The following is a 144,179-nucleotide window of genomic DNA, read 5'->3' as shown; positions in this document are numbered from 1 at the left end:
CTTCAAAATTCTCCATCACATTCATTATTCTATTCATTTCTTCTTGAGTTTGCTCTTTCTTTACTTTCTTCTATTTTTTCTTAGAACCTTGTACTTCATCATTAGTATTTCTTGGCAAATTTTCATCTTCTTCTAAACTAATTGGAGTTTCACTGGGCATAGATGTAGAATGTGTTGATGATTCCTCAACCCTAAAAGCTATCACTCCTCTAGAGCTTTAATTGTTAGACCTAGTAGCTAACACTCCTCTAAACAATACTTGCAATTCTTCCACATTTTCTAATGGTTTAAAACAAAATTATTTAGCTTCTGGATATTTCTATTTTACAAGATAAATAAAAAATTAGTCATACATACATATATAAGACAATTATTTTAAAAATTCACTCAAATCCATAAGAAAACTACCTACAACTATTCTTCCCATTTTTCAGCTAGCCAATCAAAATTTTTGGTTACAAAGTTGTAACCATGTCTTATCATAGTCATCATTTTACTCCAAATGAGATATTGTCTTTTCATATAATCCCACCCATTCTTAAGTTGTTTTGAAGTATAGTGTTTTCCAAGTAACTTCTCCAACTTTTCAACAATTCAAGGCCAAACACTAGACTTTAAACCGCCACTTGATCTAAAGCCTTTGTTTGCTTCTTGAAGACAAAGATCAATAAAGTGCTTTCTTTGGGTGGGGTTAGTCTAATTTGCCCTACTAGTTTCAAAATTTTGACTCATTATTATACAAAAAACCAACCAACATTAATGATTAATTTCCATTTAAAAAAAAAAATTGTTTAGTGGGGTTTTGCATGTATATCAAGTGTGTGGATTTGAAAATTAAATTCAAATAGCCATATTAAATTAGAGATCATAAATATATAGTTTGGATGATGGAAGGATAGATTAACTAGAGGTGCAATTATTTTCTAGCTAGAAACTATAGACAATAAGCGTATGAATATCAATCCATTCACATGTAACCATTCTATGTAGAATATGAATTCATCTAGCACAATAAGCATTAAAGACAATTTATAAAAACTATCCAAAGTCCCTTAAGATGATTTTTTCTAAAGCACCCAAATATGGACATACATAGAGAGAAAGATAGGAAAGGTGGGAAGCATAAAGAAATAAAGAATTAGACATAAAAATTATTACATATATACATATATATATATATATATTAAATTTGTAACCAAAAAAAGAGATTAAATAAATAAAGAAAAAAAAACTAAGCATCAAAATAGATTCTTGGTCACAAAAACATCATGTTGATATTAGTAACCTGTAATTGGTGTATCCACTGATTACTACCCAAAAAGTGCTATTTTGCGCCTTTAATTCATTATGTTTTAAGCACTTTTGTGTAGTAGTTCTCCATCTTTATTCCAATTGGCATGTTAAGGACCTAGCAATGACTTCTAATTATATTTGTGGCTAGTTTTAGTGTTTTGACAGCTTTTTGAATCATTAAGACAAGCCAAGTAAAGGAGAGAAGCAAAGAGGAAAAACAAACAGAATGAAGAAAACAGAGGACAGCAGCTACAGTCTTCCTTCGCACTTTTGGAGAATTTCCCGAAGTCCATTTTCTACATGCTATATACCATTTCAAAGCTCAGGAAGTCAAGAATCCAACGCTTTAAACTATGTACAATTTGGAGCTGAAATGAGGAATATATGGCCTTCGGAAGACAACTGCTCCAAGCTTGTGCGAAATTCGCACAACACCTTCAGCTTGTGCGAAATTCGCACAACACCTTCAGCTTGTGCGAAATTCGCACAACACCTTCAGCTTGTGCGAAATTCGCACAACACCTCCTCCTTGTGCGAAATTCGCACCAGCCCATGCGTGGTGCGAAATCTCCTCTGTTCTGCCAACTCCACTTTAGATCTTTTCTTTTGTATTTTTTGATGTAAATTCCTTTCTTATCCCTGTAATTAGCCAATCATAGGCTTTGCTTTTGTAAAGACTATATAAGGGGTGGAAATCATCTCTCGGAACGACGAACATATTGTATAGTTTTACACTTAGTAAAATACAGGGCTCTTTTTACTTTCCTTTTCTCTCTTCTATTTTCTTTTTCTTGGAAGCCAAACAACCTCTGAGGATGTTTTCCTAGAGGATGAGAGGCTAAACCTTTAGTTTCTTGGAGTGAAGGAAGCTAGGTGAAAAGTCCAGATACAAAAGTGGAAAACTCTCGTGCATTAAATACAAGTAGTTGGAGCTCATAAATGGCTTTTAAATCTAAAGTTTTGCTTTAAATCCCTTAGAATCACTTTGAATGGCCAATACATGGTAAGCTTCAGGTCTCTATGGATACTTATTGCTAGATCCATATCAGTCCATTAGTTATCATGTATGAGCCATTGGAAAGTGGCTCAAGGTGAAGACCCATAGTGTCTAAAGCCATTAATGGAACTTGACTACCATTTCTATTGACTTTTTATGGATTAAATCTTCATTGTCAAACCTATACCGGTTCGGGAAACAACCATCCTTTATGTTGTTGTCCCCAATGTGAGAAGAAAATTCCGGAATTTCCCACTTTGCATTTTGAACTTGATCCTAGCAACCTCTAGCTCCGGGAAACTTTCTTTCTTCCATTTTTACTTAGTTCTATATTAGTTTAGTTCCAAACACCAATTTCAAAACAAATTTTATTTTCTTTTAAACTCTAAGTTTTTGGCAAAGGAAATCATCAGATTCAATTTCTAATCTTGAGTATATCACTGGTAGAATGAAAACCCATCCCAGAGTTCGACCCTAGAGCTGCTATACTATAGTAGCTTTGCTACGCTAGTATGAGGTCATAGGTTTATAAATGTTTTTGATTAAAAGACCCGACTGGATCAAACGAATCAAAATGGCGCCGTTGCCGGGGATGGTGCCACTTTACAGTGATATGACCTTTTCAGAGTACTTGTGATTTCCATCACAAGTTTGGTGAATTCCTTTTTCACTAACTTCATTTCCTTTCTTTTAATTGTAGAATTCCTTTTGTTAAGTTTATTTTCATTTTCTTTCTAACCTTAACTTTCTTCTAGCTTTCTTTTGTTTTTGTTGTCTTTGTTTTGTTTCAGGTAAGTAGTAACTTGTGCATGCCTTATTGGATTCGGGACCAAGAGGGAAGACTAGTAAGGATAGAGAATCCTCAAGACACAGAGTTGGACATCTGTGTAAACATCATGGACCCTCCACAAGAGGATCAGAATTGTCAACATGGTCAAGGGGGTAATCCAAATGCATATCTATCCATGAGGGATAGAATGCACCCACCAAGGATGAGTGCACCCTCATGCATCGTACCTCCTCTTGAGCAGCTGATTATAAGGCCCCATATTGTTCCCCTCCTACCAAATTTCCATGGAATGGAGAGTGAGAATCCATATGCCCACATCAAGGAGTTTGAGGAGGTGTGCAATACCTTTAGAGAGGGAGGAGCTTCAATAGACTTGATGAGACTCAAGCTATTCCCTTTTACTTTGAAGGACAAGGCAAAAATATGGCTTAATTCTTTAAGACCAAGGAGCATAAGGAATTGGGTTGATCTTCAGGCTGAATTTTTGAAGAAATTTTTCCCCACCCATAGGACCAATGGGTTGAAGAGACAAATCTCAAACTTTTCTGCAAAAGAAAATGAGAAGTTCTATGAATGTTGGGAAAGGTATATGGAGGCCATCAATGCTTGTCCTCATCATGGCTTTGATACATGGCTCTTGGTGAGCTATTTTTATAATGGGATGTCTTACTCCATGAAGCAAATTCTTGAAACCATGTGTGGGGGAGATTTTATGAGTAAGAATCCTGAAGAAGCCATGGACTTTTTAAGTTATGTGTTTGAGGTATCAAGAGGATGGGATGAGCCTAACTCAAGAGAAATGGGAAGGATGAAAGCTCCTGTAAATCCAAAGAGTGGAATGTACATGTTAAGTGAGGACATGGACATGAAAGCTAAGGTGGCAACAATGGCAAGGAGGTTGGAAGAACTTGAGTTGAAAAAGATGCATGAAGTCCAAGCCATTTCCGAGACACAAGCCCATGTCATGCCATGCACCATTTTCCAATCATGTGATCATGTGGTGGATGAGTGCCCAACCATGCCAGCTGTGAGGGAGATGTTAGGTGATCAAGCCAATGTTGTGGGGCAATTTAGGCCCAACAACAATGCACCTTATGGAAACACCTATAATTCAAGTTGGAGAAACCATCCAAATTTTTCTTGGAAACCAAGACCACCTCCATACCAGCCACAAGCCCAAACCCAAGCACCTCAACAAACCTCTTCAATGGAGCAAGCCATTGTGAACCTAAGTAAAGTCATGGGTGACTTTGTGGGTGAACAAAAGGCAATCAACTCCCAATTGCACCAAAAGATTGAAAATGTTGAGAGTTCTCAAATTAAGAGAATGGATGGGATGCAAAATGATCTATCTTAGAAGATAGATAATATTCAATACTCCATCTCTTGGCTTACCAACCTCAACACAGTGAATGAGAAAGGAAAGCTTCCCTCTCAACCAAGTCAAAATCCCAAGGGTGTTCATGAAGTTGAAACCCAAGATGGGGAGTCTTCAAAGTTGAGGGAGGTCAAAGCTGTGATCACCTTGAGGAGTGGGAAGGAGGTTGATCAAACCTTGCCTAAGGTGAGGCAAGATGAAGAACTCATGTCAAAGAGAACCTTGGTTAAAGAGAGCAATAACCAAGAAGAGAAGAGTGGTAAGAAAAATGCATCCAAATCAAGCATTGAAGAAGAGCCAAGGATAGTGATTAAAGAGGATATGATGAAGAAACATATGCCTCCCCCTTTTCCTCAAGCTTTACATGGAAAGAAGGAAATCAAGAATTCATCAGAAATTCTTGAAGTTTTGAGACAAGTGAAGGTGAATATACCCTTACTTGATATGATCAAGCAAGTCCCCACATATGCAAAATTTTTAAAGGACTTGTGCACGGTCAAGAGAGGGTTACATGTGACCAAGAAGGCATTCCTCACTGAGCAAGTAAGTGCTATCATTCAGAGTAAGTCTCCAATTAAGTATAAAGATCCTGGATGTCCCACCATTTCAGTCAATATTGGAGGGACACATGTGGAGAAGTCTTTACTAAACTTGGGGGCAAGTGTGAATTTGCTCCCATACTCTGTGTATAAGCAACTGGGACTTGGAGGATTGAAGCCCACAACCATCACTCTCTCCTTAGCTGATAGGTCGGTAAAAATCCCAAGGGGGGTGATAGAGGATGTTCTAGTCCAAGTGGACAAATTCTACTATCCTGTGGATTTTGTGGTGCTTGATACTGATCCCACTGTTAAGGAAGCAAACTATGTGCCAATCATCCTTGGGAGACCTTTCCTAGCTACCTCCAATGCCATCATCAATTGTAGGAATGGGGTGATGCAGCTCACATTTGGAAACATGACCTTGGAACTAAACATATTCCACCTATGCAAGAGGCATCTTCACCCAGAAAAGGAGGAAGGATTGGAGGAGGTGTGCTTGATCAACACCTTGGTTGAAGAGCATTGTGACAAGAATTTAGAAGAGAGCTTGAATGAAAGCCTTGAAGTGCTTGAAGATGGGTTACTTGAACCCTCTGATGTGTTAGCCATCATGTCTCCTTGGAGGAGACGAGAAGAGATCTTACCACTATTTAATAAGGAGGACTCACAAGGAGCAGCTATGGAGGACCCTCCAAAGCTGGTTTTGAAGCCACTTCCTATTGATTTGAAGTATGCATATTTGGAGGAAGATGAGAAATGTCCAGTGGTGGTTTCTTCAACTCTCACTAGTGATCAAGAGGATAGTCTTTTGGGAGTCCTCAGAAAATGCAAGAAAGCCATTGGATGGCAAATTTTTGATCTGAAAGGGATTAACCCTTTGGTGTGCACCCACCATATCTACATGGAGGAGGATGCAAAACCAGTGAGGCAGCCCCAGAGGAGGTTGAATCCTCACATGCAAGAGGTGGTAAGGGGTGAAGTTCTGAAGCTACTTCAAGTAGGGATCATATATCCCATTTCAGATAGCTTGTGGGTGAGCCCCACTCAAGTAGTCCCAAAGAAATCTGGAATTACTATGATCTAAAATGAGAAAGGGGAGGAAGTCTCTACACATCCTACCTCAGGATGGAAGGTGTGTATAGACTATAAGAGGTTGAATTCAGTGACTAGAAAGGACCATTTCCCATTGCCTTTCATGGACCAAGTCCTTGAGAGAGTCTCAGGGCATATTTTCTACTGTTTTCTGGATGGTTACTCGGGGTACTTCCAAATAGAGATTGATTTGGAAGATCAAGAAAAGACAACCTTCACTTGCCCCTTTGGTACTTTTGCGTATAGGAGAATGCCCTTTGGTCTATGTAATGCTCCTGCAACTTTCTAAAGATGTATGCTAAGCATCTTCAGTGATATGGTGGAGCGCATCATGGAAGTCTTCATGGATGACATCACTATATATGGAGGTTCTTATGAGGAGTGTTTGTTGCATTTAGAAGTTGTTCTTCAAAGATGTATTGAGAAAGACCTAGTGCTAAATTGGGAGAAGTGCCATTTTATGGTACAACAAGGAATTGTCTTAGAACATATAATCTCCAAGAATGGCATTGAGGAAGATAAGGCAAAGGTGGAGCTAATTGTTAAGTTGCCACCTCCCACAAATGTTAAAGGAATTAGGCAATTCCTAGGACATGTCGGGTTCTATAGGAGGTTCATTAAGGATTTCTCAAAAATCTCAAAACCTCTCTATGAACTTTTGGTAAAGAATGCCAAGTTTGTGTGGGATGAGAAATGTCAGAAGAGTTTTGAGGAACTGAAGCAATTCCTCACAACTGCACCAATAGTGAGAGCCCCAAATTGGAAATTACTTTTTGAGGTAATGTGTGATGCAAGTGATCTTGCTATGGGGGCTGTTTTGGGGCAAAGAGAAGATGGAAAGCCCTATGTGATTTATTATGCAAGCAAAAATTTGAATGAGGCTCAAAGGAACTACACAACTACTGAGAAGGAGTTGTTGGCAGTAGTTTTTGCCTTGGATAAGTTTCGTGCCTATTTGGTAGGGTCCTCTATAGTGGTGTTCACTGACCATTCCACTTTGAAGTACTTGCTAACCAAGTAAGATGCCAAGGCAAGATTGATAAGATGGATCCTTTTGCTTCAAGAATTCAATCTCCAAATCCGGGATAAAAAGGGAGTAGAAAATGTGGTAGCTAACCACTTGTCAAGACTTGTGATAGCACATGACTCACATGGTCTACCTATCAATGATGAGTTCCTTGAGGAGTCTCTCATGTTAATAGAGGTAGCTCCATGGTATTCCCACATTGCAAATTATTTGGTTACTGGAAAAGTTCCAAGTGAATGGAGGAACCAAGACAAGAGACATTTCTTTGCTAAGATCCATGCCTATTATTGGGAGGAGCCTTTTCTCTTCAAATATTGTGCGGATGAAATCATAAGGGAATGTGTTCCTGAACAAGAGCAATCAGGAATTCTATCCCATTGTCATGATAATGCATGTGGAGGTCATTTTGCTTCCCAGAAAACAGCTATGAAAGTGATCCAATCAGGTTTTTGGTGGTCCTCTCTTTTCAAGGATGCCCACTCTATGTGCAAGGGATGTGATCAGTGTCAAAGGCTTGGGAAGCTAACACGCCGAAATATGATGCCCTTGAACCCCATCTTGATAGTGGATGTCTTTGATGTTTGGGGGATAGACTTCATGGGACCATTTCCAATGTCGTTTAAACACTCCTACATTTTAGTGGGAGTGGATTATGTTTCTAAGTGGGTAGAAGCAATCCCATGTAGGAGCAATAATCATAAGGTGGTTCTTAAATTCCTCAAGGAGAACATCTTTGCAAGATTTGGAGTGCCTAAAGTCATTATCAGTGATGGAGGAACCCACTTTTGCAATAAACCTTTTGAGACTCTTCTAGCCAAATATGGGGTCAAGCACAAGGTAGCTACACCTTATCACCCTCAAACAAGCGGCCAAGTTGAGTTAGCCAACTGGGAAATCAAGAATATATTGATGAAGGTGGTGAATGTGAATAGGAAGGATTGGTCAATTAAGCTCCTGGATTCATTATGGGCTTATAGGACCGCTTACAAGACCATTCTTGGAATGTCCCCTTATCACCTTGTTTATGGCAAAGCATGCCATCTTCCAGTAGAGGTTGAATATAAAGCATGGTGGGCAATCAAGAAGCTCAACATGGATTTGACAAGAGCTGGGTTGAAGAGATGTTTGGATTTGAATGAATTGGAGGAAATGAGGAATGATGCTTACCTCAATTCAAAAATTGCAAAGGAGAGGTTGAAGAAATGGCATGATCAATTGGTAAATCAGAAGAATTTTGCCAAGAGGCAAAGAGTCTTGCTTTATGACTCTAAGCTTCATCTTTTTCCGGGAAAATTGAAATCAAGGTGGACGGGTCCTTTCATAATTCATGATGTGCAATCAAATGGAGTAGTGGAACTACTCAACTTCAATAGCACTCGGACTTTCAAAGTGAATGGGCATCGTCTCAAGCCCTATATGGAATCATTTTCCCGAGACAAGGAGGAATTTAGCCTCCTTGATCCACCTCCAACATGAAAAACACTCAGTTCATGGTTGAACTTAGTATCTTCAAAGACTAAAAAGTTCATCCTCTTTTTGTTCTCTTTTAAGTTGATTTTAGTTTAATCTAGTGTTTTTCTTGTGTTTATGCATGTTTCGATTTTTTATTTTTGACTTTAATTTCATTCTAATGTGGTTTGAATTGGTTTTTGTGTTAACATGTAGGTAGGAAAGCTTGAAGAATGAAAACAAGGGAAAACAGGGGAGAAAAGTCAAGACACAGCAAAATTCGCACCACCCATTCCCCTTGTGCGAAATTTTCGCACAACACATCCCTTTATGCGAATTCTTTTTTGTGACAGATTTTCAAAACCATGCTCTCGGTCCCTACCCAAAATCTCAGTGCGAAAATCACAGGAATGCAAACCTTGTGCGAATTCGCTTTTGTGACCAATTTTCAAAACCATGCTCTCTGTCTTGGAGAACCACAGGAATGCGAAATTTTCTCACTACCCATCACCTTGTGCGAAATTCGCACTTTCTCTTTAAAAGTCGTTTTCTACTCTTCAATTCTAAGCTTGTTCTTCTTCAATTCTCTCAACACCTCTCTTTCGATCACCCCTTTTCATCCACAAGCTCCTCTCCTTCATCATCCCTCAGCATGAACCCCACCATGGCAGCCAATCTCCATAGCTTTACTCCATAGCCACGGCTAGCACTATTCACAACAGTCCACACCTTCCATCTTCAACTCATTCTCCTCCTTCCACCATAAAAAACCCTTCATTTCTTCACTCAACACTCCAAATTCATCCCTAAACCAAACCCAACCTTCATTTTTCAAAATCATAACCTCAAGCATAGCCATCAAAGCCACGGTTTCTTCATAAGAAACCCATTGCCGCCGGCTATGGGAGCTTCTAAATTCTCCATTCTCTTCTTGTAAAGCTCCCAATTCCAAGCTTAGCCGCCATGAAAAACTCCTTTCCTACCTCAGCCAGCATTTCCCACCCTCAAAAACCAAGAATTTTTCCCATTTGAAAGCACCACAATTTTGCATTTGGGTGGGTGAATATTGCCTTGTGTAAAATTCGCACAACACTCCCCTGTGCGAAATTTTCACACAACACCCTCCCTTGTGTGAATTTTTGAGCTTCTCCATCCCTACCCTCCCCAATCCCAAGCCTCTTAGCCTCATTTCGTCGCTTCCTCATGCCTAAGCCCGAGGAGGCTATGCCTCAGCTCCCCAGAGCAGTCAGAGAGCTGCTCCTATGTGGGTCCCACTAGATGCACCCCCACATTTACCTGATTCTGCCCCTCAATGCAGATACCATACGAGGAGAGCATTTGCCATGCCTGTGGCCCCTAGTCAGATTCCACCTAGGAGTCCTCCTATAAAGAAGGCCAAGACTTCAGAGCCAGGAGAGTCCTCTAGAGCACCTCGGGATTCACAGTCTCAGCCTCCTCCCACCAGGCGCCCTATAGCCAGCTCGCCCATTGAGGACAACTCTGATTGCCGATCGAGAACATTTCATGTCGAGGCATATTTTGATCACTCTATTTTGCGACAGCAGCCTGAGTTACGGGATTCATACCGCCTACTTGAGAGGTACCATCTTGTACCCTTTATGACTCCGCCCCAGTTCTTTTATCCTCGAGTAGCTTTAGACTTTTACCAATCTATGACTACTCGTGGCGTCCCGGTACCAGCCTCGATCCTTTTTACCATTGATGGACGCCAGGGTATTTTGGGGGCTAGACAGATTGCCAAGGCTTTCCATATCCCTTATGCACTAGCAGATCCCGCTGCATTTAGACGTTGGGCCCCTCTTTCTGAGTGGGACATGGTTTGCATCCTATCTAGAGGGACATCTTCCTAGAGGATCGTTATGAGGAAGGAGCTTCCCCTTGGGATGCTCCTAGTTGATGTGGTGCTTCGCGTCAATCTTTTTCCTCTTCAGCATAGAGTGTAGAGGCGAGGGGCCATTCTAGAGGCATTATTCCGTATCTTTGAGGGCTACTACTTTGGCCCCCATCATTTGATTATGGCCGCCCTCCTCCATTTTGAGGAGAAGGTGCATACGCGGCATCTTACGAGGGCAGACACCATTCTTTTACTTTTCCCTCGGCTGCTATGCCATGTTCTGGCGCATATGGGTTTTCCTGCGGACCCTCATTCTGAGCCCCGTCGCCATTGTCGAGAGAGCTTCTTTCTTGACCAATGGAATCAGATATGGCTCCCTCAGCATTCCCCAGAACTTCCCGAGCCAAGGGAAGTCCCTCCACCGCCTTTACCATCTATATTTGCTCCGTCCACTTCAGCTCTCTCGAAGCCTGTACCAGAGGCAGCATTGTCTGATGCTCCACCTGCTGTTCCTCCTACCTCAGAGTCGCCCATTACTATCCCTAGTGCAGAGTATTATGCCTTGCTCATTTCTTTCCAGACTCTGACCACTACTCAGACGACCATTATGGTGCGGATGGACCACTTCCAACTTCGGCAGGACCAGCAGACTCTCATTCTCCGTGAGATTCAGCAGCACCTCGGTCTTTTGCCACCAGCTCCACCTGTAGTGGTACCTTCCACAGTTGCAGCTGAGGACCCCTTCTATCCACCAGAGGAGCCTACTACTTGATCATACAATCACTCCTCTCCCCTTTTTATTTGTATCTATATTCTATGTTTTTGGATGTGATATATATTTTGGACTACTTTTATACTGGGATTGGATGTATTCCATGTTTATCTTGTATATTGTACTCTCTCAGTTTATATAGACATCTTCCTTTTTGTTTATTTTAGCTATTCCTTTTTATTTCCTCTAATCATCACTCTTATGATTTTTCTTTTCTTATGCAACATGTGGTTTCTCCTGTTCATTCAAAGTCCCTTACTATCAGGAGGTATCACTTCCTCCCTTTTATTATCACTTGCTTTTGAAACAATGGGGACAATGTTCATCCTAGTTGGGGGGAGAGTTGAGGAAGTAATTTGTTGAATTTTTTGGTTAGGTTATTTTGCTAACAAATTTTTTGAAAACTCTCTTTGTTTCTCAAAGATAATTCTCAAAAGTAAATGAGAGAAATTAAATTCTTATCTTATTGCCATAGTCTCAGAGTTTGTATTATGCTTATTAAAGTTGATAAATTGTTGAAGCTCCTTTTGATTTCAATCTTAAGTCTTCTACTCTAATCTTTTCACACACTGAACACATTAGATTCCAGTTATAAGATGGAAAACTTTCTCACCCCCTAAACTTAGGAAATTTTCGACTTGGTGCCATTGACCTCATTCTATTAGTGTTAGGACACCTTATAAAAGGCCAATGTGTGTTATGAAAAAAAAAAATTTGCTTCACTCGCTTTGAAACCCAAGCAAGGTCCAAGGGGTATATGGTGAAAATCTTTAAAGCCTGGTGCCCTAAGCCTTTACTGGTTGGGAGTCACCGACCTCACTGCTCGTTACATGGGTGGATGGGTGGAGTATTTTCAAAAAAAAAAAAAAAAAGAAGAAGAAAAAGAGGTGCGTTCTTAGCCTTTTATATATGAGTTAGTGTTGCTAAAGTTAGAGAAAAACCTTAGTTGGGGGGAGAATATAGTTTGACATATTATAACTGGAAACTAAGCACCTTAACGCTTAGATTTTTGTGGAAGATTAAGAGTTGGTCCTTTGGAAGTGGAAATTATTTTGATACTCAAATTTGCATAATGCCCACTCTTTGTATGTTGTGATAGGTAAGTTATTTGATGACTCTTGTTGATGATTGAGTTTTATATCCTTGACTTGCCATGTGAGAGTTTGATCCAATCATGCCACTTGATTATTTTTTGGAGTGATCAGCATGATTTTGTAAATTATTATATTATCTATTTTTCTTTCTTTCTTTTTCTCTCCTTCATTGCTCAGGGACTAGCAATGTGTCAGTTGGGGGGAGTGATTACTACCCAAAAAGTGCTATTTTGCGCCTTTAATTCATTATGTTTTAAGCACTTTTGTGTAGTAGTTCTCCATTTTTATTCCAATTGGCATGTTAAGGACCTAGCAATGACTTCTAATCATATTTGTGGATAGTTTTAGTGTTTTGACCGCTTTTTGGATCATTAAGACAAGCCAAGTAAAGGAGAGAAGCAAAGAGGACAAACAAACAGAATGAAGAAAACAGAGGACAATAACTGCAGTCTTCCTTCGCACTTTTGGAGTACTTACCGAAGTCCATTTTCTACATTCTATATACCATTTCAAAGCTCAGGAAGTCAAAAATCCAACGCTTCAAACTGTGTACAATTTGGAGCTGAAATGAGGAAGATATGGCCTTCGGAAGACAATTGCTCCAAGCTTGTGCGAAATTCGCACAACACCTTTAGCTTGTGCGAAATTAGCACAACACCTCCTCCTTGTGCGAAATTCGCACCAGCCCATGCGTGGTGCGAAATCTCCTCTATTCTGCCAACTCCACTTTACATCTTTTCTTTTGTATTTTTTGATGTAAATTCCTTTCTTATCTCTGTTATTAGCCAATCACAGGCTTTGCTTTTGTAAAGACTATATAAGGGGTGGAAATCATCTCTCGGAACGACGAACATATTGTATAGTTTTACACTTAGTAAAATACAGGGCTCTTTTTGCTTTCCTTTTCTCTCTTCTATTTTCTTTTTCTTGGAAGCCAAACAACCTCTGAGGATGTTTTCCTAGAGGATGAGAGGCTAAACCTTTAGTTTCTTGGAGTGAAGGAAGCTAGGTGAAAAGTCCAGATGCAAAAGTGGAAAGCTCTTGTGCATTAAATACAAGTAGTTGGAGCTCATAAATGGCTTTTAAATCTAAAGTTTTTCTTTAAATCCCTTAGAATCACTTTGAATGGCCAATACATGGTAAGCTTCAGGTCTCTATGGATACTTATTGCTAGATCCATATCAGTCCATTAGTTATCATGTACAAGCCATTGGAAAGTGGCTCAAGGTGAAGACCCATAGTGTCTAAAGCCATTAATGGAATTTGACTACCATTTCTATTGACTTTTTATGGATTAAATCTTCATTGGCAAACCTATACCTGTTTGGGAAACAACCATCCTTTATGTTGTTGTCCCCAATGCGAGAAGAAAATTCCGGAATTTCCCACTTTGCATTTTGAACTTGATCCTAGCAACCTCTAGCTCCGGGAAACTTTCTTTCTTCCATTTTTTACTTAGTTCTATATTAGTTTAGTTCCAAACACCAATTTCAAAACAAATTTTATTTTCTTTTAAACTTTAAGTTTTTGGCAAAGGAAATCATCAGATTCAATTTCTAATCTTGAGTATATCACTGGTAGAATGAAAACCCATCCCAGAGTTCGACCCTAGAGCTGCTATACTATAGTAGCTTTGCAACGCTAGTATGAGGTCATAGGTTTATAAATGTTTTTGATTAAAAGACCCGACTGGATCAAACGAATCATCCACCAAAAAAGTAATAGCAAGTTTTAGATTTAATGAACATTCATAGCCACTGGAAATCTAAGAGTTACTTAACTCGACTTAAGAAAATGATGGTTATTGGAAAAATGATCTCTGGGATAAAACAGAAACACAGGAGACTGTTAATTTGAAGGTTTTTTTTTTCTTTAATAAGTGATGGGCAGGTTGAAATGAAAACAAGGGACTTTTTAGAGAATTAAAAACCTTGATCCTATTATATGCTTTTCCCAAATAAAGAAGAGAAAATGACGGAGACTTTATTACATGATTATGTTTACTAGTCTTTGGTCTATGAACCTTTTAATAACTTCATCCCAAAAGAGGATGAAAGATAGAAACCAAGGTAGAGAAACAGAGCAAATTTGTGGAGCCAATAATATGTGTTGTATGTATTTGTATATGAAGCATTCTATTGTTTCAGATCACCTTTATTTTGTCATGTTGCAAGGATGACTTTTAGAAAAGTGAATGTGTTCATGAATCCACAAATGAAATTGTTACTACTTTCTGAATAAGACAATTTGTCCATGAGTTTCAAAACTGTCTTACATCATGTTTTCATCCCTTTTTCTTTTACTTAGAGATAATTGTCAGTATGTCAATATTTGACAACTTGTTGAGTATTTTTTTAGTTTTTATTCTATTGCAGCCACATGCCAAAAACAAATATTGAATGCATTAAAAAAAATGTCTAAATTGAATTTGAAATTCATTTGAGAAGATAGAAAAATCAAAACAAAAGACAAATAAAGAATTAGACATAAAAATTATTTTTAAAATATATTTAAAAACATTAAAAATAGGTTAAAAACATTTCAGGTTATTCATATTTACCCATGATATAATTAAACCTAAATAGATAGAGAGTATTGATCATTTTTAAAATAAAAATTTAAATTTTCCCTTAGTCATAAATCAAAGTGTGATACCTAGGAATTAATATAAATATTCAATTATATATGAGGCAATCAATGAATATAGAAAGCCACCCAAAGAGTCTACCAAAAAACTTTTGAAATGTAAAAACCAAAGTCCTAACCAAAATATAACACAGATCCACAAATTTTGAAAGAACCACCTATAAGAGTCTACCAAAACCCTTTTTAAGTTAATGGGTTGATGTAAAACCAAAGTACCCTTACCAAAGATAAAGCCAAAATTAATAATAGCTTTGTCAAGGGGATTAATTGGGCAGTGCCAAAAAATAGCTTCAATAGAAAATTGTGAACCAAAACAACAACCGTCAAATTTAGGGCTGAAATATATGAAAAGGACCCTAATGATTCCACCTTCAAGTACCATATGAAAATGACTCAAATTTTGAACTAACTACCAAAAAAGATCCCCAAGAAAATCTAACTCAAAGGTAAGAAATATCATAAGATAGTTAAATCCAAATAATCTTGAGATTTCCATGATACCAAAAATGATGTTTTTTTGTATCATTTATTTTTGCCTTAAATTTTTCAGGTTACCAAGTAAAGCTAAACCTACATTAAGGGCTAAAAGATACTATTATTTAATTTAATTTTTGTAAATGTCCTTGAGTAGCTTCCAAAGAAGATATCTTGACTTTGATCATTTTCATATATAAGCCATGCTATCAATTAACCTTTGTCTCATGGGTTAAGGAATCATGCCACAAGCCTACTCACAATTCACTAGAAATTCTATACATGCACATCTTACTATAGTAGATCCTTTCTTATATAAGTCCATGCTGATAGAATATCCTCCAATATACTATCCTATATTTCTTATTGTTCCCTAATCAAACATAGTTTCAAATGACCATGTACATTTTCAAACTAACCTTCCCACCATCACTCCCCCACAAGGCAAACTACTTATAAAATGTGAATGAGGCTTCATAAACATAATTCAATAATAATCAAGGTAAAAGCCAACCCACAAAATATCTAACAGTCTTGCTATGCTACATGCTCTTAATTCAATTCAAAAGCAAACCATAAGAGAACATAGAGATGCAATAAGTGTATAAAAGGGTCCTAAAAGGTTAAACTCATCAAAACCCAATTCCTCATAATCAAAATTCAATCATAACAACACATGGGGATGCAAGATAGAGTGTATATTAGAGTAATGGGAACTATAAAGGAGTAAAATTTCTAAACATCAATGGTTCCTCAAAGCCAGAATCGAATCACACAAGTCCATCCAAACATATAATTGAACATCTCTACAAAATTATAGAGTAATGGAAATCGTAGAGGAGAAAAATTTCTAAACATCAATAATTCCTCAAAGCCATAATTGAATCGCACAAATGCATCCAAACATACAATTGATCATCTCTACAAAATTCCTTGAACCTCTAAACCTACCAAACCCACTCCCACAAAATCAAAATTCCCCACAGAACCCTAAAACAAAAAATTCACATGATAATCATAAAGAATCATACTAGAGAAGATAACTATTTAATTAATAAACCATTTCCAAATAGAGAACAACTGTTCTACCTATGGTTTAACCCCATTCCTAAGAAAGAGCAAGAACAAAATCTAAAACCTAAATAGAGAGAGAAAATGAGGAAGAAAATACCTTGAGAAAGCTTGGTAATGGTTGTGGAACCAGTGAGCTACATAGGGATGAGGTGAGGTTTGGGGATTGCGGTTGCATTTGAGACCAAAAAGCTACATGGGATGGGTTAGGGTTACGGATCGGGGTTGGAGTTGTGATTTGAGAAGGTTTAAAAAGCTTGCTTTTTCTATTTAGCAAAAAAATTTAAAAATTCAGTAATAAGTCATCAAAAACTAGAAAAACAAACAACCTAAATTTTGAAAGTAAATTGCTTTTAGAAAAAAACTAAAAAGACAAACACCCTCTAACTTATTAAAAAAACGATTTTCTAAAGAACATTTATTAAAACACAATTTTTAGTTAACAAACTTATTAAAAAGAACAACTTTCTAAGGAATATTTATTAAAACAAAAATTTCATAATTTTAAAACTTATTAAGAAACGACTTTCTAAAGAAAATTTATTAAAACACAAATTTCAAAATTTTCAAACTTATTAAAAAAATGACTTTCTAAGGAATATTTATTAAAACACAATTTTCAAACTTATTAAAAAAACGAATTTCTAAGGAATATTTATTAAAACACAATTTTTAGAATTTTCAAATTTATGAAAAAATGATTTTCTAAAGAAAATTTCTTAAAGCACAATTTTCAAAACTTTCAAATTGATTAACAAATGACTTTCTAAGGAACATTTATTGAAACACAGTTGTTAGAATTTTCAAATTTATTAAAAAAAAATGATTTTCTAAAGAACATTTATTAAAACACAATTTTCAAAACTTTCATTAAACAAACTTTTAGGACTTTACAAACTTTGACGATTTTTATTAAAAAACAAATTTCTAGATTTGTTAAAAATGAATTTTTTGATTATTAAATTAAAAACAATTTTCTAAATATATTAAACAAATGAAATTCTTTAATTATTTCATTTTAAAAATTTTAAGAATTTATTAAAAAAAATGCTTCTTTGAATTATTTTATATTAAACCAAAATCCTAAATTTAGTAAAAACAATTCTTCCGTTATTCTATTAAAACAATTTTTCTACATTTTATGGGAAGCCAAATTCTAGATTCTTAATTAAAGAAATTTGTTTTGGTATTTTTTAAAAACTATTTTTTCTGAAAATTTATTAAAACTAATTTCTGAAAAATTTATTGAAAAAAATAAAGAAAAGACTTAAGTAATAAAAATAAATCAAAAATCAAATATGACATGAAATAAAATATGAGACAAAAATACGAACATAAACAAAATTACAAAAAAAAATTGAGATATAATGAAATATGTAGCAATAAGACTAACATAAATAGAATTACATAAAATTTAAGATAAAATGAAATATGAGACAACAAGACCAACATAAACAGAATTACAAAAAATTTAGGATAGAAATTACACAAATATAGAAAACTTTAAACAAAATACAATACATATAATAATACATGTCAACACATATCAACAGAATAATCAATAAAAATGACAAGCATATAGATAAATAGAAAACTTACACAAATGTGTATACATACAAGATGTAGAGTATAATGAACAAATAGCCCAAATACATAGAGAACTAAATAAAGAAGATGGATAAAATATTCAAATACCAAAATACTAACAAATATAATAAATATAAAACTAGATAAATCTAAGAAATTCTAAAAAGAACAAAAACATAATACAAATAAAGAGATGAGGAAGAAATACTTACTTGAATGCAACCCTAAATCAATCTTTAATTTTAAAACCTTTAAAAGTAACTCCAACATACGAATACAGTATAAAAAAAAAATAAAAAAAAAAAGAACCACTAAACGGATAACCCTAAAGTAGATACACAATAAAAAAAAAAAAACTCTCCTACCAATGATATATGATAAAGAAAGGAAAAAACCCCAAGAAAAATAAGAGAAAATAAAAAAACAAAGTAGCAACACCTCTTCTCTCTCTGGTTGTCCTCCTTCCTGCCTAGGGCTTGTGTGCCTTTTAAATACAGTGTTCAAGACTTCCTCCCTAAGAAATCTTATGGGCTCATGCAAAACAAATAAAACCCAAAACGAGGACTGATAACCCCACAACTTAAAATCTAAATACCCATAACCCAATTAAAATAAAATAACCCAAGTTCAATTAAAATAAAATAATCCAAGTCCAATTAAAATAAAATAACCCAAATCCAATAACTTAAAATCTAAATACCCACAACCCAATTAAAATAAACTAACCCAAACACATTAAAATAAAATAACTCAAATCCAATAAAATAACCCAAGCTCATAACTTAAAATCTAAATACTCATAATCTGACGAAAATAAAATAACCCATATCCATCTATAAGGAAATTTGAATATCAATTCATGCAATTTTTGGAAAAAAAAAACTAAAATTAAACCTCATGCAATTTTCTAACAAATAGATAAATAAAAAATAAAAAATACAAATAATAATAATAATAATAATAATATAGACACTAAACATTGAAATTAAAATTCAAATGTTAATCTAGTGTAATTAATGATAAAAAAAAAAGGAAATGTCGAAATCTCACGACTAAATATTAAAAATTCAATCCAAGCAATAATAATAACAAAAAAATCAAGCCAAACACTCACTTAAATTCATAATCATGTAATCACAACTCAAGAAACAATCCTAAGTGCACTAAGCCTAAAGAATATATCTAAGTGAACCTAAGTGGGTTGGGTGGACTTACCCAAAATGTGCCTAAGTGACCTAAATGGAAAAATCTCTCAGTGAATTAAGTGGAATCTAACTTAAGGAGGTGTCTAAATGGGCCTAGGTAAGCTTAGATGGGCCTAAGTGGGCATGGTGTCCTAAGAAATGCCTAAGTATGCTGTCTTAAAAAGGAAAGTGCATCTAAAAAGGCTAACCTAAAAGAAAAAGGAAAAGAAACTAAATCTAACTTGAGGTTACCAATGGTCACAATGAGGGGCCACATAAATCCCTCAACCAGAGTCTCCAAGGTGGCTAAAAAAGGTAAGAAATATGAGTAGCAATGAGTCACTAGGGAGCTATTGTGGAGTATTGAAAGAATACCTAATAAGGTATGTGCTAAGGGGACAAAATAGAGGGTATACAAATATGCCCTTCTTCGGTAGAGATCACAAGTGTAAGGAATGCGACCAGAAATATGAGTAATGAGTGGAATAAAGTGAACTATATTGAAGAATTAGAAAAAAAACCCAAAATTTTGTTATGACATATGATGAGGATAAACTTAAAACTCGAGGTCACAACAACAAGGATGAAACAACTCGATGTGGGAGAAATGACAACAAGGAGAAAAGTAAGTGATGAGTAGCACAAGAATAGAAAGGGGTGAAAAGAATGACTTTAGGTCATAAATGAGACAGACGACTTTGGGTCATGAATGAGATAAATGACTTTGTGTCATAAATGAGATAAACAACTCTAGGTTGAGAGCTTGGGGCTCTAAGTACTATGAACTCTAAGTCAAGAATGAGATGAGCGACTCCGAATCAGGAGCTCAAGGCTTTGAATACTAAGAATGACTTTGCATACAAGAATGTTCAAGTATAGGAAATGTAACTGTGAAGAACTACCCAGGGTTGTAGGCTCTGAATGCCTAAACTGAAAGTAACATCTCTAAATGCCTAAAAGAGAAAGTAGTGGCTTTGAACGCTTATGGAGGGGAGGGTGACTCTACATACCTAACCGATGGAATGACTCTAAATGCCTATAAGGGGAATGGCGACTCTACGCACATAACCAATGAGATCACTCTAAATGTCTACGACTTTAAATATCTATGAAGGGAAGGGTGATCCTGTACGCCTATCCTAAAGGGGTGGCTTTGAATGCCTACAACTTTGAACGCTTATGAGAGGAAATGTGACTCTGAACACCTAACCGATGGGGCAGGATTTGAACGCCTATGAGGGGAAGGGTGACTCTGCACACCTAATCGATGGGACGACTTGAATGCTTATGACTCTGAACGCCTATGAGGAGAAGTGTGACTTTATACACGTAACCGATGGGACAACTTTAAATGCATATGAGGGGAAGGGTGACTCTACACACCTAACCAATGAGATGACTCTAAATGCCTATGAGGGGAATGGAGACCCTGCATGCCGATTTGAAAGGGATGGCACCGAACTCCTATGACTCTAAATGCTTAAGGCTTTAAACGTCTATGAGGAGAAGGGTGACTCTGCACACTTAATTGATAGGATGACTCTAAATGCATACGACTTTGAATGCTTATGAGGAGAAGGGTGACTTTACATACCTAATCGATGGGACGACTTTGAACACCTATGAGGGGCATGGGTGACCTTGCATGCCTATCTGAAATGGGTGGCTTTGAATGCCTATGGGGGAAAGGGTGACTTTGCACACCTGATTTGAGGATGTGGCTTTGAACACCTAAGTGAGAAAGCGGCTTTAAACGCATAACTGAGAAAGTGGCTTTGAACACCTAAGTTGAGGAAGTGGCTTTGAACTCCTAACTGAGAAAGATGGCTTTTAACGCTTATAAGAGGGAGGTTGACTCTACACACCTAACCAATGGGATGACTTTGAAAGCCTATGAGGAGAAGGGTGACTTTACATACCTAATATGAGGAAGTGGCTTTGAACACCTAACTGAGAAATATGGCTTTGAATGCCTATAAGAGAAGGGTTGACTCTACACACCTGACCAATGGGACGACTTTGAATGCCTGTGAGGAGAAGGGTGACTCTACACACCTAATATGAGGAAGTGGCTTTGAATGCCTAAGTAAAAAAGTGGCTCTGAATTCCTAACTAAGAAAGTGGCTTTGAATGCCTAAGTTGAAGAAATGGCTATGAGTGCCTAATTAAGAAATATGGATTTGAACACCTATGAGAGGAAGGGTGACTCTGTACCTTTAACCGATAAGATGACTTTGAACGCCTATGAGGGGAAGGGTGACTCTGAACACCTAAGTGAGAAAGTGGCTCTGAATGCCTATGACTCTGAACACCTATGAGAGGAACGATGACTCTGGACATCTAATCGATGTGATGGCTTTGAACGCCTTTGACTCTGAACACCTATAAGGGGAAGAGTGATTCTACACACCTAATATGAGGAAGTGGCTCTAAAAGCCTAATTGAGAAACTAGCTCTGAACGCTTAATTAAGAAAGTGGCTTTGAACGTCTATGAGAAAGATGGCTTTGAATGCCTAAGTGAGAAAGTGGCTTTGAATGCTTATGAGAGGAAGAGTGACTCTGCACACCCAACCGATTTGAAGGCTTTGAATGCCTATGAGGGGAAGGGTGACTTTGCACACCTAATATGAGGAAATGGCTTTGAACGCGTAATTGAGAAAGTGGCTCTAAACACCTAGCTAAGAAAATGGCTTTAAACGCCTAACTAAGAAAGTGGCTTTAAATGCCTAACTAAGAAAATGGCTTTAAACACCTATGAGAAAGATGACTTTGAATGCCTAAGTTCTAATTGAATATCAGATGAAACTAGAATGAGGGAATGACTTAAACTGACTTGAAGAATATGAATGCCTCAAACAAACTAACAGGTGGGGGTGTAGGGTCTATAACCGAGAATGCCTAAAATAGAAATGGGAACTAAGGAAAACAATTCGTAACCAAAGACAGGTAAATGAATCAAGAGAAGTAGTGACTGAGATAATGAACTCAATGAAAAGGGTGTATACCGCAGTAGAAGAGCTATGAAAATGGAGATGCCCCAAGTAATAACTCGTAAGAATCGGTAAATGAGTCGAACGACAATGAAATCAATAGGAGATATGATGAACCCGGAGAAGAGGTATGCCTCAGTGTAATGACTTGCAAGTATCAATAAATGGATTGAACAACTATGAAGTCAACGAAAGATTTGATTAACTCAAAGAGCGGATATGCCTCGAAGTAAGATAATGGCTAACATAAGACACATAATGTCACCATACAAGACACTCTAGGATATGTTCAAATACAATGCAATGAAAATATATAACCTCAATAAAAAAATGCCTAAACAAGACCATGTGTCTCTAGAACTATGTTGAAAAAGCAAAACTAAAATAATAGACTAAATAAATGTTGACCAAGACTCCAAGTTTAAAATGTAAGCAAGTCAAAACACGACATGTTAACTATCAATATGAAAATATCGTCACAGATACATCAACAATCTAACATGCCCTGCCATCATGGAAGAAGTTGAACCTAATGTCCAAGGGTATGTAAAAACTCGACCATAAAACTTAAGACTAGTTTATATCCTCCTCTAATAAAGAGAATGGGATGAGGTCATGTAGGGTGATGAAATAGGTAGGCTCAATATCGATCAGGCTTTGAAACAATGGATGTAGGTGTAATGGTGTCAAAGGTGAAAAATTGAGTGTGTAACAAAGGTAAGTAGATATCCGAATCATTTTAGGTATGTTGAGAAAACTGAACACAATGTGTCATTAGCTTTATAATCCATCAAAAATAGCAATCATAAACAGAAGGTCAATTCTCATTGTCAAAATCAATAAGATGGCTATGCCTCAATATGAATATGTCCTCTCAAAATGGGTAAGCTTCGACTAAAACAAACACCTCTAGAATCAATCACCGATGAGAGAAACATGACCCAATGTGGAAAATACAAAATGAGCATACTTCGTGTAAGATAACCTCTAGAAAATATGCCTGGTGTACACTGTTGTCTCATAATGAACCACTAATGAGTGTGCTATGCCCCAGTATAAGCATCTCCAAATCAAGCATTGATGAGAGGAGTACAACCAGTCATACATCATTTGATCAAAATGAGTCTTTGCTCCCTAAGTCATCTTGTGGTAACATGAAGGGAGTATTCGGTCTCCTTAAAAAAATGAGCATATCCCAGTATGGAAAATCAAGCAAAGTGGTATGTTTGAACAAAAATGCTCTTTGACATGATCATGTCCCAATGTAAGCTAGTGTCTCTAAGATCAATCGCCAATGAGAGGGTTATGCCCTAGTGTAGGGGAATCTCTAAAATGCTCAAGAACCAATACAACTCTCATAAGTGTCTATGCCATGATCCAATCACCTCAAAAATCAAATCAAATCAATACCAATAAGAGGGCTATGCTCCCATGTAAACACATCCAATCAAATCACCCAACCATATCTCATACTCCAATGTTAAAGAAAAATCTGATCAACTCCAAAAGGATGGTTATGTTCCAGGATCCATTGCTGACTAAGAGGGGTATGCCCTAGTGTAAACCATCAAGAATCAATCAACATCAATGAGGGGGTATGTCTCAACATAGTCATATCAAATGAAATCACCCAGTTGTCTCACACTCCAATATGAAGGGGGTGCCTGATCTCCCTTAAAGAATGATCATGTCTTAGTGTAAATTGTCATCTTAAGAATCCATCACTAGTTGAAAGGGGTATGCCCTAGTATAATACATCAAACGGAGTGGTTGCATATCCAACAAAACATTTTGAGGTAGCTATGCCCCAATGTGGGGCCATGCTATAACTACTGGTTCATCAAAGATTCAGACAATCTCCAAATAATCTTGAGTATCACCCATGTGAGAGCTATCAAACACAATGTGTGATATCATAGACTCAAGGTGGTCTTAAGATATGAGATGAAATGTAGGCTAGGGTAATAGGGTGAAAGAAATGAAAGGAAACTAGGCTCAAAATGCCTAATGATAAAAAACCATACCCTCATGTATAGAATGCAATATGTGTAGAGAATCTCATGAACCATGGATCTAAGGATGTTCAATATGAATATATTGGCGAGGAAGAAAGAAATGACAGGAAGAATATCAAGCTGTTAGTGGGATGTATGAGAATAATGTGTGGAAAATATCTAACATGGAATGTAAATTGATACATACAAAGAGCAATGTAGACAAGACAAATTAGATACCATGAGAAGAATAAATAGATCAAAGGAAAATGAATAAGCATTAATTGTGGACCCGTATTTTTCATGATGCGTTCCCACTCAACCGGCGAGACTCACTTTTTTATTAAAGTGAAAAACTAATTTTTATAAAAATTTAGAGTCGCCACTCACTTTTATTTATTTATTTATAAAGTAAGAACAAGACCCCTGAAATGACTCCTGACTTTTGGAAAAGTTATCTACGAAAAACTCGAGTCTGGGTCCAGGGATTAGGTTACCTATCAGGAAGGTACCTCCAAAGAGGTAGCACCCCTTTAAGCCTTAAAGAGATCTCTACTAGCTAAGTTGATGAAAATATGACAATTAGTCAATTGATTATGGATACCTGGATGGGTTAAGTTGATTTCTAATTCTAACATGTTAAACAAAGGTTCTAAACACATTTACAAAGAAAGGATAGTATGCATACTTGAACCGCAACTTAAGTGCTATCACAAAACATCAATGGTTATTTAAAAATAAATAAATAAATAAAACACATAACCTGTATTTTACCCTAGTCTCTTAATCATACATGGCAAGTTAAACAAGCAATCAAAAGGATATGAAGGTAAGAAGCATACCTAACAAGATTCTATAATCAAGTTCAAGGAGTCTAGAATGTACGTAATAGATAGAAATTTTTTAAAGAGTTTCTAAATTGTTAGATTCCAATTACGAATACAAAACTACAGTGAACTATCCATGATTTCAATTTAAAACTATGTTTAAAAAAAAGAAAAACTTTGTATGTAAGTATCTATTAAATCCCATTTTAATTTCCTCAAATTTATCCATAAAGACTCCATTGATTGGAGCTATGAAATTTAATTCATATTTATTCAAAACCAAAATTCATTTTAAAACTTTTTTCAAATAAGCATACCGAATAAAATTGGTTGTATGAATTTTTGGAAAATTGAATTTTCATAACCTAACAACGTCTAAGATGAATTTGACAAATTGAGAATTTTCATAATCTCAAAAAATGTACCGATCATCTCATCTAAGGAGTCAATCGATGCTTTCTAGGTGAAATCTGAGGTGATTCGTCTTAGTCTCAAATAAAGTCACATGAAGCTGGCAGTGATAGCACAAATCACGAGAAACCTGAAGAATAAGCTCAAATTAGGAAGTGAAATGGCTACAAAAATAATGATTGATCATGGAGAAGCCAATCCCCTACATAGAATGGAGAATCATAAATACAAGGCAGACAACTATCCATCTCATCAAACTGGGGAATATGCCCCAGTATAGCAAATGATGCTCATATGAAGTAAGCAAACAATTCTGACCATCTACCCATGCGTCACTGCCCCAAACAGATCTCATAAATGAGAAGGGGATATGCCCCAGTATGGCACCTAATATGCAAATCTCAAGAGGAACGAACAACACTGATCATTTATTTGGGCATCTAACAGTCACAAATTTCAATGTCTTAAAGGAAAGATAACAGGCCATATAAAGGTGATGGGCCACAACTATAACAAAGTAAACGCATGGCGTATGACAAAGATCTATCATTACCAATCAAGCACCTCTACAAATCATGGATATGGGATCCGTACAGACCAATGCCAATTAAGAAAATCCCATGATGAGATGCCCCAGTATACACATCTAATGTGTCAAAGAGACAAAACTGATATTGTCAAATGAATATTATCTATGTACTCAGGTTCCATCAAACATCATCATACCAAGTGGAAGAGAAACCAAATGTCACTCAAAGCATTTTACATAAGGGAAAGCATGACAACACCCATACTTCAACCAATCGTTAAAACTTGCCCACTAAAGACTGTTGAAGACAATGTCTGATCTCATGGCCTCAGGGTGGTCTTAAGACACGAATCGTAATGTAGGCTTGGGGTAATAGGGTGAAAGAAATGAAGGAAAATTAAGCTCAAGTACTCAGTGATCAAACCTAATACCCTCTTGTATAAGATGTAATGTGTAGAATAATCTTGTGAGCTAGCAAACTCGAAAACAACCAATGAAAGTGTCGATGATGAAATAAAATAAAATAAAAAAGAGAAATGGTCAAACTGTCAAGGCAGCATGTGACAGATGTGAAGAAGCTAATGAATCAGAGACATTTATCAATGTAAGAAAGGATTGAATATGGAATGACCAGTATGAAAAGAGATTATGGGAAACAAAGGAAAGCAACGAGGAAATATAAAGAATGATGACTAACTCATATTAATACAATTGAGGAAAGTCATATCACTAATGATGGAATGGTAGTGAAGATAGTGATCTGAAAACCTTAGTGATAGGTTACTCAATCCTCACACCCAATGTATATCAATCCTGATCCATGAAGCAAAGGATCTCATAAAACTCTCACCAAACTCTCATCACTTCGAACACATAACATAAGTGATCTAAGAAGTGAAATGTTCTCAAAAGGCTCATATATGAGCTTAATGATAGATAACCCAATGAACAACCCTTAAATATCAATGAATGCTCAATGGAATGCACTACCATGAACAAACATATCATTGCATTTTTTTTTCTTTTAAATAATTTTTTTTAGAACACTAGTATCAACAAACTGAAACTCCACTGAGCAAACAATAGAAATGAATAAACTTTCCCCAACCACTGATGAAAATATGAATTATAAACAAACCCTAGAAGTATGCCAACTTTAATTACTAACATATGTATAAAACCCTAACCTTGAGGTCACTTCTCAAGCTAAGATGTCCAGATCAAAGTCAACGGGTGGAATGAAGAGTGTGACATGACTACCTTGATGCACTAACAATGTGAAAAGTCATCAATCAGAGTAAATAAAGAAAGTGAGATGAAGCAAAAGAAGAAAAAAACCGAAAAATAAATGGAAAATAAATAATAATAAAACATAATAGGAATGGGATAGTAAGAGGATGGTAACAAGAAGAAAGAAAATAGATCAAAGAGTTCAAAACTCACAAGACTATCCAAGTAAAACATGCATACACGACCAAGGGCTCCTACCTAGGTGATGAAAGGTAAGTAGAGTTATAAAAAAGAAAGACTATAATGTGCCTTGTGAGGCTCAAAAGACTAGCAATGGATTATGCGTGAAATAGGTGTGACAAGGTATGAGGCTAATCGAAATGATGGCCACCCATTCTTCGACCATGATCTCAAATGTAATACTTCTTCAATTGATCCACATTGGTTGGTTCTGAAAATTGGTTTTCATCTAAGTTAGTCAACCATGCAGCCTAGATTGGAGCTAAAATATGTGCTCTAATGGCACATATTCAATGTGATTTATACACTATAAGACACTCAAATCATCCGAATTGACCCAGATCAATGCTAAGGCCCTAGCCACGGGTTTAACTTTTATTTTGAAGATATATATCAGGTTTAAGGGAAGAAAAGGGCACAAGTTGAAACCATGCTAGATTTTGAAAGATTAAGAGATTAAATGAGAAATTGAGCGAGTCAAGACTCATGGACAATGAGGCAGGAAGCAAAATTCATCAAGTTTTCATGGAAATTTGGAACTCAAAATCTAGTGGCAACATGTACTTTGACTTTAAGGAAACATTTGGAGTACTTCCCGAAGTCCATTTTGGGCAAGCTATATATCGTTTCGAAGCTTTGAAAGTTACAAACCTAATCCTTTTAAACAATGTGCAAATTGGAGTTGAAATGAGAAAGTTATATGCATTTGACCCAAACTGGTCAGAGAGGAACTACAACTTAAGCGCTATCACAAAACATCAATGGTTATTTAAAAATAAATAAATAAAACACAGAACTTGTATTTTACCTTAGTCTCTTAATCATACATGGCAAGTCAAACAAGTAATAAGAAAGATATGAAGGTAAGAAGCATACCTGAATAACATAGATAACTTACAATGCACTTCCACAGGACATGGGAGGTTGGATCAAAGTTATAATAACAGACAATAAAGAAAAGTAATCCTAGCATGCATGGTGTCCAAATAGCAAAACAAAAATAACCAAAGTATAAGGAAACACCAATTATCACACAAATCATGTATATAACTAAAAAAAATCAAGGGTTATGATTAAAACATGTAGCAGAAGGGGTAACACACTATTATCCAAAAAAAAATTATAAATTAATATTTGAGAACATCATTTGATCATGAAAAATTAAGACAAATCTCTATTATGTCTATATCACAATACAACAACCAATAACAAGTTATCATATGTCAAATGGTCTTGAATTAAACAACAATGCAAACAAGATGCAAAACTTCTAGTCCATAATCAAAATAAGGCATCATTAAGAATAAATCCTAAGAAAAGACTAAAAAATGGAATTCGATCACACCAAATCACAAAAGACTTCTCGCCAATGTCTATAACAACATACCAAAGTTCAAGATTTCAATTAAACAACATATTCAATTCAAAATTTCCAAAAGATCCAGAATTTGGCCAAAAACAGTAACCAATGAAAACTAGATTAAAAAAAAAAAAAAAAAAACCCTAGAGGCTTTATAAATTCATAAAAAAATAACACAACTCATTTAAGATGTCTATATCGTCCAAAATTTTAATCCAAGGGCAGAAATAATTCATAAGAATTTTTAGAACACTATAATTTATCAGTTGTCTAGATTCAGTCATGTGCAGTAAGTGTGACTTTGAAAAATCATATCTTCCTCAAGAAAATGTATTCTTTAATATTTTATGCATCAAAATTCAATTTCGAGAAGTCAAGAATATGAAAAAAAAAATTAAATTGAAAAGATCAAAAGGCAATTTAATTTTTCAAAACAAGACTGAGTGTAAAAAATCGAGTGAAAATTGAACCTTCTTAAAGATTGATTTATATATTCTCATTAGAAAACCATATTTGATCCAAGCAAGATTCTATAATCAAGTTCAAGGAGTCTAGAATGTCATGGAATAGTTAGAAACATTTTAAAGAGTTTCTAAATTGTCATATTATGAATACAAAAGTACAAAAAACTATCCACTATTTCAATGAAAAACTATGTTTTTTTAAAAAAAATAAACTTTGTATGTAGGGATCTATTAAATCCCATCTTAATTTCCTTGAATTTATCCATAAAGACTCCATTGATTGGAGCTATGAAATTTAATTCATGTCTATTCCAAACCAAAATTCATTTTAAAACTTTTTTCAAATATGCATACCGAATAAAATTGGTTGTGTGAATTTTTGGAAATTTGAATTTGCATAACCTAACAACTTCTAAGATGAATTTGAAAATTTGAGAATTAATTTTTAGAAAGGTAGATTAATAAGCATTTTTAAATCACTAAAAAACACAATAAATCACATAAATCACATAACCAAAAGAAGAAAAATTCCTAAGGAAACAATAAAGTGGCGTGTGTTGAAAGTGAGTGAAGTATCATGAGTTGAGTGAAAGTGTGGTTGATGTGTGTGTGTTCATAATGGCATCATGGCTGCAAGTGAACAAGTTGATCATCACAAAACCAAACAACCAAAATGAGATCAAAGCAAAGAAAACAAAAAATAAAAAATAAAAAAATAATTTCACACAATGCCTTATTTCATGTGGTCTCCAAAGGCTTGAATTTAGAACATGAGAAGATTTTAAGAAAAATGATTTGAGATTCTAACAAACATTAATAGAAACTAAATTGATATTAATGCTAATGAATTCATAACTAAAGATAAAGAGAATCACAAACAAATTTCCTCATGAAATCACAACTAAAAAGAGAACACATCATGATCTAATTAATTTTCAACATGAATTCATAATTAAAAAGAGAAGCATATCTCAATCAGATTCATCAATCTGTGTGGCCTCCAATGTCCACACCCAAGCATGGTAAAATTTCGTGTTCAAAAGATGAGAAAAGAATAATGGAAAGATGAAGGTGATTAAATCGACAATTAAAGAGAAATTGACAACTCACTTATATTTCCTTCCGAGATTCCATGATGCTTAAATGCTTTTCAAGTTGTTGAAGATTTGTTAAATGGCTTCTACAACTCCAAAATTCAGCCACAAAAACACTCCCCAAGGTGACTGAGACTCCTTCAAAAATCAAGCATCAATGCAACACCAATGTGGCGAAATGGATCAGCACAACTACAATTTGTTTCTCCACCGAATTTATGGACTAACACACAACCATTGTATGTATGATTCTCCACAAAAAATCAACCATGGAGATTTAACATACAAAGTCACTTCACATCCATTAATACTTCGTGAATTCACCATTAAAAAAATAATAATTACCAAAGCCACTACATATTCATGACTCTTATTACTAGGGTAGAGACCCTTTCTAATTGATTAGCTTGCCTTAAACTTTAAAAGTTATCCTAAGGCATTGATCAACATACATTTATGTTTAGCCCTTAGCTTATGCAAGTGTGACCACTTTAGTTGATTCTATTACTTCATGTCTAAGTGTGTAACCAAGATCCTTGACATCAATGTTACCAAGTGAAGAGTTTCGTCTTTAGGATTGGCCACTCCCACTACAAACATTTATAGTCTTGTCCATAAAAGATAGTCCATATCCCTTGATTCCTTGGGCCACACCATCTTTAGGATGGTGATGTACCCAAAATCAAGATGGGCTCAATCTTGGAGGCTATGAACTTGCCTATGACCCTCTCCCACTTAACCTTTTGAAAATAGAGCTTTTAAAACATTAGTAATTAGCTTGATGAATAAACTATCTTCTTTGAGAATTTCCAAAAATATTTATTTCTTAATTGGAAACCCAGTGTTATAGGAGAATCTCCATATGCAAAATTTAAAATTCTATGAGAGTATGTTATCCAAAAATGAATTTTTATAAAATGTATACTCTCAAATTTTAAAATCTATTTTCATAAAAAAATTCTCCTTCTTAACACAATTCCAATTAATAAATATTTTGCCTAGGAAATATTTTCAAAGAAATTTATTTCCATCAAATTACTAAATATCCTTTTGGTAATAACCTTTAATGATAATTTATTTCTAACAGAAATTCCCATAAGATATTTATTCTCCAAATTGGAAACTTAGTATAATAAGGAAATTTCTAATTTATAAAATTTTGAAAACTTGAGAGCATCTTATCCAATTATGAAACATTTAATTCTTCAAGGATTCTTAAAAATAAATTTAAGAAAAATAGTTCAAATCCTTAAGAATAAATTTAGAAAGGAACTTTAGCTCTCATATTCAAAATTTCTCATAAATTTAATTTTCTTATTCCTACACCTTTCCAATTTAATAAATATTCTTAAATATGAAATCTAATTTTCATAAAAATATATTCCATTAAAATTACCAAAAATAAAACTTTTAGTAATTTCATTAATGATAAATTATCCATCTTGAAAATTCCACAAACAAATATTTACTCTCCAAATTAAGGATTAGTGTAATAAGAAAGTTTCCAAAAACTTGAAAAATAAAAACTAGAGAGCACTTTATCCAAAAAGGAAACTTTTATTCTATAAGGATTCTTATGAAAATAATTTTAAAGAAAATAATTTAGAATCCTTTAGAATAATTTAGAAAAGGAAACTTTGCTCTCTAATTTATTTTCTCAAGTTTTATTTTCTTAATCTACACTATTCCAAAATTAAGCAAATAATATGCTTTGAAATATAATTTTCAAGAAAATTTATATCCATTAAAATTACTAAGGATTTTATACCATTTACATAAGAAGTATTCAACAATTTCAGTCACCTTCTTAAATATATATATATCAATCATGAGAATTTCCAAAACTATATTTATTCACTAAATTGGAATAGTTGTGCTTATAAGGAATATCCAATTTTATAAAGATTTTAAAATAAGAAAATCCTCCCTTAATATAGAAACTTAAGTCCTTGAAGATCTCAAAATAAGAAACTTTGAGAAAAAATGGATCTTCTAAGGATCTTTAGAAAAGGAAACTAGATTCTCTCACAATTTTAAAAACACTTTGCATATGAAAAATTCTTTAATAGTAGCATCATTCCAATTTTTGAATAAAACTTAAGTTTGGAACTAACCTTCTCATGAAAATTTACTTTTCATAAGAAAAACCAAAATTAGAAACTTTTTAAAAAATACTTTTCATCTCATGCAATATAATAATATTCATAAAAAGGAAATATTCAAAAAGAGATCCCATGGCCAAGGGATAATTTTCATAACTTTCCAATTGTGAACCAAAGCCAATTGTCTTCAACTTAACACCAATATTTGCCATCAAAACTTGCCAAAAGAAGCTCATGTATAGCTGCCACAATTCGGCAAATTTCAAACCCAAAAAATGGCCCAAAATATGAGCCCAAACAAGCAAAAAGAATTGGACCCGTATGCAATCCCATTACAGCATACCTCTGCACAACTTTGCTTCAAACGACCATATCTCTCTTGTTTCAACTCCGAATCAAAAACCATTTATGGTATTCAATTCCTGACTTCCTAAGCTTCAAAACCATTCACAGCTTGCCACAAGAAACTCATAGAAGGCCACCCCGATTTTGAGTCAAAGTGAACATTGCTATGCAGCCATGGATCTAAAAAAAATTCTCCTTTCTTCCTCTTTTTTCTTTTTTTTAATCAATCAAAGGAAGGATTCAACCTTTCTTCCACAGCCATTAAAATCCTTGAATCTTAATAGATAATGCTCCAATAAAGATCCAATCTTTATTGACTTCATTAAGGAATTAATCTCTTGTACTCCTCCATAGATGATAAAAAACAAGACTTTACATCATATAATAAAATCCTATGCTCCTATAATGGAGCTTACAACCCAATCTATGGAAAATATTAAAACTTACAAGAGAATTAGAAAACCTATGCTCCTTTAATGGAGGTTACAACCAAATCTATGAGTAAACAAAGAACGAAAACAAAATATCCCATTCAAGTAATAATAAAAAGGAACATACAAGTGTTCCTTGGCCATGGGATAAAATCAAGGCTGCAAAAAAAATGTTAGCACACCCTAAATATAGATCTAAGCATGCGTATAACAATATTCTCTGATACTAGTTGTTGGAACCTTAGATCTAAGCAATGGAAGCAATACCAATTTTTTAAAAATTTGATCTTTTAAGGTTAAAGTACTAACCTTTAGGTTTGGATGTTCCCAAACTTCAAAATACAACTGTTGAAGATGACTTTGAAGTTATTGGAAGTCTCATAAACCCATGATCTTTCACCCAATGATTCAACCTTATTCTTGGCACACTTCTGGTGGGGAGGAAAGGAGAATGCAGGCTATGACTCTCTTTCTCTCTGGATGATGGAAGACAAAAGTTATGGAAACCCTAACCCTTAGGGGGTATTTATAAGGTTCCTAATTAGGCTTAAGTGACTTGAGCCCACATGGGGTTGAGTTACTTAATCAAGCCCAAAATGGGTCCTAATTGATTAATTAACCCAATAGGGCTTACTAATTAATCAATTAGTCAAATCCAGAGACCTTGTTAACTTACCCTTGTGCAACCTTCCATAATTACCAAAATGCTCTTATGCACAAAAGTGAACTTAGAGTCAATCCGACCCTCATAATCCATGCCAACAAGGTATATGAGCTCAAAGTGGGGACCATTGGGACCCATAGGAGTACTGGCTCCCAAAGAATCCTATTCTGAAGTTGATTCAACATTCTACTACAGAGAATCAACTGAACTCTAGTATCATATGTAAATAACAACGAGACACTACGTGCTCAGGTTCGTGACTTGCTATCCATTGTGTTTAGTCTCCCCATGAATTGGTGTCCATAGTCTAACAAGGTGAAAACTATCAGTCTTCCAAGACTACCTATACTATTCTCGAGTTATAGATCCTCATATTGTGTGTTCAACTGACCTGTCATAGCTCTCAAAGAACCTATGTCAAGCTCCACTTAAGGAACTACTATGGCCATAGTTTCCATGAACACACTTCTTTAGGATCACCCAAGAAGACACACTGTCTCAATCCCATGAGATATCATGGGGCCTCTATTGAGAATACCTATTGCTACTGAATTCCATCAACAATGACCTAATCCATAGGGAATATATGATCAGCTTACGATCTCACCCATAGGTTGAAGCCACTGCTAACTTTAGCATAAACTCGATATTCTCTCAAGGTTGAGAGACAACACAATGAAGCAGCTTGGTGAGGTCATGACTACTTGAAAGCCTTCAATCATGACTCACAGTAGGTCCTGTCCAATGTGTAACCATACACACTAGTGCACTCACCATGGGAAAACCATCTTGATAGCTAAGACCAACCATCCCTCCAATTAGGAGGTGGTGCACTACAACCTCTAATGGTTGCCCAGTCCCATGAATTGGTTATGAACAAGTCATTTATTTGCAAAGAACCCATGACTTAGATCTTATGTGCAACTCCTAATGCGCTTAAGTCACGTACAATGCAAAATATGCAGACAAGAATGCTCATAATGTATAATACATGGAATAAGGATAAATAAAAGTGAAACTTGAACATCATTAAATAAATAATAAATTCCAAATTTATTACATCATGTTATGCTTTTAAGGGCTTTATCCTAACAGAAAGTGGTTGTATTATCCATTTAATCTCACATGAAAATAGTTACATCTTCCATTAAATATTTACTCAATGTGACACCATTTTCATCAATAAGAAAAATTCACTAATCCACATGCATGGTCTCCACTAAATCAACATGGTTGAATCATCTAATTCCCCCATCGAATTCACTCATGCGAACACATGGCTGCAACTCTCCAAAAATTCATTTCTTCATTAACAGATCCAAAGTATCTCCACCAAAATCATGTAAGAGATTCTCCATCTTCAATTCTCACCAACTTTTCTCTCAAAATTCCTTCATTCGAACACACTCATAACCAAGGCATTGTACCCAGAAGAATTACATGGTGGTAAACCACCTGATGCACACTACGAGATGGACACCAAAACTAAATTAAAACAACAATAATATAGCAACATAAGAAATAGATTATAAACATAAATCATTAAGCCATTAAATGAGGCTTCATCTCATGGAATATTAGTGAGCTTATAAGCTAGGTGAGAAAGGCCATGAATTCTAAGAAAAAATTATAATAATAAAAAGATGATCTTTAAGCATCACAAAATGAAACTAGGCCAAAATTGTATTATTTATCTAGCATAAACAAAGAAACCGTAGTTGGAAAAAATGGCAACCAACTTGCAAATGTCTCAAACATTAATAAACAACATATGGCCATCTGCTACCCATACCTCAAATTGACAAATAAATATCTAAGGAAAACATGCAATGAATGAGGAATAGGGTAATAATGAACATGAATAAGAAATCTGCAATATTCATACCTCAAGTTATTCCTCTAATTCTACTCTTCCTCTATTTTGTTTCTTCTTTGTTTTACTCCTTAAAACCCACTTTACCAAAACCTCTCTTCCTACCCAAAAAATCATAAAATCTCTTCCCCATACCAGTCCTCTCTTTCTTTTTGTGTTGTCTCTCTCTCTAACTTTTCAGAAACTTTTTCTTTTAGAATACCTTTTTTTTTCTTCCTCTTGGCGGCCCCTCTCGGAGTTCTGCTGTGTGCATCCTTTAAATGAAAACCTTCTATTTTTTGAAAATCCTCCTAACACTTTTAATATCTTTCCCAACACACCTCTACCTGTTTCCAAACCCTCACTTGGTCCCTCTCTCTATCTTTTTCTCTCTTTCTTCTCTCCAAAAATCACGTCTCCTACCTTAAAAAAAATGCCTCTTCCATATTTCCAAAGTCTAGCTTGTCAATTCCCAAAACATCTTCCCACTTTTCTTTAAAAATCTATTGTTCCCCACTTCTTTAAACTCTCTTTCCTAACGTGAACTGTTGCTCCCACTTTCCAAAGTTCCTTTTCCCAACCTCCTTCAACTCCTCAAAGCACCTGAATTTCTTTTTTTTTTTTTTATAAAAAAAATAATAATAAACTTAATAGATAAAAAGAATCTATATTCCTATGTGTATAGTTTACAAAATTATTAGACTAAATAAAATCATTTTACAAGAATATTAAATTAAAGAAAACATTTTATGAAAATTTTAAATTAAGTAAGAGCATTTTTCAACAATTATCAAATAAAAACATTTTTGAAAAGTATTAAAAAAAATTTCTTCAAAAGTATTAGTTTAAATAAAAGTATTTTTAAAAAAATATTAAATTAAAATAAAGTTTTTTTCTCTAAAAGTATTAAATTAAAGAAAAGCATTTTATGGAAATATTTAGACTAAATATGAGCATTTTACCAAATCATTAAATTAAATACATGAGTAAGAAAAAAAAAGTACTATGGAAAAAAATGATAAAATAATAGAAAAAATAGATAAAATAAAAATAAATAAATAATAATAAAAAAGAAAAGTCATGCAACCATACAAAACAAGTCATGCAAGCCATGCGAGTCATGCGAGACATGCCTAAAAGTTGACCTAGGCGGGGCTAGGTAAAACTAAGTGAGTCAAGCATGTCTAAGTGGGCCTAGGTGGGCATGGTGTGCCTAAGATGGGTCAAGGTGTTCCTAAATGGGCCCAAGCAAACCTAAGTACCTAAAATAGATCAAGGTGTTCCTAAATGAGCTGTCATAAAAAGAAAGAAGGAAAATCCTAGATCTAACTTAGAGCTATTAAGGATCACAATGAGGAGCTAGATAAATCCCTCACTCAAAGTCTCCAAGAGTGGCTCAAGGCATTAAGCCACATGAGTAGGAATGGGTCACCAAGAACTACTATGGAATATTGAAAAAATTACTTAATAGAGCACAAGAGAAGCATAAGAATATACCTAGTATCTTATGTGCTCGAAGGACAAAATTGAGGTTCTACATTGATCTACTCAAATCAAATAATGCAGAATAGTCAAATAACTGATGTATGTAATGATGGAGAAGACAATGATTCGGAGTCCATAGGAAAAGGTTACCCGTCTCTTACACATAGAATACATAATGAGATAGACACAAGGAGAGAAGAGTCTTTAAAATCTCACATATGAACTCTCATAAGCAACTATCTTAATAAAGTAGGCCTTAATGACCAATATACACACTCAATGGAGAAGGACACTGTATACATACATACATACATACATACATTCCTTATTTATTTTTGTTTTTTTTTTTTTACCTGCACATACTCTGGATATCAACAAATGAGCTCCTTTGAGAATACACACTGAAATGGATATGCTCTCAAACAATAATGTAGATAAACTCTCTCTAACAAAATGACCTTCTCAACTAAGGATCTCCAAATCAATGTCCATGAGATGGAAGTAGAGGGGGATATGGTCGTCCTCCATGCATTAAAAGGTGAAAAAACATCACTCAAGGCATGGAAAGAAATGTGATAACAAAGACAAAAGATGGAATGAAAGATATAACAAGGAGGTATGATGAAGAATGATCTTAAGACAATAACAAAATAGTGAATAAGGTGAGCCAATAAGTCCATGGCTCATGAAACTCCTTAACAAAGCATATATACACTAGAGGACCCTTGTCCCAATGTAAAAAGTGAGCAAGGCTATAAGAAAGAAAATGTTATAATGCTCATGTGAGGCTTAAAGGGTTAGCAACAATCTAGATGTCAATAAAGGTAATAGAGTGTAAGCTAACCGAAATGAAGGTCACCTATCATACAACCGTGGTCTCAAACATCGTGCTCTCAAACCCTCACATGATTGATACTAAAAATTGATGTCCATCTAATATAACCATGTGAACTCTTTGGAACCATGTGCTAAGCCCTAGTCTAAGTACTTCGTAATAATCTTAAAGATGATCCTCTAAAAAAAATGACAATCTCATCAAGCACAATTGCTCATCACAAGCCAACTCTCATCATGTAAGATCAATCTCTATAGTCATGGAAAAATAAGTGACAATCCCATTAGGCAATTAACCAATCCTCACATCATAAGCCACCCAAAGATCATAAGCCATCTCTCGTCATGCAAGATCAACCCCAAGCTCAAACTCCTCACACTCTATCTCGTCAGATCAAAGAAGGAATGTGCAAAGCTAGAACAATAGGGAATGGAAAGGTTGTGTAATGGTGTCAAGGGTGATGATGCTATATATGTAAATCTCAAAATAGATAGATGGCAAAGTCTGAGTGTGGGGGCGAGTAAGGTATTAATTTGATCATAAGAATATGTGTCACAGTCTCAAACTCCCTAGGTCAAGTCTCTGACCCTTTATCAATAAGCTCAATATCCACTATGATGGGTTAGGCCTAACGATCAAGAAATGCATATGCATAAATGTCTTATGCTGAAAGTACAACATAGGCCAACACAAGACATAAACAAATCCTCAAAGGAAGAGTTAAGTTTCTATAACAATCGATGTGAACATCCAAAAGCATGAAAATATACTAACTAATCAAAGCTCTCTACAAGGGATACAAACTCTAACTCTGAATCTATGACAAAACTAACATGAAACTCAACAACCAAGACTAGCTTTGATATAATGAAGATGAATGATCCCACCAACTCTAACAAACATCTGTAGACCCTCCATTTTGTCCTCTTAGCACATGTGACACTAGGCGTTTTCTGACACTTCTCTCTTGACTCGTAGTCAACCCTTGGTGGCTTATTGACATTCAAGCAATTTACTCCTTCTGAGCTACCTTCTGGGACCCTTTGTTGAGGGTTGATCTGGACCTTCATTATGACTTTGGCAACCTCGAGTTACATTTAGGTTTTTTTTTTTTTTTTTTTTTTTAGGATAGTTCATTTAGGTACACTTTTAGGACATTTAGACACACCTTAGGTCACTTAGGCACTTTTCTAATCACCCTATGTCACTTAGGCACCATACTAGACCCACTTAGGCCTACTTAGGCTCATCCAACCCATTTTGGTCACCTTTAGGTAATTCATGCATGGCTTACGTAGTTCACATGATTTGCATTTTTAACACTCACATGTACTTGTTTTCTTATTTATTTAGTATTATTTTTTTATTTTTCTTTATTTATTTACCTATTTTCAGAAAATTGCATGTGATTGGTTATCTTGTCTCTTTTATTATTAATATTGTTTTTACTATTATTAAATTTGCATGAATTAATACTTTACTTTTCTCTTGTATATATATATACAAGATTTCTAACACATTTTTTTATATGTATTATTTGACAAGAGAATCACGGATCATGAAGACTTTTTTTGGAGAGCTGCCATTTTGGGAAGATGAGGAGGGAACGTGATACGACTCATCGAAGGGGGGGGGGTGTCATTGGAAGATGAGAATTTCTTTTAAGAAGATACAGTTGGGGTTTTGGAGATTATCACATTGATTTTGAGGAAAATATCTTGTAACACCCCAAAATAAACTTTAGGGGCAAAATAGTAAATTAATAATTAATTAATTAATTATTTAAACTCATTAAAGGTAAAAGAGTTTTTTTTTTAAATTAATAATCCTTGGTATAAATTAGATTTTTCCTCTTGTCTTCTTTATTAAGAAAACTTTATTAACCAAAAACCAAAGAATTGGATAACATAGGGTTAAAGGTTTGAAGGTCTAGAGTTTGAAATTCAGATTTTTTTCAAGTAAGATTCTAACCCTACATTAATATATTATATTCGTTACTTAGTTTTGAACACATTAAATATTCTTTAGAAAATTTTAATTTAGATTAGGGTTTTTTTTAGTTAATTTATTTTAAGACCAAAAAATTGAAATTATGAATATAGGTTGTTTCATTGATGAAAATAGGGAAATTCAAATTTTGTTTTAGATGAATAGATCTAAACAATGAAATTTTAAAAATTAAATGAGTAAATAAATATATGATTATAAGTGGCTTAAGGGATTGGAAAATAATAATAAGAAGAATTGCATGTTTCTGGATTTTGGATTTGAGGCACTATGTTGGGGTGACAATATATATATATATATATGTAACCGTGAGAGGCAAAGGGTGGTAGTGGAATAAATTAAAATAATAATGAGTAGAGTTTGTGGGGTTGTTAGAGTTGTTAAAAGTACATGGGGTATTTTGTTAAGTAAGAGGGGACATTAGGATTAATAATTATAATGATAATAATAATAATAATAATAATAATAATAGTAAGAATTGTGTGATTTGGATGCTTGTGAGCAACGTATAGTAGGACTGTTTGGATGTTGCAGGGTATCGAAAAATATAGTGATAATAATAGTAATTGTTTTTAATAACAGTTTTAATTTAGTCTAAGTATACAAAAGAAATAATTGGTTAGAATAAGATTTGGAAGAAATACGAGTTTATAAAAATTTTGGAAATTCATTAAATTGTATTATTATTGTTTAAGAAGTTGAAAATAACATTGGGTAGTAACAATATTAGCATGAGAAATTAATTAGGATCCCTAATACTAAATAAAATATTTTTAAGATTGTCAAATTTTTACCTTTAGATAATTGTGTATGATATTATGTTAGGTGATGAGTAAATTCGTCAAGTTAAATACTTCAAGTTTTTGAGCGCTTCTTCAAGGTAAAGGAAATTAATGCAGATTTTGTAAAATAAAATAGCTTTATTTTTATATGATCTTTTGAAATTTGTAAAAAGATTATTTTTATTTCTATGCATGGATCAAATATATGTTTTGTATGAAAAATATGTTTGAGCATTTTCTTTGTTTATGAAAAATAAAAATTGTGGAGATATGATATTTTGTTTTGTAAGTTTGAATTAATGAAATGAAGTGTTTGACTTTGGTTTCTATGGCCCTAGTCAACGGGTTATAATTGTTGACATATCCAACCCCATTCAACGAGTTATAATAGTTGATAATATATGGCTCTAGTCAATGGGTTATAATAGTTGACCTTATGGCTCTAGTCAACGAATTATAATTGTTGACTTTTGGTTTTGTTCACCTTAAATGGAACAAATTTGGAACTAGCCACTCATTTGTGAAGTCTCACCTAATTGAACACCGTTTGTTATTTGATAACCAGAGTAAAAATATTTTGAATGTATTTGATTTGGTTTTGATGAGAAATTGTTTTGAAATGGATATGAGAAAGTTTTGTTGAAAAGTTTGAATGTATTAGTATTTTGAACTCAAAAGTCTTTATGAAAACAAGTGTATGTTATACCTTCTATTTGCAAGCATGATTGAAAATATTTGATCCATGAAACTGTATTAATGTTCCTTATTGGGCTTTGAGTTCATCCTCCTTTATTCATAATCTTTCAGGTAACCTTTGTTCGGGCAAGGAGTGACCGTTAAAGGGAAATTTTGCTTTATTAGGACATTCTTTTAAACTCTCTTTATTTTGGACATTGTTTAGATGTTAAAACTTAATTCTTGTTTGAATTATTATGAGTTTGGAGTTATTTGGAAAATAACACTTTGGTTGATGTATTAGTTTTTTTTTTTTTAAGTTGATACTTAGAGATTTTAGAATTCTGTCCTACTACTCTGAACATGAATTTGGTAATTGGTAAATTTCCAATTACAATATGAATGTTTGTGTCATTTCCACTTTGAGCCTTTGGGCTTAAGGTGTGAAATAATTGTCATGCCCTTGGAGTGGGTTTTGGGGCGTGACATATCCAGTGTTCTATAAAAAATAAATAAAAAAATATAGGAAAAGGCATCTTGGAAAAGGTTTTATTGGGAAGTTCACAAGGAAGTGATTGGGGGTTGATCCCCACCTCAGAACATACTTTGGAACCTTTGGTACATCCTTCACAAATTTTGGTACATTCTTCATTAAATTTGGTACATCCAATCCTATTGCTTTCAGTACCCCCATCTGAACATGGATGGTCCATGATTTCTTTTTGGAACCCATAAGGAAGTGAATAGGGGCCAATCCCCACCTCATAATGCACTTTGGAACCCTTGGTACATCATTCACAAAATTTGGTACATCCTTCACAAAATTTGGTACATCCTTCATTAAATTTGGTACATTCGATCCTATTGCTTTCGAGTTCCCCATCTGAACATTGATAGTCCATGATTTCATTTTGGAACCCATAAGGAAGTGATTGGGGGCCGATGATTACTACCAAAAAGTGCTATTTTGTAGAGCTAATCATAATGGTTTTAAGAACCTTTGAGTAGTAATCATATTCATTTAACCCAATTAATTCATTAAGGTCCTTAGTAATTGGTTTTAACCATTTTGTGGTAAGTTTTGGTGTTTTTTGATAGCTTTTTGCTCACCAAAGCAATCCAAGAATGAGGGAGAGCTGTATACTCTTCATGGAAAAGCTTTTGAAAGCTCAAATTCATGACGAAACCAAGCTTTGGAGCTCCATAGCCCTTTGCCAAAGTCGTTCAAAGTATGCAAGGAAAGAACAAACGGAGAGAGGAAAACAGAGTAAGGAAAACAGAGGACAGCAGCTGTAGTCTTCTTTCGCGCTTTTGGAGCACTTCCTGAAGTCCATTTTCTACATTCTATATACCATTTCAAATCTCAGGAAGTCAAGAATCCAACTCTTCAAACCGTGTATGATTTGGAGCTGAAATGAGGAAGATATGGCCTTCGGAAGGCAACTGCATCAAGCTGAGGGACAATTTCGCACCTTGCGAAATTGGAACTTCAACGTGCGAAATTTAAAATGGATGGCAGCTGTGAAGTCGCCGTGAAGCCCAGCATTCGAAGTTGATTTTGAAACTTGTGAACTTAGATATCAATATGCGAAAGTGGATTCTAAGTTGCGAAATCAACTTGCGAAATTTTCGCAAGTCACCATGCAACGTGCAAAACTGGGATATTTTGTGCCGACTCTTTTTCTTTTGATATTTTTGTGGCTAAATTTCCATTTTCTCCTTGTATTCATCCACTCATGTAATTCCTTAGCTAGGAAGTATCCATGGAAGGGTAAATTACCTTCCTATATAAACTCTCTTGTAAACACTAAAAAGTGACAATCTCGGGGAGCTTTTTCCAGGAGACCAACTTATGTATATTTTACACTTAAGGAAATACAGAGATCTCTTTTGCTTTACTTTCTCTCTACTATTTTCTTGGAAGCCAAACAACCTCTGAGGATGTTTTCCCAGAGGATGAGAGGCTAACTTTTTAGTTTCTTGGAGTGAAGGAAGCTAGGTGAAAAGTCCAGATGCTAAAGTGGAAAACTCTCGTGCATTAAATACAGGTAGTTGGAATTCATAAATGGCTTCTAAATCTAAAGTTTTGCTTTAAATCCCTTAGAATCACTTTGAATGGCCAATACATGGTAAGCTTCAAGTCTCTATGGATGCTTATTGCTAGATCCATATCAGTCCATTAGTTATCATGTACGAGCCATTGGAAAGTGATTCAAGGTGAAGACCCATAGTGTCTAAAGCCATTAATGGAACTTGACTACCATTTCTATTGACATTTTATGGATTAAATCTTCATTGTTAAACCTATTCCGGTTCGGGAAATAACAATAGGTTAAATCCCCAATGCGAGGTGAAGAATCCAAAATTTCCACTTTGCATTCTGAACTTGATCCTAGCAACCCTTAGCTCCGGGAGACTTTCTTTCTTCCATTTTTACTTAGTTCTATGTTAGTTTAATTTCAGTCACCACTTTCAAAACAAATTTTATTCTCTTTTAAACTTTAAGTTTATGATAAAGGAAATCATCAGACTCAATTTCTAATCTAGAGTTTATCACGGTAGAATGAAAACCCATCCCTGAGTTCGACCCTAGAGCTGCTATACTATAGTAGCTTTGCTACGCCAGTATAAGATCATAGGATTTATAAATATTTTTGGTTAAAATACTCAAATGGGCATGAATCAGCCGATCCCCACCTCGGAATGCACTTTGGAACCCTTGGTACATCCTTCACAAAATTTGGTACATCCTTCATTAAATTTGGTACATTCGATCCCATTGTTTTCGGGACCCCCATCCGAACATGGATGGTCCATGATTTCATTTTGGAACCCATAAGGAAGTGATTGGGGGCTAATCCCCACCTCGGAATGCACTTTGGAACGCTTAGTACATCCTTCACAAAATTTGGTACATCTTTCATTAAATTTGGTACATCTGATCCTATTGTTTCTGGGTTCCCCGTTTGAAGATGGATGGTACATGATTTCATTTTAGAACCCATAAAGAAGTGATTGGGGGTTGATCCCCACCTTGGAATGCACTTTGGAACCCTTGGTACATCCTTCACAAAATTTGGTACATCCTTCGTAATGAACTAAATTTTGTGAATGATGTACCAAATTTTGAAAATGATGTACCAAATTTTGTAAAAGATGTACCAAATTTTGTAAAGGATGTACCAAATTTTGTAAAGAATGTACCAATGTTTCCAAATTCCGTTATGAGGTGGGGAACAACCTTCAATAACTTTTTGAGGGTCTCCAAAGGAAAAAATGGACTATGCAAATGGAGATAAGTGTTTCGTTAGCTCAAGGATTAGATGTATCAAATTTTCTCTATGATGTACCTAGGGTTCCAAAGTCCATTTTAGAGTAGAGAACGATCTCGAATCACTTCCCAAAGATCCCTAATGGAATAAACAGACCATGGGTAATAAGATAGAGGTTTTAATAGCTCAAGTATGTACCAAATATTTTTAAGGATGTACCAAATTTTGTAAAGGTTGTACCAAGAGTGCCAAAATTCATTCCGATGTGGGGAATGATCTTCAATCACTACCTAAGGGTCCTCAAAGGATAATATCGACCATGGGAAGATAGATAGGGGTCTCGATAGCCCGAGGATTGGATGTACCAAAATTTCTTAACGATGCACCAAATTTCCTTAACGATGTACCTAGGGTTCCAAAGTTCGTTTCAAAGTAGGGAACAACCTCTAATTACTTCCTAAAGATCCCTAAAGAAATAAACGAACCACGGGTAATAATATAGAGGTCCTAGTAGCTCATGGATTGGATGTACAAAATTGTTTTAAGGATGTGCCAAATTTTATGAAATATGTACGAAATTTTATAAATGATGTACCAAATTGTCTTTAGGATGTACCTTGGGTTCCAATGTCCGTTTTAGGGTGGAGAATAACCTATAATTCTTTCTCAAGGGTCCCCAAAGGAATATATGAACCGTGAAAATGAAAATAAGGGTCTTGGTTCCTCTAAGAATGGATATACCTAGGATCCCAAAGTTCTTTTTAGGGTGGGCAAAGACCTCTAATTACTTATCGAGGGTCCCAAAGGAATATATACACCATGATAAGTATGATAGTGTTTCTGGTTCTCCTAAGCATTAATTTGCCTTCTTTTTTTTTTTTTTTAAGGATGTACCTATTTTTTATTAACTTAATATAAAAGGTTAAATACAATTTTTTATGAAAAATATATTTTATTTTAATTAAAAATTAAAGATTTTAACCAAAAAAAAGTTAGATCCACAATTAATTTAAAATCATAAGAAAAATGATAAAAGCACCATCACTTATTGTGATTTTGATATGATAAATTTAAAATGAAAATAAAAATAAAAATAATGTAAATAATAAAATAGCATTACATTGATATTTTTACTTTTACATGTGATAGAATTTACAAAATAAATAAATCTTTTGTTTAGTATTAATATAAAAAATCTTATATCATAAACTTTTAAATAATAAAATGGAATTTTTAAATTAAACCTTAATTTATAAAATGTATTATTATAATTAATATTTAAAATCATTATTATTTGTGGGATAATATTTTCATTTTTGTCAATTATATATATTTTTTATTTAATTTGTTATATTAATTATTTATTATCTATTATCATTTTAAGTTTAATATGTCAAAAAAATAATTAAAATCAATAAATATAGACAAATTAGAGAGTAAAAATAAATTTAAATTAAAGAAGTTTTATGAGGAAATGCACGAGCATATTAAAAAGAATATAAAGGAAAAAAGGAAAAATAATAATAATAACTATAATAGGTGACAATGGATTATGGTGGCAAGAAAGGAAAAAAAAAAAGGTGGAAACATGACAAGTGGTAAGGGAGATATATTGATGTGAGAAAATAATAAAAATAAATGACACATGTACTTGTTAACAGGTGATATTAAATTGGTGTGTACTTTGTCCTTTACTTTTGAGGGTAATTGTAGAACAAATTTGAATGCACTATTGGAGTACATGAATAGACAATATTTTTTTCCATTTTACACCAAAATTTAAAAAAAAAAAAAAAAAGTAAAGTTCCAAAATCTCATATTTTTGTAGTTGGTGTATGGTTAGATGATTTTCTAAAAAATATAAGTCCACAATTTATATTTTTACTTGTTTTTTTAATATTTTTTTCTTGATTAATTTAAATTCCACCAATATTTTCTATTAAAATTTTCATCAATAATTCTTATGTATCCGTAAAAATCCAACAACAAACAGTTCCTTCAAAACCGATATCTTTATCCTTGTATATAACTATATTTTTTTTCTTTTTTCTATTTTTTCTTTTCCAATTCTGTTTCCTAATTTGTATAATGGAGTATTTCTAAGGATATATTCTTGATTTTGTGGAAAATTAAGGTTGCACTTGAAAACATTTTCTAGTTTTCTAAAAACAATTTTCATGCCTCATTTTTACGTTTCTTGAAAATGTTATTTTATTAAGAAGAGTAAAAGTGTTTTAAAAAAATAAACCTATAAAATTTTGTTTGATTTTGAGTTATAACTAACAAAAAAAAAAGTTCAAATGTATTTTAAAAATGAAATATGACCATGTTATCATATTGATTTGTTTATATTTTATACATACTATAATGTGACAATTGTAGTAAAATAATAAAGTGGAAGGAGAAGAAAACAAAAAAGAAAAATTAGAATGTAGGAAGAAAAAACAGAATGAATTTTCATTAGAGGTCTCCCCCTTTTATAGGGAGTCACAAAGAGATATACATTAATATGGATGATCATCCACAAGTTCCCATAATCCAATAAATTCTCATATTTTATAACCTCCCCCTTGGATGATCTTAAGAATATGTCTCATTAAAACCTTATTAGGAAAAACCCTAGTGAAGGAAAAAGATTACAATATTCTTTTGGACTACTACTACTGCCTCGTTAAAAACCTTGTCAGTAAAGCCTAGTAGGACAAAACTTGGACAAAGGGAAAAAAATACAACGTAGTGATAATTTTATCAATTAGCTCTCTCTCATGTTGACATGATTATACTTTCTCTAGTAGTTTATCATGAATATCTGAGTCGACGTATTCCAATGTTGGCAATGCCTTTGTGAATAGATTTGCGAAATTGTCACTTGATCTTACTTGTTAAACAATAATTTCATCACTCTTCTAGAGCTAATGAATGTAAAAGAACTTGGGCGATATATGCTTAATTTTATCACCCTTAATGCATCCTTTAATCTATGCAATGCATGCAACATTATCTTCATATAACTTGGTAGCATTACCTTTGATGGAGGGCGGTCCACATGTTTCCATTATTTGCTTGATTGATTTCCATGATATTATTGTACCACCATAACTAAATATATACCATGTTTGAGATCGAGCTTTGTGGGAGTCTGAAAGATAGTTAGCATCTACATATCCAAACAATTGAGATTCTAATCATTTTGAATAAAATAGACCCAAACATCATGGTACTTGTTTGATTCTATTTCAATGTCTCTGAGATGGTGTAGAACTATATCTCATAAGTAAGTTAACAAGGAATTCAATATCTGGTCTTGTATAATCTGCAAAATACATTAGTGCACCAATAACAATGTAATATGGTACTTCTAGACCAAGTAGTTCTTCATTATCTTATTTAAGATGGAAAAGATCCTTTTTCACTTCAAGTGAACTAATTATCATCAAAGAACTTAATTGATGTAATTTACTTATATGAAAGTGCTTCAAGACTTTCTTTGTATATGTTAACTAATGAACTAATATTTCGTTGGAAAAGTACTCAATCTGCAGGCTGAGACAACAATTTTGTTTTCTGTGATCTTTCATTTTAAATTTACTTTTCAAATAGTCAACTATTCTTGTAAGCTGTTTAGGAGTTCCAATAAAATTCAAATGTTCCACATATACTATAACAATTGAAAATACTCAACATAATGAATATGCACAAACAAATAAGGTAATACATATATACTTCCATTTTAAATATCCATTGAAGTGATTGTACCACATGCCTCTGGATTGCTTAATTGACACAAGGATTTTGTAGCTTAATTGAGTATATTCTACAATGTTTTGAATTGGTTGCTTCAAGCATTTGAAATCCTTCAGGCATTTGAAATCCTATAGGGATTTTCATATATATGTCATTATCTAAAGATCCATATAAATATGCAGTAACGACATCTATAAGATACAAATATTGCTAAACAAGTTAGATATCTAAATATGGTTGTGTCTATCATATGAGAATATGTTTCCTTGTAATCAATACCAAGTCTCTAAAGAAACCTTTCAAAACCCGTTTTATATGCAACTTCTTCAAGATTGTCACCTTTCATATATCTTTCCTTGTGTTTTCCTGTTCTAGGGAATGTGTTTCCTCTTTAGGGTCACCGCGCTTCAAGTGTGCCTTAGACTCATTATTTAATTGTCTTTCAAGGACATCAACTCATTATTTAATTGTCCTTTATGGACATCAATTCATACTGGAATATTCTCAGTCAATGAAAATGATTTTTTTCACTTTCTTTGCATCAATGAAAGCATTTGGTAGTTGATTTGCAAGTCCTTGTAAATGAATAGTATTTTGAACTTCCAATTCACATTGATTAATATGAGAATCAAGATGAGTCAAAGTCAATGCATTCCAAATAATTTCACGTCGCTCTTCTATAACTGACTCTTCTCCTCCTAACGGCGGAAAAATTGTCTCATTAAAAGGATAATTTGCACAACATGTTGTTATACATTTCAAGTATATAGGTAGACTAGTCACTAAATAAAAACTTTTTGTTTTATAATGTATGTCCATATGACTTTATAAAGAATTAATGCATTATCTTTTACCCTAGGGGACCAAGTTGGTCTTACAAGATTCTTCTAGATCTAGCATAGTATAAAATATCATTCACATGGAATCAAATACTACTAGTGACATAGTATAAGCTCTTCTGAAGTCTTTAATCAAGTTTTTATCACCTGATATAGTATTAACCTTGTTTATCATCAATGTTGTGCAAGTAATGAGACAACAATTTTATCAAAATAATAAGTCATAAAATAGTCATAAAGACCTCGCCCTTATAGAGTTGAAGAAATATTATTATAGAAGAAAAGTTAAAATCAACAGAAAAATACTAGTCATTAATGATGACTTACCTTAATAAGTTGTGTAAAAGCAATAATAACATATATAACATCACAAACAATATAGAAAAGATAGTTTAAAGTCATACATTTCTTAAATATCTCACACATTTGATTTTATAAGTGTTGAGCAATTTATACATAAAATAATTGGGAAGAATTTCAATAATCAAACTAATTGTAGTGATAGATCGATAGATCAATAATTTTATTCAAATCTTAGTATGATCTATATCAATTTGCAAAAATTAATTCATAAATCAAAATTTAAAGAGAACAGATCATGATTTAAGGTATCTTGTTTCAAAACTTTAATTGAAACACTACAAATCCATCTAAATATATGCAAAGATATAACAAAATATATTTTAAAAAAATAGTTGAACCTATTGTAATTTCAAAATTATTCTTGGATAATGAAATTATTACATTAATAAAAATATCATATGTGACATGTAAGAATATATATTATTTTATATAACTCAAAATTTTTCAATCATTAAAACATGTCTTAAAGAAAATTGACATGCAAAATCAAATTATTAATCATATGACCAAGTCATATACTTAACATGTATCCAAAAAAAATTATGTAATCAAAATTTTCAACACATAATTTCAGTACTAAAATCTCAACAAGTCAATCCAAACCTTTTTGGCATGAGAGGAATAATATACATGCTTTTTCAAATCTTAAAAATTGAAATCATATACAACCAAATAAAAAAATTCTATCCAAAATTTTCAAGATATAAGTACATATAGTCACAGGCCTAGAGTTCCTACATAGCGGCATGACACGTGTCGCGACCCCATGGGCAAGAATCAAAGGGGCTTAGCCTACAGGCTATGCATTTCATGTCACTATGTTGACTCGTTTCGTCCTGCCATGGGCTCATCAGGGGAACGACTCCAATTCCCAACCAATTTATGTAGGAGATGGCCAAGCTCCTTTTCATTGTCAAGTCCTTAACTAATGACAAGATCCCCAAACTTAACCAGGTCGACGTGCCTGAACTCTAAAAAAGCATTCCAACATCACATACATGCCCTTTCCTTGGAGCAATTCCCATTACATTAAGCTTAAACCAGTCAACATATTATAGTCTTGACTAGCACCTCGCTATGGTTATGGATACCAAACAAACAATTTGTGACACTCTCCCTCACCCAAACTCTTTCACGCCCTCACACAAGGCTTCATGTCTTCACCAAATGATGCCTTTGAATGTTGCTACTCCCCACAAGCCATTAATCACTAAAGGTCCGTTGTTGAGACCCACTAAGCCAAAAGGGACCTTCATACCTCGGACGCGACATCCACTCATCGTGTTATCTCCGTAACACTTTGGAAGTGTGCACCCAAACACCAACTTCCACCCCTAGTAGGTGACACCCGTGCATAGTACTAGACAGCCAACGACACATAGCAATCCGGAGGCACCCAAACTCCCTCATGGGTCCTCATAAGTCTAGCTTCAATTCACACCACAATGCCCACCCTCACAACGTCGCAACGTTAGAATTCATAGGCTACTTGTATTGCTATAGGAAAAGATAATTCATCGTCCATAGATCATTAGAAGGGAACACCACCATGCTCAACCTCCTGTCTTGCTCTGATACCACTTGTCACGGGCCTAGAGTTCCCACGCAGCGGCACGACCTATGAAAAGTTCTGCCATAGACTCATCAGGGGAACGACTCCAACTCCCAACCAGTTTGTGTAGGAGATGGCCAAGCTCCTCTTCATTGTCAAGTCCTTAACTAGCGATAAGATCCCCAAACTTAACCGGGTCGACATGCCTGAACTCTAAAGAAGCATTCCAACATCACATACATGCCCTTTCCCTGGAGCAATTCCCATTACATTCAACTCAAACCAGTCAACATACTATAGTCTTGATCAGCACCTCGCTACGGTCACGGACACCAAACAAACAGTTCGTGACAATATGCTATCTAAAAATCTCAACTTTCTATATGAATAACGAGCATATATTAGATATTGGAAAATAAAGATTAAGATTAATCTCAACTATTATATCATATCAAAATATTATTATGTATTAAACAGCTAGAATAAAAAATATTTCAAAATATCACCTCTAACACAAGAATATTAAGTATAAATATCATACTTTCATGAACCCAAAAATTTCATATCTATATGTAAATATTTCTACTAATATAGTATAACTTCTACTAATAGGATTTTATAAAAAATTATCAAGCACTTACCTATTTGTATAACTTGATATACAAAATATTAATTTTGTGATAATATATAAATATTATCTATATTCTTGTTATCATAGCTTCAGGCTATAATATAGTTCATTATATCTTTTGGTTACATGAATTTTATAAAGTTGTACAAAATTGTTAGTTAACAATTTTGTTCTCTATAGCTTCTAGATATAAAAAGTACATAATAACAACTTTGGCATAACCTTTTATTAATACAAAGAATATTAACTTTCTCATTTTCATAACTTCGGGTAATGAATAATAATATTTATTTAACTTGTGACTAAATAGTATAAGTTTATAATAAAGTATTTTAATATAGTTTTTGGCTATATGAGTTTTAACGATTATTAATTTACTCAATTCTTCTTCATAACTCCAGGCTATGAATAATTAAAATTTAAGTAATGCTATAATAACGTTAAATAATTGAAAATTATGTTATGATATAACTTATGGTTAGATAACAAAATTAAAAATTGTCTCTGTATCTTCTAGCTACATAGTTGTTAATTGATAGTTTTGTTTTGTATAACCTCTTATTGTATAAGAAAAATAAAAATTGTGTGCATAGCTTCTGGCTATGAAACAATTGTTAATAAAAATAGTTTCAATAATTCCTGGTTATGAAAAATGTGTGAATACGAAATAAAAATTAAAAGCTAATATTTTCTACAACTCTATGTTATGATTATTTTGTCAAAACAAAAAATGTGCAAATTTGTACATAGCTTTAGGCTATTAACCATTCATTGTGTAGATTTGTACATAGTTTTAGGCTATGAACATAGTTTCAGGCTATGAATTATTCATTGTGAAGGTATTCATTGTGCAAATTTTTAAATAACTTCAGGCTAGGAACTATTCATTGTGCAAATTTGCATATAGCTTCAAACTATGAACTATTCATTATATAGTTTTTGGTCATATCATGTTGTTTTATATAACTTCCAATTATATAATATAATTAAAAAGTAAATAGGAATCATATGCATAGCTTTCAGCTATGTATTTGTAATTTTGTAATTTACCCCATAACTTCTGGTTATAAAGATTGTATATAATTTTTTTCTATATAACTTCTAGTTATTAAAATATCTATAATTACAAACTTTTTGATTGATTATATGAAACATGATTTACATAGCTTTTGGTTATGAGATAAAGTCAATAAAAATTATAATAATAGAATACAATGCATACTACTTTTCATATTTCATTCGAAGAAATTAAGGTTACATACCTATAAGAAATTTTATAGATGAATTCTTCTCTTTTTCTACATATTTAGAGTGTCGTGCTGATAATGTGTTGTAAAATAATAAAGTATGAGAAAAAAAAATTAGAATGTAGGAAGAAAAAACATAATGAATTTTCATTAGAGGTCTCTTCCTTTTATAGGGAGTCACAAAGAAATATACATCAATATAGATGATCATCCACAAGTTCCCATAATCCAATAAATTCTCATAACAATGTTACTATATTGATTTGTTAATTTTTTTTTTTTACTATATTTTTTATTTTAAAATATTTTAATATAATATTCTAATATGTTTACAATTAATAAACTAAATTATTATAATATAAAAATATACCCATTTATAATAATATAGCCTAATACATAATAAAATATCCATATTAATCTTTTAAATTATATTTGATTTAATTTGTTTTTTATTTTCATTTTTTTAGAAAATAGTTTTGACTTTAAAACCTATTTGTGCTTACTTTCTAGAAAGCAATTTAAACAAATAAAGTTTTGTTCCTTGTAAGTTTGAATCCTATAATTATATAATTCCTTCATATAAAAAAAATGCAAAATTATATACGCACGTGGATACACAAACATTTCATCACTTTGTAAATTAACCAAGAAATATTAATGTGTCTTGGAAAAAAGGGTAAATTGGTGAGAAAATAAAGGTTAATCTTAATAAGGAAAACACCTAAGAGGGAGGGGCCAATTAGGTTTTAGAAATTATTTGTCAAACACAACAAATTCAAGCAAAAGAAGTAAAAAAAAATAAAGACATAAAGTTAGAAGAAGCAAACTCAAATTTTATAGTGGTCTGACACCCCTTACCTATGTCCACTCTCCTCAAGCTCCTAACCGAGTGAGGATTCCACTATATTTGAAGCTTCAACCAAGCTTCCAACACCTTTACACTTGAATTTCGGCTACAATGGGCTCTTACACAATCCTTTCAAGTCTTTGATCACTTGAAGCTTTTAATAATCAAATAACAAGCTTAAATCTCTCAATGTAGCTCAAAACAAGTGCTCAAATACAACTCAAATGCTAAGATGAACAATAAGGGTACACTAAGGAATATGAAAGTGGATGTTTAATGCACCAAATAAAGAATGAGAGCTTTTGAGGCAAGAGTAAGTAGGTAAACAAATAAATGCAGGTGTTCTTATGCTTATAAATGAAGTGAAGCTCTCAATTTATAGGTTTCTAGCCTCGAGAGCCAAAATGCCAAAATGCCAAAAAGCAGCCTCGACCGATCGAGTTAGGGTTCGATCAATTGACTAGCCGTTAGGTAACAAATGTATGGCAGGTGACCGTTAGGCCTCGACCGATCCTTGATCAAAACTCGACCAAACCTCAACCAAGATGACATACTCCTCGATCGGAAATGCAAGGCTACTGGAAGAGAGAAAAGATTTTTTACATTTCTTGAACAGACCTCGATAGAGAAGGTATAACTGGTCGACCAATACCTCAGTCGGTTGAGTTGGTTGGCTAGTGTCTCGATCGGTTTACCATTTTTGGCCCAAAAACCTATCTTTTTCTACTCTTTTCACTTCTAACACTTAGGGAAGGTCTTTAGGTAAACTAATATGCCAATTTTGAAATGATTTGCCTAAGGTTCTTTTGATAAAATTCATATTCTAATGGAAATGTAACTTTAATGAATAAACTAAGTTTTTAAAGATGCGTGAAAAAATATGAAAATCCTAAGTGTACCCATGCATTCATCTTACATATGTTTCTTATGATTAAAGGTCTTCCAATTGTCTTGATCTTACATCCATTGAGTTCTTTGATGAATTTCCAAACTAAAACCTAAATTTCTTTATAATTCAAACCAATTAGCAACTTAACCATGGTTTGTTATCATCAAAACATGATTAGAAGAACCCTTGGGCTAACAATCTCCCCCTTTTTTATGATGACATACATTGGTTATCTAAGAGGAAAAGAATATCCCCCTTAAACCAATCATGGATCAATAATTAATATTTAAGAATTTAAAAACATGATGATCATTGACATCTTAGAGAGTATTGAAACAAGAAACATCCAAGGTAGGTCATCAAATATATAGGCATATCATATATCATATGTCAAATGTATTAGTTAGTAGATGTTCAACAAGCTAAAGTAACTAAAGATAAGCAATATACGATCCAAACAAAAATGATATGCATGTATGAGTCTCCTATATCTAGCCTCCTATAACCCAAAATATCTTCCCCTTTGGTAACATCAAAAAAGAACAAGGGGGGTCTCCAACTAGTCATTAAGGCTAAGGAGGTGGAGGTGGAAACACGAAATGCAAGTAAACCATCATCTCCTCATTTTGATGCTCCATACGATTCTCAATGTGATCAATCCTCTACTAGAGATACTCAAACTAAGAAGTGAACCCAGTCCTATACTAGTTCATCCTATCCTCCATAAAGTAGAAGTGAGTATCACTAACAAATGTGAGCTCCTCCATGCGAGTACTAAGAGAGCTGATATGTGTTGATAAATCCATCCAAGAAGCATGGCCAGTTGTAGGAAGTGCTTGAGGTGGTGGTGTCTCAATGTAGGTGGGCTCGGTGAATGTTGGTCCAGAGAAGGAAGACTAGGTGTATGATGGCTGAGTAGATGGTCCTTCTATAAAAGCAGGCTCAGTCATCATCGACTCAGAGAAAGTGGACTCAAACTGAACACTCCCAATCTATGAAAGAATCTCTATCTAAAGTGGGGGAATATCAAGCTCGGGCCCTCTCTACTAGTGGCCACTTTGAGTTTCTAGGCCACCCTGAGGGTCTACTCCACCCTTTATCTGTCTAATCCCTGCCTTCTCCTCAACTCTAGAGTGTACCTATCCGTGTCCCTGTCGTTGTGGCTATCCTCTCTTTATTTTTCTGATCCAAGAACCATCTAGTGTCTTCTCAAATTTCATCTACCCCATGAACTAATCATCATATGTATTGGGGGCCTCAAAGTCTATCTCCATGCTAAGGTCAATATCGGCATCCTTGAGTACTCAAAAAAAGAAGTGGTCATAAGGGAGTACACGAGTCATGCTCTCACAACATGCAAGCATGTGCATCATCATTAGATATCCCAAATGTATCCGTCTCCTAGTCAAAATTGAATCTATAAGGAATGCCTCATAATAGGACACCTCATCTCGGTGTCAACCCTATGGTAGGAAAATGAAGCACAACATATGATGTAGCACCCTACTAGTTACAATGAAGTTGTGTGTTGAGGGTTTTCCTATTCCATGGGCATCTAATAGTCCACAAATCCTCTTAGTAGCCTCTCTAGTCTAAAATCCCAGCACAGTGGGCCATATCTTGGACTCATATACTCTGAGTCCAATAGGAGCAAATCAAAGATACGATAAATGTTCTTCGAGTCCAGGTGAATCTCAATTCCTTTGATAGTGGATGTGATTGGGTCACCCATGTCGTAAGTCACCCTCGAGTAGAATACTCGTACAGTGTCAAAAAAATCAGCTAAAAAATCGTAACAATCGACAACTAGCCCATCTTAGTGAACAATCCCTCAAATCCAAATTGTTGAAGCTAAGAAAAATTGATGTTTCTCTCCGGAACTACTCGTCTTTATGCAAAATGTTGCTTGTACCACTAGTACTCCTCCATGGTACTAAACAGGGCAGTATTAAAACGTGTCTTTCGACATGCCTATGGCTGAGACACCTCAGTTGGGCGCTTACCCTAATCCCTAACCACAACTGACTCTCGTCTAGGAGCCATGGGAGTTCAAGATAATCAAGGAAAAATGAAATAAAGCTCAGGTGGAGAGAGTAGGTACCCAAAAATTGAAACCCTAACCTCCAAATGCACCCTAGACTCGTAAATTTGTGTCCAAAATAGCTCTATCACCAAGAAATAGCACCAAAACCTCTTCCAAACCCTTATTGCGGTAAAACCCCTTTAAGAACCAAAGAAAATGGTGAATAAATGAGGCGTAGGAGGCTCTTAAAGTTCTTAGTGCTAACAAACTGATTGATCGCTTAGTCAACACAGTTAATGCTCTTTGACTTTCCATTTTTGCACACTTTTTCATTTCTTAATCCTTTCCCTGCCTTTTTCAATTAAATTCCCAATTTTTAATGCTCAATGTCAAGGAAATTTTGATTTTTGGTAAAAAAAAAAAAAAAAAATTGACCATTTTCTAAGTATATGTCTATATTATGTTCTATATAATGCATATGACATGAAATCCAAGTAATCAATAGGCATAGACATCAAACAATCATAAGCAAGCATTTGATCATAAAGAAATCACCCCTAATTGTCTTCTAATATCAACAAATTGTTCTTCACTTGGAGGTTTTTTCAAGATGTTGGCAAGTTGATCTTTAGTGCTTACAAATTCAAGTGTTATGTCACCCTTTTGTGCATGATCTCTAAGAAAATGATGTCTAATCTCTATATGCTTGGTTCTAGAGTATTGCACAGGATTTTTTTATATACTTATGGCACTAGTATTATCACATTTAATAGGTACATGCTTAAAAGATAAACCAAAATCACTAAGTGTTTGTTTCATCCAAAGAATTTGTGCACAACATAAACCGGCTACTATGTATTCAACTTTTACCATTAACAAAGCTACCAAATTTTGCTTCGTACTATGCCATGAAACAAGTGAGTGTCCTAAGAAATGACATGTGCTACTAGTGCTTTTTCTTTCAACCTTACAACCGGAAAAATCAGAATCCGAAAAACCAATTAATTTAAAGTTATCATTCTTAAGATACCATAAGTCTACGTCCATTGTTCCTTTCAAATATTTAAGGATTCTTTTTACAGCACTTAAGTAAGATTCTTTAGGACAAGATTGAAATCTAGAACACAAGCATATACTATACATAATATCGGGTCTACTTGCGATCAAGTATAGCAAAGAACCTATCATGCCTCTATACATAGTAAAGTTAATGGATTTACCTTTCTCATCCTTATCAAGCTTGATGGATGAGCTCGTTGGAGTCTTCATTGTCTTGGCTTCCTCAATGTTGAACCTTTTGAAAAGATCTCTAATATAATTTTCTTGATTGATGAAGGTTCTTTCCTTTAGTTGCTTGATTTGACGTCCAAGAAAGAAGTTGAGTTATCCCATCACGCACATTTCAAACTCACTATGCATACACTTAGCAAATTCTTCACAAAGAGAGACATTAGTAGCACCAAAAATGATATCATCAACATATATTTGAACTAAGAGCATACCCTTTTCTTTGGTTTTTATGAAAAGAGTTATGTCAATTTTATCCATTTTAAAACCACTTTCTAAAAGTATTTTTCTTAATCTTTCATACCATGCTCTAAGTGCTTGTTTCAAACCATAAAGTGTCTTTTTAAGTTTAAAAACATAGTCAAGAAAATTGAAACTTTCAAATCCGGGTGGTTGTTCAACATACACTTCTTCATTTATAAAACCATTTAAAAATGCACTTTTCACATCCATTTGATATAAAACAAAGTCTTTAAAACATGCAAAGGCAAGTAGCATCCTAATGGCTTCCAACCTAGCTATGGGGGCCAAGTTTTCTTCATAATCTATTCCTTCTTCTTGATTAAAACCTTGGGCTACTGACCTTGCTTTGTCTCTAACAATTATGTCATTTTCATCCATTTTATTTCTAAAGACCCATCTAGTTCCAATAACACTTTGATTTGAAGGTCTTGGTACTAATTCCCATACTTCACTTCTTTCAAATTGATTTAACTCTTCTTGCATAGCAATCATCCAATTTTCATCATCTAAAGCATCATTTATATTTTTAGGCTCAATTTGAGAAATAAAAGCTAGATTATTGCAAATATTTCTAAGAAAGGATCTAGTTCTCACCCCACTAGATGGACTACCTATGCTTTAACCTTATGGTTGATTGATGACAAACTTCCATTCTTTAGGAAAGTCTTGGCTTGATTCACCTTGCACTTGTTGAGGAGAGGGTAGTGTCGATGGTGATCTTTCTTCCTTGGGATCCACTTCATTCTCTTCTTGTTATCTTCTATTTTCAATTTGCAATCTTCCCATGTAGGTCTCCAAACATAAATCATCATCAATACTCTCTCTTTCTTGGAGAGAATTGTTAGGTTCATCAAAAATAACATGGATGGACTCTTTTAGAACCATAGTTCTTTTGTTGAAAACTCTAAAAGCTTTACTTGAAGTTGAGTAACCAAGGAAAATTCCAACATCCGATTTTGCATCAAATTTTCCAAGATTATCTTTAGTGTTTAATATAAAACATTTACATCCAAAGGCTTTGAAATAGCTAATGTTGGGTTTTTTGTTTTTCCAAAGCTCATAGGGAGTTTTCTTAAGAATGGGTCTTAATAAAACTCTATTTAAAACATAACAAGAGGTGTTAACCGCTTCAGCCATTTTGTTAATAAAACTCTAATATAAAATATTTTGGTAGGTTGTTTTCATTTAGCATGGTTCTTGTCATCTTTGAATGGTTCTAATTTTCCTTTCAACTACCCCATTTTGTTGAGGAGTTCTAGGAGCCAACAACAATTATGGTCAATTCCATGCTCATTGTAAAAAATTCTCTCCCATGATCGCTTCTTATACAAGTAATTGCAAAACATTTTCATTTTGAACCTTATTACAAAACTTTGAAAACTCATAAAATGCTTCATTCTTTTGACTTAAAAATAAGACCCATGTGTATGTAGAGAAATCATCCACAATAACATAAGCATAAGACTTTCCTTCAAGACTTAGTATCCTAGAGGGGCCAAATAAATTTATATGCAAAACTTAAGTGGTTTGGTTGTGGAATTTTTTTTTAAAAGGGTTTTTTATTTACTTTCCTACTTGACAAGCTTCAAAAACTTTATCTTTTTGAAAATTTATTTTGGGAAGACCTCTAACAAGTTCATCTTTGTTGAGTTGGGAAATAAGGTCCATGTTAGCATGTCCCAACCTCCTATGCCAAAACCAACTTTGATCATGCTTGCTTGAAAACATCTATCATGGCCAGCATATTTTGAAATATTTATAGTGTAAACATTGTCACATCTATGGCCCATGAAGATGGTTTTATCATTTGGAATATCCTTGATGACACAATGAAATGCTTCAAAAATCACTTTAAAACCTTTGTCACAAAGTTGACTGATGCTTAAAAGATTATGTCTTAAATGGTCTACTAATAAAACATTTTCAATGGGAGAGTATGTGTCATTTTACCAACGTTGCCTTGACCAATGATTTTTCCTTTTGCATTGTCTCCAAAGGTAACATATCCTCCTTTTTTCTTTGTAAAAAAAGCAAACTTGGATTCATCTTCGATCATACATCTTGAGCATCCACTATCCAAAAACCACTTATCCTTCTTTGAACCCTACAACACATAACTTAAGTTGATTTAGGTGCCCATATATTTTTGGGTCCTTGAGGGTTAGTGACCTTGGATTTTTCAACCCAAATCTTTTAGCTTTTGCATTTAAATTCTTTTGAGAACTATTTCTTAAAGGGCATGTACTACTAATGTGTCATCCTCTTCCACAAAAGTTACAAGTAGTGGAAGGACTTGTACTTGTGGATTCCTTTACAAAATAATTCTTAAAATACTTTTGATTCTTTGAGGATTTGAATCCTAGCCCTTGTTTGTCAAAAAAACATTTTTGGCTAGCTAAGATCATTTCAAAAGATTTTTGTCCACAAGAAAAGATTGAAAGATAGGAGATCAACCATTCATTTTTCTTTCTTAAAATCTCATTTTCTTTAGAATCTTCAACATTTAAAAATTTTTCTTTTACTTCACCAAGTTCTTTTTCAAGTTATTGAACTTTCTTTTTGAGAAAAGCATTTTTGGAACCAAGTTTTTCAAAATCCTCATACAATTCTTCAAAAGCATCATGTATATCTTCATAGCTAATGTTAAAGTTTACCTCGTCAAGTTCATCTATTGCCATGAAGCACATGTTTACCACTTCTTTCTCCTTTTCTTTGGAGGAGAATTCATCTTCACTTTCACTCCAAGTCGCCATCATTGTCTTCTTCTTTCTCCTCTTGGCTTCACTTTTGTAAAAAGGACAATCATATTTAATGTGTCCCAGTTTCTTGCACTTGAAGCACACCAAGTCCCTTTTCTCATCCCATCTCTCCTTGTCACCATTGGATGAAAATTCCTTTTTAGAGGAGTTTTTTCTAGAAGTGAACCTTTTTCCTCTAAAATTTTCACCCCTCATGAACTTGTTGAACTTTCTTGTGATGAGGGCTAAATATTCATCTTCTTCACTTTCTTTTTCTTCTTCAACTTTGTCTTCTTCCTTAGTTATAACTTTAAAAGTTATGCTCTTCTTCTTTTTGTCTTCCCATTCTTATTGTTCTTTATCAAATTGATCTCATATGTCATCAATGGCCCTATGAGCTCCTCCAAAGGTAGCTTGGTCAAGTCTTTGGCTTCTTGAATTGCGGTGACCTTTTCATCCTACTTTAATGGAAGTGACCTCAAGATCTTCATCACCTTCTCTAATTCCTTGTAGGTATTTTCCCAAGGCTTCAAGACCATTGACAATGTCGGTGAACCTAGTAATCGTCTCAACAATAGTTTCATTATCTTTCATAAAGAACAATTCATGACTATGAACAAGTAAATTGATTTTTGACTCTTTAACTTGACTTGTTGCTTCATGAGTTACTTCAAGTAATCTCCAAATTTCTTTAGTCGATTTGCATTGAAAAATTCTATTATATTCATTTCTATCCATAACACATTGCAAAGTATAAACGACCTTAGCATTTAATTAGAAATTTCTTCTATCATTCTCATCCCATTCTTATTTGGGTTTTAAAACCATGCATCAACAAGTTTTGAAAGAAAAGTTGGGTCATTTTCAATGACATCCCATAAGTCCAAGTCAGTTGATTGTAAAAACCAAGTCATTTTAGTTTTCCAATAAGGATAATTGGTTCCTATAAAAAATGGAGGTCTATTGGTTGCAAAACTTTCAATGTAAGATGAGCTTTATGGATTAGTCATTTCCTCTTAGACGGTCAAGTCTCAAACACGAGGCCTAACTTTGATACTAATTGAGAAAATAAAGGTTAACCTTAATAGGGAAAACACCCAAGAGAGAAGGGGTGCATTAGGTTTTGAAAATTATTTTTCAAACACAATAAATTCAGGCAAAGGAACAAAAAATAAATAAAGATATAAGGTTAGAAGAAGCAAAATCAGATTTTATAGTGGTTCGGAACCCCTTACCTACGTCCACTCTCCTCAAGCTCCTAAACGAGTGAGGGTTCCACTATACTTGAAGCTTCAACCAAGCTTCCAACACTTTTACACTTGGATTCCGGCTCCAATGAGCTCTTACACAATCTCTTCAAGTTTTTGCTCACTTGAAGCTTTTAACACTCAAATAACAAGCTTAAATATCTTAACCCAGCTCAACAAGGGCTCAAATACAACTCAAATGCTAGGATGAATAACAAGGGTGCACTAAGGAATATGCAAGTGGAGGTTTAATGCACCAAAGAAAGAATGAGAGATTTTGAGGCAAGAACAAGTAGGTAAACAAATAAATGCAGGTGTTTTTATGCTCATAAATGAAGTGGAGCTCTCAATTTATAGGTTTCTAGCCTTGGGAGTCAAAATGCCAAAAAACAACCTCAACCGATTGAGTTGGGGTCGATCGATTTACTAGCCATTAGGTAATAAATGCATGGCAGGTGACCATTAGATCTCAACCAATCCTTGATCGGAACTCGACCGAACCTCAACCAGGAAGGTATAGCCGATCAACTAGTACCCTAGATGGTTGAGCCGGTTAGCTAGTGCCATGGCCGGTTCACCATTTTTAGCCCTAAAACCTATATTTTTTTTGTTCTTTTCACTTCTAACACTTAGGCAAGGTCTTTAGGTAAACTAATATGTCAATTTTGAAATGATTTGCCTAAAGTTCATTTGATAAAACTCGGGTTTTGATGGAAATATAACTTTAATGCATAAACCGAGTTTTTAAAGATGCATGAAAAGATATGAAAATCCTAAGTCCACTCATGCATTCATCTTACATATGTTTCCTTTAATTAAAAGTCTTCCAATTGTCTTGATCTTGCATTCATTAGGTTCTTTGATGAATTTCCAAACTAACACCTAAAATTCTTTATAATTCAAACCAATTAACAGCTTAACCATGGTTTGTTATCATCAAAACACGATTAGGAGAACCCTTAGGCTAACAATTAGGATCACCAAAAATATTGAAGGGTAAAACTTAAAGTCTTGAAAAATTTAAATTAATGATTTAATTCTCTATTATTGTGACACTCGAACCCAAAGGCCAAGGACACCATGATCATTTCACATATGGAACTACAACCAAAACTAAAATAAAATATCTAAATAATAAATTCAATGATTCTCCCTAGTATACTAATAAAGGCCAATAACACCATTACTGTCTAGGGTTACACTACATCACTACCTTCACCAAAGGTATTGAAAGTCAATAAATCTCCTATCTACTAGAACCACTAATAACCAAAGTTTCAAAATCATTATAATAAATTAAAAGTTAAAAAATCCACTTATGCAACAATCAATAATTCAAATGATACTCCTGATTTAGTTCATAAACTAAGGAACAAATCAAAACACATTTTACAAAAATATTACTTGATCAACTTTAGAAAATTCAACACATTTTGTTACTTTAAAAACAAATAAAAGTAAATAAAAAAAATATAAAATGACTTACTAAAAGCATTAATCCACATCTTTAAATTGCAAAGCAAAGCAATTTTTAAAATTTTCTTCTTTCGAACTCTCCCAATCAAAGTTCTCTAGAGACTTTTTTCCCCTTCTCTAGTTAGTATATTTAATAATAATAATAATAATAATAGGGAGAAGACATAATGAGAGAAAGATAGTGGGTAGTTAAAGGCACAAAAAATATCTAATTTATTTTCTCTTTTTTTTGTTTAATATATAAATATTCTTAAATTTTTTAAATACATAAATATCCCAAAATTCAAGGTAAAGATGTTAAAATTATGAAGCTGAATGCAACTATATGTTTGACTTCCAAACAAACAAGGGAAATTACATGTTAGGAAAAATCTAATATCTCAATTTCTCTTATTTTCCTAACAACCAAGTAGAGCACCACCTTTGCTGTTAATAACACGAGGTAAAAGATGAAAAAATAAAAATGAAATTTCCAATGTTTTGAGACATCTTGTATAATTAACAAGTAAATATATTATAAATTTAATGTATATAATATTAATTAAATTTAATTAAAATTTTATTTAAAAATGACAATATTTGTAATTTTAAAAAAAAAAGTTTTTTAGTAATATATGAATAGTAATATTATAATAAAATTATAAATTATATTTTTTATTAAAAAAATATTATTTTAATAAATATCTTAGGAAAATACAGATATTAACATCTTCATACATAATTGATTTTTTTTTTTTTAAAAAAAAAAGAAATGGTAATAATTTAAAAATAATAATAATTTTTATTTAAAATGAATTTAAAAACAAATAAAGTTTAATTTTTGAACATGTAAACAAGTCGAATTTTTCATTACATAAATACATTTAATACTCAATTATGAATATAGTATTCTAAAATGCTTTGATTTCATCAACAATTAATTGGATTATGTTTTTGAATTCCAAATTATTCTTAAAAAAAATTAGAAGATTCATTAAAGAATTTAAATTATTAATTATGTTTCACTTAATTTAAATTTATTTACCTAGTGAGAAAATTCAAACAAACAAAAAATTATATGTAGAAAAGAAATAGTAAAATCATAATATATTAATTTTGGTTTATTATTTTTTATAGTGATTAGATTTATTCCTTGAGTTCTAAATTATTTTTAAAAATCATTAAATTCATTAATAAGTTCAAGTCACTTCATTTGAGAAAATTCATAAAAATATAAATTATTTACGAAAAAGAAATAATAGTCATTGTAAACTAATTTTTATCCATAAATTTATAATATTATTTATGTCACTATTTGAGTTATAAATTATTTTTACTAGTTACTTAATTCATTAACGAATCCAACGCATTAAGTTTTCCTAATTTGGTGTTTATTTGTCTAATCAAAAAATTCAAAAAAAATACGAGACTACGTAGAGGAGAAACAATTGAGTCATTCTAGACCAATTATTGTCCATAAATTTCTAGTATTAATTAAATCACTATTTGAATAACCAAATTATTTTTAAAATTTACTACTTATTAATGAATCCAACACATTAAATCTTACTTAATTTGGACTTTATTTACCTATTGAAAAAAATATGATTATATGCAAAGAAGAAACTAACACAACTTTCTAATACTATGGAGTTTCATAACTTTTTAATATTAATTAAATTAGTTTTTGAATTTTAAATTATTTGTAAAAATTAATCAATTTTACATATAAAGTATAGATTGATTTATTATTTATTTGTTTAATAAATTTTTTAAAGAAGTTAAAATAAATTTAGAAAAAGGCATGTAACTTTAAAAGAAAAAAAAATCATATTTAAAGATTCCCAAAATCAGTATTAGATTGTTGAGAGAGAAACAAAAACATCATATTTAATTTCATTTGCTTTTTATAAGGTTTTTTTTAAAAAAAATTTCTATATGACCAAACAATGCTATCAATTTTTTAAAAACAATTTCTTATTTTTGAAAGTAGAAAAATATTTTTTCATCACACGACATGACAAACTCAAGGTGGTAATGACAACATAAATGACATTTCTCATTAGCATTTATATAGAAGGGGTTAAGCAACTTAGAGCTTAGCTTACCGAACCGCATTCAATACTGGCGGTGTTATAATATTCTCAAAGCCACACAATTATTCCTACATTCCTAACTCTACCATGATGAAAATATCATATGATATATCTTGTATCGCCAGCCTCCGACACAATTAATGTGGAAGAAATGACGGAGACAATATTTCCATAAAATTGATCATTTTTCACCTATATATCGACAACCTATCGATATTTTTGCGACATTTCTACTGGTGCGCCAATATTTCATGCCATGTCATCCATTTCCTTTTTTTCGTTTTTTTTTTTTTTCAAAAATCTTGAAATGGGCCCAATCACCAACCCAGCTCACATCCTCGCACCAGCCTGCATGCTTGGGAATCTTCCATGACTCCTATGCTTAAATACACCAAAGGGATTTGAACCCTTAGCTCACAAAAAATCCCACCATCAACCAACCAACCATGATTTACATTATAAAATGAACATATCTTTCTATATATATATATATATACCTATTATAAATTAATGAGAATAAAATTATTATAATAAATATATTAATTTTGGTTATTGTGTCTTTTATATAATAACTAAATACAAAATAAATATAAACTTATGAATTAAATTATTAAAATTTTAAAATAAAAAATACTTAAACAAATTATCATGATTTCTTTCATATTATTAAATACACCCAAATTAGATTAATATGCATAAAATATGTTTTCAAATTATGAACATTTTAAATATCACACCTTATGTTATACATATATCAATTTTTTTTAACAAAACAACCTAAATATTTCTATTATTGTTTTTTATATCATTTTTTTTTACTTTTCACAATATTTTCATAAGTTTTTTTATCAATTTTGAGTCATCGATATTTTGTGTCAAAATATCCGTTAATATATCTCTAATATATCTATAAAATCAAAGTACCGATATATCCATGATTGCAATTATTTTCATCCTTAGTCTCTATAAGCTACTTCACTGTCGCCAAAATTTTTGTAGAGAACACTCCTGGAGTACTTGGATTTCCCCTTTCTCTTTACTCACTCCTTCACTGGGTATCATGTGACCATCAAATTCACAAATAGCTACTGTTTTGTCTTATGGGCCAAACTGAAGCAAATTTAGTTAAGCAGCCAAAATAAGGCAAGAGCAAAACCTAGTGACCTAAATCAAACAGGAAGGTGACCTCTTATTATTGTCTTATAATGCCCTACCAACCCCAATTCAGCTTCAGCACCATACTTCATTTCCTGCTTACCTAAATGAAATAATCCCAATGCCTTTGCCCAGGATTCAACTTCAATACAACAAATAAAATCAAAACCATGACAAAGGCTTTTACTACCATTCAACATTGTTGTATGCTTTCCCTGGCACCCGAGTTCATATTCCACTTGCCACTTTGGCCATTTTTGTAAACACACTCTTCTACAGACCTAATTCCCTTTCATAGTTTCCTAATTCCCTTTCATAGATTCTTACTCTGTCAAGAGAAAAGGCAGAACAAAACCATCCAGAGAAATATCAGTAAATATACAATACACACACAGGGATAATATGATTACTTATGGAGCAATATCAAAGAAACTCTAGGTGAAATGCTGCATGCAATATTATTTATTTTACATGTTATTATGCCTCTACTAAAGATTCTTTCTTAACTGGAGTGCCACTTCAATATGGAACGATAATGGATTCTATAAGCTCTTGAAGTGGAGCTAGCTCCTTCCTGTCAATCAGCACAAATTCCTGCACAAAACCCACATAATTAACATACTGAACAACTTTTTTTGGAAATCCACCTCAAAAGTAAGCATCAAACAATCTGCAGCTTGATTCATCCATTAGACAAGTGAATTATTGGAACATAATTCAACCACTAGTATAATGTATGTCAGTTATTTTGTCCTCTAGTATCTAAATTATCACTAGAGGAGCCCATTTTTGGATTTCCATAGCCAAAAAATGTGGCCCTGTGGATCATTCAGATGAACATGACCTTATATATAAAGAAATGTTTATAGATGTGATGGGCAATAGATTTGTAACAGGGAAAAGAAAAACAAATAACCATTCCCTGGGTGAAACCTCCTGTCAAGTAACAAACAAACATTATCCTATACCCCAAATCCCTTTTCTTTTATTTTTTTCACTCATTTACAAAGCCATACAGCATCTATATTAACAGACATGTGGATTAAACTTACGAAGAGGAGGTATTTTATAATTTCAGCATTACATGAGCAATAGTAAAAGAATACTAGGAATTGATCCTAGTTCTTTTCACCACTACCTCTGCACCACTCTCATCAAATATGTAATATGAGAACACAACAAATTGCTGCAGAATGGATTTTAGGTTGCATCTTCTTTCCTTCATTTCTCCTTCTCTTCTTCTAATCTTGTTATTCTCCACAATTACCGTGAAAATCTTTGAACCTTGTTCAGAACCTAATATTGGGCAATTCATTACTTGGTGCCAGAATCTTCTGATCTTAGCATCCATACAGTGGTAGTATTAGCATTGTAGGAACATCTTGGCAAGGTTTGAAAACCCATTTGTACAAGTTGCTTTGTGTGCTCGTCATGTTTTTGGTGCATTCTTGGGAGGTTGACACCCATTGACAGGCCTAACTCCAAGTTCCATTTTTTTTCTTTCCTTCTTTAGCTTCATATATTGATTGGACTGTACTACAGTATCAGGGGTTGATTTCCTTTGATTTATCATAAATTATAAGTTTGATTGGTGTAGATGCCAAGCCCATGAGTTACTGATTGTGATCATGAACTGTTTTTTGCTAGATCTAATGGATACTAGGGTGTTTCAGATAGCCTTATTGGAGCTGTTTTGGAACATGACTCTTAATGATTGTGCCTTTCAGCTCTCTGTGGAGTTAGATGGTCATAGCATTCCTCTTGTTTTATGTATGCTGAAGAGTGCAAATCTCTTTGGTTCAGTGGGTTTGTATGCATTTTTCTAATGTATGTCACAGGTAGCATTATTGAAATGACCGACTTTTTCCTCCACTGATAATTTTAGCATGTAGGTTACTACAGACTACAGTGACATTAAACAGAATCAATTTTCACTAGGTTCTCAAATAGTCAGTGTTTTTGAGCACTGTGGAAAATTTGGAGATCTTATTTCAAAGCCAGATAAACATGATAGTTTGCTATGACTTCACTTCATAATATGAACTACAATGAGTAGCAATTTCTTGTCTGTAAGTGCTGCTAAAGAAGTTTGACATGCTGTAGAAGATACTCAATTCTGTGGAGAAAAATGTGTGAGCATTGAAAATGTCTGAGAAAATGAAAAAGCGGCAGCCTATTAATGTGTACAGGTGGTCTAAAGGGATGGATATTCCAAAACCCCAACAGTGATTTGGTGGGACCAATGGAATTCTGGTAACATGTGATCTCATACGGTCTTTTATTGATTTTAAGTTTTAATATTTACCAGTCTTAGACTGACAAAAAATGGTACCATTCTTTGGCTAGCAAAATATTAGTCATCATATTTTGAAGTGTTTTTATGAAAGGCTCATTAAAGTAGTGAAAGAGTTTTCTATCTTCCAACATTAACCCTGGACTCCAGAAATCGAAAAAGCCAAGGACTCCTCGTATGCACAAGAAGTCAGATGAATAAGAATACCAATATTCATAATTATTGTGAGTGGTTCACATATTTTGAGAGTGGGACACCTTCTCAAGGTGTGATGTATGTGCAGTACTAGAGTAATAGTAGGTTTATATTTGTAGAGGTCAACGTTCTCATTGCACCTATTGCAATAAACTTGGCCACACTCGCGATCGTTGCTATCAGTTACATAAATGAGAATTAAGGTCTTTCTTCTTTCTCTCTCTCTCAACATGGTATCAGAACCAAGGGAGAAAACCTAATTCTTTCCAGTTTCCCGTGTCATCAACTCCGGGAAACCTTCTGGTGACCGTGTTTCATTCCGGTCACCTTCCCCATCTCCCAATACTTTCCGGTCAGTCGGATCGTCGTCAGAAAACACTCACCGCCGGCAAACTTTTCCGGCGAACTTTCCGACGACGTCTTTTTCCGACGACGTCTTTTTCCGACACCGACCATACCAGAAGGAGCGCCTGGAGGAGATCTCCAACTTTTGTGAAGGCACCAGAACCAAAAGATCATCCACGCGCCGGCCACGCTCAATTTTCCGTCCTGCGACTGCATCTCACGCGCCGGCGCGTGAGGACTTTCCCGGCCACGCGCCTCCTCCTCCAGCCTCGCCTGACGCCGACTAGCCTTCCTTCATCCCTAGTTCTGCCATCCGAGCCCTGCACGTACCTCTTTTGGGGTTTTTTTTTTGCCTCCGCCGACCCTCCAAACAGTTTTTCCGGCGAGCTTCAGCTACTTTTTCTCCATCCTAATCCCTGCACGTGCCTAAGGAAGTGTTCTTCTACCTTTTCGGTGGTGCCACGCCGCGATCTGAAGCCGTCTCCCTTTCCAGTGGTGCCACGCTGCGATCTGCAGCCGTATTAGGGCTCTCTTCGATCCAAATATACTTCATTCTCTAGATAAGTAGATATGGCTACTAAAACTTCCATTTTTTCCTCTGTTATATCTGGATCTCCTATGATTACTTCGGAGAAATTGGTTGGCAGTGACAATTATCTTTCCTGGTCTGCCTCTGTTGAACTTTGGTTTATGGGTCAAGGATATGAGGATCACTTGATTACACAGGAGGCAGATATCCCCGAGGTTGACCGCATATAGTGGAGGAAGATAGATGCACAGTTATGTAGTGTATTATGGCAATCGGTTGATCCCAAGATTCTTCTTCATCTTCGGGCCTACAAAACTTGTTTTAAATTTTGGACTCAGGCCAAAGGATTATATACGAATGATATCCAGCGTCTTTATAAGGTGGCTTCTGCTATTGTCCATATCAGCCAACAGGACTTGGATCTATCTACTTATATTGGCCAGATTGCCTCTCTTAAGGAGGAGTTCTTGACTATGATGCCTCTTACTCCTGATGTTGGGGCTCAACAAATACAGCTTGACAAGTTCTTCATGGTTCTTACTCTTATTGGCCTCCGTCCGGATCTTGAGCCTGTCCGCGATCAGATTCTTGGTAGTTCATCAGTTCCGTCCTTGGATGATGTGTTTGCTTGCCTCCTCCGTATCTCCTCCACTCAGACTTTGCCATTTGATAGCACTTCAGATTCTTCTGTGTTAGTTTCTCAAACTAGCTCTCGAGGAGGCCGCAGTGGTACCCGAGGTAGAGGTCAACATCCTCATTGCACCTATTGCAATAAACTTGGCCACACTCGCGATCATTGCTATTAGTTACATGAATGAGAATTAAGGTCTTTCTTCTTTCTCTCTCTCTCAACAATATTCACTTCCCCTTCCTTCTTGTTCTTCTTTATGCCTTCTTCTTCATTACTCAAAAGAGTGGAAAAAAATCCCAACTACATCTCGCAGCCCTATCCTTGAGTTTACTTATTTCTTTGTTTCTCAAATTCTAGTCCCTTCAAGTCCAGCATCCCTTGGTATGAAAGCTAGCTTAGGTTCATGTTGATACAATAGACACCTTATCACTCACCAGCAAGATGGAATTTAGAGGCACAAATGAGTAGCATGGAGATTTAGAATACACAAAACATGGTGGCACCAAGGAGATTTAGAGTACACAAGATATGATGGAACCAAGGACTAAAGAATTAAGATTAACCGGTATATCAATCTAGTGGAAACACATATATGAAAACAAGATATCCATATTGCATGGAAATCTAAAATTAAACTTCAGATTTTGTTAATAAAAAGAAATGCACAATTGAGTGAGAGGCTAGGAGAATTTATTGACAAGATATGACAAGTATAATAATGTAAATAGTGAAAGTTGTATGTACTAATAAGCATAAAATCAAATGGTTCTGCATTGAAGTGTCATAAAATGCCTTTTCCACCTTTCCAGAGAAAAAAAAGCCAGATTAGTAATTATTTTACCCACCAAGTTATATCATCATTACTAATCTTTTCTTCAACACTAACAGTTATAATTACTACGCAATCAAATAATAAAATATCCACTATTACTATTACTACTATTACAATCTTTTCTCTTCTTTGCGTCTTAAAAGGTTTGTTTTTCTTTTTTCTTTTTTTGTAATCTCGTGAACGATTTCACACTTTATTTAAAAATAAATAAAAGAAAATAAAATCAAGAACAAACCACAGAACAAAAAAAAAAAAAAAAAAAAAAAAACCATGAATAATAATCTTACTAATAAAATTAAAATCCACTACTAAACAATTCATTAAACAAATAGCATCCTTCTTCAGCATGTGCATGTATTTATCTACTAATAGTACATAGAAACATGCTAAATATTTTAGAAAGTCTGTCTATTTCTAAAAAACAAAAGAGTGATCAGTAGGAAAAAATTATACAGGGATTTCATTTCATTTTTAAGAAAAAGGAGGTTATTATCAAAACCCATCAGAATTCCATTGGTCTAATTTGGGACCTTCTGGTAGATTTTGATTCTATCTATTCCTACAAATATATCAAGATAAACAAATAAATAAAATAATAACAATCCAGTGCCAAGATTTATTTTTGATAATTATTATTTCTTTAACTAATTAATAACAAGATTATGTTAAGTATTTTAGTTGATGAGAGAATATGAAAGAAATATGGAACTGAAGGCTAAAAAAGTAGGAATGTTGTCCCATCTGTTATTTGGTTAGTGACGAATCAAAAAATTGTTTTTTAAGAAGATGAGTGGTGTAGAGACTAATTCTTTTTCATTTCAATTCCCCCACCTCTATTTGATCCCAATGTCTAAGGAACGCCCCCAATGCTTCTATCTTAAACCAGCCCTCTCTCTAATTATTCAATCATGAAACCAATGACCTCTCCACATTTTTAATCTTTACAATATGTGTATATGCCATCTTCCTTTCCTAATGAAAAAACAGGGTCATGACTTCATCAGGTTTATTCTCAATTCAGTCAATGTGTTGAATTTGCCTTCTACACAACACCCAACAAACTAAACTTTGGCCAAGTTCTTTTAGTTAGACAAAGCCCTTTCAAAATGTTGGACTTTTGCTTGGTTAGTGGCCAATAAAAAAGGCAACACTAATGACATGTTGTAGGTGAGGAGATTTGATAAGGCCTTCGTCCCCAACTGGTGTGTTATGCGTCTGAGTTGGAGCAAATAGACAGATCATCGTTTTCTTCATAGCCCGGTTGCACTAAAGCCTGACATAAGGTTATTAGACTTGTTGGGACCAACTAGGTTCCCCCTAGGAGCATGGTGACATGATGATCATAGCTTTTAGGGCTTTGGTGAACATTATAGAGGCAGAGATCTATGGCTAGTTTTCTTATTAGGAAAAAAAAAAGGAAAAAAAAGGAAAAAGATCATAGGGTTGGCCACTTCCATCAAGTCCCCTATGTTCAAATGTCATGGGCACTTAAGTGAATGCACTATAAGGTTAGGGTATGCGCTTTTCCTAACAACAATTGTTTTTTATGAGAGTTGATAGCGCCTGAGGTCCTACAAGTGATATCAGAGCTAAGGTCATGGGTTTTTGAACCCCAGGGGTGTTGTTGGGGGGAAGATTGTTGGCAGATCGGAGGTTTGGCCGTGTCAATCAACTCCTCTATATTTGAATGTCATGGGCGCTTGGGTGAATGCACTATAAGGTTGGGGTATGCGCCTTTCCAGACAACAATTGCTTTTAGGAGAGTTGATATCGCTTGAGGTCGTACAAAGAGCTTTATGGCTAGTGTTAGCTTCTCATTCGAATTAAGATGATCTAGCTTGAGAGGAAGGCCAGCATATTCAAGGAAAGATGGAGAAGTTTAGAGGCCCTACTTTCTCTCTTCCTTTTGGGCCTATGTTTCATATGTTTTATCAAGTGCATGTTGAGTCTGATCCTGCCATAATGGAAACTTGCCTGTGAGGCAAGAGGTGATTTTGGAGGTTCAAGAAGAGTGTAGGCCCCTTGCAGGCACCTTCAAGCCAAAATTGCAAAAATTTGAAACAGAGACAAAGGGTGTGTTAAGAATCACTATGGCAGTTGTTGAGCAGCTCCTCCAAACCTGCTGGACTGAATTTGTCCATAAAAGACAAAGCTAGAAGAAGAAACAAGGGCCTTAGGAGTTTGGTGTGTGGTTATGTCAATATCATAAATTTTGCTACAAAGCTGGGCCACTCTTTCTCTTGCATCCCTCAATTAGCAAACCATATAGCATAGCTCTTAGCTAAAATGGAGTTGAAGTTAGTATCTTTTGTTAAGGATTTTAAACCACCCCAAGCAGTTGGCACATCTTTTGTTATTTGTAATTGCTTGTCCTGTGCTTCTGCAATTGTCTTTTTGGGTTGGTTTCTCAAAATTACTCCCCTTATTTTCCTTTTTGGTCAAATTCTGTGTTCTGCAAGGAAATCCCATCCTTGTGTCTGCATTCCATTTCAATAAGATAAATTGGTTGTTTCTGATCCCAAAAAATAGGGCAGGGAATGAAACAAAATTGACCCTTTTAAAAATAATAATAATAATAATAACAATAAGAGTACGTTTGGCAATAATTTTAGGAAGTATTTCTAACCTTTATAACACTTGGAAATTTTCATCCTTCAAGTATTAAAAATACTAGAAACACTTTCTACAATCACTGTCAAACGCACTCTAAATTAGAAAAAAAAAAAAAAAAAAGCACTTGTTTCCACCAAAATATCAATTCACCAAAAGATAAGGCTCGAAACCCTGCCACATGTATTTTGCAAACACTCACACCATAAATGCACATTCTTGAGGCAATATCCCCTTCCTTAAATAGTACTATTTGGAACAGCATCCCTTCCAAAGCCACAAACCACCTGACAGTCCCTGAGCTTTGTTATCTCCCAATAAGGCCCTTCAGCCCTGCCTTACATCAAGGTGATGGCCTATCTGATGATTGTGGAAAAATGTAATCTATACATAGGTTAGCAAATTAGGTAAATTAGGGAGGTTATAGCTATATAATTCTAAAATTAAGGACATAATTGGACAATCTCTTAATCAAGTGGATCTTATGTAATTAGGTCAAAAAAGTTCCTATTTTTGGTGCTAAGAATGATTATATATATACTTGTATTTGTACAAATTGAAATCAATGAAAAAAATCATTCTCTTTAAAGATTCTTTAGGCTCTTCATGGTATCAAAGCTTTAAGCTCATAAATCTGGGAATCAAGAAGAAAAGTGTTTTTGGCCTTCATCACCGGGTTTGAAGTTCATCGGCAACCTTTATTGTCAACCTTTAATGGTTTCCTTTTTGTTTTGTTTAACCCACACTGCCACCTTCAACTCTGCCTCGCATCATCCTCCTTGCGCCATCACTGCAAACACATATCATGTCACCACCCTTGTCTCCACTTCACATTGCCATCCTTGCATTGTCACTGCAAACACAGATCATGAACGTATTCTCAGCAACCACCTTCGCCCTTGCGTTGTTGATACAACAGTAGATTGCAAGCTCAAGACCTCCCATGCAACCACCTCAGATTGCCACCAGCTAGGGTTCCAATACAATTTTGAACTCAACGTGTTGTTTAAGCCTTTAGTGTATTTTATATTTCAAAAAAAAAATGTCAGAGGTATTAGAAACTCCCACTATCACCCTTCAATCTAAGGAAGTGATAACCTGTCACACCATGAGAGAATTACAGAATATTCAAGCGGCATACAAACTTAACGAAAAGAATTACTTAAAATGGCCATAACTTATTCGTACTTTTTTGAAGGGAAAAGGGAAATTAAGTAATCTCCTTGGAGTTGGACTAAAGAGAAGAGACCCTCAGTCTGATACTAGGGACAAGAAAGACTCGATGATTATGACATGGTTGTGGAACTCAATGACACCTGAAATCAATGATACGTGTATGTTCATGATCATTGCTAAAGACATTTGGGATGATGTTCACTACACATACTCAAAGGCATTTAATAGAGCCTAAGTATATGAAATAGAAGTCAACATCGAAGCAACAAAATAGGGAAACAAGACAGTCATGGAATAAGACAACATGCTGAAAAATCCATGGCAAGAACTCAAGCATTATCAATGCATTGAGACAAAATATCCTAAGGATGCAGTAACTCTAAAGAATTATATCGAAAAGGATTGAGTTTATGATTTTTTTAGTTGGTCTTAATATTGAGTTTGACAAAGTTAGAGTTCAAATACTTAGCAAAGAGCTTTCGACTTTGAATTATACTAGTTTTATTATTTGAACAAAAGAAAGCAGGAGAAGTGTCATGCTCAAACCTCAGAATTTGGAAGGCTCGACTATGATAGCTAACTAGGGAAGTGATTAGAAGGCAAGCACCACTGACCACAAAAGGATTGAGTGGTCAAGGGTCTCAAACCATGATAACAGGGACAACTTATGGTGCACTTATTGCCAGAAAGCAAGACATACACAAGAGTGGTGCTGGAAACTCTATGGAAAGACATCAACATCTAGCAAAGGGTGGGGCTACAATGAAGGGCAATAGAGGGATAATGGGCAAGCACACTTGTCCTCTATACAACCAATTGAAGGAAGATCCCTGGAATAAGACAAATTTAACCAAGATGAGATTGAAAATTTGAAAACTTTGTTAGGAACTCTTGAGAAACCTTCAGGTACTTGCTCACTGGCACATTCAAGTAAGTTTCCCATTTCCATTGGATTTAAAGTCTTTGATGAAACCTTTGCTAATTCCTAAGTTATAGATTTAGGTGCCATGAATCACATGAATCATTCATCACACAAATTTAACAACTACAACCCTTGTCCAAGCAGTAAGAAAATAACCACAGCTGATGGTTCATAAACCACCATTGCGGGCTTACAAGATGTCCGAATTAGTCCTACACTCACACTTAGAAATGTGTTTCATGTTCTAAAGTTGACCCTTAATCTTTTTTACCCTACTCACTGTGTATTTTAGAACTAGGATTTGAGAAAGACGATTAGATTTGCTAAGGAACTGAACAGGCTATACTACCTTGAGATACCAAGCAAATCATCCTTATCATTTCTTTTTTAACACCATCTTTAAAATAAAGAAAACAAGTTGACTTCATCATCATAGACTTGGACATTTGTTATTTAGAACACTTAAGCTCTTGTTTCCTTCTCTATTTAGGAGATTAGATGTTGAGAGCTTCCATTGAGATGTATGTGAATTGGCCAAACACAAGCATATAACCTTTCCAACCAACAATAAAAGAAGTTCAAATCCTTTTCATCTAATTAATAGTGACATTTAGGGTACTCCTACTATTCCTAAGATATTCAGACCATGTTGGTTTGTGTCTTTCATCAATGATTCTACTAGGTTCTCTTAGATCTTCTTACATAAACACAAATCTGATGTGAGTTTAGTTACCCCAAATTTCCATAAAATGGTAAAAAACCAGCTTAGTGTAAAATCAAGAGGTTTCAATCTAACAATGCTAAGGACTATTTCAATCAAGATCTAGTTTCATTCTTTCAACAGAAAGGGATAATTCAAGAATCATCATGTGTAAACAACCCACAACAAAATGGAGTTGTTGAGAGGAAAAATGGTCACATACTCAATACAATCGAGCTTTCTTGTATCAAGAAAATGTGCCTAAATCTTATTAAGGGAAGTCATCCTTACCACCACACATTTCATAAACCAATTACCTTTCAAGTTTCAAAAGTCCCATGGAAATGCTCTTAACGTTTTACCCTCATTTGAGAACCACAAACCATCTTATTCCTAAGATATTTTGGTGTGTCTCATTTGTTTATGTTCACAATCAAAATAGGGGAAATTGGATTTAAGAGTAGTCAAATGTATTTTTGTAGGATATTCTTCAACTCAAAAGAGATAAAAGTGCCACCATCCACCATCCAAAAACTTTTTTTCCCTCAATCAAAGTTACTTTCAACGAAAGTGAGTCTTCTTTCAATACTCCTTATCTTCAGGAGAAGAATTCTATCAAGGAAGATAAGGATCAAGATTCCTTTCTCATTGACCTTCCCAAAGTGTTTGAGCTAGTATCCATACCCTACTTCTTTGAACCCGAGTCATCTGTAGCCCTTAAACCCACTATTGAACAAACCAATGAGCCCTTGGTTGCTCTTGAGGACCGAATGATTGACAAAGTATTCTCAAAGAGGAAAGTTGCAGTCCCTAGACATACACAAGTCCAAGAATCTGAACTAGCTTCTGGAAACAAGGTAATAGTTTTTTTATCCTCCCTCATAATCTGAGTTAGAACTTTAGTCTAAAAAAACATATATCACAACCTCCTTATTGCCCTTACGAAGGAAACTACGGAACCCACTAAACGTCCTTTGTATTGACTTTCTTATGTTGTGTCATTTGAAAAGTTGTCACCATTCCATAAGAGTTTTCTTATGAGTTTGAACAATATTCACATTCCTACCACTATATCCAAGGTTTTATCTAAGGGAAATTGGAAACAAGCCATGAATATAGAAATGGAGGCCTTAAAGAAGAATAGAACTTGGGAGTTGGTGGATTTGCCTATAGAAAAAAAAAATTCATTGGGATGTAAGTGGGTTTATACTATTAAGAATAGAGCCAATGAGTTATTAGAGAGATACAAGCCAAGATTGGTAGCTAAAGGATATAATCAAACATATGGTGCAAATTATCTAGAGACATTTGCCCTAAGATGAACATAATTAGAATTCTGCTATCATTTGCAACTAGTTATAATTAGGATCTATAACAATTTAACGTCAAAAATGTGTTTCTGGATGGAGACCTAGAAGAAGAGATTTATATGGAAGTCCCTCCTAGATTTGGAAGTAACCTAGCCACTAAAAAAGTGTGTAAAATGAAGAAAGTTCCATACATGCTAAAGCAATCTCCAAAAGACACTGTTTGGAAAGTTTGTCAGAGTGATGAAGAACATGGGGTATAGACAAAGTCAGGGAGATCATACATTGTTCATCAAGCATTCAGATTCAAGGGGAGTTACAACTCTTCTAGTTTATGTAGACGACATCATCATGAAGGGGAATAATGAAAGGAGAAACAGACTTTAAGGCAATGCTTAACCAAGGAATTTTAGATTAAAGAGTTAGGAAGGTTGAAGTACTTCTTAGGAATTAAGGTTGTACATTTTAAGCAGGAAATTTTTATTTCTTAACAAAATATATAACAAACCTTCTCAAAGAAACACGGAAGTTGGTGTGTAGACCAGTAAGCGCACCAATAGACCTTAATCACAAGCTTAGAGAAGCTGATAAAGATGTTGTCATAGATAGAGAGATGTATCAATGTCTAATAGAGAGACTCATTTATCTCTCTCAGACAAGACCGAATATAGCATATGCTATAAGTGTGATTAGTCAGTTCATGCACAATCCAAAAGAGGTTAATCTACAAGTTGCTAACTGAGTGGTACAGTATCTTTAACGGTCTCTAGGAAAGAGCATCCTATTTAAATGAAGTTTGGGGCTATAATACTTGAAGCATACATAGACGTAGATTATGTTGGATATGTGGTTGACAAAAGATCAACCACCAAGTATTGCACCTTTCTTGTTGTGAATTTGGTGACATTGAAAAGTAAAAAAATAGAATTTGGTGGCTAGATCTAGGGCAGAAGCAAACTTTCACAATGGCTCAAGGAGTTTATGAGCTACTATAGTTGAAGATCATTTAGAAAGATTTGAAGATTAAATAGGATTACCCAATGAGACTTTATTTCAACAACAAATCTACAATCAGTATTTCACATAATCTAGTGCAACATAATTGAATGAAGTACATAAAGATAGACAAGCATTTTATTAAGGAACTACATGGTGAATTGATCTCTACTCCTTATGTGTTTACTGACCACCAACTCGCAAATATTCTTACCAAAGGTTTAAGCACTACAGCATTTCAAGCAAGTGTATCTAAGCTAGGAATGGAAAAAAATTATTCACCAGCTTTAGGGGGAGTGTGGAAAAATGTAATTTGTATGTAAGCTAGCAAATTGACTAAATTAGGGAGGTTATAGCTATATAATTCTGAAATTAAGGAAATAATTGAACAATCCCTTAATCAAGGGGATCTAATGTAATTGGGTTAAAAAAGTTCCTATTTTTGGTGCTAGGAATAATTGTATATATGTGTTTCTATACAGATTGAAATCAATGAAAAAAAAAACATTCTCTTTATTCCTTCTAAGATTCTTCAGAGTCTTCAATGACACTTTCCAACACCTTTCCAATGTCAATGCCCATCTACAAAATGCCAACCACACCTACAATGATAACCATATCATCGACATCCTCAAGTCCAAAGGAACCACCCCATCTACATTATCATCTGGCTCATTAAATCCTATCCTTATCATCAACTCTACATTCACATCAAAACCCATGTGCAACATGAACATCAAATGCACTCACCCCACATTTTGACTGAATTTTCAATATAGCACCTATATTTTCAATGAAATATCCAAGATTTTATTGTTATTGGGGACAAAGAGTTTCATTTCCAGCATGCGATTTTATCATTCACCAACATTTGAAATTATTGATGACATCTTACCAATAATATTAATTTGTTTTTAATCCATAGGTGAATAAGCCATCAAAGCATGGAGGGCCAAAGAAGGATCAAATGATCATAAAGAGCCCCCAACAATGAACTAATTAATGAGCAAGTCTATTGCCCAACTGCTAGAGTCAACTTGAGTCAGCCCAAGTAAGAAATCCAACAAAACCAAATTAAACACATTTCTAGAGAGCTCCTAGGTCATTAATGGTCACAAAGATGACAAGAAGAGAATTTTATCCCCCACCTCTGTGGTAGATCTCTATCTATTGTCATAAATCTAATAATTCCTCTCTCTAGGTAATCCAAAACGTACCAACCATGCACAATATATATATAAAAAAAAAAAATCTACTCCAAGATCCCCTCCAAAAACCCTGAAACCAGTAACCAATATATCTAGAATCTCTCTCAAGTCACCTATTGGATGCTCGCCATAGTGAAGGTCTAGATAATATTAGCATTAAAAAACCAATAGACTATCAAATATTTTGATAAGTAAATTAGCCGTTATAATTTTTGAATCAATAAGGTGTGAATTAGCCATTATAATTTTTGAATCAATAAGGTGCACAGTACCCTTTCTTAAATCTCCATGAGAAAGATCTACAACTAATCTAATTATAAAGTGAAACAAACTACAAATAAACAAAGAGAATTAGGGCTTGTTTGGCAACATTAGAAAAAAAACAATTTTTAAGAACAAATCTTAAAAACAGTTCTCAATTATTTTCAAGAATAAAGTTTTGTTTGGAACTCAAATATAAAAAATAGTTTTCTTGAATTCTTCACCATAAAAGTACTATAAATTTATGCATAATAAAAAAGTTTTTATAGTAGTTTCCATCTTTTCAATTGTAACTTAGAACACTAAACAAAAACACCTGAAAACACCTCAATTTTATTCTAAAAAACTATTTTTAGAACAAATTCTCAAAAAAATGTATTCTATCAAAAGTTTATCAAACATGTTTTGTAAGTTAGAAAATGATTTTTTGTTTTCAGGAGAGAGACCAATTTCCAAACAGGCCCTTAGCCATTATAGGCATACAAATTAAGTCTTTCTTAAATATAAGAACCATAAGAATGAAGACTTACACAGGTAAATAGTATAAAATGCTTGAAGCATGTGTTGAGGTGAGCCTCCTCCTTAAGACTTACGATTTTCTGAAAGTGAGAGTGATAAATGTGGGCATATACCCGGAATAGACGTTTGAATATCGTCTTCACAACTTCCCTAAAGTTGGGAGGAAAAGGTGCACCTACAAAATTAAAAGTAGCCGATGAAGTATAGAAATAAAGTGAAGGGAAAGCTACAGATACCAGCCTGCTCACCCTCCAGGCATTGAAAATAATAACAACTACAACACTGAAGATCCATTGGTTTGTTTCTTGGGAGGGTGGTACTTTTGACTTTATTGAAAGGAAATGAACAGTATAAAGGTTTTATATAAATCTAATAACAGATATTACCAAGCTTCTGAGGAAATATGGATTCATCATCAAGCTGAGCTTCAATCCAATCCATCAAGTATTCAACATATTTTGGAGCAGAAACTTCAATAGGCTTCTTGATTTGTACACCATCAGCCCACCTATACTCATACCTGTAAAGCACAAAATAAGGAATTATCACATTTATATCAATGCACAAATAGAAGGTTTTCAATTTGATTCAATGTCTTTATGGTCAGCAACAACTACATTGGTAATTACTACAATAACATAAACAACTTAATTAAATAAAGCCCTTTCTGTGGTCTAGACTACCCCATCAGATGTGACACTAGATACGTCATTGACAATACCCCTTGCAATGATAGCGGGCATGGTAATCCATGGATGTCAATGCTCTATAGCATACATCCTTATATGAATATGCTTATTTTTCTTATTATTTTATATCAATTTCATGTCTCTCATGGGATGGGTTGTAAGGTCTTGTTTGTGGTGGAATCAAAGTCCTTCAAAATCTTTATTGAAAGGTCAAAGGGAGGATAAAAGGTAGAGTGTTGGAGAGAAGCAGTTTTCCAGCTGGATCAAGTTTGGGGAGAAGAGTCTATCTCAATTGCCAGAAGGAACAGAAACTTGTTGCAATGGTGAAGTTAAGCTTCCTTATCTCAAGAGTTCGGGGGAAGGGAGGGGGGGGAGTGAGGGGGGTGTCTATTTGCTTGAGTTGCGAAGCAATGGTAAAGGGCTTTACCTTAAGTGCTTTGGTTGCACTAGAAAAGGGAAGAATTTTTTTTTTTTTTTTTTTGGCTTTTCCAGAAGGCAAAGGCTTCCTAGGAAGATGGGATAACCTAGCTAAGAAGCTTCGTTGCCTAGAGATTAGCTGCCATAATTGAGAAAGCCCTCCTGTTGTATCTTGTGTTGATAAAAGGGCTAACCCAAGGTGGGTGATAAGGAGTGGTAGGTTCAGCTTAGTGAATTGGAGGTAAAGCAACTAGAGGACTCCTTATGGAGTTGTTTAGTGGGGAGTGCACACACAAATTGAGTCTGCCAGTATGATTTTGAAAGCTAAGGAGACCTCTTAAGATAGACATATTTGAATAGTTTTCATTTTTCTTTGCAAATATCATTCTTTAATTAAAGTTAACATTTAAAAAGATTTTAAGACATATCTATATAGTCTTGACCCTTGAGATATTATTCTTTAATTAAAAAATTAGTATTTAGAAAACTAGACAAGGCATATTTTGATACATTTTTAGTGAGAATTGATACTTACCTTTTCACTTATCAAATTCATCATTTTTATTTATTTTGATAATTATATTTTTAGTGCCAAAATTTTTACTTCTTTATTTAATTTGAAGATAACTTGTCCCTCCTTTTGTGTGGGGCCATGTGACATGTTAGAATTTAATTTACTAGAATCATTGTCAAGTGATAATTTTTATTTTGTTATACTTGTTTTGTATTATGTATTTTTTTTATGACACATGACAACCAATAAGTGGTTAAAATTTTTACCGACCTACAAATGCCCCCCTTCAAAATTTGTTCATGCACACATATTTGAATATGTAAAAGTTGGGAAATTTTGCATGGCGATGTTAGTGCTAGCTAGTATTTACAATGGGCTAAGGGAAATTTCATCTTCCAATTCACTGAGCAAGTGTGATGCATCTTGTGAATTTTTGACTTTTTTTTTTTTTTTTTTTTTGTGGACAATTTTACTCAATTTCCCAACAATTCTTTTGGGCAATTTTGGGTTGCAAGTATAATGGCTTGTGGGCAATCCCTTTGCATGGCAATGCTGGTTCTAGCTAGTATCCACAATGGGCTAATGGAAATCTCACCGTCCAATTCACTGAGCAAGTGTGATGCATCTTTTCTTATCCATTATGTCTACATGTAGTTTATTAAATATTTTAGCATGCATTTCAGTCATCCAACTCAATCTAGTACCCCTTTGATGGTCAAATTCAGTAGAGTGGATGGTCAAGCACTTCAATGACCCTAATGCTCATGGTTTGTTTAAGAGTTCTAACTTATGCTCATTGGACATATTACCCAAGTTCAAGGATCAAGCAAATATTTTATGTGGCAATAGGGACATGTCCATATCTTGGACAAGTTGTTTCATTGGCCTTCACTCTAGCTACTGGACATTACGCCAACAATGATGTTTATATCATTGAAGCTTATAGTCCTTTCACATTCAACAAACAATTTGGCTTCTATCAAGACATACTTGGAGAATACAAAGTGAGAATTTGTACTGTTAGCTCAAATGAACATTTTCAGTTGTGGGTGTTCTATATAGGGCTTGAGACCAAATGCCAAGGTAGAGTTACCAACTCATCCTCTTAAAGGAGCACCTTCAATTACAGAGGAGTATTTTGTTTGGTGGTCCAAAAAGTTCAATATAGAAGTACTTGGTAAGACTCTAGCTTCGAATCCTCCCACCAAGATTCCATATTCTAATCCTCTTATAAGGTTCTAGATCTTGACGTTTGAAAATGCAAGCAACCTTGTGATGACAAGGTGCCAGTATTGAAAGTTCAACCTCAATGTGTTGAGGAAAAGGGTATTAACCATCCTTGTGAGAAGCATTTGGGTGAGAAGAGTGCTCTTATTGGTTTGTTGTGAACCAAGAGGAAGGTCTGATGGCGAAGTAATGAGTGATAGATGTTGGTTTGTTGTGGAATCAAAGTCTCAAAATCTCGTGGAGGCAGTCGATGGGAAGCTACAAGGAATCATCTTGGAGAGAAGCAGAGGTTTTTCCTTGTCGATTTGGTTTGGGGATTTGAGTTTGAGTTGTTTGCTAGAGGGGGTGGAAGCTTGTTATAAGAAGGAAAGAGTTGGGAGATTTGTAAAAAGTTAGGAGGATGAGGGAAGGAAGTTTAGGATGGAAAGGCGTGCTAATGAGGAGGGTAGGTTCATCCTGTGTTCTATTCTTGATCCGGAAGCAAAAAGGTTTCGTTTAGTGTTCCCTGAGAGGAAAGCGATACTTGGGGTTGGGTCACTTTGGCTAAGAAGTTTCGTTCTCTTGGTTTTGCTGCCCCTCTTGAAGGCAAGGCTGGCTCCGTTTCTGCAAGTGATAAGGCTAGTAAGAGCAGTATAGGCCAGGAAGAGGATGAAAAAAGGGCATTTGTTGTTGTTGCTAAGGCGACGGTAGGAAGGTTAGGAGATGTGATTTGGCTTCAGCTTGGGGGTAAAGAGTTGAGAAGTAGGGAGAAGCAACTGGGGCATTGTTTGGTTGGCTGGTGGGGAGAGTGTCAAATTCGGTTCCAAAATTGGCTACATTAAGTAGCTAGGGGGTGCATCACTAGAATCTAAAGGGGGGGAGTGAATTTTATGAAGTTGGTAGGTGCAAACATTTTGTTGGAGTTCGAGAACACTGAGGAGGCAAAGAGAGTGTTGAAAAGGTGGGTTTGACGCTGCAAGGAGAAGTTGTTGCATCTGAAGAGATAGGGGTCGGAGGTAGGACGCGTTCAAGTAGGAGAGCATGCTAAACAAGTCTGGGTAAGGGTGGTGGGTCTTCCACTACACTTCTGAAATCGGGAGGCGTTCAAAAAGATTGAGGACTATTGTGGGGGGTTCATTGTTGTGGATGAAGACTGTTAAGAGAGAGAGAGAGAAGAAAACCTTGATTCTCATTCATTGTGTTTACTTACAATTGAGAAAATATATATATACAAGGCTAGGAGTCCTAACTACCATACATGTGACCTATATTAAAAAGGAAAGATTGTACACTATAAATCCATTATATTCAACACTCCCCCTCAAGCTGGAGCATATACGTCATATGCACCAAGCTTGTTACAAATGTATTTAATCCTAAGACCTCTGAGAGATTTAGTGAAGATGTCTGCTAGTTGATCATTTGAATTAACAAAACTAGTAGCAACACATCCTGATGCGATCTTCTCTCTAATGAAGTGACAGTCAACTTCAATATGCTTGGTCCTTTCATGAAAGACTGGATTGGATGCAATATGTAATGCGGCCTGGTTATCACAGATGAGTTTCATCTGTTCATCCTTTCCAAATCTCAACTCTCGAAGAAGATGTCTCAACCATATGAGTTCACATGTTGCCAAAGCCATAGCTCGATACTCAGCTTCAGCACTAAATCTGACCACTACATCTTGTTTCTTACTCTTCCAAGATATTAGATTACCTCCAATAAAAACACAGTACCCTAAAGTGGAACGTCTATCTGTGGGTGAGCCAGCCCAATCTGCATCTGTGTAACCAACAACCTGAGTATGACCTCTGTTCTCGTACAACACACCTTGGCCTGGTGTACTTTTGATATATCGAAGAATGCGGATTACGGCATCCCAATGGCTATCACATGGTGACTGTAGGAATTGATTAACAACACTCACAGGAAAAGAAATGTCTAGACGAGTAATGGTGAGATAGTTCAATTTACCTACGAGCCATCGATATCTCCCAGGGTCTCCTAAAGGCTCCCCCTGTCCTGGTACAAGTTTGACATTTGGATCCATAGGTGTGTCTATCGGTTTACAGTCTAACATACCAGTTTCTTCCAGGATGTCTAAAGCATACTTCCTTTGGGAAAGGACCACATCAGAATTGGATTGAGTTATCTCAATTCCCAAGAAATGCTTGAGTTTCCCCAAGTCTTTGGTCTGAAAGTGGGTAAAAAGATGTTGCTTTAGTTTCTGAATACCATCCTGATCACTACTTGTAATGACGATGTCGTCCACATAAACAACCAGATAAATACACTGCCCCAAGGAGTTATGATGATAGAAAACTGAATGGTCTGCTGTACTGCGAAGCATGCCAAACTCTTGAACAACAGAACTAAAACGGCCAAACCATGCTCGAGGAGATTGTTTCAAGCCATATAAAGAACGGCGTAACCTGCACACTAAACCAGACTCCCCCTGAGCAACAAAACCAGGAGGTTGCTCCATATAAACTTCCTCAGCAAGTTCACCATGAAGGAAGGCATTTTTAATATCCAACTGATAAAGAGGCCAAGAACACATAGCAGCCATGGAGAGAAGCAAGCGGACAGAAGCAATCTTGGCAACAGGGGAGAATGTGTCACCATAATCAGAACCATAAACCTGAGTATAGCCTTTAGCAACTAAGCGGGCCTAAGGCGATCAACCTGACCATCAGGACCAACCTTAACTGCATAGACCCAACGACAGCCAACTGTAGATTTACCAGAGGGTAAAACAACAAGATCCCAAGTGCCATTAGAGTGCAGAGCATCCATTTCATCCACTATTGCCTGTCGCCAGCCTAGATGGGAAAGAGCTTCATGGGTGCTCTTTGGAAGAGAAACAGAGGATATAGCAGAAACAAAAGCAGAATAGGGTGAAGATATTCGATGATAACTCAAAAAATTGTAAATAGGATGAGGATTACGAGTAGAGCGAGTACCTTTCCGAATAGCAATGGGTAAATCATTAGGAGAAGGCAGAGCCGGGGCAAGAGAAGCCGAAGGGATAGGAAGTGAGTCAGCAGGTGCCTCAGCAAAAGGGAGAGAAGCAGCGACACGAGGGCGACGATGATAAACCTGAAATGGTCGAGGAGGCACAACATCAGATGGGAAGACAATGGGAAGGGGCAAGACTTTAGAAACAGGAAGAGACTCAGAAGTGGTGGAAAAGAATGGTGAGTCCTCAAAGAAAGTGACATCAGCGGAGATAAAGTATCAATGAGTCTCAAGGGAATAACAGCGATAACCCTTCTGAAGTCTGGAATATCCCAAGAAGAGGCACTTCATGGCTTTAGCGAAAAGCTTGTCCTGTCCAGGAGTGAGAATATGAACAAAACAAGTACAACCAAAGACACGAGGAGGAAGGAAATAAAGTGGTTGGTCAGGGAAGAGAAGGAAATGAGGAATCTGATCATGTAAAACAGAGGAGGGCATACAATTAATTAAATAACAAGCGGTAAGAACAGCGTCCCCCCAAAAACGAAAAGGAACATTACTATGGAGGAGAATAGTATGAGCTGTCTGAACAGAATGTCGATTCTTGCGTCCAGCTACCCCATTTTATTAAGGAGTATGAGCACAAGAAGACGGATGAAGAATCCCATTATGAGACATAAATGAAGTAAATGGAGCTGAAAAATATTCCCTGGCATTATCACTGCGTAACACACGAATAGAAATATTGAACTGGGTCTGGATTTCAGCATAAAATTTTTGGAAAATAGAGAATAACTCAGCTCAATTTTTCATTAAAAATAACCAAGTACATCGAGAATAGTCATCAATGAAAGTGACAAAATACGAAAATCCTAAAGTAGACGCGGTCCGACAAGGACCTCAAACATCAGTGTGGACAAGCTCAAAAGGAGACTTTGCCCGATTATTCAAACGCTTTGGGAAAGAGATACGAGTATGTTTCCCAAGCTGACATGACTCACATGAAAGAGACGACAAAGTGGAAAAACGAGGGACCATCTTCTGGAACTTGGAGAGACTAGGGTGGCTCAAACGACTGTGAATGAGGAGAGGAGCATCAGTGGAAATGCAAACTGTAGGAGATGAATCCGAGGTGAGGTGATAGAGGCCTTGAGACTCACGTCCTATGCCAATCGTCTTCCCCGTAATCCGGTCCTGCAAGGTCACAAATTTATCAGAAAAGGAAATAGAGCAATTAAGAGTACGAGTGATTTTGCTGATGGAAATAAGATTAAAAGGACATTCAGGAGTATAAAGGACAGAAGTGAGAGGTAGAGAAGGCAGAGGAAGGGCCAAACCAATACCTTTAGCTACAGTTTGAGAACCATTAGCTAAGGTAACAGTAGGTAAATCAGAGGTAGTAGTAATAGAGGAGAAAAGATCCTTATTACCAGATAGGTGATCAGAAGCTCCAAAATCTAGAATCCAGGGTCCAAGAGAAGATGTGTGGGTAAGGCAGGCAGAAGCATTACCAGGCTGGGCAACAGAGGCAACAGAATTCCTGAAATGCCTGAGATGCGGAGGAGCTCGGAGGCTGAGGCAACTGAGAATCAGAGGACTGGGCCACATGGGCAGTGCGAGGAGGTCGTCCATGTAACTGATAGCAACGATCGCGAGTGTAGCCAAGTTTATTGCAATAGGTGCAATGGGGACGTTGGCCTCTACCTCAGTTACCACTGCGTCCTCCTCGAGAGGTAGTGTGAGAAACTAACACAGAAGAATCTGAAATGCTATCAAATGGCAAAGTCTGAGTGGACGAGATACGAAGGAGGCGAGCAAACACATCATCCAAGGACGGAACTGATGAACTACCAAGAATTTGATCGCGGACAGGCTCAAGATCCGGACGGAGGCCAATAAGGGTAAGGACCATGAAGAACTTATCAAGCTGTGTTTGTTGAGCCCCAACATCAGGAGTAAGAGGCATCACAGTCAAGAACTCCTCCTTAAGAGAGGCAATCTGGCCAATATAAGTAGATAGATCCAAGTCCTGTTGGCTGATATGGACAATAGCAGAAGCCACCTTATAAAGACGTTGGATATCATTCGTGTATAATCCTTTGGCCTGAGTCCAAAATTTAAAACAAGTTTTGTAGGCCCGAAGATGAAGAAGGATCTTGGGATCAACGGATTGCCATAATACACTACATAACTGGGCATCTATCTTTCTCCACTGTACGCGCTCAACCTCAGGGATATCTGCCTCCTGTGTAACCAAGTAATCCTCATATCCTTGTCCCATAAACCAAAGTTCAACAGAGGCAGACCAAGAAAGATAATTTTCACTGCCAACCAATTTCTCCAAAGTAATCATAGGAGATCCAGATATGACAGAGAAAAAAATGGAAGTTTTAGTAGCCATATCCACTTATCTGGAGAATGAAGTATATTTGGATCGAAGAGAGCCCTAATACGGCTTCAAATGCGGTTGAAGAAGGAAAAACCGAAGAATCGCCCGTGTGAGAGACCAAATGGAAAAGAAAAAACAACTGTGGCACCACCGAAAAGGTAGAAGAACACTTCCCAAGGCACGTGCAGGGATTAGGGTTGAGAAAAAATAGCCGGAGGACGTCGGAAAAACTATTCGGAGGGCCGGCGGAGGCAAAAGAACCCCAAAAGAGGCACGTGCAGGGCTCGGATGGCAGAAACAGGTATGAAGGGTGGCTAGTCGACGTCAGGCGAGGCTGGAGGAGGAAGCGCGTCGCCGGAAAGTGGCTCATGCGCCCTCACGCGCCGGCGCGTGAGATGCAATCACCGAACGGAAAAACGTGCATGGTTGGCGCGTGGGTGGTTTTCTGGCTCCGGTGCTTTGGGAAAAATTGGAGATCTCCTCCAGGCGCTCCTTGCGGTGTGGGAAAAAGATGTCACCTGAAAAGTTCGTCAGAAAAGTCGCCGGCGGTGAATGTTTTCTGACGACGATTCGACCGACCGGAAAACGTTTTCTGACGACGATTCAACCGATCGGAAAGCTTTGGGGTCTAGGGAAGGTGACCGGAATGAAACACGGTCACAGGATGGTTTCCCGAAATCGATGACACGGGGAAACTGGAAAGAATTAGGTTTTCTTCCTTGGCTCTGATACCATGTTAAGAGAAAGAGAGAAGAAAACCTTGATTCTCATTTATTGTGTCTACTTACAATTGAGAAAATATATATATACAAGGCTAGGAGTCCTAACTACCATATATGTGACCTATATTAAAAAGGAAAGATTGTACACTATAAATTCATTATATTCAACAAAGACATAAGTCATTTTTCACAACATCAGTGAGCTAGGCTCTTGGTGAAGTCAAAGGGGAAAACTTACCTAGGTTGTTACAATTGGTTGTAGATTCCTCTTGTTTTACAATCCAACTATGGTGGGAAGTGTCACCATAGGTGTCAGTAGTGGTTATGATGAATAAGAAGCATAAAAGTGAGTGGTTGAAGGTTAGGGATGATTGAGGGGATTCATGCATGGGGAGTAGTGTGGGGCTTGCACAGCTACCTTTGCAATCTATTGGGGGTAGCATGTCGTGTTCAAGTGGTGAAGTCAGAAGCAGAGAGGTTGTTGACTCTTGACTTGCCTATTATAGGTTCTGATAATGTCTAGGAGAAGTTTCAGGAAAAGGTGGGAGGGGTAGAGCAATTGGAAGGGGAAGGCATGGTGGGGGAACTTTAAGTAGAAAGGGGAGTGGCCTATGGTTGTGGGCAGATGGGCCATAATTGGCTCTATAGACACGAGGTTTGAGTTAGACTTTGGAGCCCATGGGGCTAAAAACCTGGAGTTAGAAAGGGATGGGCACATAGCCCAGTTGGGGCCTAGTTTGGGTCGTGCCTTGTTGGAGAAAGGGGGTGGCGGGCCTACTTTAGTGGAAGTGGGCCAGCCCAATCACAATGCTTTGGAGCCAGTGGGTTCGACCCAGATCAGTGGTGGTGGGAGTTTAAGAGGGGCTACGGCTTTTGGGAAAAGTGTTTTCACTAAGGAGTGGATGGCCGATTCGGAGATTCTCAATGGCACGACAACTGCAGAGGCAAAGGGGTTACATTTGATGGCCTATCGTGTAACTCTAACTAATGAATCCCTACTAGAGGAAGCTTCTAGGTACCCTTCTTCTTTGCCTCGTTCTTTATACTCCTTGGGTGTTCGAGGTTTTCCTTCTTCTTTCTCTGGGGTGCAAAAGGCATTGGTTGTTGCTGGTACAAGTCACGATGCTCCTATTGGGTCTGCCAATGAGGAAGGGGAGGCGACCTTTGACCCATTGAGGGTAATTTGGCAAACAGGAGAGTGAAGGATTGTTCACCTATGTGGGAGCGGGGGGATGAAGAGGGTGTTGACAGGGCCTTTTCGATAAGGGAGTGTTGGAAAAAAAAAATCTTGTCATTTCTTTGAAAATTTAGTACAAATATATATACAACTTTCAAACTTGTACAATAAATGGAAATAGAATAAGAGAACTGACCTATTCCTAAAAATTCTCCTACCAATCCTCTAAATTACATCTTCCCTGATTTACATAGTCAACTAATCTAAATATGCACCAAATCAGGAATAAATCAAATACACTCCACAAAATCAGGAATACTTTTTGGATTCCAACACTCCCCCTTAAGCTGGTTCAAAGATATCTTCCATTCCTAGCTTGCTAACCATAGAATTGAATGTAGGATTCTAAACTCCCTTTGTGAAAACATCTGCTAGTTGTAGTTTAGCTACAACGAATGAAGTGCAAATCAATTCACTATCAATCTTTTATTTAATGAAATGTATCAATCTCAACATGTTTAGTCATGTCATGTCGTACTGGGCTATTAACAATATTGATTGCAACCTTGTTATCACAATACAATCTCATGGGATTCTCAAGATTAACTTGTAATTCCCTTAATAAACCTTTTAGCCACATGAGTTCACAAATGTCAAGGGTCATGGCTCGAAACTCCGCTTCAACACTAAATCGAGCAACTACATATTGCTTTTTGCTTCTCCAAGCAACCAAGTTATCTCCCACAAAAGCACAGTACCTTGAAGTAGATCTCCTATCAATAATAGAACCTACCCAATCTACATCTATGTAAGCCTCAACTCTAAGGTGATTATTGAAATAATCCAGTTAGACTTTCATCGCTTCTTTCCTCAGATGCAAACTCCCCTCTCCCAAATCAGTTGAATCCTCCCCTTAAACTGAAATCCATAACCTCTTCTCTTCTAACCATAACCTTTCCTCTTCCTTACTACTAATCTCCCCTTGAAAAGGAACTAAAGACACATTGCTAAAAAATTAAGACTCCCCTTCGCAAAATTGAACATCCATGGAGACATAATATTTGCCTATAGGAGGATGAAAGCATTTATAACCCTTTTAGAAATTAGAGTAACTAAGAAAGACACATTTAAGAGCATGAGGATCAAGCTTATCCCTTTGATGAGAGTGTATATGAACATAACATACATAACAAAAAACTTTAGGACAAAGATTCAAAGCAGAAGGAATATAATGAAACTGTGATAACATTCGCAAAAGAGTTTGATAATCAATGGCACAAACAGGCATTCAGTTGATGAGAGAGATAGTAGTCATGACAACCTCAGCCCAGAAACGTTTTGGAACACTCATAGTAAAGCATAAAGCCCGAGCCACCTCCAGAATGTGGTAGTTTTTATGCTTTGCTATGTCGTTCTATTGTAGCGTGTATGTACGCGTTGTCTAGTGGAGGATTCCATTTTTATTGAAAAAATAAGCAAGGGACTAATTCACAAACTCACAACCATTGTTAGAGTGAAAGAATTTAACCTAAATATTAAATTGTGTGAGTCATTTTAGAAAATTGAGGAATAACATGTAGAACATCATTCTTAGTATTAAGCAAATATACCCAACTCACCCTAGTACAATTATCAATAAAAGACACAAAATATTTTTGATCCGAAGCAGAAGCAATAAAAAAAAGACCCAAACAACTGTAAAAACACAAGTAAAAAGAATCAAACTTTTATTGAGACTTATTTTGAAAGGCACATGATGATTTTTAGCATAAGTGCATTGTTCGCACCTTAAACTAGAAACTAAAACATTTTGAAACAGCTAAGGAAATAAACGTTCCAAATAAGAAAAAAATGGGTAAGCTAATTGGTAATGCCATAAAAGAATCTTTTCTCTATCAAATGTCTCTCTTGCTACTTGAATAACACTGTTAGATTTAGATTGCAACTCCCTTGCCCCCTCCAAGTAGTATATACCTCCCCTCTCCTTACCAATGTCAATCGATCTTTGTAAGATTGTCCTGAAACACACAATGAGTAGAATTGAAGGTTACAGAACAATTAAGATATTTGGTAATCTTACTAATAGAAAGAAGACTATTAGAGAGACTAGGCGCAAGTAAGACAGAGGACATGGAGAGTGTGGGGGAAAGTGAGACATTCCCGACTCTTGAAATCGACATAGGAGTCCCATTAGCAACCTGAACAAACTTAACAAGTGAGGGCCTTAGAGAGTCAAATAAGGAAGAATGACTAATCATATGATCAGTGACCCCTGAATCAATAACCCAAGTGTTAAAGGCGTCAAAAATAAAAGTCAAACCAGAATTACCTTCTTAAGAAGATAATCGAGAAACTTGAGAAGCAGAAGCTAAAAGAGTAGCATCGGTAAGAGTAACCTAAGCAGATTTTTTATTCTTCCTTTCAGCATGTTTAAGCTTGTACCACTCCGAATAACCATGTTTCTTCCAACAAACATCTACCGTGTATTTGGTGCTATTGCAGTAAATGCAGCAGCGAGAAGAAGAGTCAATATAAGGAGTAAAAGGTGTTAGCTATGTGCTATTCTTATGGATAGCCATTGCAGAAGCCTCAAAGTGATCTTTTGTTCCCCTGGTGACCTGCCTTTGCTCTTCACGATGAACTAATGAATAGGCTTCCTTTAGACTTGGTAAAGGAGTGGTGGCCAAAACACGACCACTAACTTGATTCAAACTGTGATCAAGACCTAAAAGAAATATGTAAACCCGATCCTCAATGATACACTTCCTTTGCTTCTCAATATCAACTACACATGTCATATCATTGGGCCTTCGATAATCAAGCTCCATGAATATTGAGTTTAACTAATTGTAGTATTCTATAAGAGGGTGACCAGCTTGGCATGATTGAAAATATTTCTTCATCAATTTATATACTTAAGAAGAGTCAGAGACATCAAGATAGCTCCTCTTGACTATATCCCAAACCTCCTTAGTCGTTCCACATTACACAAAGTGTGACATCAACTGGTCAGTCATGGAATTGATGAGCCAAGACTTGACTAGAGCATCTTCGACCTCCCATTCATTATAGTTTGGATCATCCTCTGCAGATGCAACCTTCCTTCCTGTGATATATCCCTTCTTCTTCCTGCCATCAATACTCATTTCCAAAATTTGAGACGAACCACGACAAATAGCACCATCCAACTTAATAGAAATTGTTTGAGAGGCAATCTCATGAATGGTCACAATTAGTTGTACACAATTGTATATCATAGTTGTACGTACAGTTGTGCACACAATTGTACATAGCTATACAGATAGTTATACATAGCTTGTAAACAACTAACTCCTTTCCCAATGAAAATCATTTGGAAGTCATGGGTGCAACCCAAAGTGAGCTTCTTTCCTTGGGGAGCAATATGGGGAAAAGCTTTAACCCTGAACCAAATTCAAAAAAGAGGATAGTCCTTAGCAGATAGATGTTATCTATGCCAAATACATGAAGAATCTATAGATCACATCATTCTCCATTATGCAAAGACAAGGGTTTTATGGGAGATGTTCTTTACTATTTTTGGGTGTCTTGGGTGCTTCCCTCTTCAATTAGGTCAACACTTCTAGGCTGGGATGGGTCCTTTGTGGGCAAAAAGAGAAAGGAAGTTTGGAGAACAGGCCCCTTATGCATCTTCTGGACTGTTTGGAAAACAAGAAATAGAATTGCTTTCGAAGATGACGTGTTTTCCATCCAAAGACTAAAAAGTTCTTTTGTTTGTTTTCTTTGGTCGGAGACTAAGTGGTTTATAAAGGATGGTCCTTTGACATTAATTGGTTTCATTGATTGGTTAGGCTCTCGATGAGGGTGGGGACGTTTTTGTACCCCCATTTTGATAGTTTTTTTGTTCGAGTTGTGTGGGGGTGGGTGTATTTAGCTTGTATACCCGAGGTTGCCATTTTGGCACCTCTTTTTAATTTATATACTCCTCTTTACTTATCAAAAAAAAGAGTACTCATTGAGATCGTAGATATTGAGAGCAAGGCTCCACTTCCTAAAGTTAGGGAGGATGAAGATGGTTTGAGAGATTGTTATTGGCAACACAAAATAAAAAACCAAGACTTCATGCCTTTGACTGAGAAGACCTTCTAATGGTTGATGATAAAGAAATTTTTCTAAGGTGTGTCTAGCTCATCTTTACCATTATAAGAAGCTCAAGAGATGGTAAAATATTCTTAACCCTACTCCCTTTGTCTTTATTAGGATAGCTCGTTGATATTTTTTTTCCTTTATTCCATTGTAGCTTAAAGATATGAAATTTGTCTTAAATGAAAGTGATGTTGTAAGTACAACCTCTATTGAAGGGTCAAACTCATTTGATCTAGCAGCTGAAGGGATTGAGAATTCATGTTTTAAAATCCCTCATACTTCAATGGCACCTGACACTTCTCATAAGATATCTAAGCCACATCCCCTTTTGAAGGACGTTGAGATTCGTGTTTTACTGGTTGATTCTTCCAGCAACCAAAAGAGGAAGTCCCATATTCCTAAGATGAAAGGAAAATGTTCGCCTTCCATGGTTTCTATGTATTGTGTTAGTAATGTGATTTCCCATAGCTACTAACAAATGTGGGATAGATCATGAATGAAAGTAGTCAATACTCTTAATGACGTTTATGCGCTTTATGCTGAGGCTAAGAAGATTTTGAGTGCTATTATGAGTACTAGAGTAGTGGATTCATCTTTATTTAGAGCTTGGTTAAATGTTATTTTGAGGAGGCTAAGCGATAATATTCCTTATATTCTATATAAGAAACAAGATATGAATAAGTTATTTCATTGATACATAGATCATGTATATCAATTTAAAAAAAATTCCCCTCTTCCAGCACCAATTCTTCACAATTCATCAAAGCTATACATATATTAATGATCCATTAGCAAAGATTGGCTAGGGAAACTAAAGACTGAATTTGATAGGAAAGGACAGACTAGTTCTGTAGGCTTGACATGGGTGCCTAGGAAAACATCCAACTATTCCAAGATATAGAAAATATTCAATCATATCAGTGGCTTGTTAGTAGCTCTTCCAATTGTTTGTTAAACTTAGTTTATTCATTTCTACATATTTGGACAATGATGAGTATTTTTAAATACCCATATCTAGTTGGTTTACATCTAAGTCAAGCATGGTTTAGGTCTTAAAGAAGCAAGTTAATCTTTTTTCTTTTTTCCTGATGACAAATAACAAAGTAATATATTAAAAAATGATATAAAAGGTACAAAGGAAGGATAAGAAATCCTCCCAAAACAAAAAACTAAACAATTGGAACAACCTCCAAAATACTAAGTAAACCTATACACCATATGGAAAGTACATAACCTCTCCTTACTAGCCCACACCTTTGGACCTACATACCGACAACCAATCAAGTTGAATCACATTAAGGGGAATGCCCTTAAAAGTTGTGGAGCAAAAGGCCCAAAGGAAGTAAGGAAATGAATGGTAATCCCAAAGAACCTTTGAAATCTTCACCTTATCCTCAAAAATCTAAGCTTTGCTTTCTTGTCACACAACCCAAATCAAAGCCAAACAAGCAGTTTACCACAGTACTAAGACTCTATCGGAGCTTTAAAACATCTTTCTTTTCTAATTTGATCCCACCCTCCTGTTCAAGATTTAGAGGGAACTCTGACTATATAATCCTTAAGTAACCAAATCCCTTGTCTATCCTAGAATCATATTTTCTTAATTAAACTTAAACAAACTCTCATACCCTATTTTCCTTTTTTTTGATAGATAAACACACAGAATATATATTAGAAAAAGGGTACTTAAGAGGCAACCCGAAGCATACAAGGAGTATACAAGAGTCACCAAAAGGCAAGGACAAAAAAAACAAACACTCACTAGCCCTCAACAAGAACCCAACCAATCAACAAAGTTAATTAAAGATAAGGGTCCTACATCTAAACAAGACTTAGCCTAAGACCAAAGATTACAAACAAACGAATTTTTCATTCTTTGAATCGACAAATCCTCATTTATCCAAAGTTATCCTGATTCTTTCCTTCCAAATCGTCCAAAATAAACAAAGAGGAGCTGCCAACCAAGCCTTTCTACGCTTCTTGCCCACAAAGGAAACAAACCAACCTAAAAGAGTGTCTCTAGCCGAAAGAGGAAGGACCCAATTAACACCAAACAAAGTAAACACAAGCTCCCACAAAACCCTTGCTTGGAGCAATGAATAAGAATGTGATTTATCATCTCCTCTTCAGCACAACACAGGAAACATCTACTAGCTAAGTTCCACCCCCTCCTCTTGAGTTGATCTAGGGTTAGGAACTTCCCCCATGACGCTTCCCAAGCAAAAAAAAACTCACCTTAGTAGGAACACAAGGGCTCCAAATGATGCTCCATGGAAACAAGACTGCACAACTAGGATCAAGAGTATTATAAAGGGATTTAACAAAAAAATTCTCATTCTTTGTCTCTTTCCTCACCACCCTGTCCTCCAAACCAGCAGCTAGTCTCTCTCCTTGAAGAGTCGAAAGGAGCCTCTCCACTGCCTCCACCTCCCAATCATTGAAAGATCTAGAGAATCGGGGATTCCATCCCCCCTCTTCCCCCAAGGAATCCCAACAATCTGCTACCCACGCATCTTTAGAAACCGCTAAGGCAAACAAAGAAGGAAAAGCATCACGAAGGGTATTATTCCCGCACCATTTGTCCTTCCAAAATCTTACCCTTCTACCATCCCCTACAGAAAAAGTAATATTTTTAAGCATCAAGGAACCTTCCTTTCTAATTTCCTTCCAAAACCCCACCCCATAGCCCTCCCTTACTTCACGGGTACTCCACCCTCCACATTCCTCCCCAAACTTCCTACAAATAACAAGCTTCCACAAGGACTCCCTTTCAACCGCATAGCGCCAACTCCACTTGCACAAAAGGGCCCTATTGAGGATAGAAAGACTTCTAACACCCAATCCACCCTTCTTTTTATCTGAACAAACAATTGCCCACTTTACATGATGGGGCCTCTTCTCCAAAGCTCCCCCACCCCAAAGAAAGTCCCTTTGGATTTTCTCTAGTCTCAATTTAACAACTCTTGGCATACGCATCAAGGACATGAGATAGATTGGCAAGCTAACCAAAGTGCTCCGAATGAGAGTAATTCTCCCTCCCTTAGAAATGAATTGCCTCTTCCACAAGGCTAGTCTCTTCCGCATCCTCTCTTCCACACCATCCCAAACCACCATCGATTTGTACGGAGCACCCAAAGGGAGCCCCAAATAAGTGGAAGGAAGAGCTCCCACTTTACAACCAAGCTCAAGGGCCAACAACTCTACGTTCTCTACTCTTCCCACCAACAAAATTTCACTCTTATCAAAATTGATTCTCAGCCCTGAAATGGCTTCAAACCACATTAACAACCAACCTAAAAAAGACATTTGCTCTTAGGAAGCCTCACAAAAAACCAGAATATCATCAGTGAATAACAGGTGAGTAATTTGGAGACCATCGCCACCCCTTCCCCTTATCCTACAGCCTGTTAGGAAACCCCCCCCTCTTACTACTCTATTAATGAGACAACTTAAAGCCTCCATCCCTATCACAAATAAGTAAGGGGATAGGGGGTCCCCTTGCCTTAACCCCCTAGTGCTTTGAAAAAACCTTGTTGGCGAGCCATTAATCAAAACTGAAAACGTAGCAGTGGATATACACCAACCAATCCAGCCAGCCCATTTCTCCCCAAAACCCATTTTTTGCATCACTATCAGCAAAAAATTCCAATTAATATGAATTTAAGCCTTCTCTAAATCCAATTTACACAACACTCCACTTTCATTCCTTTTCAGCAAAGAGTCTATGGCCTCATTAGCAATTAACGCAACATCGAGAATTTGCCTTCCTTCAACAAAAGCATTTTGGGTTGATGACACCACCTTTCCCACTACCTTCTTTAGCCTGTTAGCTAAGACCTTTGCAAGCAGCTTGTACAATCCTCCCACCAAACTGATGGGTCTAAAATCACTCAAATCATTTGCCCTACCTTTTTTTGGGGCTAAAACTAGGAACGTGGTGTTCAGTCTTCTGACGAATTTTTCCCTCTCAAAAAAATCTTTGAAGAAACCCATTAACCCATCTTTAACGAAATCCTAGCAGAACTGCCAGAATGCGTGAGGCAACCAATCTGGACCAAGCACCTTGTCCCCATTCAGCTCTGAAAGGGCCGAATACACCTCTTCCACAGAGAACATCTCCTCCAAACCGGCTGCCTCCTCAACCCCAATTCTGTCAAACTCCAAACCATTCAAACTAAGGTGCCAACCACCAGGATCCGATAACAGATTCTGGTAGGCCCTAACCACACCCCTCTGAATTTCTTGATCTTCTGACAACCAGATGCCATTAATTTTAATCTTTTTCAAACAATTCCTCCTTCTATTAGAATTTGCTATCCTATGGAAGAATCCTATGTTCTTATCGCCTTCCTTCAACCACGTTTCTCTTGATTTTTGTCTCCACGAAATTTCCTCCATAAGCGCCCACTTCTTGAAATCCTCCCTAACCTCCTTTCTAGCCTCTAACTCCTACTCATTTAAAACTCTTAGCCGCTCCAGATCATACCAAAGAGACCAAAAAGACACTCTGTCCAGAGCCAACCTCTTGTTCACCCCCACTGTTCCAAATACTTCCTTGTTCCAAATCTTCCAATTGTTTTTTAAATCCTTTAATTTTTCTGTCAGGATAAAGCTATAAGACCCACTAAAGTTGAAATCTTGCCACCAGCCCTTTTGCATCTCCTTAAACCCCTCCTCCTTCAACCACATATTCTCAAAACGAAAAGGAATTGCACCTCTCCTCACTCCACCCCCCATCTAACAGAATTGGAAAATGATCAGACGCCGCCCTTGGGAGTGTACATTGAGTCACCCCGCTAAAATGAAACTCCCAATCCTCCGAAACCAGAAACCGATCCAGTCTTGACCTGGATTGACCATTCAGCCCTCCACTCCACGTAAAGGGCCCCCCTTGAAAAGGCAAATCTTTTAAAGCCAACTCATCAATCACCTCTGAAAACCTTCTCATGGACCCAAACATTCTTCCTTCTCTACTACACTCGCTGGGAAATCTGATCACATTAAAGTCCCCTCCAATACACCATAGGTCAGTCCACAACCCTCAAATGGCACCTAACTCTTCCAAAAAAATTCTCTGTATCTTTTCAAGATAGGTCCGTAAACCCCCGTAAAGATCCACAAGAAGTCATCCTCGCAATTTTTAAAGTGACACGAAATTGAGAAGAGACCCACCTCCATACCTACTAACTCCAAAACTCTGTTATCCCAGATAACTACCACCCCACCAGCTGCCCCCCTTGCATTTACAGCTCCCCAACCTAAAAATCTTCCCACTCCAAGACTGTGCACTAACCCCTAGGTCATGCCTTGAATTTTAGTTTCCTGCAAACACACCAAATCCACTCTTTTCGACCTGATCAAGGCCTTAATTAACTTCCTTTTATTTCTATCATTAGCCCCTCTTAACATTCCAAGATAAAAATTTTAACTTCATCTAATGGTCGAGAATCTGGCCCCACCTCCTCTAACCAAAGAGTTCTCCTTGCTCGCATCATTATAATTAATGGATCACTCTAATTTTTCAGTTCCCGATCAAACTTAGTAGACTCTGTGGTTCCCCTCTTATTACTTTGCTCTCTTCTTCTCTTGGTCCTTATTAGCAAATTCAAAATTTCACCTTCAAACCCTTCCATTGAAAAACCCAGAAACTTGTTGAATCTCGCTAGACAGCTGTCGTTCCATCAACAGCCTTTCCCCTCCAGATCCTGTAGCAACTCCTCAACCTCACCCCCCACTCCTTCACCAGCCATAGTCTTCCCCCCCTCAGAGGCCATCTCCCCAAAGTTGCCATCAACCAAAATAATACTTAACGGGATCTGCTCCTCTCCACCATCCACGAAGGCCAACCCGCCGAAAGACCCCCCCTTCGTCACAACCCAACCGAACCTAGAAGGAGTAGAAGAAGAGAGCTCCCGACCCCCATAGAGAACGAAGGAGTTTCGACATACCTAGAAGCTGCACATAGAGCTTCGTCAGTCAACGACGCTCTTTCCACCACCTCAAGGGCCTCCAGTGGCATCGCAGCCGTCGTCATCCCTACAAGAGGATCCTTGTCTCCGCTTTAGCCTCTAACCTTGCTAATCGAAAACTCATCTTATGCCCTAAAGAAAGGGACTGAATACTCTTGCCCAATTAAAACCCCTCCTCCTGTTGTGCCAACACCTTCGGGCCCAAAGCCCACAACAAACTCCCCCTCGCTGCACCCTTTTAACTCATTTAGAGCAATGGGCCTAAAGACCCCACCCAAACCCACCTGCAGCTCCTTATCTTGTCCCTGGGCCTCCCCAAGGCCCATTCCAGTAGGCCCACATCTGAGACCACCCGACCCTAAACCAAGACCACCCAACTGTTTAAGAAAGACTTCTTACCCCCTCTCACAAGGACAGAAGAAGTACCTACCCCAACCCTCTCTTCAGTCTCTACGACAGAGACCTCAATAGGAAGGATGAATGGGTTGCCTCCAACAGACGACACGTCTTGTACCCCCAACTACAAGTTCAACTGCTCCACCTTCTCCCTTTAATTCCCACAACAAGCAGCACGTGAACTTCCCCCATCTTCTTCTCCTTCCCTTGAACCACCCTCCTCGCAGAATTTTCCCTCCAGCACCACCTACGTGAAACTAGGTGGAGTCTCCCACCACAAATGAAAGGAATAGCACCCCGACCCCACAACAACATGAGCAGAGTTGGGTAAATCCCTTTCCGCACACTTCACCAGGATCCGAGCCCACTACAGCAGACAAAGAATCAATATCTTCATTCACTATAACAAAGCCTCCACACCCATCACCGATTCTTTTAAACACCTCACGACTCCACAAATGAAGTGGGAGCCCAACCACCCTCACCCAAGCCTCATTAGCAAAGGAGTCTTTGCAAAGACACCCCACCTTTGGGTTCCATCTTTCCAAAATAAGAAAATTCTCCTTAATACTTCTTTTGCCTCTAGCTAGAACTCGGTCAGCCTTACTTGGCAACTCAAATTCAAACAACAAGAGTCCTCTGCCTAACACAGCAACCCTCAAACTTCCCCTTTAAAGGCCAATGTTGATGCGTCCAACTCCTTACGTAATCTAACTCAGGTAATGGAGCTGAATTATTACCCCACCAGCCCACCAGACACTGTCTCATCTAATCTAACCTTCCTCGCACTTCTCTTTCCCCCACCTATAATCAAATTGAATCACCTACTCTTCCCGATTTCGACTTTACAGCATCTGCATAGGACTTTGTCTCCACCCCCTTCACCCTCATCAGAACCTTTGGACATACCCTATTTTCCTCTCTCTAAAGCTTCATCACCACTTTCTTTGTAGTCTCAGCTCTAGAATCTTAGGTCTCTAAGTTGTCCTAACCTGCAAATCAATCTCCAAGCTCATCAAAAAGTGAAATAAATAAATAAATCTAATAAGTCATCCATAGGTTGACTACTTATAGCAAACTGAACCAAACTCCCTCCCTATTAACAGTGAACTTCAAATACTACAAATTTAGACTAAAGAAAAACATAGATTTACTTTCATAAATAAGTGGTAAAATTCCACATGCTTCAATGTGTTTCCACAGGTTTTTTCAAATATATGAAGTTTCAGAAACACTTTAGATTTGAATTACTTTCTTTAGAATCAAATGATCCAAGTCTTAAGATAACATTCTCAAGAATAGGAGTTTGAATGAGCTACTGCAGCAGCATCTGTGATCTATTTTGTATTTGGTGAATTAGATTAAATCTCCAAGGTAAGTATCTATTTCCTTATATATACTGGATGAAGCAAATGGAAATTTAAACATTAATGATACTAAAAACATGCTATTTTGGTTGATTTAGTAAACCATACTTGGGGCCAGCAGTCATTGTAGGACAGTTCTCTGGTGTACAGAACTCAGTGAGCGTACCATAGAGCAGATTCACCTGGTTGAAGAAATCAACAGCTGAAAGTTGAAAACATCCAACAACCCTGGATTAGAATTTGTCCCACAGTAGCCCTGATCCTACTTTTGGTGTGGCCTCAGAGAATTAGATACATAGAAAACCTTATGTGCATCAATAAGATGTACTCTACGATGTAACAAAATGAGCTAATAGAATAGCAGCATACATTTACCAAACCTAAAAAATTGAGGGGGAAAGATGAAAAGGAAACTGAGAGAGAAAGAGAGAGAGAGAGAGGGAGAGAGAGTACTATTGACAGCAAGCCACTCATTTGCATCTTCACCAGGAGGAAGTCTAACTGCTTCCCTCAGATTTCCACTACCTAAGGTGGCATCAATGTGCTTTCTAAGTTGTGCCCCCTGCATCAGGAAAAATAAGAACGAATAACAAAAGGGCATCATTCAGAGAGTTCTATGACATGATCATATAAGATCCAGAGTTATAACTCTCAGTTAGGCAATAGTTTTAGAAATTGAAAGAAGAAAACTGTCACATTTTTGGCAGTCTCTGATACAGTGCCTCCATATCACAACTGTTAAATTCTGGTTTATCTGAACAAAAACTTCCAAAAATACAACTAAATAATTGCCAACCTGGTAAAACAACATTCCAAAATGAATACAACATTTCCACATAACAGATGAACTATTACTAAACTGCAATTATTCATACTTTTTTTGTTTTTTTTTCTCCCAAGTTTAAGCACCTGTAGTGATTCAAACTTGCTCAGGAGCAGGACAGAGTAAGGAAGGAGTAGGAGCAACAAATTTGTGTTATTAGGTTGACCATGCAAATATGTACATCTCCAAATACATTAACCAAATATCTTAATGCATGATAGATATATCTACAAAATTTTTGGTATCGCACCAACAAGTAGATGATGCAGATATTTGCAACCTTTGCATGTCATGTCTTTTAGATATATCAACTACTTCGAAGTTTACACCTGTTTGAATTTCTTCGATAAAAATCACTTCAAAAGGGCAGGGACTAGCTAAATCAGTAGGTTTTATCGTGAAAGTGATCACAGAAGGAAGGAAATTAGCAACATTAAGCAAGAACTTATAGTTTCTAAATCATTTTGAATAAAATGAGATTGAGAACTTGAATCATGTGTGGCACCAAATACAGAAGGATCAGAGGGAGATGGAATGCTCAAATACACAAAATTTGGATTTACCCTGGCAAACCAGAGTTCCTGTTCACTAGAGGCCTAGAAAAGCCAACAGGGTAGCAGATCAGCTAGCAAAAGAGTTGAACCTCCCATTAGGAGCTTTTATAGGGGATTTTCAACCTTTTCAAATGATTGTAGAGTGCACAAGGCTTTGGAGATCCCATCATTCCTACTCTTTCCTCTCCTTCTGCTTGAAGGATAACTCTAATTTGTATCCCATTTCTCTTTTTCATTAGAAAAATAAAAAAGGTGCATTTCCTAGTTTTTCTTCTTCTTTTTTTTTCTTTTTTTTTTAAAATAAAAAAATAAAAAATAAATAAATAAATAAAAAAGAGGATCCAGTAGCCTGCAAATAATTCATAAATATCCCAAATACTGCAAATAAATCCTAAAAATTCAGAAAAAAAAAAAAATCAGAATTATTTTGGATGCTTGGTGACAACAAAGACTTGTATTTCAAACCCAACACAACCACCCAACCCAAGGAAAAGTGATAAAGGTTTTTCAAGGGAAGCTCACTCAGATGTTCTTTAGCTACCAGTCTTTCTTGATGGGGAGGCAGCTTCCGAGGGGACATTGGAAGTGGCAAAGGAAGTCAGGGGCTCTGGTGCCATATGGCTGAACAAAAAATGCTCTTGTTTTGTAAGAACGTGGGAGTCTCTGTGGAAGAACATGAAAAAGAGATTCTAAGAATCCTAATGGAGATTGAGGAAAGAAGGGACTCTAGTCTAGTAACTCAATTTAATCAATGAAGAGGAAGGCAAAACCAGTTCAAGGAAAGGGAACTCAGAAAATTGTTTAGCCCTGTCAAATATGGGGGTAATGGAGGGAAAGAAGCAGGGATGTGGAAGGTTGGTCTAAGATAGAGATTTCTAAATGAAGTTTCATATTCTATCTTGGAATGTAAGAGGCTCACATGATCCAGATAAAAGGAGGGTGATCAAATCCTTTGTCAGGGTGAAGAAGCAGAACCTAGTTTATTTTTAGGACACTAAGATCAGTGCAATGGCTACTAGGATAATAAGAATCTTAGGGGTGGGTTAAGGGTTTAAATTAGGTTTCTCATGATGCTAAGGAACAGTAGGAGGGGTTTTATTGATGTGGGATTTTAGGGTTCTTAAATGTCTCAGATTCACAGTGGGGTTTATTTTATTTCCTCTTTCTTTAGAAATTGTGAAGATGGGTTTTAGTTGGGTGTTCTCCAATATTTATGGCCCACTAAGTGAAAAGGAGAGAAGGGAGATGTGGGAGGAGTAAGGCTCTGTCAAAGGGCTTTGGGAAGAGCCTTGGTGCATATGCAGGGGACTTTAATGTTGTGCACTATCCCATTGAAAAGAGGAACTGCAGTCGGATTTGTCCAGCTATGAAGGGATTCTTTGGATTTATATAGGAGTTTCGAGTTCATGGACTTGCCACTTGTTGGAGTGGTCAGGATGGCAGTTCTAAGTCTCAGCTGGATCGGTTCCTATTTTCTGGTAATTGGGAAGAGCATTTTTCTCATGTATCCTAGAAATTAATGCCTAGGCTGGTGTCAGATCACCCTCCAATCTTCTTGGACTTCGGGGGAATTGGGAAAGGTAAGGCTTTGTTCAGATTTGAAACATGTAGTTAAAAGTGGAAGGGTTTGGGGAGATGATCAAGGATTGGTGGAAAAATATGAAATTGGGTGCACTCCTAGTTTCCTGCTCTCAAAAAAACTGCAAGCCTTGAAGACGGACCTAAAAAATGGAAAAGAGGTCTGTGGCAATGTATTTGTTAGGAAAGAAGCTACATTGGAGAAGACAAGATGTTCAGATAGTTGAGAAAGGAAGGGACCTTTATCATAGAAGGACACAAAGAAACAAAAAATGGCTAAGGATGCATACAACCACTTAACCATTTTGGAAGAAGTTTCCTGGAGGCAAAAATCAAGGGCTCTTTGGCTAAAGGAAGGGGATAACAATGCAATATTCGTTTATGATATGGCTAATGCACACTAGAATTGCAATTATATTAGCAGACCCAAAGTTAATGGAGACTGGCATGCTGAGAAGACATGATTAAATGTTGGATTTTCTTGTTATTTTAAGTCTATGTTTGAGAATCCTCATATTAGGAGACTGGATGTTGCAGAGGATTCCTTTAGGTGCGTTGTTAGCTCAAACAGAGAAAGGTTAGAGATCCCATTTTCAAAGGAGAAGGTGGTAACTGCTTTATCAGAGATGAGAGGTGATAAAGCACCTGACCTTAATGATTTCACTATGGCTTTTTAGAAGTTGTGTTGACCTATAGTAGAAAGGGAGTTATACAACTTTTTGAGGAATTGCATTCAAAGGAATATGTTGAACACAGCCTAAATGCTATGTTTATGTATCTTTATTCCTAAGAAAGGCGAGGTTGACGACATTAAGAAATTTCAGCCAATTAGTCTAGTAGGCCATCTTTATAAACTTCTAGTGAAAGTTCTAGCAAATAGACTGAAAAAGGTAGTGTCCAAGTATTAGAATGCCTTTTAGGAGGGAGACAAATCCTAGATGTTGCTTTGATTGCTATTAAGGTCATTGACTTGAGGAAAAGAAGTTCAAGTTCAGGCCTAATTTGGAGGTTTGATATGGAAAAAGCATTTTTTTATAGGCATATAAGAATAAAAACATATTAAAGGCACCAGTGAAGAAAAGGCAAGCATAGTACACTAGAAGTATACAAGTGACAAAACAAAGAAGCACAAATCCTTAATGCCTAGACCCCCCCCCCAACCCCCTCTTTTTATCCTTGCTAATCGTTAGCCAAGTCACTAGATGAGACTTTTTCTCTTAAGCCCCTTATCCCCATAGGAAATATTTTTGATTTTTTTTCAGTCTCACAGGTCCAGCATAGGAATAACAAAAAGGGTCACATGTTAAAGAAAAGATGGGTTTTAGTTATAGATGGAGCAAGTGGGCTCATTTCTACATATCCATTGATTTGGGTAGTATAGAGTGCAAGAAATGCAAGGATCATTTAGAATAAATGGAGAAGTACAGAGACCATATGGAACTTAATCCACCTTTATTCCTCTTTTTGGGCCTCAATAATTTCAGCTTTCAAGGGCACTCCTCTTACTGTTATTCAGCTAAATTGGAATTCAGTATATAAATAAAGGGTTAAAAGAGCAACAAAACCACATATGCTCAATACAGTTTTGGGTGGTATATAAGAGATCACATTTACCTGTTCTTTTGATCAAAAGTTTGTATTTGTGGGAAGGATTTCTCACCCTTCACATTACTTCAAAATACTAATCATTAAATTTTGTTTCTAATAAAAAAAAAATTGTGAGATTGTTGGTCCTAGTTAATGACACTCCCACATATTTCTTTTAGAGTTTTGAAGTGTTGAAACAAGGTTATCCTCCCTTCTTTATCTGTTTGTGCTAATCATGGAGGCCCTCAATTGCCTCATTGCCAAACTAAAGCAAGGTAGATTCAAAAGAGGTTTTTTAAGTTAAGAGGGCAGAGAGGGAGAACAGATGAATAGCTGTGATTTACTGTTTGCAGATGACATACTTATTTTTTGCAACCATGAGATATACTAGAGATGGATCGTTGTCTATTTAAAGCTTGTACCAAACTTGAAGGTAAACTTACAAAAAAGTGAGATCATGCCTATGGAAGAGGTGGTGGGGGTGGACAAATGGCTGCTCTATTCGGATGCAAGGTTAGGAGTCTTCCTACCTCATATCTTGCTTTGCCTCGAGGGGCAATTCATTCCCATGTTGTGCTGGACTTGGTATTGGAGAGATTCAAAAAAAAGAGTGGACCCTTGAAAGAAGCAATATGTTTAAGGAAAAGAGAGGGGTAGTGGATTAAATCTCTTAAAGAGTGCCTTATTGAGTCCTCCAACTTACTTCATGTCCTTTTTTTTTCCAATTCCCAGAAGAGTGAGGATTAGATTTAACGAAATAAAAAAAATTAAAAAAAAAATGTGGGGGGGAGGGGTGCAAAGGGGGGAAGATTTTCTGTGGGGTAGCCACCTAGAAGGAAGGAAAATGCATTTAATGAGTTGGAGAATTGTTTGGAAACATAAGAAGTATGTTGGATTGGGAATTAGGAGGTGAAATGCTTTAAACTAACCTTACTAGGCAAATGGGTATGGAGGTTTGCCAATGAGCACAATAGTATGTGGAGAAAGCTCATCCAAGCCAAATATGGAGAAATGGATGTGGGTTAGAGGACACCAGAGGTGAAAGGTCTTTTGGTAATTGGTGTATGCCTATGGAAAACCATTATAAGAGGATAGGATGATTTTAAAATTAAGACAGCCATTCTTTTAGAAATGTTATAAGTACTAAATTATGATGGGACAGCTAGGTAGGTAAGAGTCCCTTGAAAGTAATTTTCCTCTTATATCTCAATTTAGCATCTGACAATGATGCTACAGTAGCAGAATTTGTGAGGAAGGTGGAAGGAATTGAGGCCATTGGTCTGTGCAGTTCAGAGGCACTTTCAGGATGGGAATATGAATGCAATGGTTCAAATTTTCAAGCTCATAAATTCAATAAGAGTGCAAGGAGCAGGGATTGATAGCTTATAATGGAAAGAAAATAGGAAAGGAAACTTTTGTATCAAGTCCTATATTATAGTTCTTTATATGGTGGGAGTAGAGAATGTTCCAAGCTAAAGAAATTTGGAGATCTCATGGTCCTTTGAGAACCCTTTTTTTGTTTTCCATGGAAGCTCTAACCATCGATATCCTTGTGAGAAGAGAGTGGACAATGGTGAATAGATGTAGCATTTGTAAAGATAGTTAAGAAACATTCTAATCCATTGTGATGTGACAAAAAAATTTATGGAATCTTATTTTAGAAATTTTTGGATTGAAGTGAATGATTTTCTCCTAGGGTGGAATGTCAAGTGGATGCAGAAAAGAAGGAAGATATGGCACATGGCTCCCCTATGTTTATATTGGTGCATGAGGATAAAGTGTAATCAAAGGATCTTCTGTGAGGAAAAGCTACTAGATTAGAGATTGAATGAGACTTTTGTGAAATCCTTGTTGGGGTGGTCTCAGGACCAAAAAAAAAAAATTAGTATTGTTGAAAGTTAGTCTTATGGTTGTGATCAAAGACAAAAACCACGGAAGCTCACTCATGGAGTCTCACCACCAACAAAGAGTAGAGTCTACCAATACTTATTGTCTATTGGCATCTTATATTCAAATGCCCCAATACCTCTTCCTTATATAGAAGAACAGTTACTAAATCCCTTTAACTCAAATATATATCTAACTTCTCAAAACAAGAGACTTGTAGAAAACAAAATTAATTGATTATTTAAATAAAAGAAAATTTTGACCATACCCTAGGCTTGGAAAAAGATAATAAATCTTAGACTTACATAGGCCTCACTTTCACACAGGAAAAAATGTTGCCATTATGCCAAATTGTGCTTCTATGGATCGTCAAAGAACTACTAAAACAAGGAATTTACTACTTCCTTATATCAAAATAAAAGCAAACCAAAACCAAACAATAATACAAATTGACAAGACCCATAACCAACTAACCAACACGTCCAGTAATTTATCAAAATAACCTTGATTACAAATTTCAAATTTATCCATATTCACAAAAGCTAGAATCAAACCTGTAAGTTTCAAAGGGATTCTTGTATTTAATTGCAGAATTTAATTCATTTCAATGAATTTTCTGTTCCCAATAAACCAAAAGGAGGGGAAAAGGCTAGAAACAGGCTCATCACCAAGATAATGAGAGATTTGCATTTGTTAGTTCCCAATTTTGTGTAGAAACAAAGAATAAGCGAAGGAGAAATAAAGAGAAGAGAAAGGAGATTAGGCTTCACACCGCAGCTTCCTATGTTTATACCAAAAGAGGAATACAAATGAGAACAATATCCTCACTGTTGCCTGCATAATAAAGGGCAAGAAAACCAAGAATTGAAAATTGTATTGCTGTGTATATTCACACTACCAATCTCAGCTCAAGCTAGCACATACATGTTATGCATGCCCAATTAGCTAAAATGAATTCAAATTCACACTTTGAAACTCCTTCGTCAAGCCATCAGCAAGTTGATCCCCAATAACAAGTGCAAATCAAACCACAGTTCAACCTCCCTCTGTGAAGTGTTGATCACCCTCCATATGCATAGTTCCATCATAGACTCCTCAGTTCCAAGAATATTAGCCAAGCAAAATTCTCAATGAAAGTATCTCATGAACTTCATTAGTCATTGTTCTAAACTTCACATACTCAATTGACCAAAGACCTGAGTGTTGCTAGTTTACTTGGTTTGCCCCAATGAAGTAAACTAGTAAGAAGTACAAGTTCAAGCACTAAAAATCCTGGTCACGGTGCATCTATATACATTCTTCAGAATGGTAGCCTGATACGTTTCTTCACAAGTGCCAGGGGGTTAAAGCAGAAGGATCTACCTTCTATTTATTTTTGTTGTGAAAATGCTTAGCAAATTGGTAGCTAAGGAAGCAGAGAGGGTTCATACACAACTTCAGGTTTGATCTTGCTTTTGTTGAATGTGCATGACACTATTTGCTTTTATGGGGTGAATATGGACCAATTGGTGATATCTCATTTATGCCTTTTTTGTGCTTGAAGCAGTGTCATGTCTTAAGGTCCACCAAGAAAAGAGTGAGGATGACCCAATGGATCCAGTAGAGAATGTTAATGTGTTAGATAACTTAATCTTCCAGGTGCGAGAAATCACCTCAATCTAACTGGGTTTACCACGGGAGGCCTCTCAAAAACGTAACCCAGTTAGCAGTTGCCAGTAGTTAAAAGAATGGTGAAAAGAGCTGAATTAAAGATGCATTATTTGTCAAAAGGAGAAGACTAATTCACATCAAAAGTGGTGTCATGTTTGCAAGATTATTCTTGTCAACCTCTCTCATCCATGTTTCAATCAGGAACAAATTAGGGCAATTGCAAAATGATTACTAGTGAGGTGGATTAGAAGAGGGGAAAAAAAATGCATTTGCTTACACGGGGGTGATGTGCTCACTAAGAGAGAGAAGGGGTTCCGAGTCAGAAGTTTAAAGCTACAAAACAAAGCCCCACTAGGAAAATGATTTTGTTAGAAAAGTGCTTGGCAAGGCTATGAGAGCTTCTTAAAGTTAATGAAGTTTATTGCTCTTAGTGGGGGATGGTGTAAACCTGTGTTTCTGGCACCAGTTTCCAGACCTCCACCAAACCGATGCTAAAAGAAAGCTTCAATTGTAGGTTATTGGAGCTGGTCACATTCAATGGGGGGCTTGTTGCAATCCAAAGTATACAGGATATTTCAACTACTACGAGTTGAAATTGATGGATGCTTTCTTGTACCTTAATTCAAAATGTGAGCAAATGTAGTGATACAGATGACAAGGCATGGGGGCTTTCTAAGTATAAATATGTCTCCATTAAATCATATATTGCAGTTGAGAACTCGAGAGGGGTAAGGGTTCTCAAAGATAGAAATGAAGAAGATTGCTCCTTGAGAGATGGTTCTTGTGACTTGGACAACAATTTCAGAGAAGATTTTGATGATCATCCAGCTAAGGAGAGGTGCATCCTCTCTAACTGCTGTCTCTTTGCAAATCAGCGGAAGGGGATCATTTGTTGATCCACAGCCACACCACTAAATCATGTGGTATCTGTTTCGCATTTCCCACAAATAGTACCATTAGACTGAGCTTCTTTGATTTGTCCATTTACATAGCCAAACTCTCCTCTCCCATAAAAGACAAACATGCTGACACCCTAAATCAAGTAATTTGCCTCATCTACTTTAACTGTATTCAGATGAATATTGGGATTGTCAGAACTAATCTCACACAGATTCTTTGATTCTCGACAGCTGGACCTGCAGTCCCTGAGTTTCTAACAGCGGACATGTGTCTTTTAAGAACCACAAGCTACACAATAAACTACTCATAAGAAGAGGAAAAAAGGAGGAAAAAAAATAGAAAAAACACTTACAATGTAAAAGCAAGCCCAACACAAGCTTCCAGGAGAGACACACAATAAATCAAGGTTGACAACCCCCAACATGCACCAGACAGTCCCAATACATCAAACCACAATTGTAGTCTACATACAGCAAAATCAAACCTATTCAAGGCCAATAGTAGCAGGATAACAACAAGAAAAGGGCAATTTGTAGGTGCTCACTATATTGACAATCCTAATGAGTACAAAATATCCAGCAAATAGCTCAAGAAAAGTAATGTTTCACCTTTTTTCCATCAACAAATGTAAGGTATAGGTCTTGTTTTGTACTTTGGGGAATTTATCCACTTGTTTCATTTGACCCAAGTTTTGTATCTTTGGGAAGGATTCTTTATCTTTCACATATACTTTCAATTCCTTATCAATGAATTGTTGTTTTTGATCAAAAAAGAACAAAAAACAAACAAACAAATGACCCTTCAAGAATTACTTAATGGTCGGTAGAGTCACCAATCAGAAGTAGAAATCAAATACAAGAAAAAACAGCCCTATTTTTCATAGATATATATATAAGAAAAATGGAATGACCAACTGAACATACTCAAAAGTTTGTAAAATTTGAGATCTGCACTCCCTAGCAATTCCACATGAAACCCTATATTTAGTTTCTTTTTTTTTTTTTTTTTTTTTGGTTCTGTACAGTGTTGACATTAGTGATGAAACATTCTGGCATCATTTGGAGCAGTCAGCTCTGAATTTCTCAACCTTCTGTTGGGGGCCTCCTTTGAGGGAAGTGTAACACAGGACTCACTGTTTTGAGAAAAGATTTGCTGTGGAAAGGCAGTATCTCTCTATCAGGGACAAAAGGACTTTGATTAAGAGCAATTATTGAGGTTACATTACTTCAACCCCAGCATTATTTAGAAACAGATTGGTAAAGGTATAGAGATTTTTTGTTGGAAAAATCAATAGTTGGAGGAAAAAAGAGAATTGAATTTTGATTTATAAAGGAGAAGCATGAATCGGGTGTGCAGACAGAATTTCTTCTATTTTTCAATGGGTAATTTGGTTATGTCTTTTAGGTGGCTTACACGCTAAAATCAATGGGGAAAAGCATGCTGGGAACTTTGAACAACAAGAAAGGGTACATTTTGGCTTTAGAGCACTAGGGCTCAAGTATGGTTAGGGTTGTGATCAAAAGAGTGAGTTCTCATAGTGAAGACTGGATGTATATATAGTACATACAGCAATAATTAATAATTGATTTAATTAATATGGTCAGAATAGAAAAGGAAACAAGAAGAAGAAAAGAGAGATAATAAAACTTAAAAATGTTATTAAGGCCTTCTAAAACTCTCACCTAGAAAAGAAAAAAAATGGGGACTTACCATTGAATGAGAGCACATCTACAGAGAATTCTTATGCATTGAATGATGAAATAGTCTCAAAAACTCTTGCTTACATGGAAATATAATTACCAAATCTCTCTAACTCAAAACATGAAAAAACTTATTGAACTCTAGATAAGGCACAAACTTTAAAATATAAATAAATAAATGAAGACTAAATAAGAAACTTCTATAGGCCATTAAATAATAATAACAATAAGGGTTAATTCCATTGAGACCCCTAAGGTTTGGTGTAAATACACCTAATCACCATTGGTTTCAAACTTCATCAATTAGCACTCCTATAAATTTATTTCGTCTATAAAATGATTTTTTAAAGAGATTTTAGTTAAAAATATTTTAGATAAGAGTGTTCAACAAATTCTCCAAAATATGAATTTTATTCTTTAAAAAATAAAATTTATAGAGGAAATAAATTTATAAAGGTGCTAACTGACAAAATTCGAAACCTGTGGTGGCTTAGTATATTTACACTAAACCTCAAGGGGTCTCAATGAAATTAACCCTAATAATAATAATAATAAAGCACGAATAAAAACAACAACAACAACAAAATATTGTACATGATGCTTGCTTTCCAAATCCTACTCTCAAATTTAGAAACTTTCATTAGAGCAAGGTGAAATAAAATTTAAGATAACTAAATATAGACAAACCAACTCCAGACAATAACAAAAATTCATAAAATGAATTAACTTTGACATTGAAAACCTTATATGTAAAAGATGACCAAAATACCCTTAGATTGAAAAGTTTAAGGCCTTGTTTAGTATGCTAGAATTTAAAAATAAAAAATAAAAAATACAAAACGAATAGGAAAACACGTTTGGCAACTAGAAAACAGAAAACTATGCGGTTGCAGATAACATCTTTTAGTTATTTTCACTTCTTTTCGAGGGTTGTTTTAAAAATTAATTATACAAATATAGAGAATGATTAAAAATAAAGTACTAAAGATAAAAGTTATTTTTAAAACATATTTAAAAACATACAAAACAAGTCAAGAACATTTCAAGTTCTCAAATAGTTTTCATTCTACAAAACATCAAAAAACAGTTTTCAAAAACTATTTTTTAGAAGTGTTTTTGAAAATACTTCCCAAGGACACTAGAACCAAGTAGATTTAACCACACCCAACCAACAATGCTCCTCTATCATGTGGCACCTTATGAAGGTACTCACTAGTAGTGAAGCCCCATAAGAGTTTCGAGAATTTCTTGAATGTCATTCTCATCACTATGCCGTGTAGGCAAAAGTGTTAGTTCTTTTTAGGAGTAGGAGGGAAAAAACCTAATGTTTAATATCTAATAGGACAAGATTCCATAGTTATTTTCTTTTTGTGAAGGAAAATAGATATGTCAAAATGGAATATTTTTTTCCATGGAAGGCTTATGAAGATATGTTTATTAATAATAGAGGTGGAAGTAAAATTTCTAGCTTAAGGAGGGAAGCTTAGTGGATCTAAAGGATTTTCTAGCCAAGAAAGATGCTAGGATAGGGTTGACCTTTGGGGGGACAACTAACCTCCCTACCTTTTGGCACATCCTGATCATATACCATTTTTCATAGCTTCATATTCATAGACATTTGTTCATGTATTCATCATTTTGTTTCAAGCTTTAGAGGACTCACATTGCATTCCCATTATTTTTCTAAGTAATAAATTTTTTTCAATTAGGAACAAATGCAATTTATAAATGTCCTACAAACAAAAATATCTTTTTTGTATATACTAAGAATCAATGACCTATTGAAATATGAAGAGAGAAAAAAAAAGCGTATTTGCAAACACCCCCAGTATGTCATTATTATTAAATAACCAATTTTCTTAAAAGCTTAAGCTTGTAGAATTTGGGCCTACAATATATATCATGCACTCTAACACCCTCCTTCACATGTGACCCCATATACACACGTAGAAAAACACATAAGCACACACAGGCCCATAGATAAACAAACCACAAATAGTCTCCTTGGCTTATACATGAGCTTAAAAAAGTGAGGAAATAAACATGTGATGAGGTTCGAACAAATGACCTCCCATTAAATGAGGCTTTGATACCATGTTAGACAACTTATTCCCCTTAAGCTTTTAGAAGAATTTGTTGTTCAACACGGTGTCAAAGGAGATCAAGGACTTGTTAGGATCAAAGACTAAGTCATCTCATCTAAAAATCAATTGACTGCCAGTGAGGTCAAGCTCATCCTCTTTATGTGGTTTGATGTCACACTCATCCTATGACTTAATGGGATCCCACACAATGCCTTCATCTTGGGGCCTTGACTCATCCTAAGGCTTATAACAAGACGTAACCATCTCTGACCTTACACGCCCATCCCAAGGTTATTTTTTAACCTTCCTTTTCTCATGAAGCAACATTGTTGCATACCTTACAATCCCTCCCCCAACATGCAACTCCTACAACTTGAACTTATGACTTATTTAATATTTATAAAGATATTCCTAATAACTTTTTTTATTCTATAAAGAAATTTAATATTACAATGACATATCAATATAAAAAATATTTTATATAATATTTTTACAACAAGGAACATATATCAATTAGGAATTTGAGACACTTTCCAACAATATTCACATTAAATCAAATTCTATTGAATCAATATTTCATCTCTCTTGATACACTCTTAGAAAACTTGTCTAAACCAAATCCTTATTTCATTGACTTTCTTTTGTGCTACACTCTCCTCATGTACCACGATTCCCTTCATGCACCATGGTCTTGTCGTGTGTCATGATCCCCTCATGTATTACGGATTTAGACCATTTAGACACTTAACAATTTCAACCTTTTAAGATGTAATAAGTGTATAGGAGAAATTACACATCACATTGCAATGAGAGAACAATTGACTCTACCTTTAACTAAAATTCCTTTCCTAACGTTCTTGTGTGCTTTGTTATCTTTGACTCTTCTACTAAGGCTCCGATACCATATTGGACAACCAATTTTCCTAAAAGCTTATTACACTTGTTAAAAAAATTGGTTATCTAACATGGAATTAAAGCCTTGTTTGATATGAGGTCATGTGTTCAAACCTCACCATATGTTTACTTCCTCAATTTATTAAGCTCGCGTAAAGCCCAAAGGAGGCTATAGAGGAAGGTGGTTAGAGTGCACAATATACATTGTGGTCCCAAATTGTATAAGCTTTAAGTTTTTAGGAAAATTGGTTATCCAACAATTACCGCAATGAAAATGATGAGCAATGAAACTATTAGAAGGTAAAACAAGTTCCTATTCGATACATTTGCCAAAACATAAGACCTTGGCTTGAAACAATATCCAAAAATATAAAGAGGAAAACAAACAAACAATATTACATAAAGCAATTCAAGTAAATGCAAGATTGGTAATCATGTCATGGTAAAAAACAGAAGAGACAAGACAATTTGTGTTATTAGATAAAAAGGTAGAATCAACCTTACTCCCTGAGGGTGCACTCTTTTTTGGACGGAATGTCCTTTGGTTCCTGCTTGCAAATTAAAAAGAAAATAAATGAATAAACAAATAAATAAGGGAAAGAAAAAAAAAAAATTAAGGCAGAATTTATTTGAGGATGAGAAAATTCTGAAAGCATTAATAGCAAAAGAAAATAATACTATATTAAGCATAACCTTGAAATTAAGAATAAGGTGGTAAGTAATAATGATATCTAAACTATACATACACAAAGCAAATAATATACACAAACCAGAAGCAAGCCAAGACAGCTAAAGGGAGAAAGCAAGGGAGAGAGAGAATGTGAATCTACGCATGTGTAATTTAGTTAAGCCAAGACAATTAGAGAGAGAAAGAGAGAGAGAGAATGTGAATCTATGTATGTGTGCTATTTAGTCTTGTTTGGGCATTATAGTGTATAGGAAACTGTCAATAAAAGAGAGAATGTGAATCTATGTGTATGAGTGTCATAGTCTCATTTGGGCATTACATTGTACAAGTATTTACCACGAAAATTTTACAATCCTCTCTTGAACCTATTTAATATGATCCAACATCAATACAAAATATCATTTTATTAGAGAGTACATTATGAAGAAAGAGGTACTATTAAAATTTGCAAAATCACAACATCAAATTGTGAATATTTTTACCAAGCCTTTGAAGTTTGAAGATTTTAGAAGGTTGAGGAGTCACAAATCAAGTTTAAGGGGGCATGTGGAAAAGTTAAATTTGATTTAGAAATTTTCTAAATATTAGAATTATTTTTAGGTGGTATTTGTTTTTTTAACTTAATTTTGAATGCAATTTGTTTTCAGACTTTAGATGATTTATTTTTAACTTTGTTTTTTACTTATTACTTCTTTTTTAAAAAAAATTACTCAATGGAAAAAAGTTAAAATATATGGTTTTTTTTTTTTAATCAGAAACAAACAAATGTATTAAAATAGAAAAACATGAAAAGGATGAGAAGTCCTCCCCAAGATGAACAAACCTTATCAAAAAACTAAGAAAACCTCTGCTAAACAAGGAGGGCTTACAAAAAGACAAAAGGCTTATACACGTATAATGAACCTAGACCTTGTAGACCCAACCTTAAGGTGTGCAAATCGATAGCCAATTAAGTTGAATTACACTCAAAGGATAGGGTTTAAAAATGTTTGTATAGTAAGCCCAAAAAGAAACATAAAACTGAAGAGAATTTCACATCAACTCCAACGTCCTCCAAGTATCCTCAAAAATCCTAGCATTCCTCTCTCTCCACACAATCCACAACAAAGAGAGACACGTTATCCTCCAAAGAGTCCTGCCTCTATTAGAATTCCCAAAACACTTTAAGGAGATCACCATCATATCGCGAATATTGCTTGGCTGAACCCACTCCATCACCACTTGAGAAAAGATCTATGCCACAGACCCAAAGTGATCGGACAGCGCAAGAAAAGATGATCAATCATCTCACTACTCCCCCTGTAGAGGATGCACCAATCAGGGCTAAACGCTTTGAAAGGCCTCCTCAATTGTAGCATGTCATTGGTACTTACTTTCTTATGTGCCACTAACCAAGCAAAGGCCCTGACTTTAGAAGAGACTTTTGACTTCCACAAAAAATTAACAAGGTAGAAAGGAATAGAATTTGAGAAATTAGATAAGGTTAAAAAAAACGAGTTTATTGAGAATGCTCCTAAAGAGGACGGAACCCAAGTTTTCACATCTAGAACAAAAGGATATAAATAAACACTGTAAAGTAGAGACAATAGTCTTTCAAAATCCACAAACTCCACATCAAATAGATTGCAACGAAAGGTGAAATCCCAAGACAAAGAAGTGTTATTACCCAGAATAGCTGAAATAGGAAGGTTTTTTGTTGTGGTGACTCTAAACAGTCTTGAAAATCATAAGCTAAAAGGTTGATCCCCCCATCATAGATCTTCCCAAAAACAAATTCTGGTCTCATCACCCACCACAAAACGAGTGTGTGCGAAAAAAACTTGGAGCAAATGTGCAATGGTCTTCCAAGGGCAACGATGTGACCATCTAACTATATTGTTAGCACCCCATCCATTCGGATGTGTCCTATAGATACTCAACATAACCTAGTGCCAAAGGGCAAAACTTTCCTTAGGGTACCTTTAGAACCATTTCCCTAATAAAGCTTGGTTCCTCAAAGAAATTTTCCCAAACCCTAAACCACCAAACTCCTTAGGCCTACAAACTAAATCCCACCTAACCAAATGATCCTTTTTACCCTCCCCCGAACCCGACCAAAGAAAATCTCTTTGTATTTTCTCCATCCTAAAAGCAACTGAGGCCGGAATTTTAAAAAGAGAAAGAAAGTAGTTCAGGATGTGCAACAAATATGACTGAAATAGGGTGATTCTACCACCTAAGGATAAGAAGGCTCTTTTCATCCATCCAACCTCCCACAGACTATCCAACACTAGGTCCCAAAAAGAAATCGAATTTGGATTCCCCCCTAAAGGAAGACCCAAATACAATAAAGGCCAATCAGAGACTGCACAATCAAGCAGAGAAGCCAACCTGGCTATTTGACTTTGGCTAATGTTGATTCCAAAGAGAGTGCTCTTATTTAGATTAATCCTTAACCTTGACAAACGTCCAAACACCAACAAAATTAGCTTAAGAGACTATAGCTCTTCCAAGGATGCTCTGGAGAAAAAGATAGTGTCATTTGTGAATTGAAAATGAGACACCCTAGTCCTATCTCTACCCACCAAAACCCCTCAAAAACACCTCTCTCTTCCACCCTCATAATCAATCCACTTAAAACATCAACCACAATGGTGAAGAGAAAAGGGGAAAGAGAATCTCCTTGTCGTAGGCCTCTAAAAGCCTTAACCTAACCCTTAGCATTACCATTCACTAAGATTGCAAAAGTTGTCGAAGATAAACACCCCCTCATCCAGGACCTCCATCTTAAGCTAAACCCTTTTCTTTCAAGAACATAATCTAAAAAATCTCAATCAACATGGTAATAGGCCTTTTCAAAATCAATTTTGAAGACTACCCCTTCCTCTCTTAATCTCCTCTTTTCATCCACCAATTCCTTTGCAATCAAGACAGCATCCAATTCATTTTCAAAATATATAGCTTTTCGCTAGATGCTAAAAATAACTTTTTGAAACAACCAAAATAATATCTCAACATGACCCTCACCTTATTAATTCTTAATACTTAATAGAAATAAAAGAATAAAAAAACAAACAGCTTTTTTTTTTTAATAGGTAACAAAATTTGTATTCAAAGTGCTTACAAAGCCCAAAAGTATACACAATGTGTACATGACCAAATAAAAGGAGGGATACACAAAAAACAACTCTCTCACCTCACTTACAACCTAGCCAATCAAATAAAGAAAAAGTGATAGACCCTAAATGTATCTTGACCCACTCTAAGAACATGTACAAAAAGGACCATAAAATAACAAGGTCCGTCAAATCAGAATCTTCAGAGGCCCTTCGGTTTCCCTCTTTCTAAAAGGTCTAAAATAAGCACAAAGGAGTTGTTATCCACACATTCTTTCTTTTCTTCCCAACAAAACCCCCCCACCAACTAAGGAGGACATCCTTTATTGAGAAAGGCATTACCCATTGAACATCGAAGAGAGCAAAGATAAGATGCCACAACATGATTGCCTTGGGATAGTGAAAGAGAATATGGTTTGTTGACTCCTCTTCACCCTTGTACAAATAACATCTAGTTAAAAAACACCAACCCCTCCTTTTAGCTAGTCTAAAGTAAGAATTTTTTCTCAAACTACTTCCCAAGCAAAAAAGATCACTCTCATTAGGACCTAAGGATTCTACACAATGCCTAAGGGGAATCCTTTCGAAGAGCGACTTGCTAAGGAGGAGTAAAAAGACTTAACTGTAAAAGAGCCTCCCTTTGATAACTGTTAAGCCATGACATCCTCAGCACCTCTTCTGATCACTTGTCCTTGCAACCTTTGAGCAACTCTTCCACCTCTCCCAATTCTCAATCACTTATCTATCTTGTGAACACTAGATTCCAACATCCCACTTCTCCAACCTGATCCCACAACTAGTCCACCCAGGCATCTTTATTACTGGCTATAAAAAACAACTCTAGGAAAGCCACAACCAAGGGATCCTTCCCATACCACCTATCCATCGAAAATCTCACCCTCCTACAATTTCTTACCCTAAAACCAACCCTTTTGTTAAAAACTCCTTCCACCCACTCTAGATCGCCTTCCAAAGGCCAACCCCATAACCTTCCCTCGAAGCTCTGAAACACCCACCCCCACCCCTCTTCTCTCCATACTTCCCTACAATCACCTATTTCCAAAGAGACTCGTTGTCAGAACCAAATCTCTAACACCATTTCCTTAGAAGAACCTTATTCAAAGTAGACAAATTTCTAATACCCAAGCCCCTATCCTTTTTATCCAAACCAACTACTGACTAATTCACTAGGTGAGGCTTACTTTAGAGCTCCCCTCCCCCCAAAAGAAGTCTCTTTGAAGCTTCTCCAATCTAAGACTCACCTTGTGAGGGATTACAAAATAAAGACCTGTAGTAGATTGGTAGGCTCAATAAAGCGCTCTTTATTAATGTCAATTTCCCTCCTTTTGATAAATACTACCTCTTCCACAAAGCAAGACGTTTCTGAAATCTTTATGCCACTATGTCCCACACTTATTAAAGGAAGCTCCCAAAGGGAGGCCCAAATAAGTCGAAGGGAGAGAGCCCACTTTATACCCCAACACCCTAGCCAAATCCTCTGTGTTATAAACCTCCCCCATTGGGACTAACTCACTCTCATCCAAATTAATTTTTTCAAAGAGGATAAGAGGTCCACCTAAAAATGTGAGGTGAAGCTCCCCTCTCAAATTCCAAAAGGACTTGGCCCAAGATCTTAAAGAAAAGAGAAAAGGGATCTCCCCATTTTCCAACTAAATAGTGACAAGTCCTACACTTTGATGAAGGAATCAACCCGCCAACGAAATCCACACAACCTCATCTACACCCATCTTTTCGTACTTGACTACATTCGCATAAGTAGACCCTTCAACAAAACTCTTTCCTATAACTCATTGAACCAAGGTAGTGCTAGTTTTAGAAGCCACAAGGGAAGAACCACAAGCTTTACACCAAGGCTTCTAAGCTTCCGAGCGAGCAACGGCCAACCCCTTACCATTCCTCTTCCTTCAGGAAACACAAGAGTAGGAGTTTCTATTTTGTTGAGTGTGAATATCTATAAATAAGAGATTATATAATATTTGAATAAGAAAGAGTGTTGAAAGACAACAAAGTTCTAATCCTTCCCAATTTTTATCTTCTTTGTAATTGTGTCTCTCTTTCAACCCTATCACTGCAACACATTCTTCATTAACATCATAGAGAATAAAATGGAAACCACTTTAGCAACTTCTTCACCCATACCATTTTATGTGGATTTTTAGTAAGTATAAAACTAGCATAGTACAATGCCTACCATAAATAACAAAAATACCTACTTATTGTTAGTTTTAAGTTGGACAACATTTGCTGCATTGACAAGCAACAAACATGTTGCAATTTGCGTATTCTGAGGATGCATGTCAAACTCTGACATCCACACCAAAGTTTTTGTGATGCAGGCAGATATAGAGTTCTGAGGCCAATATTTTGTCACATGAGCAAAAATATAGAATCTTTGGCAATGTCTAGAAACATCATTGATAGGTATTTTAAAAATAATATTATGTCTGGACATATCTTCAGGGAAGAATGACTTCTGATGACATTTTTCATACAGGTTCATGTTACCAGGAAAACCACCTACTTATGACCTTCATGAGACCACCAATACCTAAGCAGGAGAGCCTACCAATCGATCCACCTATGGGGACAGATTTCTTCAACCTCCAAAAAATTTCTAGAAAAAATTTAAAAATAGAATGAAAATCTACCATCCACAATTAATTGTTTGATATTACTAATAATAACATTATCCAACAAGACCACCTTCTTCTATGTGCTTCCCCTTGTAGTGCTTCTTTTTATCGACACAATGTATAAATACACTTAATTTTATATAATATTATATATAATACTGCTTAATGTGTCCAAGAACCAAATTAGAAAAGCTTTTTGTCAGATTTGACATTTATTGTACAACTAAAAACAGCACACTAACGGAGGAAGATGAATCAGCTATGATTATGGACAAGGTGATAAATGATAACAAGGGCTAGAGAAATCAAAAAAAAATTGGGCAGAATAGCCTGGAAAAAGATGAATCGAAATCAGTCGTTTGTAGTGGAGAAAAAGGTTTTCCAGGAAAAGTCTGAATATTGCAATGGAGGAACATGGATTTCAGTAACAGAGAGAAGTCGAGGTTTTATGGTTTCTTTAGGTTTTGGAGAGGAGGAGACGGGCTGGTTATTGGAGCAGTTAGAGAAAGCTATGGATTTGGAGGCTTCCAGGGGTTTCATTCGAAAAATGAGGGGCAAGACTAGGACTCATCTGATGGAGATATGTTTTAATAGCAGAGGGAGATATATGAAAATCACAGAATTCGTTGCAAAGAGAAAACCTTTGGTTTTAGTTGTTCCTGAAGGTGTTAATGGTTGTGGGTGGGAAAATCTTAGGAAGGTGATTGTTTCAGTCCAAGAGTTCTCTGTTCAAGCTGAAAGAGATTCGATGGAGAAGCAAAAAAAGCCTCAAGAGAGCAAAGGAATGTACAGAGGTGAGTGTTCCTATGCTGATGTGGTTGCAGAGAAAGGACCTAGGAACGGTGCAGAGATGCCAGTTGGAAAGTGGGCAAGAGCTGTAGTTTGTGAAAGCAAAGGAAAAATACGAGACTGGTGTGAGGTTGGAAAAGCTATAGCGAGAAGGGTGGGGATGAAAGGAATGGTGTCTGTAACACCCATTTCTGCTTACAAAGGGTGTTTTTTTGTGGACTCTACAAGGAAAGCTCAGTGGATTCAAGATCAAGGGAGCTTCACTGCGAGAGGAGAGGTTATTGCTCTGAGGAGATGGTCGCCAAAAGAGAACTCAGTCGTTAATGGAAAATTTAGACGGGGGTGGTTGGAAATAAGAGGTCTTCCTTTCCACCTGTGGGATGAGGTGCAGTTGAGACACATTTTGCAGTAGTGGGGGAGGGTAACGAAGGTGGCGAGGAAGTCGCTGAAGCTTGTTGATTTGACGAAGGTAACATTGTGGGTGGAAATGCTTCCAAATGTCGTGCTTCCAACGCTATTAGAGGTAGAAGATGGAGATTGGACATACATGGTTGCAGTTACAGTCATCGGAGAAGATGACGGAGAAGATGGCAGAGAAGTCTCTCTCAGGCCTGAGTCAAATCGCAGCAAGGACGAGCTGAGGTCAGCAGGGGGTTGCGTCTTTCAGAAGCCACAGCACGCTGAGGGGCTACAAGCTATTGACAGGACCAATGAGTGCCATAGCCGGATGCCTCATCATCGTTCCCATTTTCGTTCTTCAGATTCAAAATCGGCTAAGGGGAAGAAAGGAAAGGGAAGGTGGATGTTGGGCCCAACGACGAGAAGCAACATCAGGCCAACACCAGACGCCTTTGAAGCTCGTTCTGATTAGGCCCAATTCGGGGCGAAAGATTTTAGGCCTCTAGCGACTCCAGCCCATAAAGGATCCTCTAATGGCGGCCCAAATGCATCTTTGTCTTCAAAGCTCCTAAGACCAGGGTTCACTGCAAAAAATATAATGCCGAAAGGTCATCTTCAAGTGTCGTCAAAGCCAAAAGGATCCTCAGTCTCCGTAAGGCGCAAAGCAAGAAGTTGGCCGCCGAGATTAGAGGAGGCGTCTTCTACCCCGAAGCGAAACTTAGAAGGAGGTGGCTCACCGGAGACAAATCGAGACACTTTTCGGGGCAAATCTCACTCCAGAAAGAGCGATCTCTCCACTGGTTTTGAAACATCCAAAGCTTTTACCGGCAAGACAGAGGGAGAAGAGGGGATTCTGCAATGCAAATTGGTCAATAAGGTGCGTACTCCTTTCTCAGCTGTATCCGAGTGGGATCTTCCTTTGTATGGGGCTTTTGAGCCAAATTTTCTTCCCGAAACCTCTGTTTCTTTGGTTCACCGTTCTCATTGTCAGTCTTTTTCTTCCATTCCGTTGGAGTCAAGCCATGTCGTTCAGCGTGGTTCTTTTTTTATCTCTCCTATGGTGAATATCAGCCATCGTGGTGGTGCGTCCTGTTCGGAAGGTGTGGTGGTCTCCCTAGAAACCTCTAACCAAAAATCTAAAGACCAGCCTCTCCTTAGGGAAACCCTCAGTAACCCTGAGGTGCATGGTGTCTCAAGTGAGGCTTCGTTCCCAGTGCTAGAACCTTCCACCCTCCCGTTGGAAGGTTTTCAGGTTGAGGGGCTTACGCCTAGGAAGATGGTCAAGGTTCAATCGGTTCTGGAGAGTTTGAGGATTAGAATTGTCAGGGATAATGGAAAAGGTGTGGAAGGAGAGAACAAGAGTGCTCTCTCTGCGGACAAGGTTTATTCTAGAAGAAAGAGGAAAAATGAATCTGGAACTCGAGGAGAGGATTAGTACTGGGTGCTGGTTGTGTCGGGTTGTTTTTGTTTTCATGAAGATCTTAAGTTGGAATACAAGAGGTTTAAGATCTAGGAAGAAAAGAAGGACTGTGAGAAGGTTTTTTTAAGTACTCAAAACCCAGATGTGGTGATGCATCAAGAAACAAAGCGAGAAATTTGGGATAGGAGGTTTGTGAGTAGTGTTTGGAAAGGTAAAAGTCTAGAATGGGCTGCTCTTCCTGCTTGTGGGGCATCGGGGGGGATTGTGATCTTGTGGGATTCAATTAAGTTCAAGTGTTCAGAGAAGGTGTTAGGATCTTTCTCTGTAACTGTAAAATTGAACTCTGATGAGGAAGGGTTTTTTTGGTTAACCTCAATGTATGGCCCGAATAAGCCTGTGTGGAGGAAGGACTTTTGGTTGGAGCTTCAAGACCTGCATGGTCTGACTTTCCCAAGGTGGTGCGTAGGAGGGGATTTTAAAGTGATTAGGAGGATATCTGAGAAAATGGGTGACTCTAGGTTAACAGTCAACATGAAGTGTTTTGACGAGTTTATAAGGGAATGTGGTTTGTTGGATCCCCCTCTTAGGAATGCGGCTTTTACATGGTCAAACATGCAAGTCGATCCTATTTGCAAGAGGTTGGATAGGTTTTTGTTCTCTTCTGAGTGGGATTCTTTTTTCTCTCAAAGTATTCAAGAGGCCCTTCCTAGATGGACCTCTGATCATAGCCCAATTTGTTTGGAAACTAATCCTTTAAAATGGGGACCGACTCCTTTTAGGTTTGAGAATATGTGGTTGCTCCATCCTGAGTTTAAAGAGAAGTTTAGAGATTGGTGGCAAGAGTGTACGGTTGAAGGTTGGGAAGGTCACAAGTTTATGAGAAAACTAAAGTTTATTAAATCAAAGTTGAAAGAGTGGAATATAGTGGCCTTTGGAGATTTAAGAGAGAGGAAAAAGCACATTCTTTCGGACTTAGGCAGAATTGATCGAATTGAACAAGAAGGGAATTTAAATCTTGATCTGGTTTCAGAAAGGACCTTAAGAAGGAAGGAGCTAGAGAATTTGTTATTAAAGGAAGAGGTGCAATGAAGACAAAAATCTAGGGTTAAGTGGATTAAAGAAGGGGATTGCAACTCTAAGTTTTTTCACAGAGTGGCCACTGGAAGAAGAAGCAAGAAGTTCATTAAGTCTCTGATTTCTGAGAAGGGGGAGACTTTAAATAACATTGAGATTATTTCTGAGGAGATTGTAAATTTCTTTAGGAATCTCTATTCCAAACCCAAAGGTAACTCTTGGAAGATTGAAGGGATTGATTGGGCCCCTATTTCTGGAGAAAGTGCAATTTGGTTGGATAGACCGTTTTCTGAAGAGGAGGTTTGAATGGCAGTTTTCCAATTGAATAAAGAAAAGGCCCCTGGCCCTGATGGCTTTACTATAGCAGTTTATCAAGAGTGTTGGGATGTGATAAAAGAGGATCTTATGAGGGTGTTTTTTGAGTTCCACACTAAGGGGGTAATAAACCAAAGTACAAATGCGACATTCATTGCTATGGTGCCTAAGAAAAGCCAAACTTTTAAAATCTCAGATTATAGACCTATTAGTTTGGTTACAAGTTTATATAAGATAATTGTTAAGATCTTATCAGGGCGTTTACGCAAAGTTTTACATGAAACAATCTTTGGCTCTCAAGGAGCCTTTGTGGAAAGGAGACAAATTTTGGATGCTATATTGATAGCCAATGAAGTGGTGGATGAGAAAAGAAGGTCAGGGGAGGAAGGGGTAGTCTTCAAAATTGATTTTGAGAAGGCCTATGATCATGTGGATTGGGGCTTTTTAGATCATGTGCTTCAAAGGAAGGGGTTCAGCCAGAAATGGAGATCTTGGATGAGGGGTTGTTTGTCTTCATCTAGCTTTGCAATCCTAGTTAATGGGAATGCAAAGGGTTGGGTTAAGGCCTCTAGAGGTTTGAGACAGGGAGACCCTCTTTCTCCTTTCCTTTTTACTCTAGTAGCAGATGTTCTAAGTAGGTTGATGATTAGAGCTGAGGAAACTGGGATAACTGAGGGTTTCCTTGTGGGGAGGGATAGGACTAGAGTGTCCTTGTTACAATTTGCTGATGATACCATATTTTTCTCTAAAGCCTCTTTGGACCTTCTTCAAAACCTCAAGATTATCCTTTTGGTTTTTGGGCAAGTATCTGGTTTAAAAATCAACTTAGAAAAAAGCACCATTTGATGTATTAACACTAGGCAAGAGTTGTTGTCTAGTTTGGCTTTGGTCTTGGATTGCAGAGTATCAGAGTGGCCTTTGTCTTATTTAGGCCTTCCTTTGGGAGGGAACCCAAAGACAATAGGCTTTTGGGATCCAATGGTTGAGAGAATTTCGAGGAGGCTGAATGGGTGGAAAAAGGCCTATTTGTCTTTGGGAGGGAGGATTACTTTAATTCAGTCTTGTCTGTCTCACATCCCTAGCTACTTCCTATCCCTCTTTAAAATCCCAGTATCTATAGCTTCAAAGATTGAGAAGATGCAAAGGGATTTTCTTTGGTCTGGGGCCGGGGAAGGGAAGAAAGATCACCTAATCAGATGGGAGGTTGTTAGTAGACCAAAGGAGATGGGAGGTTTGGGCTTTGGGAAGACTTCTATGAGAAATATTGCCCTCTTAGGGAAATGGCTCTGGAGGTTCCCTAGAGAAAGGAGCGGTCTTTGGCATAAGGTTATTGCGAGTATATATGGGACACATCCTAATGGATGGGACGCCAACACGGTGGTTAGATGGTCTCACAGATGTCCTTGGAAGCCTATTGCTCAAGTTTTCCAGGAGTTCTCCCCTTTTGTCCACTTAGTGGTGGGCAATGGGGAGAGAATTCGGTTTTGGGAAGATCTTTGGTAGGGAAACCAAACTTTGTGCTCTCAATTTGCTGATCTTTACAGAATTATTGTCTGTGAAAAACCTCTCTGTCTCAAATGTCCTTGGCAATTCCTTACCACTGTCTTGGAATTTTAACTTTTGCTGCAATCTAACGGATTCAGAAATTGATCTCCTTCAGAGATTAATGTCCTCCCTTAATTCTGTGCTTTTTTCCCCTTCTTCATCAAACTCAAGAGCGTGGTCTTTGTCCTCGTCAGGCTCGTTTTCAGTGAAATCTTTTTTCTGTGCCTTGTCAAAAGTTTCAAATCCTTTAATGTTCCTTCCGGCCAAGTTTTTATGGAGCTCAAAAGTCCCTTCAAAGGTTAAGGCCCTTGCTTGGTTAGTAGCACATGGGAAGGTAAACACTAATGACAAGTTGCAATTGAGAAGACCCTACAAAGCCCTCTGTACTCAATGGTGCATTCTTTGCAAAGGAAATGGAGAGTCGATTGACCACCTTTTTCTTCATTGTCCCGTTACTATTGGACTTTGGCACAGGTTGTTCAATCTAGTAGGTTTGATTTGGGTCCCTCCAAGGAGCCTTGAGGACATGTTGGTTATTTCTTTTAAAGGTTTGGGGAACTCATTAAGAGGCAAGACACTTTGGCAAATTGCTTGCCTTACTTTGATTTGGATGGTGTGGCAAGAAAGAAACAATAGGATCTTTGAGAATAAAGGGAGAACAGAAGAGATGGTTTGGGATTTGATCCGGTTTTATTCTTCTCTATGGGCTTCTTGTACTGAAGCTTTTAGAGGAGTTCCTCTAAGCATTCTACAACTCAATTGGATTGGGATTTGCATTTCAAGAGTTTGAAGATTGATGGGGTTTCTCTTGGTTTTTAGAGTTCTATTGTTGGATTTTTTCCTTGGTATTTGTGTAGGAAGGACCTCTCATCCTTCCCTTGGTTTTTTTCTCTTTCTATTGTCTCTTTTTTCTCTCCTGTATTTGTTCTTTTATTAATATAATCTTCTTCGTTTCTGATCAAAAAAAAAAAACAGCACACTAACATGGAATCTCTTTTTTTTTTTTTGGGGGGGGGGGGGGGGGGGGGGGGGAATTGTGTTTCCACACACTCATGGAAAAAATCACAAAATAGGAACCAAGGATTTTCAAATCCAAACATCATACATATATCTACAATTAATTAGAATTTTGTGCACTTTTCGGTTAAAGATACTACTTTGATAATTCTAGTACATTTTAATGATATAGGTACTACCTTTGACCAGGTAATACTTTGACCAATGATGAGTGCATGAAAGGTTCCTATTTTGTGCATTTTCTCCATCGAGTGTGTGGAAACACACTTTTTTTTCTGACAAATAAAAAAAAGGCAATTATATAATTAATAATTACAATGGATTTATAGTCAAAAGGAAGGAAGAGATATCTGAAATACGTAAATCTGATTTCAAATAGCCTTAAAGGCAAAGCAAAACAAGGTAGATAGCTGAGAAAGGAAAAAGGGCGCTGAACAAGCCCAGGTACAATATGCACTTACAAAATTACTGAAATTATTATTTCTGCACAAAATAAATAAAATAAAATTAAAAAACCCCAAAATCACTGAAATTTGTAAGTTCGCATATGATGGGAGAAACAAGCTGACCATTCATTTACGCAAGTATGATATGAATTATGCAATCATGGAATTAGCTAAGCTAAAATCAGAAAGAAAATAATAGGAAGAGTAAACAGTCGGGTAAAATCGCTAATTCTACATCAATCAAAAAGGAAAACAAAAAAAACAAAAAAAAAACAGCTAAAAGAAGAGATCGGGTGTGAAGGATGAGGAGAAGAATGAGAGCAAGGCAAGTAAAGAAAAAAAATATATAGGAATAGAGAAATGGTTAGGTAGGTTGCTTGCCTGCCCAAACCGAAGAGGCTCATGTTTTGGGAGAGAGTTGCGTTTGCGGTGTCTTGGGTCAGATCTGTGCGTTCTTCGAAGTCAGATATTTTTAGTGGTTCTTCTGCACGCGTCTGCTCTTAGAATTTCTCAGTTTCACTTTTATTGCTCAAGTGGGTCGACCCATCCAATGATACGAGTAGGGGAGACCTGTGACAGTACAAACGAAGAATACTTTACCCCTCAAATGCGACGTAATTTACATTTTACCCTACACGTCACTTCAAAAACTCGTTAAAGCGTAATGCGCTTTTTGACTTTAAACTAATTCAAAAAGACAGTTTTTATTAACAATTTTTTTATGTTTTGTAAAACAAATCACTATTTGAAATGTTTTTAACATTTTTTTTTTATGTTTTTAAATATTTTTTAAAGATAATTTTTATATTTAGTATTTTATTTTTAGTCATTTTATTTATATAATAATTTTTTAAATAATTATAAAAAAAATAAGTGAAAATAGACTGTGGACCCCGCATTTCGGCTCATGCGTTTTCCACTTGATGGAGAGCTCGAAAAATTGATCTTTATTGATTAAGAAAAATTGACTTGGCATCGCCACTTATTTTCGTTTTATTTTTAAAGGGTAAACAAAATAAAAAAGAAAAATCTTAAGTGTGACTCCTTGTTTTCAAAAAGGTGGTCTGTGAAAAACCGGATCGGGTTCTGGGGTCAGATTACTCATCGGGAAGGTACAGTAAAGACCGTAACACCCCTCTGAGTTCCTAAAGTTGGGTCTCTACTAATGACATGAAGTTGACATGGCAATCATTGAGAAAATCAATAAATACCCGAATCAATCATGCACATATGAGAGTTAGAAAATGTATATAAACTAACCAGAGTGGGAATGAGTGTGTACCTGAATAGCGAGCCACTATGCGCTATCAAGAGAGAGGGTTAGTGCAAAATAAAGAGCATAAATATAGCTCACATGTCACTAAATCGAGTACAAAATCATCAAAGGCACGCATGACACTTCACTCAAAATTCATTTTTACTTTAAAGAAAATTTATTTGATGTTGGGCCCCCACCAAAGCCCATTTATTTTGCACGAATCAATTCCATAAATCCCATCACCTGAGAATTACAAAATTTGATTTTTGGCTTATTTTAAAACGTTTTAAAATCAGAGAAGTTATGAAAGTTGCATGTCGAAGAAAGATGGCAGCAAATTTTATTAAAAACAAAATGTTGGAACCTAAAGAAAACCTAAGGATGAAAGATGGAAAATATTTAAATTATTTGAAAACCGATGTTTAAAAAGTTATTTGCAAGAAAGGAATCAGAAAATTATTTTCTAAGCCAAAAGAGTGATGGAATGGGAGGTGACACGTGGCATAGGAGTGACTAAGCAAGCCATGCAGACTAGAAGCGTAAACTTGGGGCACCTGGAACATTGACTACATATTATTCCATCTCTGCCTGTGAAGAGGATCTCTCGTAATTTCCTGTATGTCCCTAACACCCTTTCTCAAACATGAACACATGAATAACTCGATCTGCTGCAAATATTGCTGGAAAATTGTGGCGACCATCCTTCCTTTGCATCAACATCTCAGCCATGTAGACTTGATCTTCAGCTCACTTAGCATCCCAAATCTCTAGGGAGTTCAATGGATCTATGCAGACTGTTTGAATGATGAGCTATTGGTGATATGTAGCAAGATTTCCATGGATTTCTGGAGGTATTGAAGAGCTTCTACTACAATTTTGAATTAGATGGACTGCTGAATATGGTACCGAGGTACTGCTCGTGACCTCTCATATCACGCTTAGGAGGGATTTGCACTTATCACTGAACTAGATGGTAACTGCTATAAGGTTTCAGAAAACAGTGATAGTGTGTAGAATAACACTATATGAGGATGAGGATTCTGAAAGTACAATGAGGGGTGCCTTAACAAATTTTATGTGAGTAGATTCTTGAATTGAATTGCTTGCAGCACCACTTACACCCTCTGGATTGGGTATAGTTGTAACTAAAGCATTTGCAATGGCCTCAATTGGAAACTATGCATTGAAACAACCTTCAACCGTCTACGGGAGTTCTAACATCAACATTAAAGCTGCCTGTACCACGTGGAAGTCTTGTTCTTTTACACCCATGCTTCATCATGCTACCTATCACCACATTGCCTTCGGAGTCAACAAGACGTCAACATTGACCTCAATGAAGAACAAGCTGTCTTTCTATCACTAGGATGAACAGTTGCAGGATACTAAGTCACCTCATCACCTCATTACATATAAGTAGTTGTTCTGCTTTTGTTGGATAACTGAAATAAGCATCCCTTAGTTCCACATCTCCTTAAACATCTTCCAATTTTTGTCCATCAATGTTGTAGGCGTCTATTTCGGACTTTCTTTCTATTGGATCAATCATCTTAGCTGCAACAGCTTGTCTAGTGCCCAATGCACTCAACCACAGGGATGCCTACCCCAAGCATACTTACATGAACTTCTTCTACTGTCACCACCTTTTGAACCTCCTGTTTCAGAGTGGACTGGGTGGCGGGATTTAGTGAGAGAAATGGGGCAAGTTGATATACATAGGCAAGGAATGGGTATGGTGAAGTATGGAGATGAAGGAGTGGGCAGTGGGCATGTAAAGCATAGTGATATGGGAGGAATGAAGATGGGAAAAATGATGGAAGGGTTTGCATGGGTCCATGCACACGGGGAGATGAATTTGGGATGCTGTCAATGGTGATTGAAAAGACTTTGGGGCAGCTATGCATGCGCAGGGATAGACTACGGGTTGGTGGAATGTGTAGAGTGGGTGAGGTGATGAACATGGAAGGGGTTTAATGGGTTTAGAGAATGAGTGTGGAGATGATGGGAAATGGGTATGGTAATATGCATGGGGGCATAGTGATAGATTTCATACACGTTTCATACGAGGCCAATAGAACTCTAGGTGCGCCAAGCTTATCCTACAGCAACTGCAATACCGAGGTCTACAAAAATAATAGCGATGCAAGGAGCCCCCTCTCTACGAACGTCACAGGCTTTTCTGAAAGCATGGAATTATAACACTTTCTTCATAGGTTTCAAAGGGTTAGTGTGGTGAGCAGAAGCCAACTACCCACTCCCTTATTAGCCCCTTGTAGCCTGTTTGTGGTACCTGAGTTGAAGACAATCCTCCCAGAGACTTCAGACAAGAACCTGACCATCTATGCTTCAATAATGAAACTACATGCTTCTTCATATGGTGCGTTCTTAAGAAATTAAGCCCCACTCCTACTGATCCAAAACTGAAATATCCCAGAAATCTGGGCACCAATAACCACATTCTGAGCAATGCAGACTTCTCCAAAAACACCTCCTCCCCTCTGGAGCTTACAGAGCCCTCTGACAAACCTCCCTCAGCAGGCTTCAAAAACTCAACTCTCTCTACCAGATACGCTTCCAACTTCCATATCCCCGAAACAACCACGAAAAATACCCATCTTCCCTCCTTGAAAAAGCATGCTCCCCCAAGCAACCTGCTATCTTGCTTTCCTCTCGAGCCAACGAATCACCTCTCCAAAAGATGCCAAAAATAGAGAGAAAAGCGAAGAAAAAGAAAAAGAACAAAAAGAAGAAGGAGAACACAGCAATATAGAAGGGGACATAATGCCATTAAATCCGAAACCTGCTTCATGAAGATCAAAGAGCTTGCAAAAGTGATTGGTGGGAGGATTTAAATGAACTTAAAACTCAAACACCATGTACAACCAATATGCAACTCATACGAGAGAAAACAAGGATCAAGCAAACAAAAATCAGAAGCAGGTTTTCCTCAGATAAACAAAGCAGACGTCTAGATATCAGCAAGAAACGCAAAGTGAGCATAAAAAATAAGATAATATGAAGTAAGAAATAAGAACATAGGATGAGAAATGATCAAACCTTGCTGTTTCCTCCTCTACTCCTTTCCTTAGCAAATATACCCTTCTCGTTCCCCAGAAAAAGCACTCCAGAAAAGTCCAGAAAAGTCTCACTCTTCTTTTCAATCCTAGCCAAGATACAATGCTCAAGGATATACTCTAGCAGCTCCCCTCTCTGGATAACTCTCCTTTTATCCTCTTCCTCTATGACCAGCCTCCAAGAACCTCTCACTCCCTTGGAAACTTGCTGCCCCAAACAGCTTCAAAACCTCTTCTCCACAGCGGAGAAGGCACACCCTCTCTAACAGCAATGGGATCCTCAGAAAAATATCTCTCTACCTCAGCTCAAACTCCAAAACTCTCCAGCATTTCTCACTCGTCGTCAATGGGATCTTTCCCCTAGCTTTTTTTCTCCTTCTCTCTCCCTCTCCTTCTTCAAGCTTCACCCTAAAAAAAAACAATGGAGCCAGCAAGCTACCTTCTTTGTAACTAGTAGTCTCTCTAGAGAAAATCCTCTGTTTCTCTCCGCTCCCTCTTTTCCAAAATCCCAGCTCTCCTCTTTCCTCTCCAGAATCCTTCCTCCCCAAAACACCCAAACAAAAGCTCTGCCCCTCTTCCAGATTTTTCTGCCATCTTCCTCTTCTAGGCAGATCTCTCCACTACCTCCTTTGCCCCTACAACCATATCTCTAGAAAAAGCCACCTCCAGCACCACTACCCTACAGCCCCTTCTGCCAACCAATCCCCCTTTTTCTTATTTTTGTTCTCTCCCGGATTTGCCCTCCTAGGAAATATCTCCTAACCAACCTCCCAAAAGCAACCTCACTTTCTGCAGAATATTCCCTCTCTCATACGCTCCTCATAACCGCCTGCAAAAACCTTCTAGAAGGCCTCCATGTGTCACCCTCGTATTTGCTCCTTGATTCCACCATATGATGTCATAGCAACCAGACGGGAATTGACACGTGGCTACTCATAGCTGTGACACCTGGCAAAAAGAGCCGCAAAAAATACATGAAAGTGAGGTCCCCAAAATGGGGGTCTACATAGACCTTAATATTTTACTCTCAATCATCAAAAACTTTTTTCTTTTTTTTCTTTTTCTTGTCAAACATGTTTTCATGTTTTTTTATTCCAGATAATAGAAAATTATTTTTGAAAATAGTTATCAAATAAACCCTAATATTTTTCTTTCCATTATAAATTCGGAATAAGATTATAAAAGATATTGTTCTTTTTTATGTTTTGATAGGAACAGTGATTTCAAATTTGAGTATAACCAACTTTAAATTGACAATCTTAAACTGAAATTTATTAAATGCCTTTGAAGTATAATAGCCAACAGGTTTCATTTTTTATTTATTTCTACATGACTATTTGTGATTTTCACGTACAACTAGAGTTTGATAGTTTCAGTTTTAAACAACATTTTTTTTTTCAATGTTGTTTCTTTATTTAACAAACCATTAGTTAACCTTTTAACGATTTTAAAAGGTAAAGTGTTAAGTTTTAAATATGAAGAATGAAGTATAAAATATGCAAAAGGTTGACGAGTAAAGTATATACAACTCAAAACAAAAAATAAAAATAGATCTATGTTTGAAAATGTTTTCAAAAGTTGTAATTAAAAAAAAAAACAATTTTTGATAATAGTTTTCAAAAACGACTCTCTAATTTTTTCAAAAGCAAAAGTTTAATTTGAATTTGTAATGTTTTCAACTTATTTTCTATATTTTTAAATATTTTTTAAAAATAAATTCTATTTGTAGTGTTTTATTTTCAATTATTTCTCATATTCATCCCATTTTAAAAAAAAATAATTACCAAATAAATGAGTGAAAACAATGAAAATACATTCTCAAAAAAATCATAGGTCTTACTTGACAACTATTTTTTAAAACAATTTTCTATTCTCTAGAACAAGAAAAACAAAAAACACATGTTTAATGATTAGAAAATAGTTTTATGTTCTAAAAAATATAAAACATGATATTTTTAGAGAACATTTTTAAGTTGTTTAAATTGTTTACACTTGTTTTTTATTTTTTACTTTAAAAAATTATTATACATATATATGGAATGATTAAAAATAAAACATTATAAATGAATGCTATTTTTAAACATAGAAAATAGATTTCAAAAAAAACATTTCAAGTTACAAAACAAACTTTTGTATTATAAAAAACAAAGAACAATTTTCAAAAACCATTCTTAAAAATTGTTTTTCAAAACTATTTTTGAAAACATTTCATAAATAAAGTCATATTTTTTTAATAATAAATAAATAAATAAATAAACTACAATTCTTGTTTTCTAATGGCCAAATGCTTTTTTCTTTTTTCTTTTTTATTGCAAAAATGTTTTTTTTTTTCATTCCTAAAACAAAAAAAAATAATTATGAGAACAATTTAAAAAAACATGCCTAAAGTTTGTTAGAAATTATAAGTTATAATTGTGTCTTAGTTAAACAAGTTAGAAGCATATAATTTGTACACTTTCTTGTCTAAAATATCTGTTTATATGTCTGCTCATCTTAAGCTCCTTTTTGTCAAAGTTCTTTATCCTTTAATATCTATGAAAAAACTAAGATCTAATAGGATAATTGATCGTTATTCTCTGTTGTCCAAAATACTAAGCCTTCTACATAGCAAATATGGCTAAGAAAAACCAAAAATAGAGTTGTTATGGCTTTTATAATACTTCGAGTGTCATCCTCAGAGATTGACCTATGAAATTTGTCAAACTAGGTCTAAAGGATTATTTTAATCAAATTCTTTAAATTGAAAATATTTGAAATCTATTAGAATAAAATTGGGTTTGCTAGATAAATCTACATGAAAAATGCAAGATTCTATTGATTTTTTAATTCAAATATTCAAGAATGAAGTTTCCTCAATCCAACTTTGGGATTAAGGCTTTACGTGAAACAAGTGTATTTATTTATATAAATCTAATGATATTCAAAAAGTGGGCTAAATGAGAACAACCTAAATAACTTAGAGTTGCATCTGTCTCCTTATGTGCAACATTTTATTTGATTTTTGAATTATCTATTAGATGAATGGAATTGAGATCTTGGTTCAGGTCTAGGATTTGTAGGTTTTCACTACTCTATATGGATTTACCTTAAGGAAGATAACAATGATTAAGCCTTGGATAATTAGGGATAAAAAATTACCAAGAATTCCTAATATTAAGGATTGGACAAGTGTAACATTCCCTAATTCGAACTAATCTTGGAGGGTATCTTTGTTAGGATAAAGCCCTTAAAAGCATGACATGATGTAATAAACTTTTAGATTTTATTTATTTAATAAAGTTCTAGTACACTTTTATCTATCCTATTTCCATGCATGATATCTTGTATGCACTTTAGCCTGCATTTTTTGCATTGTGCGTGATTTACATGCATTAAGGGTTGCACAGAAGGTCAAAGTCATGGGTTCCTTGCAAATAGATGACTTGTTCACAGTCAGTTCATAGGTCTAGGCAACCCATTAGAGATTGTAGTGCACCACCTACTAATTGGAGGAATGACTGGTCTTGGCTATCGAGATAGGTTTCCCATGGTGAGTGTATTAGTGTGTATTGTTACACATTGAATAAGACCTATGGTGAGTCATGACTTAAGGCTATCAAGTAGTCATGAACTAATCAAACTACTCCATTGTGTTGTCTCTTAACCTTAAGAGAATATTGAACATGTGTTGAAGTTAGCAACGACTTTGACCTACGGGTGAGATTGTAAGTTGATCATATATTTCCTATAGATTGGGTCATTGTTAATGAAAGTTGGTAACAATAAGTATTCTCAATAAAGACACCATGATATTTCTTAGGATTGAGACATTGTGTCCCCTTAGGTGATCCTAAGGAGGTGTATTCATGAAAACTATGACCATAATAGTTCCTTAAATGGAATTTGACATAAACTAAGACATGTTAGTTGAACATAAAATAGGAGGATTTGTAACTCAAGGATAGCAGAGGTTATCTTAAAAGACTGATAGTTTTCACCTTATTAGATTACGAACACCAATTCATGGGGAGACTAAACATAATGGATTATAAGTCATAAACCCGATTGAGCACATGGTGTCTCGCTGTTGTTTAACTAGGATACTGCAATTCAGTTGATTCTTTATAGTGAGATGTTGAATCAACTTTAAAATTATTTTCTAAGGGACCTAGTACTCTTATAGGCAAGGATAAAAATGTCAGTAATCATGAATAAATCAGTACTTCGATTTTACGAATATATCAAATATATCAAAGATACATCGATAGATATTTTGGAAAAAAAAAATCAATAGGCCTAAAATTGATCAAAATTTATAAAAAAAATATATAAGAAAAACTTCATAAAAATGTAATTAGAAGTATAATAGATATTTTAAAGTTGTTTTATTAAAGAATTTGATATATGTATGATATGATTTATCATATTTGATAATAATATCGTATGTATCGATAAAAATATGAATTATATAAGTGTACATTTATTATTAAATTACATCAAATATTATGATATTTGATTATAATATGTTTAATTTTAAAATATATATTAATATTAAAATTATGATCCATTTAATTCAATTGTATTAAATGATATAAAATAAATTGTGATATATGTACAATTTTTTAATATTTAATCAATTGATTAATGATATTAAAAACACTATGAAAAAAATTATCATGATAATTTTTATATTTTTGGTAATCAATTAAAAGAAATTTTTGCATTTAATTATAAAATAATTATAATTAATTTGCTCTCTAAAATATTCTTTTAATATTTTCTTTATATGACGAGTTTGAATATATATCTTTAGTGTCTTGTATTCAACAAGGGGCAAACTTGTCCTAGTAGTAAGGTGGCCTTAACCTCAAACCTTTTGTTTGGGGTTTGAGTCCCCTTAACAACAGAAATTGGAATTTTTGAGGAGCATTGTAGCAGCGCACTGTAGCGCGTTTGACCCCACTATAGTGGGTTTGATCGCCGTTGACCCACGTTGACCATCCGATATATCGGAAAAAGTTGGCAATTTATCGTCATATCACCGATAAATTGTGAAATATCGTCAATTTTTTGAGATTTTTCCCGAAATTTCGTCAAAATGATATTTCTCCACCAAATATCGTTTCCATAACCTCCGATACACGATATATCGCCGAATATATCTTGATATTTTCTTTCATGATAATAGGTTCCAGTGGTCCTCACTCTGAGCTCATATACATTGTTGGCATGGGTTATAAGGGTCAAATTGGCTCTAGGTTCACTTTGTGCATAAGAGCATTTTGGTAATTATGTAAGATTGCACAGGGCTAAGTGAACAAGGTTTCTAGATTGGGCTAATTGATTAATTAGTAAGTCATGTTAATTAATCAATTAAGACACATTTTGAACTATAGATTAAATGACTTAAGCCCTTAGTAGGCTTAAGTCACTTAAGCCCAATAGGGAACCCCATATATTCCATTTTAGGAGTTAGGGTTTTCATAACTTTTTCTAAAGAGTCATATTCCACCTCTAAAGAGAGAGAGCCATACCTTCCACCTTCCTTTCCATCCTCATTGAAAGTGTGTCAAGATTGAGGTTCAAGTCATCGAGCGGAAGACTTTGGGTTTGCAAGACTTCCTACGACTTCGTTCTTTATCTTCTTCGCATGGAATCAATTCAAGAACATTTGAATCTCAAGTATGTTTTTCATTAGCATATTCTAAATCGGTATAAAGTTTTAAAATGTAAACTTTTTCCCCGTTGTGTATAGGATCTAGAAAAGCCTATGATAGTTTTACATGTTCCTAACTTAATTCGGGCTTAGGAAACAAAAAGATCTAGGTTCCCCCCTTCCCCCCCCCGCCGCCCCCCTTTAAATCTCTACTCTCATTAACTATGATTTTAGCCAATCATTCATTCCATTGTTGAGTTCAATTTCCCAATATTTATTTACAAGCCTTAACCTTAGGTTTTCATACTTTACACCCTAAGAAAACTCTGTAGCCTCTGATGGGTGTGTTGTTACAAACACAATTCATTAAAGAAAGATGAGCATCATTCTTGAAAATTAAAGAAAAAAAATATATATAATTAATAATAATGAAAAAGAGAATAAACCAAAATCTTGACTTCATCTTCTTCTCTTTAACCCAGAAAATCAAGAACTCCTAAGAAAACCTAAAATTTAAGTTTTTATGGTTTTGGAAAAAACCTTACACATGAAAATGCTCCTATTGACCACTTACTCCCCAAGTAACTAAAAATGACTAAAAACAAATAAAATCGTTATTTACATTCATGTGGGACACACATAGGTGGATGAGTGCCCAAAAAGCAATTCTCGAGGTGGAGAAGGCAAAATCTCAAAGTGGCAGTGAGTGATTTCGAAATTAGGGTTATTTCAAAATGAATTTTGAAATCATACGTTGAATTTTGAAATAATTTTGAAATGGTTCTTCAACTCTGCCCAATTGTCTTCAAATGGTAATAATTTTTTCCTTTCAACTCCGATTTGTACACTGTTTAAAATGTTAGACTCTTGACTTCCCAATCTTCGAAAATATATATATAACTTATTCAAAATTAATCTTAGAAAATCTTTCAAAATTTTGAATTTTAATTCCCATGCATGAACTTTAAGCTATGGCCTCTAACCTTTTTTTCGTCTTTGCTTATTCTCCAACTCTTTCCATAATCTTCATTTCTCACCTTTTTATGTTATGAATTAATCCATTTGTAGGGATTGAGCCCTTAAAAGCAAGATATGATGCAACAAGGTCTCTAGATTGAGTTAATGAATTAATTAGATAGCCTTGTATTGTTAATTAAATCATTATGACCTATTTTGGGCTAAATTAAGTGGCCCAAGATAATGTGGACTCAATTCACTTGAGCTCGGTAAGGGAACCCTACAAATACCTCTTAGGGATTAGGGTGAGGGTCTCTATGACTTTGGGTAGTCATCTTCCACCACTAGAGAAAGAGAGAGAGTCAAAGCTTCCTCTCTTCTAAAGTCCACTCTTTGGAGTGTCATGGACATGGTTTGAACCACCAAGTGGAAGAATTTAGATGTATGAGACTTCCAAAGCATCCAGGCACATTCTTTATCAGATGGATTTCATTTTAGGAACATCCAGATTGTAGGTATGTGATGCGAAAAACCCAGATCTCTCCATTTCCCAAGCCCAAATCAAGTTAAGAACATGCATAGCTATCCTAGGCTTTTTCTAAATCCTATGTATAGAGAAAAAAATAGCATTTTTATATTTTAAAAGGATTTAGAAGGTGCTAAAAAAAACCATACCTCAGATTTAGATGTTCCCGAATCAAATCCATATGGTGAAGATAAAGAACGAAATTGCAGAAGTCTCGTAAACCCACGATCTTCCGCCCAATGACTCAAACCTTGATCTTGGCACACTTCCAGTGGAGACGAAAAAAGAGTGAAGGCTATGGCTCACTATCTCTTTGGATTGTGGAAGACAAAAGTTATGGAAACCCTAACCCTTAAGGAGTATTTATAGGGTTCCTAACTAGGCTTAAGTGACTTGAGCCCACATAGGCTTGGGTCACTTAATCTAGCCTAAAAAGGGTCCTAATTGATTAATTAACCCAATAGAGTTTGTTAATTAATCAATTAGCCCAATCCAGAGACCTTGTTCACTTACCCTTGTGCAACCTTGCATAATTATCAAAATGCCCTTATGCACAAAAGTGAACTTAGAGCCAATTCGACTCTCATAATCCGTGCCAACAAGGTATATGAGCTTAGAGCGAGGACCATTGGGACCCATAGGAATACTAGCTCCCTTAGAAGCCAATTCTAAAGTTGATTCAACATCCCACTACGGAGGATTACTGAACTCTAGTTTCTATGTAAATAACAACGAGACACAAGTGCTCGGGTTTATGACCTACTATCCATTGTGTTCAGTCTCCTCATGAACTGGTGCCCATAGTTTAACAAGGTGAAAGCTATCAATCTTTCAAGACTACCTCTACCATCCTTGAGTTATAGATCTTCATATTTTGTGTTCAATTCACATATCTTAGCTCTTAAAGAGCCTATGTCAAATTACACTTAGGAACTACTATGGCCATAGTTTCTATAAACACACCTCCTTAGGATCACCCAAAGGGACACACTGTCTCAATCCCAAGAGATATCATGCTACCTCTATTGAGAATACCTATTGCTACCGACTTCCATCAACAATAACCCAATCCATAGGGAATATATGATCAACTAACGATCTCACCCATAAGTCAAAGTCATTGCTAACTTTAACACAAGCTTAATATTCTCTCAAAGTTGAGACACAACACAATGAAACAACTTGGTGAGGTCATGATTACTTGATAGCCTTAAGTCATGACTCACCGTAGGTCCTGTCCAATGTGTAATCGTACACACACTAGTGCACTCACCATGGGAAACCCATCCTGATAGCCAAGACCAACCATCCCTCCAATTAGGAAGTGGTGCACCACAACCTTTAATGGGTTACCTAGATCCATGAACCAGTTGTGAACAAGTTATTACAAGAAACCCATGACTTAGATCTTCTATGCAACTCCTAATGCACCCAAGTCACGTACAATGCAAAAGATGTAGACAAGAATGCTCATAAAGTATAATACATGGAATAAGGATATATAAAAGTGAAACTAGAATATCATTAAATAAATAATGAATTCCAAATTTATTTCATCATGTTATACATTTAGGGGCTCTATCCTAACATTCTCCCACTAACTCTCAAAGCATTACGCTTATAAAGCATGCCAGATACTCATCTGAAACCTATGTTATCCTATGACCGACAAAAACTCTCCCTGTCAATGTCTTGGTGAAGGGATCCACTAGGTTCTCCACAGAAGGTATCTTATTAACCATCATGTCACCCTTTAAACTATCTCAACACTTTGGAACACATGCACATAATCCCTCATTCTCCTAAGATACTTGAGTATATGCTTGACAGTTGTCCAATGTTTTGAACCTATATTAGACTGATATCTACTCACCATACCCATTGCAAAGCAAATGTCTGGCCTACTACATAGCATCACTTACATAAGACTACCCACTGCAGAGGCATAGGGTACTAACAACATGCTCTCTTTCTCTT

The 144,179-nt window shown here is 35.8% G+C and overlaps 1 protein-coding gene, 1 long non-coding RNA gene and 1 other non-coding gene across 5 annotated transcripts; all 3 read right to left on the bottom strand.

The window, feature by feature from the left end:
* Positions 1-3,597: 3,597 nt before the first annotated feature.
* Positions 3,598-3,704, bottom strand: LOC132253696 (small nucleolar RNA R71). Its single transcript, XR_009465582.1, has one exon. It is a non-coding gene; the product is annotated as a small nucleolar RNA R71 (small nucleolar RNA).
* A 63,870-nt stretch (positions 3,705-67,574) lies between these two features.
* On the bottom strand, positions 67,575-131,322 carry LOC100260402 (MOB kinase activator-like 1A). 3 transcript variants are annotated; one of them, XM_003631810.4, is made up of 7 exons: positions 131,134-131,322; positions 117,810-117,858; positions 104,107-104,215; positions 103,762-103,855; positions 82,108-82,241; positions 81,733-81,896; positions 67,575-67,791 (listed from the first exon to the last, which is right to left on the bottom strand). In XM_003631810.4, the coding sequence occupies exons 1-7, from the start codon at positions 131,154-131,156 to the stop codon at positions 67,717-67,719; spliced, it is 648 nt and encodes a 215-aa protein (XP_003631858.1). In that variant the 5' UTR covers positions 131,157-131,322; the 3' UTR covers positions 67,575-67,716. The 3 variants fall into 3 exon arrangements, with proteins under 3 accessions (XP_003631858.1, XP_059592315.1, XP_059592316.1); XM_059736332.1 differs by lacking the exon at positions 131,134-131,322 and adding an exon at positions 112,985-113,095 and having other exon boundaries at positions 117,810-117,864; XM_059736333.1 differs by lacking the exon at positions 67,575-67,791 and adding an exon at positions 75,100-75,485 and having other exon boundaries at positions 131,134-131,312.
* On the bottom strand, positions 130,309-131,126 carry LOC132253640 (uncharacterized). Its single transcript, XR_009465524.1, has 2 exons — positions 130,768-131,126; positions 130,309-130,581 (listed from the first exon to the last, which is right to left on the bottom strand). It is a non-coding gene; the product is annotated as an uncharacterized LOC132253640 (long non-coding RNA).
* Positions 131,323-144,179: the final 12,857 nt, after the last annotated feature.

The sequence above is a fragment of the Vitis vinifera genome, chromosome 4 (assembly GCF_030704535.1).
Source record: "Vitis vinifera cultivar Pinot Noir 40024 chromosome 4, ASM3070453v1".
NCBI lineage: Eukaryota > Viridiplantae > Streptophyta > Magnoliopsida > Vitales > Vitaceae > Vitis > Vitis vinifera.
Note: the sequence above shows the minus strand (reverse complement) of the source record. Positions and strands in the feature narration are given on the sequence as shown.

Excerpts from the sequence above, each read along its gene's own strand:
- LOC100260402 (XM_003631810.4), bottom strand. The coding sequence starts at position 131,156 with ATGAGCCTCTTCGGTTTGGGCAG. Across the intron at positions 104,216-117,809 it reads GTGCACCCTCAGGGAGTAAG|GGGGCACAACTTAGAAAGCA; the intron begins GTTGATTCTACC and ends TTCCTGATGCAG. Across the intron at positions 67,792-81,732 it reads ATTTTATACTATTTACCTGT|GAATTTGTGCTGATTGACAG; the intron begins GTAAGTCTTCAT and ends GGTTTTGTGCAG.